Source organism: Harmonia axyridis, chromosome 1, assembly GCF_914767665.1.
Source record: "Harmonia axyridis chromosome 1, icHarAxyr1.1, whole genome shotgun sequence".
NCBI classification, from domain to species: Eukaryota; Metazoa; Arthropoda; class Insecta; order Coleoptera; family Coccinellidae; genus Harmonia; species Harmonia axyridis.
This window is the reverse complement of record NC_059501.1, coordinates 55,850,245-55,994,423: the sequence shown is the minus strand read 5'-3', so window position 1 is coordinate 55,994,423 and position 144,179 is coordinate 55,850,245. Positions and strand designations below refer to the sequence as shown.

At 33.4% G+C, this 144,179-nt stretch overlaps 9 protein-coding genes, 1 long non-coding RNA gene and 1 other non-coding gene across 15 annotated transcripts; 7 read left to right on the top strand and 4 right to left on the bottom strand.

The window, feature by feature from the left end:
- Positions 1-21,339: 21,339 nt before the first annotated feature.
- On the top strand, positions 21,340-21,412 carry Trnav-uac. The gene has a single exon. It is a non-coding gene; the product is annotated as a tRNA-Val (tRNA).
- A 15,373-nt stretch (positions 21,413-36,785) lies between these two features.
- LOC123672199 lies at positions 36,786-39,515 on the top strand. The gene is made up of 2 exons (XM_045606215.1): positions 36,786-37,614; positions 37,948-39,515. Exons 1-2 carry the CDS (start codon positions 36,786-36,788, stop codon positions 39,513-39,515), a joined length of 2,397 nt encoding a protein of 798 aa, XP_045462171.1.
- A 21,726-nt stretch (positions 39,516-61,241) lies between these two features.
- Positions 61,242-62,473, bottom strand: LOC123670672 (zinc finger protein 512B-like). The gene is made up of 2 exons (XM_045604196.1): positions 62,351-62,473; positions 61,242-61,943 (listed from the first exon to the last, which is right to left on the bottom strand). The coding sequence occupies exons 1-2, from the start codon at positions 62,360-62,362 to the stop codon at positions 61,383-61,385; spliced, it is 573 nt and encodes a 190-aa protein (XP_045460152.1). The 5' UTR covers positions 62,363-62,473; the 3' UTR covers positions 61,242-61,382.
- Positions 62,474-76,021: 13,548 nt separating this feature from the next.
- On the top strand, positions 76,022-76,332 carry LOC123670671. The gene is made up of 2 exons (XR_006745955.1): positions 76,022-76,054; positions 76,145-76,332. It is a non-coding gene; the product is annotated as an uncharacterized LOC123670671 (long non-coding RNA).
- A 9,414-nt stretch (positions 76,333-85,746) lies between these two features.
- On the top strand, positions 85,747-91,195 carry LOC123688737 (serine/threonine-protein phosphatase 5). The gene is made up of 8 exons (XM_045627380.1): positions 85,747-85,951; positions 86,110-86,351; positions 86,422-86,569; positions 86,624-86,745; positions 87,466-87,736; positions 88,738-89,188; positions 90,672-90,753; positions 90,808-91,195. The coding sequence occupies exons 1-8, from the start codon at positions 85,849-85,851 to the stop codon at positions 90,859-90,861; spliced, it is 1,473 nt and encodes a 490-aa protein (XP_045483336.1). The 5' UTR covers positions 85,747-85,848; the 3' UTR covers positions 90,862-91,195.
- A 10,084-nt stretch (positions 91,196-101,279) lies between these two features.
- Positions 101,280-107,691, top strand: LOC123684592. Its single transcript, XM_045623907.1, has 2 exons — positions 101,280-101,474; positions 107,538-107,691. Exons 1-2 carry the CDS (start codon positions 101,335-101,337, stop codon positions 107,629-107,631), a joined length of 234 nt encoding a protein of 77 aa, XP_045479863.1. The 5' UTR covers positions 101,280-101,334; the 3' UTR covers positions 107,632-107,691.
- A 3,325-nt stretch (positions 107,692-111,016) lies between these two features.
- LOC123684587 (death-associated protein 1) lies at positions 111,017-112,157 on the bottom strand. The gene is made up of 2 exons (XM_045623903.1): positions 111,986-112,157; positions 111,017-111,932 (listed from the first exon to the last, which is right to left on the bottom strand). The coding sequence occupies exons 1-2, from the start codon at positions 112,035-112,037 to the stop codon at positions 111,691-111,693; spliced, it is 294 nt and encodes a 97-aa protein (XP_045479859.1). The 5' UTR covers positions 112,038-112,157; the 3' UTR covers positions 111,017-111,690.
- Positions 112,158-112,240: 83 nt separating this feature from the next.
- Positions 112,241-115,767, top strand: LOC123684565 (checkpoint protein HUS1). 4 transcript variants are annotated; one of them, XM_045623876.1, is made up of 6 exons: positions 112,241-112,331; positions 112,661-112,867; positions 112,922-113,025; positions 113,077-113,184; positions 113,248-113,425; positions 115,516-115,767. In XM_045623876.1, the coding sequence occupies exons 2-6, from the start codon at positions 112,702-112,704 to the stop codon at positions 115,743-115,745; spliced, it is 786 nt and encodes a 261-aa protein (XP_045479832.1). In that variant the 5' UTR covers positions 112,241-112,331; positions 112,661-112,701; the 3' UTR covers positions 115,746-115,767. The 4 variants fall into 4 exon arrangements, with proteins under 4 accessions (XP_045479832.1, XP_045479818.1, XP_045479821.1 ...); XM_045623862.1 differs by having other exon boundaries at positions 112,258-112,551; XM_045623865.1 differs by having other exon boundaries at positions 112,281-112,556.
- A 419-nt stretch (positions 115,768-116,186) lies between these two features.
- On the bottom strand, positions 116,187-117,071 carry LOC123684581 (transmembrane protein 222). Its single transcript, XM_045623890.1, has one exon. It carries the CDS (start codon positions 116,763-116,765, stop codon positions 116,256-116,258), a length of 510 nt encoding a protein of 169 aa, XP_045479846.1. The 5' UTR covers positions 116,766-117,071; the 3' UTR covers positions 116,187-116,255.
- Positions 117,072-117,311: 240 nt separating this feature from the next.
- Positions 117,312-134,975, top strand: LOC123679778 (ATP-dependent RNA helicase vasa). Of its 2 annotated transcripts, XR_006747432.1 has the most exons (11): positions 117,361-117,612; positions 117,692-117,738; positions 118,017-118,239; positions 123,112-123,189; positions 123,245-123,304; positions 124,580-124,902; positions 127,304-127,702; positions 129,128-129,611; positions 129,884-129,915; positions 131,830-131,999; positions 134,646-134,975. XR_006747432.1 is itself a non-coding variant. In XM_045617265.1 (10 exons), the coding sequence occupies exons 2-10, from the start codon at positions 117,694-117,696 to the stop codon at positions 134,706-134,708; spliced, it is 1,845 nt and encodes a 614-aa protein (XP_045473221.1). In that variant the 5' UTR covers positions 117,312-117,612; positions 117,692-117,693; the 3' UTR covers positions 134,709-134,975. The 2 variants fall into 2 exon arrangements, 1 of the variants encoding a protein (XP_045473221.1); XM_045617265.1 differs by lacking the exon at positions 129,884-129,915 and having other exon boundaries at positions 117,312-117,612.
- Positions 134,936-143,480, bottom strand: LOC123679793. The gene is made up of 7 exons (XM_045617280.1): positions 143,333-143,480; positions 141,182-141,376; positions 140,195-140,347; positions 138,621-138,837; positions 137,359-137,691; positions 135,659-135,801; positions 134,936-135,057 (listed from the first exon to the last, which is right to left on the bottom strand). The coding sequence occupies exons 1-7, from the start codon at positions 143,373-143,375 to the stop codon at positions 135,008-135,010; spliced, it is 1,134 nt and encodes a 377-aa protein (XP_045473236.1). The 5' UTR covers positions 143,376-143,480; the 3' UTR covers positions 134,936-135,007.
- Between the last annotated feature and the right edge of the window lie 699 nt (positions 143,481-144,179).

Genomic DNA, 144,179 nt, shown 5'->3' with positions numbered 1-144,179 from the left:
CTCTATATATATTTATAAATTATTGTCCCACATCCATGACAAAAAAGTTCCCTTAAAGTTTGCAGTGATGTACACACCTACTCTACTAGACAAAATAGCAATTTTGCGCTGCCGCGACCGAAGCGAGAAATGTACAAAAAATCTCCCATGTATGCGGGAATGTCCCTATATAATCTGTTACCATCTAATATAAAAGACTCTAGGACACCTTCACTTTTCAGAACAAAAATAAATTCACTCCTAGCTGAAAATGCTTTTTATTCCGTTGAAGAATTTCGTGATTACTGTTTGCATATTTTAAATATCATGTTGTATGTTATTTATTTAAGAAAATGTTTGCTGTTGTATGTACTGGTAATTTTGTTGAAAACTTTGTATATGTTACGGGCAATGTAATTATTTAGGTCAGTATTCATAATGCTTGGTTATTATGAATAATGACCATTAAAATTGGGCAATTTGATAAATTTCAATTACTTTACGATAACTTCTCACATTGCCCGGTCATTATGAATACTGCTATTATTTATTTGGGCACTTTGATTAATTGACAGCAATGGGACAACCACGTGCGTGTGATGTGATTTTGGCTGGCCAATCAGCATTCATTCTTTGTCGCTCGCCGCCTGTGTCCGTACCTGTGGCTTGCGTCGCATTATTTACGTTTTCTCGTTGCCTTTGGATGTTATTTAGCTTATGTGCGACAAATGCTTATTGATATATCTCTTAAATTCTGTCTATTTAGTGTTAGTGATTTTTCTATAAAATAAAATGCAGGAACAGTCAATAACTGATGTCAGTGACATGAAGCATCGTTTTAATGAACGTCTGGATGAATTATGTTCCTCAAAAGCTCAGAATACACAAATTCTCACAAAGCCTCAATATTTGGATTTAATAGAAAAGGTTAAAACATCTAGAAGCAAAGTGGTAAATAAAAAACCTGAGGATTATCAGCGTTTACGTAGGTTTGATGTAATGACTATTGGAGAGAAGGAAAAGTTAATAGTTCCTGTAGAGGAAGGTAAAGAGCAGATAAGATTTTACGTACATCGGGAAGAGATATTTCAACTCTTACATGATGCACATATAGCAATTGGGCACGGTGGTCGAAACCGTATGGAAAAAGAGGTAAATTCAAAGTATAAAAACATTACAAGGGAAATGATTGTCACATATCTAAATTTATGTATGACCTGCGAAAAAAAACACAGTGTGCCAAAAAAAGGTTTAGTTGTTAGACCGATACTAAGTAAGAGTATGAATTCAAGATGTCAAGTCGATTTAATTGACATGCAGTCACAAGCTGATGATCAATATAAATTCATACTTGTATACCAAGACCATCTTACTAAATTTATTCAACTTCGACCTCTTAAAAGCAAAAGAGCAGAAGAAGTAGCTTATGTGCTTTTGGATATTTTTGCAATTTTTGGTGCGCCCAGTATTTTGCAAAGTGATAATGGGAGAGAATTTGCTAACAGTACTATTAGCGAACTATGTAGCATGTGGCCCGAGTTGAAGATGGTGCATGGGAAGCCCAGACACTCTCAAAGTCAGGGTTCCGTAGAACGTGCGAATCAGGACGTGGAAAATATGCTTTGTTCGTGGCTAGAAGACAATAGCACCAGGAAATGGTCACAAGGTTTACGTTTTGTACAGCTAATGAAGAACAGAGCTCATCATAGTGGCATCAACTGTACTCCGTATGAGGCCATGTTTGGGACAAAGTTGAAAGTTGGTCTAAAAAGTTTTCTACCCACAGATGTTCTGAATAATATAAATTGTGAAGAGGACTTAGAAGTTTTAGTAAGAGATCAAAATAATGTACAGTCTGTAGAAGAAGGTCCTCTGCAAAATAAAACTGAGTCACATGTGTTAGCGGAGCTCCCAGGTCCAAGTCAACATGATGAGGAGGAACTACTTTCTCTTGATAGTTATGTTCAAACTGATTTACATAATAAAGAATTTCAAGAACCTTTCGGACATGAAGATTCTCCGGAAGAACCCTATGTGAAAAAAAGGAAAGCCGACATATTAAAAATTAGGCAGATTTCAGCAAGAAATCTAAAAAAACAAGCTGAAAAAATGATTCAAGCTTCTACCTCAAAATTCCCTGATGCTAAAAAAGGTGACACAGTTAGAGTTCGAGTCCCAGATGTCGACAGAGGTCGCGCCGATGGAAGAAATATTTTGGCATTTGTTCTTGAAGTAACAGATGCTAATATGTATAAATTAGGCACGAAACACGGAATTCTAAATCAACTTTATGCCAGGAACCAATTTACAATATGTAATGAGAAGTTTATATATGATGAAGATATTCCACAGAGAGAGATTTCACTAAGAGAATGTGCAAGATTGTCATCCAAGACAGGGGGCCAAGGCTATAGGCGATGTAGCTGTAAAGGTGGCTGTAAATCCGCCAAGTGCAAGTGTCGTAAAGAAAAAAAGTTATGTAACTCAAAATGTCACCAAAGTGGTAGCTGCTCTAATAAATAGATATTATTATTGACATTTTGTGTAAATATAAATTTGTAAGTACGTACATATCTAATACTTTATTTTTATTTGGACTTAACTTCTGTTGGTACTTATTTCATCGCCACCGGTTTGTTTGTCAGCATTGGAAATTTTATTTGTTATTTTTGTTTCTTACTTTGTCAGTTAGATATGTAGAAATTTGTTATTTTTTATAAGAAATATGAATAAAAATTATTCTTAAATTGCCCACTTGACTTTTAGCATTATCCAAAATGACCGGGCAATGTGATATTTGCAGCATAATTTATCATTTTGTCATATCCTTTTGGGCACTTTTTAAATTGCCCGGGCATTATAAACAATGCCCAATTATTTACATTGCCCGTAACATATATAATATTATATTTATTGTATATTGTATTTGACCAAAATTATTTTTTTATAATCCAATTGTATTACATTTTAATTATAATTTTATGACGTGTCAAGACTCCTGTATTGAGTGAATGACGAATAAATCATCTATCTATCTATCTTATGTAATGTCTTTAATAAAAAGATCACTATTTGAATAGTTCTAACGCTAATGAAAAATCTTAATGCAACAGTAGAAATACCTGTTATATGCTCAATACACAGACAGTGCCGACATCAATTTCGTTCGAGAAGAACTAAAAGATTATTAAATTTTTTTCATCAAGAATGCAAAAATATATGAACTTTTTACGCAATGTTTTATTATGTCCTCCGTCTCAAAGAATTCCTCAATTATTCCCGTATCTGCGTAGGAGAGAAAACTTCCCTCGAAGTCGGCTTTCTCACTCCCCGCTTAGAGGAACATTCACACGATCCCAAATATTTAAAATATAAGAAGGGTAGAGCTGGGACATGTCCGGTCCTTGTAGTCCTTCTGGTCCTCTTCCACGCGATTCCTCCGATCCTTAGACCTTTCCATCGCCTCCTAGGAATTTTCTCAGCGTCCTTGCAGTACCTAAAAGAACAGCTTTTTGCATCAAAGAAAATATTAACGGACATCCCTCAGGACAAAGTGGTTACCGTGGACGCGTGTTTCGGGCTTTCGATCTTCATCAGTTTGGTGAAAAAGTGTTAGGATGAACAACACTCGAAGGAAAACAACAAACAAGCGGAGTCAACAACAACAGCCAGCCGCCCATTTGTGTTTTCCGTAGCCAGATCCAATGGATTTTCGGGCAACAACCAACTTCAACCTGCGTGACATCCTAGTCCAAAAACAACAAACATGTGGATAACGAGAGGATTATTCAAAAACAAAGAACATCCTGGATGTCACGCAGGTAGCCTTAGCTGTCTACGTGTTGAAGTTGGTTGTTATTGGAAAAATAATGGATTTCTTTTTAGGTACTACACCGATAGTTCGATCCGTTATGTTGTGTAGATTCTCGTTGAGATCACCTGATCTTGGATGGCTAGGAGAAATCCTCCCATTTCTGGATACATTGCACCTGATGTGAGCCAATAGTTCGACGCTTCAAAGTCGACATGATATCCAGGTTCAACTCGTTGAAATGTCCCCATATAGGGACTTCTCCCCCCATCTTTGCAGTTTTTCTTGGATCGTCTGTTGCTTCACACAATATTTTGTAGGCCTCTGACGTAATTGCTTGGTTGTATGTGTCCTATGTTCGAAAGCTTACTATCTGTCCATGAGAAAGTTTCTTGATGTCCATCAGACCCCTGCCTCCTTTATTCCTCGGCAGTGTAGTCCTTTCGATGATGCTTTTTGGATGGTGCTTGTTTGATTTTGTCATCAACATTCTCATTTTGCGTTGCAAGTTTTTGATTGCTGTTTTGCTACGTGGAACTATACCAAAAGAGTATTTTAGAATAGAACATGCATCTGTATTGATGGCTCTCGTCTTGTTCTTGCTGTTGAGATTTGTTTTTAAAATTTGCCTTGTTCTCTTTCTGAACTCAGTCGTTAACTCTTGCTTCATTCTCTGATGATTGTTTCATCCGTTATGTTTCATTCCAAGGTATTTGTAAAGATCGTTCGACTGCATTGCTTCTATTTCCTGTCAGTTGCAAAAGTAATCGTTTCGTTCTGAAATCTTCCTTGCACTACGCGTAGGGTAAGGTACTTGTCCAATCCGAATGCCATACCTACTTCTTTCGAAAACATTTCCACTAGGTTAACCATATCTCTTAGATGGTTCTTATTGACTGTTATTAGTTTTAATTAATCCATATACACCAGAGGATTAAGAGTGGTAGTATTACTATATCCTCTGATTTTGACTCTTTCCTCAGTTGTTTACAGAGGGGGTGCAGCGATATAAAGGGCTCAACGAATGTCCTTTAAAAATTCCCTTCCTTATTGGGATCTGCTTAGTTGTTATATTTGCCGTGTAAATCTCGAAGTTCGTTTTCCAGTTGCCCAACAAACAGAAAATTTATTATAATTGGATAGATCTCGTATATTTCGAAAATTTTCGTCTGCTAGGCACGTGGAAGCAGGTCGAAAGCCTTCTTATAATCAAAATATGTCATAAAAAACGTTTTTTGTAGGCTTGGTTGCATATGATGGAATATATTAGCTATTCCTTGAATCCTAGTGCGTATCCAATGAATATTTCATGGTAACAACAGTCAACATCAATTTCAGAATCGTTATATTAATGAACAGGGAATGAAAGGTTTTTCGGTTGAAGGAATAAAGGAGCAAGCATCATTTTAAGATTAAGATTTAATTGAGGGGGTTCCGTTTCACTGCGACCTAAAGGCCTATTGTGTCCCCCATCAGAGCTATTCTTGCCATAGCGTGATCTACATCTCACCTTTCAGTTCCAGAGTTCTGATGAACTCTAGTATCTGGAATGGCTTCAAGGAGACTACTTCCTCACTTCTACAAGTTTTGTGTCCACAAAATATTTTGCGTTGGCTAGTGATGACGAGGCATTCAGTCACCAGGTGATCCGGAGATTCTTCCTCCTTCCCACAGAATCTGCAGTCGTCATTTTCTGGTAGACCCATCCTCATGAGGTGTTTCCTATGGCGGCAATGCCCTGTAAGGAATCCAGTGGCGAGGTGTAATATATTCTTACTAAGATCCAGATACTTCTTGGATCTCACAGTATCGAATTTTCGAAGAAACTTTTTAGAATGATCCAACCTAGGAGTATTCGCCAGAGTATTTCTCTTTCGGTTTTTTCATTCTCCTGAAACTCTTTCTTATAGGTTTCAGTTGCCTATATTTCAGAAAGGTTCTGGGCCAATGAAAGGATTTTGAGCTTTTTTTCTGGCAAATAGGTTGGCCTCTTCATCCCCAGTAGCCAGGAATCCAGGCTAAAAATATTCTTGCCTATTTCATTGAGTTTTCTGCGGCACTTCAATACCATCTTAGAATCGATGATATATGAGCTCAGTTCTTTGATTGCAGCCTGATCGCGATATCACATTTCTGTTTCCTGCTGGGTTAATTTCCACACATCTTTTTATTGCAAGTATCTCTGCCTGAAAAACATTCAGACAATAATGAGCATTCGGTACCAGTCCCAAATACTCCAGCGCTAGTACCCGTCGTGGTTTTAGAACCATCTGTGTACCTACCATTCAATGGTATTCTTTTGAGGACTGGGATTGTGGACTCCCTTTTCCAATCTTCTTTTCTACTTAGGTTCGTTCTGAAGGTTTTCCCAATGCTAATTTTTTCATCATTTTAATGCATTATCTCTGCGTGTATTCCGTAGCCTTCATCAGGGCCAGATTTATTTATTGTTCTAAACGGAAATTTCTTCAACTTATCACACTGAAATTCATAACAGACCAAAACTAAGTAAATAAAAAATGAGAAAATTAATGAAAAAATCTGTATGTATAAATATAGGTACCGCTTTAGAGTTTTAGACATTCTTACCGTTGATGCAAATTCATCCAACAAGTCATCAATAGTTTTGATACCAATAGAGTTTTTCAGATATGACTTTTTAACGCTAGTTCCTTGAAAAGATCACTCTATTACAAGAGAGGTGATCGACTATCTCCTGAAAATTATAGACTTATCTCTTTAACTTCAATAGCCGTTAAAATAACGGAGAAAATAATTTCTAATGCAATGCTGCCCTTTTTAATGTCCAATAATATATTACCTCAGCAGGTCAGCACGGATTCATTCCGGGTAGGTCTATCATCACTAATCTATTGTCTCAACGTGTGGACAAAGTCGGTTGGTGCTGGTGAATCGGTTGATGTGATACACCACGATTTTGCCCGTGCCTTCGATCGCGTTCCTCTTAGGAGATTGATTCATAAACTGCGACATGTGGGTGTTCGGGGCGATGTGGTCGCTTCTTTTCGGAAGTTTTCGGTCAGAGTGGGCTCAACTAGATATAAAATTAGAGATGTTTTAAGTGGCGTACCTCAGGGTTCAGTTCTAGGTCCCATTATGTTCCTTGTGTATATTTCCGATCTGCCAGCGTCTGTGAGTTTCCAAGACGATACGAAGATGTTCAACTATCCAACTTCCCATCGTTCTGTCCTACAGAAGGATCTCAACATCCTGGCGAGATGGTGTAAAGACTGACTGCTTCCCTTAATTGTTGAAAAGTGTATGGTCTTACATTTGGGACAGATGAATCCAGAACTTTATTATTTTATTGAGGGGCAGCTGATTGAAAATGTATCCGCTCACAACCATCTGGCTGTGATTATGACGGAAGATATGTCATGGAGTCAGCATATAGCGCACTGCACTAGCAGAATAAGAAAGCGTCTCTATTTATTCAAGAAGTCCTTCACTGGTTGCGATCCTATGACTACAGTGCAGTTATACAAGACGTACATTCGTCCAGTTCTGGAGTTCGCCAGTCCTGTCTGGTATCCTGGCTCATCAGGGATGTTACTCTATTAGAATCAGTTCAGCGAAGGACCTCCCGAATATCATTTGGCTGTATGCGTTCAGACTATAAAAGTAGAAAAGCTCTCATAGATATTACCAGGTTCTCATTGAGGAGATTGACGGGCGATCTCATAATAAATTTTTTAATCGCTACATAGCCTTTTCGGTTGTTACCTCAGTCATCTTTTCGTACATGGAGGACATACGTTCCAACTCTGACGTGAGATATTCTTCACCATCACTAGGCAGTACTTCATCTCCAACAGAGTATTTGAGGTTTGAAAAAGATTGCCGACCGAGATAGTTTGTGCGCCTAGTGTGAATAGTCTCAAGAACAAATTTGACTTGTGGGCCTCACAGAATGTTGTCTGATTGTGCAAGGGAATTCATTTTTTGTGTTCATTTTTCATTCATTAGCTCGAATTTAGTTTTTTCTCGTCTTATTATTTCTATTTTGATAATCTTTTTCTCTGTGACAGCATTTCTTATTTACACATATTTTTAAGTTTACAGGCAGAGCCTCAACTCTGTATCATGTTATAATAATAATGGTATCCAATCTCGTCCCGTATGAGAAGTTAATGGTCTTCGGCATGCCTAACGTCTTTTAAAAATATGCATGCCGATGCTACATTGGCGAACTGCAATTATTCTGTACTATGACTTGCATTCAAAATTAGTGACTCAAACATGGGGTAGTGTCCGGAGAAGTAAATGGTTTACAGACAAAAATCGAATCTTTAGGACCACAAACGATGTTTACTCCTTGCTATACACACGTATTCAATTTCCTTTCGAATAATGCATGCAGTTTAATTCAACAGATCAAATTTTTTTCTCAACCCTTTCAGGATGTCATCATATTATTATCAATTAAGTATTAGTAATGAAAATTTTTATAAAAATTATATTTTTTTTTCTAATGTGCCTCACCATCTTATACTGTGGCAAGCCGCCACTGCATATGTGTTTGCATAATGTTTTTTTGTTAAAATTACATGATATTTCATATGGCAAAGTTTTTCGGTTAGATGTATTCTACCGTTCTTAACTAAATTTAACTTTAGGTTAAATGAAATTATTCAGATCACATTGCGACTATTAAGTTTTCCAAAGAATCTTTACTGGTTATTGCAGCTATTCTTCGGTCTCACTTAAATAACCACCAAACGGAGTTAACGGACGCAACCCGAGATGCAGCAGAAAACGTATCTGATGAATAATGGGTGTAGCATTTGTAGAATCCAACTAGTACAGTTATGCAGCAGATAGTGGTTTTATCTAATGATCCACTCAGACCATTTTACATTTATTCCGTAGCCCGGATTGAGTGGAAGGATGAATTTAATCTACAATAAGATTGCTAACCATAACGGCAAAGTCTCGATGTGCGAACTAATCTGGCATAGGACTTTGCTTGATTAATTCCGAAAACAGATTAAAAAGACCTCCCCTGGCCAATGTGAGCGGTCACTTTGTTTCCTCGTACTGCTATGGGGACGTGATATTTCAGCAGTATAAAACGAGATTATAATATGTTATCGTATTCTGCATCTGAGCACTCGTCATTGTTCCTTTTTATTGTGCTTGAATATCCTATAGTTTCGACTCCACCAGAAATATGAAATTTTGCATGAGTTTTACAATTACTATTCTATACAGGGTGTTTCAAGTTCGACGGCCTATTAGACGTTTCTATAGAATGGGGCCGAATTGAAATCTGAAAATTCGGAATATGACATTGTTCATGATGCTCTATTCAGCTAAAAAATTTTCGAAGCTCCGGCACTTCCGGTTATACAAGAATTAAAAAAAAAATTTTCAAAAAAAACTTTTTTTTTCATTTTATGTCTTAAATATTTTCAAGATTTCCATTTTCAATTACTCTTTCCTAAAATTATTTCATTAGTCCTCATAGTTTTCAAAATATTAAGGAAACACCGAAAAAAAGAGAGAATTTCCACGGTCACTATTATGTGAATTGTTTTTACTGTGAATATCCTATGCGTATACTCAATTCACTTTCTCTCGAATAACTCTTGAATTATTGAATTTAGGAGCATAATTATGTTTGGACACTACCCTTATTTTTCACCGTAGAATCCAACGAAATCACAAAAAAATAGGGTTCTAATTTGAAAATCGAAAGTTATGATCAATTTTGTTCACAATTTTTGGCACAATATTTGAAACACCCTGTGATGATATTTTTCAAATTCAAGATATGCACGATATTCCCACATCATTCTTGTTTGAGTGAATTGAGTATGCGCATAGGATATTCACAGTAAAAACAATTCACGTAATAGTGACTATGAAAATTCTCTCTTTTTTTCGGTTTTTCTTTAATATTTTGAAAAAAATGAGGACTAACGCAATAATTTTAGAAAAGAGTGATTGAAAATGGAAATCTTGATAATATCTAAGAAATAAAATGAAAAAAAAAAAGCTTTTTTTGAAATTTTTTTCTAATTCTTGTATAACCGGAAGTGCCGGAACTTCGAAAATATTTTAGCTGAATAGAGCATCATGAACAATGTCATATTCCGAATTTCCAGATTTCAAATCGGCCCCGTTCTTCAGAAACGTCTAATAGGCTGTCGAACTTGAAACACCCTGTATACACACGCAAAATTTCATGTAGGTCAAATCAGTTGTCACTGAAATAAAAGGTTTTGAGTACTCAATAGTATCTATCAACAAACAACATGAGTTATAACAACTCACTGCCATAACTATAACGTGAGTTATAACAACTCACTGCTATAACTCACTCTAATGAATCGGAAATATAGCTCTGAGCTTCTATACTTCTGTGCTTCTATTCTGTTAGCCGAAATGGAACATTCCATAACAGTTATTGAGGGGAGGAATGTCACTTCGATAATTTTGACGTTTATAGGTAACTTTTGAGGTTTGTCAATAAATTTCTTCCTCTATTCTTTTATTTTAGTATTTATTCCTATAGTCGTAGATAAAGTATAGTATTTAAATTGCGGTAATGGTCATAACTCACTTGATGAATTACAACACGAGCCGCAGGCGAGTGCTGCAAACTTCATCTGCGTGAGTAATGACCTACCTTACCGCTCGTTGAATAGGTAATATAACTATTATTATCCCATACTGCTCTGAACGAGATGGAATCTTCCAGACTTACTTATTTTGTGTTGTAGATTACGAATCCGAAGTAAACAAACTCTGATCGCTTAAAAAAAAATAATTATCAAATATTCACCAAGGTCACTTCACAACTATCAAAAATCATTTTTAACCTAACTTGATCTAATCTAAGCTTAGCTACGGTTAGAAAGGATTTTTGATTGTTTTTAAGTGACCTTGGTGATTTTTTTTTTAATTTTTTGTTTTTGAAGAAGAAGACGATTATCAAAGTTAGTACACTCTGGATTCGTAATCTACACCTCAAAATTGGTAAGTCTGGAAAATTTTCATCTCGTTCAGAGCAATATGGGATAAAGTAAGAGCAATCACCGTTTTTTGATATCCAGCTTGAATTTTCTATTGTTCTATTGATAGAATCAATAGAAACAAAAGCTTGAAATAGTTAGTTTTAATTTTATATCCTCGCCACACTATCGGATCTGTAATCATGAAAATATATATAAGGTATTTTCTTTTATTTTGAAGAATCAACTCGAAATTTTGAACAGAACTTTGAATTATTATTTTATATGAATTTTATAGACTCAATATCTAGATTATCGAACCGTCGCGTCGGTTATGTGGCACGAATTTTTTTTTTTTGGATATTCATTTTGAATTTTCTATGATTTGGCTAAGCGACCAACATTGAATTTGGCATTCTACATGAAATGCAAATTGTCATTCCTATTGAAAATACAGTTTCGAAATTAAAAGAAAAACAATATTTCGAACAGCCATATTTACGGAATCCTTTGTCGAATTATGTCCATGAATAAACTTAACTGCTGTATTCAAGCCTGTAAATTTCTAGGTCTATTCATTCGATTCGAGAGTTATCGTATATATAGACGGCAAACTGGTGGGATTCGTCATCAGTAGGTCGAACTTATAGTTCTAGGCCATTTTCGGTTAAAATTCGAAAATTACATTGTGTTTAAATGATAGAGCGATCGGTTTGGAGAACGAACTCATAAAGAGCTGGAAAATGCTCTACAGGCATAGATGCTTTTGTTTTTGATGCTTTGGGGTTCCTGCTGTATCATAAAATCATCAGAACACCTTTATTCAGTTTTGAATAACAAAAAATTGGGTAGCTCTATAAGGCTGGAAATATTGAATGTCTTACTGATGATTCCATTTCTGTTCTTGGGATGAAACACTTCAACTCCCTTGAGAAAGGGCGAACCTTCAGAATTGGATTGAAAACTCCTCACGAATATGATTAGATAATCATTAAAAATGGATCGGCAATCCGATGTTCGATACTTTGCAGAATCACTGCATAATTGCTGAGTTGACTAGGGTTATTTCTATTAGACCTGATCAAATATATTTTGACAAAAAAATTTAGGTATGTAAAGATACAGTCTCAACTAACGCATTATAGAGCATGAATGACTTGCGCTTAAGAGAACCTGAAATCATTTTTTTTTTAAATTTGAGGAATATTCAGTTTAACATATCATATATATCTCTCGGCTTTCACAACGTGTTCCGACGTCTTCCGATACCTAGTCTCCATTCGGCACGGTCAATCCATTCGTTCTCCTCCAGTCCTCTTTCCTTTCTTGGTGAAGCCTTTTCTCCAACTTTTCCTCGGTCTTCCTCTCCTCCTTCTTTTCGCGGGTACCCAGTCCAATATCTGTTTTGGAAGTCTTTCAGGTGCCATTCTTTGGAAGTGCCCATACCATTTCAGCTGCTTCACTCTCACTTCTTCGACTATAGTTTGCTTTACATCCATAATTTCTCGGATTTTCTCGTTTCTGACTCTTTCCAGCCTAGATCTTCCTGCCGCTCGTCTCCAGTAGTCCATTTATGTTGCTTCTAGAGATTTAATTGATTTCTTTTTCAATGGCCATACCTCACTGCCATACGTTACGATGCTCTTAACTATTGTGTTGTATACCGGTGTTTATTTTCTTCTATTCTATTTTTTGATCCCATAATATGTTATTGAGGTATTTGATAGCTCTTCTTCCCTGGATATTTCCTTCTTTTATGGCGATAACGAGGGTTCCGTTCTGGGTAATATCAACACCAAGGTATTTGTAGCTGCTGCATGATTTAAGATTATGCCCGTCGTTCGTCACCAGGTCCTGTTGTGTCCTGCCTATATACACTTGTACTTCGTTTTATCGAAATTGATCTCTAAACCACATTTTTCGTATTCCTCAATGAGTTTCCTGGTCAAGTATTCTTAATCTTCGAGATCCTGTGCCAGTACTATCTGATCATCTGCAAAGCTTAGAGTATAGAGGGCGGTATCACTCAAGGTGATCCCCATATTTTTACATTTCTGTTTCCATTTTTGGAGAACTTTTTCCAGAAATATGTTGAATAGCGTCGATGACAGGCAGCAACCTTGCTTGTGACCTTTGTTTAGGTTAAATCCTTTCGATATTTTAACATATCAAACTTCTGTATAAAATGGCAGTGATTTCAGGTATAAACTACTTTTGGTAACTTTTCAAAAAGTCTTGTGTTTAGAAATTTAAACATTAATTTCAAACAAAATATTATATCTTTGTGAACGCTTGAAAAAATATTGACAATGAGGCTTATTTCTCGAACGTTCTAACATTATGTATTACTTCATCATCTAAGATAGATTTACGCGCATCCATCATTTTGTTACCCTGATATCGAATTTCGAAATAATTGAATAGTTTCTATCTTTATCACAAAATATATATAGAGATGGAAAAATTGTTTATGAAGTATCCGTGTTGGCAACAGATGCGAAAAATAATTGAGAGAGCTGGATCGTGCAAGATTTATATTGAATTCTGATTGAACATTCACAGACATATTTCTTTGAGAACCTAGAAATATTTCGATTTGAAAAGGTTTGAACCGAAATATGAGGAATGTAGATTTCACAACTCAATATTGTACAATACTGCTCTTTCCCTCTTCAATGGGCACTGCCACCTCAGGAAGCACCTCAAGAGAATAGGTCTACCAGAAAATGACGAGTGAAGATTCTATAAAGATGAGCAAGAAACTCTGGATCCCCTGGTGTCGTGATGCCTCGCCATCACTAGCCAACGCAAACTATGCTTTGGACAAGAAACTTGTGGAAGTGGGGAGTTCATTAGAACTCTGGAACTAGAAGGTGAGCAGTAGATCACGTAATGGCGAGAACAGCTCTGATGGGGGGTACAATAGACCATTAGGTCGCAGTGCAACAAAACCCCCTTATTCAAATCTAATCTAATCTTCCCTCTTCAAAATGAATCCAAATTGTAAGTCACAAATTACAGAATTGGATTCAATTGATTTTGATATATTGTGTTTTAAATTTCAACCAGCATCGATAACATGGATTAAAATTATGAGTTTCAAGGTCTCTCCATTCGAGAGTTGACGTGTTTACGGTCGAACGGACGGACATACCTGAATTCAACCAGCAATGTTGAACCTTATCGTTTGAGATCATTCCCGGCTCAAAATCCTAAGATGACAGAGTTCGTGAAGTGACCTTTTCGGGTAACGACCACTCAACAATAGAGATAAATGAGCAAATGAAGAAATTTCTAGTCCAAGGGGCTCTTTAGTAGATTGATTCAGATATATTCGAAGGACTGTGAAATCAGGGCAGGAATCTGTGGACTATGGCAACAGATGATCATTTCAAACGGAAATACACGCAATACAAACATAAGTAGCGCTATGTAAGGAGCAAGGATATAGTGAAGCCCGTATATACATTTTGAATGGTAGCAAAGCATCGTTGCTTGTGCAAGCCTGTGAGTCAAAGCTGGCAGCACAATATTTGGAGAAACCCTCAAGGGGTTCTCAAGTCGTTCTGAGATATACAGCAATTATATGGCTCAAGGTCTCATGAAGAAAGGGAGAGCTACTCCTTTCATTCATAAGAAACTGTTCTGAATAAAGATGGTAACTCAAATATAGATGGAAAGGGAATGAATGAAAAATAAAAGGGGCACGCACTGACTATACAACAACTGGAATTATCAAGTACCGCAATAACAACGTAAAAGGGCCCCCTTCTTATTTTTGCTAGTTACAGCATACCTGGTAGATCACTGCTGACCTTCAAGCGGTATTCTCGGACAACACTGCTACGATTGCAACAGGAGATTTCAACTAGAAACATGGAATAGTCGAGCGAGGAATTCCAATGATATCACTCTAGAAGCGTTCACAAGGTACATTGAACCCCGAAATTGTGATGATGGCATCAGAGGTTCTAACATACCACAACTATTCAACTAGAAACCCAAGAATTCTAGACATGATGGAAAATGTCAACAGGGAATTCGACCTTACAACTATGAACGAACTAAGCTCGGAACACAACCCTGTGCTCATTGGGAAATTCATGAACCCAGTCCAAATGAGGAAAGAGTTAATCGAAGTTCACTGAGTATATCGAAACCAAGTTCTAAGAGTCCACAAAAATAGGCAGCACTGAAGACCTCCAAAATACAGTAGCGTTTTAAGAAACCTACCGCTTCACCTTGACATATGCGATCAGGACCATTAACGATCTGCCGTCCCAACATAGGCATACGATACCTTAGCGTTTCATGAAGTTGATCGAGGAGAAAAACCGTACAAGAAGAATAGCTGCAGATCAAGAAACTCGGCCGATAACACAGCTGCAAATCAACTACAATAGGAAGTCAGAATGCGCTCAAAGAATCTACTATATTTCACTACCAAGAACAATTCTACCTGAAACATGGTAAAAGTTATGGAATCCGAATATAATCCACCTCCACCAATCCAATGATCAACCGGCAGACTAATTTACACCAGACATGGACAACATACATGCGACTCTCAAATAGAAGTTTCTTGACCAGCCAATCAATTTTTAGCAATCAACCCAACCCTTGATTTTGCTGGATCAGTAATGGCAAAATGTTGAAGAGATTCTATAAACTGAGGATTAAACTATATATGGTCCAACTTTTCGGGGATGACACATGGTTATCGATTCGGCATTTTTGGTCGATATTATCAGTTACGAGTATTTGAATGAATTTAATTTGAATATGCACCAACAAGGACAATTTGCTCATGAGATATTAATTCATGTCAACTCCTCCCAAAGCAAACTTCGGTTGCGGGAAAAACGAATTCTCAAGGGGAATACATATCATTTTCCTACCATGGCTGCTTATAAAAAATTCAACAGAAATACCCTAACTCAGAAATTGTCTTCAGTAAACAATGGATGTTCTAATCAAGATTAGAGGATACTTCAATTCTATTCAACTATTCATGTCTCCTTCCGAAGTGGATGTGGAGTAAGTGGAAATGTGACTTCAAATGAAATTAAATAAGTTATAAGCGGATGATGTTCTGAAAAATCTGTGTCGTGAGTTACCATTGCCAGACTTTCATGTGGGATGAGTTTCTGAAGACAAATTTCCAAATTTAATCAATTTATGTCTTTTTTTGGAAGTACCTACTCATTGCTGTAAGCAATTTTTCTCCAAAATGAATATTACAAAATCAAAGAACCTATCAAAGATTATGGATTCGAATTTGGAAAATCCGATTTGGAATGGGAGCAGGTAACTAGTACAATATTTCTAAGGCTTTCGACAGCGAAATGAGGGTCTCGTCTTCATACTTCATGGAGCGAGAGCGTCCCTTTCAAATTGTAATCATTTAGTGGGTAGGTCAAGTTCTTCAAGCACTGTTTGACCTTTCATAAGGTTTGAGGTCATAAGGTAGTTCGTCCATGATTATTCCTCCTACCCATTAAAAACATAGATAAAATAAAAGGGCCTCTTTTAAGCAGTCAGTCTTGAGGCTTAGATATAATCCATGATACTTCTTATAACCTCGTATTTGTGTCGAACAGTAAACGGTCAAGTTAAAGGAAGAAGCAACCGGAACAACAAAGCACGTTCTGTACCAATGTAGTTCCTCTTTTGGTGAAGGGTTCTTAGAGTATATTTGGCTCGTCCTCTGTTGGGCGGATATTTCAAACCATGACCTCTGGTAGAAAAATTAGCAAAACTATCGAATGGGTACTGCTTTGTACATCAATCGCCACACCCTGTAGCGAAGCATGTTGTACATTGCATTACTAGCATGTGGTGTCATCCTTGAGCTTGCGAAAAGCCGTCCCACTATAACCTCTTGACGTGTGGAAGTTTATTCTTCGACAGCGACCTTATGAAGGTCAGGAAATTCTAAAATTATTTTATGATTTTTATGAATTTCCGTTCGGCAATTGTTATAAGAGTTGCTGTATATGCAGCTTTAGCTCAAACGTTATTAATCGCATAATAGGAAATTTAGGACAATAATCAATCCCTATTAAGATGTATCAACGAATACTCTCAGATATGTTTCTTTATCGCTGTTTTTACTTGAAATGGAACGATCCTTAAGATGAACATTCGTACAAGGTTTGAATAATTTTCTCTGAACTTGGATTGTTTCCCGTATCATTGTATGAGACATTAATGTGTGAATATTCTTGATTATAGATGAATTATTTTCCGCATAAAGTTGAACAAAAAAAAAACATATGATATTTCAATTATCCAACTATTTTTACAGGGTTTTTCCTTTGCTTATTGTACATTTTTGCTGTTGCCTCATAGCATTTGATCATGCATGAGGATAAGGTTATTAGATTACTAAATTCCTAATGGAACTCCGTGTCCAGGAGTTCAACAACTGGTTTGCTACTGTCGGATTGGGAACAAGAAGTTTGCTGAAGTAAATATTGGTGAACAAAGTGGAAGACTACCTACATATTGCAAGAGGGCTATCGTAGCACGGCGAAGAGGCGAGTAGGTATACAAAACATTCCCAGTATATTAAGGAGTAATAAAGAAAGACAATTAGCAAGAACGAAGTGCTCAAGAGCGGTTAACATTCACAATTTATAATTTACCATAATACTTACATTTGATAACATCCGAATTCATTAGACATCCATTTCCATTTGGTTGAACTGAAATTGTAGGACCATAATATAATTTGCTAATGATATTCTACATCTAACAATTCCGTTTGTCAGTTCATGAGTCTATTGCTCAATATTGATTATTGATCATAGTCTTATAAGATTGAATGTTATCTCCAAATTAGTGCTGTGCCTTCGCCTGAGCTCGAGAGACGCGACGTGTCAATGGTTTTGTTGAGGTATTCGCTCAATTTTCGCTGTTGTTACTTCTATTCATTTACACCTAGCATCAATTTATGTCAATTCATGAGCCACTTGAATAGCAGTGCAATTAGTAATGTAATAATTTTAGTAATGATCTTCAGAAGAATATATGAATTTTTTACCTCCTATTGAGGTATTCAAAATGTGAATAATGAATTAAAATTGATATAGATGAAGAAGCTACTATACGCAAAGTACCTAAATACTTCGACTTACTCAAATTGCGAATTTGAAGAATCTAATTAGTAATTAAAAGTGCTATCAAATTATGTAAACTACTCAGATCGTTACGAAATAATTAATGGAACGTATGGCATAATAATATGGAATAAATATGCAGTTACCCATACTCATGAGTTGAGTTATGAGTGATTTATTATATGATAATTTCTACTTGAGATGCAAGGGCGTAGGAATGGGGGGTACTGGGGTTAATAATATGTCCTATAACATGAGTCCGCAAACGCTTTGTTTTTGAGATACCGGTGTTGAAGTTCAAGTTTTTTTTTTCTCATAGCACCTGCCCTTCATATAATATTCAACTCGAATTGCCATAGATATTCCAATTGAAAGTTTTAATCTTGTGACATGCTGATTTTGAATGCTTTCATTCTAGAAATTATCCAAGGCATCTCTCATTTTCCTTGGCCTTGGTTTTTTCTGCTTCTGAATACTGTTGTTCTGTTTGGTTTAATAGTGCTCATGTTCATAAAATTGATGCACAGCTTAACGTTTCTATGAGAATTATTAGTGGGACTATTAGATCTACTCCTTTAGATTGGTTACCGGTGCTATCACATATAGTTCCGCCTCATATTCGTAGACAGGTTGCAGTCAAGAAATCTTGGGATAAATTTCATTTCTACACGAACTCATTTCCAATTGTATCCTATTTCCCAGATTCTAGAACTGCTAGATTGAAATCACGCAAACCTTTATGGACTAATACCTTCCTTGAATCCAATGAAAGCGACAAGGAAATTTGGCGTTCGGGATGGACTTCTTCTAACGTCTTTAACAAAAGTCTTATCGTTGATCCCTCAGAAAAAGTTCTAGGTTTCAATCTTCCTAGGAAAATTTGGTGTATTTTAAATCGACTTAGAACTGGTCATGGTCGTTGTAATAGTACCCTCTTCAAATGGCATTTTTTTGATAGCCCACTATGTGAGTGTGGTGTAGAAGAGACCATTGACCACTTGGTGAATGATTGTCCGATTTATAAACTTCATGATGGTTTCCAAGCTATCCATTCAGTTTCAGATTCTTTTTTAGAATGGGTAGTTAACTTCAAATCGATATAATGAAAACTAATATTTAGTACTCCTTCCTGCTTCTTTTTTTTTGTTTTAGGATCCAATTGGAAATTATAAAGTCGTCAACCGAAAGGAGAGGATGAAGAAAATTTTGTTTTGGTTGAAGAGGAAGTCCTTCAATATAAATTATGTCAGCTTATTCTGTAAACGTTTACACAAACCAGTCACTACACCGATACGGGGAGACAGAGTTTTTGCTGAGGTTTTTATCTATTCTGTTGTATCATACGTTGAAATGTATGATGCCCCGTTACATTTCCTCTGCTAATACTGAGATTCATCGACACATATGCTTGATTGTTTGAAATTAATATTTTTGTATTGCTCTTTCTCAAAAGAATATATTTAAGGTACATGCAGTATAAGGTAAGAATAACCGAATTGGTAATAAAAAAAATTATTTTGAGTAATTTGGTTCAAACTTCGTTATCAAACCTAATTTTCTCACATTACAGATATGAGTAAACGTTGTTGTGAAAAAATATTATTTTTCGATTATCCCCCCTAGAAAATAAAGAATCTACTTCCTTGTTGAAATTAAATATTTTGTAACACAGAAGGAAATAGAAAACCATAGTGTGAAATTTGCAGTGTTTATTTTTGGAGATAAGCATGACTTTGCATTCTTCAATCTTCATTAGCATATAAAAATAACAAACCGTTCTATAACATTTTCCTTGTTTCTGCTAAAAAACGCAAAGATCATTGAGTTGTTCTAAGAGCGAATCAAGATAAGAAACGCGTCCTCATTTTCCCATATCTTCAGAAACAAATTTTGTCATCGGCATTTTTTCCGAGGAGAACGGCTCGCATATTTCACTCGGAGTGAATACGATTATTATCGTATTATTTTTATGATTACGACTCGGTCGAGTATGCAAATGCGATCCGAAACGCGACATTCAATATGTTCCATCCTTAATTCCGACGATATACTGCCCATAAATGCTTTACACTTGTACGGGAATCGGTTTCGAAAAAGTCCAGAATGACCGCCGCGATCGAGATGGTATTTATTTCCTGTGGCAATAATATGAGCATTATCGAGACTTTGATTGTGTGGAATTTCATTTTTTTTTTGTTTTCCACTTGGAAGAACTTGATCTCGGACACCATAGGATTCGTATGAAACCGGAGACGAAATGCATATGTATCAGTTGTTGATAATTATATTTGTTGAGGAGCAATTTCGAGTTCGAAAATTTTCTCGAATCATCATTATTAATTGTAGGTAAGTCAATGTGCGCGCTCAGCAGAAAGATCGGTATCGTAAGTAGCTCCACTAGTGATAGGTATCAGTTTGGTAAAGTTAGTACAGGCCAATTAAAAAATCCCCGATAAACCATAGTATAACACATTTTTTTGCCAAAATTCGGTTGTATTATTCAACATAGTTTCCTTCGAGGGCGATACAGCGATTACAGCGATCTTCCAACTTTTCGATACCATTTTTGTAGTACGATTTGTCTTTCTCTTCGAAATAGGCCTCAGTTTCGGCGATTACTTCTTCATTGGCGCTAAATTTCTTTCCAGCGAGCATTCTTTCGAGGAACATGAAAAAGTCGCTGGAGGCCAGATCTGGCGAATACGGTGGATGCAGAAGCAATTCGAAGCCCAATTCATGCAATTTTGCCATTGTTTTCATTGATTTATGGCACGGCGCATTGTTTTGATGAAACAGCGCCTTTTTATTCTCCAAATGGGGCCGTTTATTAACGATTTCGTCCTTTAAACGATCCAATAACGCTATATAATAATCGCTGTTGATGGTCTGGCCCTTTTGAAGGTAATCAAGGTTTTCACATTCGATCCAAAACCGTAAACAACAAAAAAAAAATGCGTACCGAAGGGGATATTGCTGTTGTAGCGCGAATATGCTGAAATGTCGATACGTCGCCGTTGAAAAGTAGTGAAAAATTCTCGGAAAAATTGCACTGATCCAATGAACTAACTCGAAGCTGCGGAGACATATGCCGAAAATCAAATTTAAAAAATTAATGCCATGAAATCGAGCATGAAATCATCTACCAGATTATATTAAAAAATAAATTCCAACAAATATTCTGTCTTGTATAATTATTCAGTTAGTTCGAGAGTTAGCTCTTAAAACCTTAAAAAAAATCTATATTATATTTCAGATATAAATTTAAAAAGAGCCTAGCCACCCAAAGTAAAAGGTGTACTTTGCTTCCGCCGTTTTTCAATAGACGGCTGTAGGTGTAGCGACAAGTGGTAGTAGAAATAAATGGATCGTAGATGTAATAAAATAAGTAATAAGTAAGTATTTTTAAACAATATGCCATAGAAATATTAGTCGATTTGTAACTCCATCATAAGGTTCCGTAGTGTAGCGGTTATCACGTCTGCTTTACACGCAGAAGGTCCCCGGTTCGATCCCGGGCGGAACCAATTTATTTTTTCATAAAGTTATTTTCGATTAAACATGTCAGCTTCAATATGAAGAAATTTGCGGCTGAAGCTCATCGAATGCTCTCAAATATCTATGGCGATGCCGCGATTAGTAAAAGAACGTGCCGAGTATGGTTTCAACCATGAAAGGTGATTTTGACGTCGATACCAGCATGTCGGTGGAAGGCTTTCGAAGATGTAGACTTGGAGACATAACTTGATCAAGACTCGTATCAAACGCAACAAGAATTGGCAGGATCATTGGGAGTGACGCAACAAGCCATTTCAAAACGCCTGAAAGTTATGGTAATTCAGAAACAAGAAAATTTGGTGCCTTACGTGTTGAAGCCGAGAAATGTTGAACGGCGTTTGTATGCTTGTGAACAACTGCTTGCAAGGCAAAGACGTTGTATGAATCCGATCGAGTTCCATCAGGTGGCGTTAAAAAGATGAAATTTCTTATTACAAAAACTTTTGTGACAGTTTTGTGATTAGTTGACTCAGTTAAGTTTGGGTGCGCGTCAAATATGGGACAAAAAGGAAATACGCTATATTTTACAATCATTCTCATTCGCTAACGGCGAAAATGCAAGCCAGGCGGCTTAAAATGTAAATGTGAAAGTTGTAATGTAAATGTTTATGGCCCTGATGCTGTAAGAGAGCAATTTTGGTTTCGTCGATTACATTCCGGTAATGTCGATGTCAAAGATCCACCACGCACTGGAAGGCCAATTGTCGAAAATTTCGATGAAAGCCGGACATTGTCAAGTCCGACCGTCATGTAAGCACTGTTTCGATAGCCCAAGAGCTAAAGAATAAACCGTTTGAAAACGTTTGCATGAGGCTGATCTCAAGAAGAAGCTCGATGTATGGGTACCTCATGAGTTATGGCAAAACACCTCATGGACGAGATTTCCATCTGCGAATCGCAACAAAATCGACCCATTTTTGAAGCGGTTGATGACTGGTGATGAGAAGTGGAGCCATTACTACAACGTCAAGCGAAAACGGTCGTGGTCGAAACGCAGTGAGCAGGCGGAAATGGTGGCAAAACTAGGATATACTGCCGGGAAGGTTTTGCTGTGTGTTCGGTGGGATTGGCAGCGGAACTACTATGAGCTGCTCCCTTATGATATAACTATTAACTCGAAACTGTACTGTCAACAATAGGAATAAAGTAATCGCCCAGAAGCGGCCAGTTTTGGCCAATAAGAGAGGAATTGTGTTCCATCAGGACAATGCCAGCTCACATACATCGATAGTGACTCTCCAGAAGCTCCGGAAGCTTGGTCTGAGGTTCTTATGAATCTGTTCCCGTCTGTTGCGAACAATTTTTCTGTTGAAATTTCCGCTTCAACAGAAGCTTGTGAAAATCGACAGTCTCAATTTTTTGCCAATAGAGGCGAGGGCTTCTATGAGAGAGGCATAATGATATTACCCTCAAAATGGCAACAAGTTATCGAACAAACCGGAGCATATTTGACATGAATCGGATCATTTTGGCTATGGTTGTCAAAGTCTCGTATTTCATGTGAAAATAATGGATTTCTTTTTACTACACCTAATATCATACATATAATCTATAACAATACCATAATCGAGAAGAATGCAGTCATGTCTATGTGTTCATGAGCCTTGTTTCGTATCCTGTGCTCCCCCGAAATGGCCTGATTATAAACAAAATCAGAAGAATTGCAACACATACTTATTATTTAGCAAAACAAATAATGGATGCAAAAAAATTCCCTAACAACAAAAAAAAAAGGAACCCTGAAACTTGAAAACCATTTAGGTTCAGTGCTTGATCACTTTTTACTCTTCAGCAGAGACATAATCAAGTTATTATCAATCATTATCAACTGCTTACTTTCAAATTTATATTTTTTTTAATTCATATATCCCCATTTCTAATGCATGTTATAAAGTTTGGGGCCAAAATAAAATATACTCATACATATATTTTATTTTGGCTCATATTGCTTAGGAGTCTTCTTGAAGAGAGGAATGTCTATGTGTCGGTTTTCCACACTTCCAGTATATATTTTGAGGATTGTAAGTGAACAATGATCCAATGAATTTAAATTGGAATTGAAACCTGAGGCTGAATTTGGCTCATTAATGTGTAGTGAATCTTTGCCCATTTCTCGAAAGATCGGAACCACTTGGGATATGAACCCGGCGTTCGACGGCAAAATGACTCGAACAACACTGAGAGTTTATGCTGACAACACAGTAATCTTAGCGTCGTGCAGATCAGCAAAAGGAGCGGCCAAAAATTGCAACAACACATCAATGAACTCACAACTTGGTACAAGCCTTGGAGAATTGGTATTATAATGAAACGAAAACCCAAGCAATAATTTTCAAATATAAGAATAATAAAACAAAACCAGAAAATAAAATAACAATCAACAACCATGAAATAAATTGTTTTAAAGAGGTAAAATATTTAAGAATCACTCTGGACGAAGATCTTACTCTCAACGAACACTTCGACAACATAGGACAAAATGCAAGGAGGATTAAAGGATATTTATATCCCCTCTTGAACAAAAAAAAAAAGAAAATTGAACGATTCATTGAAAGTATAAATTAACAACTCAATTATAAGACCCATAATGACTTACGGAAGTGAAATACTAATTTTAAACAAAAACAAAATAAAGGAACTTAAAATAATACCTACTAAAGACAGAAACCAACAAATAATAGACCATATAAAGAAGCTGGCAGAGAGATCCTCGGAGAAATTCTACGAAAGAGTGAAGGATCGCACAAAGGAAGGAATCAGGAACTCATTAGGCTATGGCCATAATGAAAATCAAAGAGTCGAACGACTGAAGACCATACTGAATCAAATGGAATAATCAACACAATAAATAACCTGGTAGCAGTAAGATAATCCAACTTCTACATTGCAAATACTTTGGACACAGGACAGGACAGGCAAAATCACCTTTCTCCGCTTTGGAGATGGAAGGTGTATTTGGCAGAGATCACGGAGTGATTTTATCAGTAATCCCGGGATGAAACCGCTCAGTAGTGAACTTTAAATGGTCTGTTGTATTCTTTGTCTGTAATAAATAAATAAATAGGGAGCACTTTCGAAAGTGGCTGAGAACACCCTGCCAAAAACGAATTCGACTTTGGATTTCATACCTCTAAGGTACCTTGATAATCTGAAGTCTAGAGTTTTCATTTCGAAAATTATCGTGTTAGTAGTCAGATGAAATGCAGAATACTAAATACGGGCATCGACCATATACCGCATAGTTTTTTTGAAATGATCTTTTAAAACATACATGTACAATCAGTGATCTGAACACCGAAATTATTCAGAATATTGCTGAATCTTCCATAGGTAGAATGTAATAGATATGTATATGAACCATCCTCTATATATAAAGTTTTCAATAGACCAGCCTGTATGTATTCAGCGTGATTAAGTCATTCAATTATATTTTCATTAGTAAAAGTCATGTCGAGTATAACTATCAATTCAAAACCATTAAAAAAAGAAATCCGGTGTTAAACTGCAACTCGACCGAAATTCCACTGGCGGCTATATTGAATCTTCAACATATAATCGTGTTCCATTTCAACTCGCACACATTTCGGTCCATACATTTCGCAGATATAATCAAGTTCAATAACCAGAAGTAAATTAATCTTCCGCTCTTCGAGATGCTTGTTTCGCTCTAGTAAATACTCTTTTTTTTATAATGCATATCAAGTTTGGGATTCAGGATCAAGCTAATTCGAAAGGTAAAAGAAAGTAGTTGATTTTTTTGAATGAGTGTGGTAATGAAATAGGATAGAATTCAATTAAGAGAGAAAATGCACTTCACTCACTTTTCTATTGAATTATGTCGTGCAATCGGTCTGACTAAATAAGGTGATATAAATTAATCAAATATATTTCGCTCAGAACAGATCTTTATAAGTAACATTGAAAGAACAGAATAGTTTGTTCTTGTTGGTAATTGAAAGTGATAATATTCAGCTGAATAATGTGCAGAAATAAAATATTTCAGAAAATATAAAATATATCATATTAATGGACATGAATATACTATTCTAAATAACATTGAACTAAGAACGCTCAATATGAGTTGCAATATTTATCCTATACACAGCCGTTGTAGATACATAGTTATATTTTTAATTTCAATTTTAAATAGTGGCAAATATTCTTCGGATTATTTCAATTATTACATATAAAAGCTGCTATATCACAAATAATTTTGGGAACAATTTCAAAAGAAATTTTATAGTTCCTTTTCTCCAAGTGATGAGATTATCGAATGCCTTATAGAAGATCAATAATTGTTGATGAGTTTCATACATGATAAATTTCGTTAACTTCATCAATTGATCTACTTTCAGAGATCATCAAGGATTGGCTACTTCAATATTTGATATTCTGCATTGGCATTATATGCTACTTTCCTCTCTAGGTCTCTTAAGTGGAACCTCATTTTGATTCTGTGCGGATATCGCATTATCGATTCTTTCAATTTTTGGGAGAAATCTTCAAAAGACAGTATAGAATTACCCTACTGATATTTTTCTCAGAAAAATGAATAGTGAATAATGATTTTAACGTCTGTGTGTTGATTATTATGAAATTAATTTCACAGCATTCAGACAATTTTTCAATTCTGGAAAAAATACCTCCTCGAGCGGGACTCGAACCCACAACCTCCGAATAACTAGTCCGATGCTCAAACCAGTAAGCCCCCGAGTAGCTGAAGATTGGGTCAGGTTCCGAGTCCCGCTCGAGGATGTAGGTACTTTTTCCAGAATTGAAAAATTGTCTGAATGCCGTGAAATTAATTTCATAAAATGAATAGTTTTTGTTTTATATCAATTTCAAAATTGAAAGCTTTTTTCATCGTATCTCTATCATTTCAATGATGAATTTCGAATTTTTTTTTTTAGATGGAAAAACCAATTTTCTCAAACACTCCTACAAGCCAATCGTCATTTGTGAGTTTCTTATTTGGTAATATTTTCGTTTATTGATATTATGAATTTTCAAATTGGAATACACGAGAACGAATTTTTTTTTTTATTTTTTTGAAAAACTATAGGTATAGATCGGAATGTAAACATTCCAAAAATTTTCAATCTCATCATTGAAATACTTGAGAAACCTTTCAATTTTCGAAGAAAAAATCGTGAAGTTTATTCTCAAATTGACAGAATCAATCTCCACTTAATAGACCTAGTGAGAAATGTAGCCCTTAATATTTCGGTTCTTGGTCTCATCACCACTAGGCGATTATGAAGAAAACTCACTCAAATTCAGTTTACATTTATTGTTTTCCCAAATTATCGAAATCATTTTTAACATTTTCGAACAATATTAGATGTACGAGTATCTATAATCATAGTATAAGGAAAGGATTCCATTCCTTATACTATGCTATAATCTAGACATCACTTCAGTTTGGAGAAATTACAAAGTTACAAGTGTAAACTATTTACTACCAAATTCAGAAGTCACAAGTAGTAATGATGAATTATGAGGCGATATACTGTACCTAATAATATGCAATAACTATCAATCACGACAAGCACTTTGTAGTCACGATAGGATTACAAATGATCATCAGGAAACTGGAGATTGTACACATTTTGTTTAGTTCTGGCTACAACTAATTTACCAATTATGTAGCATCAAATAACCATCATGCAGAAGTGTCCCATTTGACTGAAGATGTTGAAAGTTTTTCATCATGAAAATATGATATATAATCTCAATTAATATTTTCTCTGCATGTATGGTTCTTACTTGATAATTGTTACGTGTTATTTTAACGTGCTAAAGCACAATGAGTTGAGCCTTGAATAATCATTGGATTTATGAATTTAATACCATGTATTCTAAGCACTTGAGAAACATGCAGATCAAGTTAAGAGGGGTTTATACCACGTGATATTTTCGTGATCTGCCAAAGTACTCCTGTCTCCCTTAGTGTTTTTGAGATCTCACCACTTTTCACGTTGAGTAAAGCAATCTCAAACGTTCCTCTGATTAACCGTCTTTTCTACCACATGCAAGAATTTAAAATACGTTTTTACGTCTTTATTTTTCGTTTCAGAAAAAACGTACTTTCTGCCTTCGACAAGACTTTCTGTATAATATTGTTATGTGAAAATTCACTAAAAAATAAATGTTTTTTGTGAAAGTTATATCATGCATATATATATTTTTCAAAAAAAACTATCTAATTCTTTTTTTCCTATTCCAAAAAAAAATATAAAAAAGGACTTTCCGCAATGACGAACTTTTTGAAATGAATAATAGAGAAAACCTCGTATAAATGATCTTTAGAGTAAAATAAAGCGTACTTATTTTTGAACTGATCGCTGAAACGGTATAGACCCCTCTTAAGGATATCAAAAAGTACGCTGCAAAGGATAATATTTCACTCGAACATATCATAGCCTCAAGAAGTCGTTGACATATTATTTAAACTAATACATTTCTATCCTACGATGAAAAACGAATAATAATAAAAAATGATTATTATCGACAATTCAATGGTGAGGAATATCAGTCACAAGGAACAGTTGTATACAATTTATTCAATGGCTACGTTTCTGAGCATTTAGCTCCTTCATCAGGCTAAAAACAAAAACCAATTTATAAACAACGGCATGAATCATACAATTGGTGTAGCAATAAAGATAAAAAATAGATAAAATGACGTCGCTATACAATAATAAATATGAAATATAAACTAGATGACAAAATAACAATGAATATAAATATAAAGCAAAACAACATAAACACGCCAGATCGGCCAAGGAAACAATAAGATTACAAGAAAAAGCGATCTCACCCTATGAATAACGGTTATAAATTATTCGAATACATCGAAATCATCAAATAAATGTTCATATAATAAAATGGCATTCTCAGGATAGCATTAAAACCACATCAAACAAGACGTATCAATATAAACAAAAGCGTCAGGCAAGACAGACTGCATTAAAATGTGTGAGACATACTAAACACCCGATTCAAAACGAAGCACGAACTACCGAAAAATTATCGACAATATTATAAAAGAAATAAAACGAAAATAAAAACAAAATAATTTCCACAAATATTTGTGGAAATTATTTCGTGTTTATTTCATTTATAATGAAATTTCGCCAAATGAGGACCGAAACCAATAAACATAAGAGAAAAGTTGTATTAGATTTTCTAAAGTTATAGTTACTACATAATTCGTAAGCGAACTTTTCGACAACGATGTTCCTATCTCCAGATACTTAAAGTTGATTTCTGAAGATAATATCGTCCCAATGATCTATAGGTATTACTTATAATAAATTAGTTTAAATCTGTAAATTTCATAATTTCATTAAAAAATCAAGAAAAGCACTGGCTTGGTGTCATCAGGATCTCTTGACGCTGGTTCATCATGATCCTATTGAAGACCACAGAACTCTTGAAGTATCTAATATATCATGAGATGATATTGTTGTTGGTTATTTCATCCAGAGGATTATATTTATATATTATATTTTTTATTTTATGTATCTGTTACGTGATAACAGAAGAGTATAGACTGTAGTTACACAGGGCTTATTAGTTTCATTAACTACGTCAATAATCTGTTGTCTGTTCTGATAGATTGACATAAAACTTTTTCTTTGTACGGCTCTGTATACTTCCTTCTCGCTCCCATCCAGAATCTTGATCTTCTAATCACAACTAGAAAAGTAGATTTATTACCAAGCACCTTCTTCGTCTTATTAAACATCGGGGGTGAGATACATGACGTAGGACCGAGGGTTCCTTCTAATCCCGCTAATAACCCGAAGTAGAATTTAATCCGATTTAGCGTTTTATCTACCCCCAACAATTCCGGTGGCTGTTCAGAATTGATGCATCAGTTCCCTAGGATGAATTTATGGTTTATTCATGAATTGAAGAATCTCTTATTTTGAAATAACCGCATTATAATAATAGTGATAGTAACAATAATTCATTCATTATCAAGTACATCTTACAAAATAGTTGAATCTCAGAGAATCCTTTTAGCATAAGCTTCTACGCAGACAATTCTCGAATTTAATGAATAATCAATTGAATCACAGTACACAAGTACCTGAAGAAAACAAAATCATAATCTTATAAACTCTAAATCTTCTAAATTCTGAATCTTATAAATTCTAAATCTTCTTAATTCTAGTCAAAATCTTCTAAATTCTAAATCTTCTATATATTCTTAATCTTCTAACTTTTAAATCTTTTGAATCATCTAAATTCTAAATTCTAACTCTTCTAAATTTCATGATTCAACTAAATCTAAGTTAATAAAGTATTTTTCTCTAACTCTTTCCTGACATTTTCAATAGTGGAGTACACACCATTATCCTCAAAATTTGAAATTTCATAATTACCCACGAACAAAAATTGAAACAAAATTAAAAACTTGAAATAATCGGAAAAATTTTTTGACGACAACGTTTTGTCATATCTGTGATGTGGGAAAGAAAGGTTTTATAAGTTTACAGGGTGTTCCTAATTGAATAAAATGTCCTTGTTTTCAAGATACAGAGTGTTTCTTGTAGTCCTACTTCTCTGTGATGCTTATGATAGTTCATAGAATATTTATTAATCTTTTCTACCGATTGGATAAATAAGTACCAAAACTTATTCATCACAGCTTATTGGATATTATAATATGAAATTTGAATTTTCCTGAGGATTACTTAAGAATTGTTCGACAAAAACCGACGAGAAACTAAAAAGTATACCTAGTACTGGACCAGAGTTTCTTTTTACAATTTCTAAATTACCGGGGGTTCACCAAAAGAAGTTCTGGCTGAAAGAAAAGGATACTCTTCCAGAAAAAATATCACCCTGTAGATTTGTACTAAAAATTAGCATATCACATAATAAAAACTTAAAATTGGAATATCTATATCGAATTTAAATCAAATATCTTGTGAAGTGAAGGTGCTATGAGAAAAAACTTGAACTTCATCGTCTGTATCTAGAAAACAAATCGTCTGTGGACCCATGTTATAGGACTTCATTTCATATAATATTCCGAGGAATCTGTCATTTTCATTTGTAACTCCAATTTTGAATCACCCTGTATATTCAATTCAAAATGATGTCTTTAAAATGAATTGCAATTTGAATGGAACACATTAAATTGTTAAACACAACACAGACAATTTTGCGAATAACTCAGTTCAGTTCTATGATAACTGGTTCATTGAAATTTTGTGAGGAAAATGATACAAAAAACCGAAAACACCGGGTAAGCGTATACCGATGACGACTGCAAAAATCACAGATGGCAAAACTAGGGGGACGCCGGCAAAGCGGATAGATAAAGGATAATAATAAACCTTGTACCTACATAAACGTGCTCGTAGTGCAATAAAAGTAATCATCTTGAAAGCGATAATAAACTCATAAACCGTAAAAGGGGCCGATTTTTTGCTGCTGTGTCGATTTTAAAGAAAAGTGAAAATATTATTGCTTCATATTATGGAAAAATTTTCGGTCTTCATCTTTGAGAGAATTCTGAAATTTAATATTTAAGAAATCTTGGGGGGGTAATTACCCCCATTACCCTCCAATTCTACGCCCTTGTATTGTCTATAATCTATCATATTTGGTTATATTTATATACGACTTGAGGACCTCAAGCAGCAAACCATTATTTCAAATCAATTTAAGAACGACAGTAAAATTATCAGGTATGGAATATACTGCATGTGTTATTTGAAAAAATAGAGTAGAAGTCTGTTCCGGTATAACCGGTAGTTTTAGAGGTAAGAAAATATTTTAGAAAGAATGCTCATTGATGCAAACTCGAAAATGCTCATTTTCAGCACAAAATTATGATCAGTTTTCCATAAACGTCTAACAAGCCATAGCGGTGAATCATCCTGTATATAGATTATAGAATAATCATTTCAAGCTAAATGAGAAATTTCGTTAAGAAGTTAAAAATATGAGAATATGAAAATGTTGACTCTTCAACATTGGGTGGGTCCTAGAACGGATCCTTGGGCAATCTCAGTGGTCAGTTCCTATGTAAAGTGAGTAGTTTTCAACCACTTTTTCTATTTCTTTTTGTTAGTTAGTACTAAACCCTGGTTCTCGTGTCATGGTACATTAAGTAACCTACCAGCCATAATAGTCCTAATTTCGTCTTATGAGAAAAATTATATCCAAAAATATCTACATAACTTCGAAACTTTGAGTACTAGGACTTTCTTCTTCTTCTTCGTCTTAATTTAAGCCTAGGGCTTGTCCTCGGTGGATGTAGATATCCAGGATTCTTTCCAGCTACTAGGACTTTGCTGAAGAAAATTATATTTATTATCATGGTAGTAATAATGCGTCTTTCAATTTCATGTTTATACATTTATTAATATTGTTTTCGAGAATTTTATTTTTTCTTTGTTTTTTGCTTCAGAAATGTGCTAGGAGGATCAAATATCATGGAAAAAGCTTCTCTAGTTCCTGAAACATGTTTTGAACTACGGATGAACGGATCTTTCAATTCGATTCTTGGATTCTGCAATTCCAACACTTCCGGCCGGTTTCTGAAGGCCAATCAACGTAAAACAGTTGTCAATTCTATGGTCAAACGTCATTTGGGAGTAATAACTCCTTTTAGTTATTTGAACATTCTGCCAGTTAACACAATGGTCAAATATTACACGCAAATTGTACGCCAAGCCTCATTTTGGGTTTCTGAAATGCAGTTTAATTTTTCTTTTCAAATTAAAAGCTCCAGCTAACATAGATTAGTTAATTTTACACTGTACAACATTTTAGAAACCCAAATGGATTTGACATCGCTGTTAAGTTGAATGTTGTATTAGTTGAACAAAGATTTGATCAGTGTTTCAGAAACCGAGGGTTAAACCGCAGAATACTAAATATATAAGAAGTGCTAACGCCGTGTTAAATCAAGGCAACAATATGGCCGATATTTTGTCCGCCATCACTAAGTGTTATATGGCGGGAAAATTTGAATATGAAGGTATGACAGTTCATTGAAATTGTTGGAATATTATTAGTTTTTATTTTAGGTTATGTTGTTATAATTTCGAATTAAAACAAAAAAATATCATCGAAAAGTTTTATTTATCAAAGAAAATTTACATATTTGCTTAAAATAATAATTATTTATAAAAGTCAATACATAATATACATATATACCTTTTTATACCTACTTTATAAAATTATATCTGATGAACAACTGAATTGATACATTTCTGAAGCAATATTCAAATTTCTACACATACATGAAAGATAAAAATCTTCAGTTGGTTTAATCTATCTTCCTGCGTTACAGTGCTCATTTTGTAATTCACTTTAATTATCACAGGTCATCTTTGGTACTTCATTTTCAGCTCATTTGGAGGTTGTAGGTGGATATGAAGAAAAAAAGATTATAAATAGCGATCAATTAGTAGGGAATTCATTTTAATTTGATATGATAATTCTGGAGCACGTAGATGGTTATTGTTAGAATCATTAATATTTTCCATACAAGAAACATTTGGGGAAGTTCTACAATCATAGGGCTGATGACCCCCAGGTCTCCAAGTGAAAGAAGTTAAAAATGATTATAAATTTTATACTTCAGTAAATGCCGAGGAACAGAATTTAACTTTAATATAGTTGGTTCTGAAGGATTATTATAATCACAAGTAAGGATCTCAGATAGATTAGAACATTGAAATACAATATGAGGAAAAACCCGGTCTTATTTTGTTCTAAATTTATTTTCTCATGGATTACCTGACCTTACCTAACCTGAAACCTAAAACAGAACTTGTAATAAATAAGTGACAATAAAAACTACTTTATCTGTTCATTGCCACCATAAAAGAATTATAAATACAAACACGATTTATTGTTGGTTATAAAATCATATTGAAAAACTCGAACGCTGATTGGCTTATTATGAGAATAAAATTTTTACATCGTGATATGTATGCATGATGTATACCGTGTATGCTGAGTGTTTGTGACGTCACATCTGTTGCCAATGCTAGCACTAGCGGTTTCACCCCCCTGGGTTAAACTGTGAAAATTTCGGGGGTACGTTAATTTTTTTCTCTTTCGATTCCAAAGATTTACTAGTAGAAATAATAAATCAAAATGAAATTTTCAGCATTCCTCAATTAAATATGCCATTTTGGTAGAGTAACTAAACCGATTTTTCTCCAGAATAATAGAGGCGTTTTCTTTTATTCCGGCTCCCTCAGGAAGGCCGCCTACGTTCGGCATATATTTGCATATTAAAGACTCTCTGAGTGTGAACGAAGGAATTGATGGTGGCCCTAATGTAGACATAAAAGTAAGTATAATTACTTCAGAGCTTTGTTTAAGTATATCTTAATTAATTTATAGGTATCATCGTGCAAGTAATCTGGACTAGGTGGGATGCTTTCCCGTTACATTAACTCCCTTCAAATTGCTTTCTATTATACCGGTGTATCGCTCTTCTTAATTATTATTGCACCTGCGAGACGATTAACGTTCGCCAAGTTGCCGCGAACGTCGCTTATTTACGACGCACCCTCTGCATTTAGTTAATTGTTATAAAATTGCATTTCGCAAGCTCCGCCAGGATTTGCCAAATTTAATCTTTGAACCCTCGAGAATTCGAATGTTGGGTTTCTACCGGATACGTCTTCGGAGTCTTTTTAATTGGAATCGCTTTATTTTATGATGAAGATTGGGAGTCTAGAGAAGAAGGAATACTAAAATCGATGGAAGAAATTCGAGAAAAGTACCGACTTTGCTTCAGGAGTTTTTGTGCACTTTTTCGATCATGAGCTAATTGATATACAGGGTGCGGCAGAGCCGATTGACGAGTTTTGACAGGCACATTTTCACCTTTCTGGAACAGTGAATAATCAAATTTTACGTTACTAGACTGCATGTAATCCTCTTCAACTCCATGAAAGACCACTCCGTTCACCTGAAATCACAGTTTGGTGTCCTGTGTCTCAATTCGAAGTGATAGGCCCTTTTTTTTTCGAGGAGAAAAATGTCACCCTCACAGTAACTTCCCAGCGTTATGTAATGTTGGAAACCTTCCTACAGCCTGAATTGGAAGAATTTGCTTAAGAACACGATCTGGGTGACATATGGTTCCATGGGATGGCGCTACAACCTGCATAGCTCAAACTTCATTAGCTGAAAAGTATGAGATTGATAAACGCACCATGTTTTGAAAATTTATTCTATTGGCGATCGATTTCGGTCATTTGACCATCATCAGGCCAGCTGAAAAAAATAATTATCAAATTACATTACACATAATGAAATTGAGGTTATAAAATTTATAAAATTCGAACTTAGTAGGGCAGAAGTGTGCAACGAACCTCAATTGGAGTAGTATTGACAGACAGGATTTGTCGTTCATCAAATTCAATGATAATAAAAAGATCTTTTCTAATATTCTTTTCTCCAACAATTTCTAAATTCCTATTTTCAGGAAAACTCTTTAAGTAGAATAGAAAGGGTGTGAAATAAAATGTCAACCCCTTTCTGTGTAAATTTAAATCATAAATTATCTATATCTATATCTCTTAGAAAATATAATTTCGACATAGCAAATAACAGACATAGAATCCTAGAAAATATGCTAGTAAACTGTAGAGTCAAGATTGATAAAGAACAAACAAGTGGAGTTTATAAGATTTCATGTACAGATTGCGAATACCTTTATATAGGTATGACAACGCGCAACATGAAGAAAAGATTCACTGAACATCAGAAAAATAGACCTCTTTCAGCTCTCGGAGAACACCTTCAAGAACATAAACATAGAACGAATTTTGAAAACCTTGAATTAACATGTCGGAAATAACACGTATGTAAAAGTGGCTCCTCAAATTAAAAGATTTTTCTGTGCGAATATTTGCGTCTTTACTATTAGTATTTTTGTGAGCTAATATTGGGCATTCAAGGTAGGAAATTTTTCACTTAGAAAACCCTATTCTTGTGGTTTAGTTTTTTATTTTCTATTGTTTTGCTTTGGAATTTCTTCTTTGTTTATATTAGTACGCACGTCGGTTGCGTCGATAACCCCTCCATTCCCACCTGACCTGTGCGTTGAACGTTGACTGCCGCTCTCTGACAGTCTGACTTCTCTTTCTCTCAGTACTTCATATGCTTTTGAGAGGGACGTGTGGCGTTGATTGCAGGATCATTTCCGCGTTGTTACGTGATTTTATTATTCTAATCACTGTACTGCAGATTGCCCCTTCCTTCATTTCTTGTTCCTTACCTTTGTTGTTTACCTTCTCTCTACCGTGGCCCACCCTGTCTGTATTGAAGCCTCTCTTATCGGCCCAAGAGAGTGAAATTTTGTTAATTCCTAATTCCTATTCTATTCCTGAAACAAATATCTGCCCTTTATACTTTGTTCGAAACTAATTTACTGTACTCGCTAATTGGGCTGCCTAAAGAATTAAACTAGGTTGGCACAGGTTGGGTGTGTGATCGTTGTGAGATGGCTTCTCTGAGCTCGGATCAGTTTACTTCACTCATGAGGAAACTTGATGAGATATCTACTGATATCTCCATCATCAAAGCTAACCAACAAATGCTCCGGTCAGATCTTTCTGAGTGTATGTCTATACTCGAGAAGCACTCTTCTGAAATTCTTCAACACAGAGATACTTTGGCTGCCCATTCTCAAACCATTGGTCAGCATAGTTTGGATATTGCCTCTTGCTCCTCCAAGGTTGATCTTTTGACTGAGAGCCACAGGTCCCTCAAAGTCGTTGTGGATTCAACTAAGCAAAGGCTGTCAAGGTTTGAGAAGCCAGAGTTCTCCAATGTTGCCTGTCCAAATCCAAGCACTCAACCATCCGAACTACTTGATCGTCTTCGGAGATCCCACAATGTTTTGGTCCGTGGTGTACCCGAGACGAATTTCAGTGAGGATTCGTCTGTAGTTTCGAGGATCCTTGATTGTGTAGCTCCTGATGCAAACTCGCACCGAGTCTCAGTTGTAAGAATTGGCGCCCCTTCTACCAATCGTCCAAGGATTTTAAAAATTTCATTCACCAACCCAAATATTGTCACTAAGATCCTGAAGAATAAAACAATGGTTAAGAATAAACCTGATTGCCGAAAATTCAGCATCTCGGACGACAAGACACCTATGCAAATCAGGGAACTTAGCGAGTTACGTGAACAACTCAAGCGCAGGATAAATGCTGGAGAATCTAATATCAACATTAAATATATATCTGGCACTCCTATTATCACTAAAATAAAAGATAACAAACATCCAAAAAACTAAATGAGCCCTGTGAGTGGTCTATCGTCTATACGAACGCACAGTCTTTGATGTCCAAATACCTTGAACTGGTGGCCTATGTTGAATCTTACCGTCCAACTTTCATTCTTGTGGCTGAATCCTGGCTTCACCCTGGAATCCCGGATGTATTGGTGTCATTGTCTGGCTACTCCATCTATAGATACGACAGCACAACAACGATTGGTCATGGTGGTGTATGTATTTATGTGGCTGATACTATCTTGAATTCCTTCTCGCTCCAGCCTTCAACACCTGACTTGCCGGGAATAGACTGCTTGTTAATTGATCTTTGCAGGGGAAAGTCCGGCTGCTTCACCATCGGTTGCATCTACCGACCCCGCCCTTGCCTATCAGATGGTCTATTTGCAGATTTACTTGGCAGCTTGTCTACGAACAAACGAAATCTATACATAGCAGGTGATTTCAACATGCCTGATGTAATTTGGCCTTTATCCTCTAAAACCTACAACACTGCCTCTGCTGTTCTTGTTAACACCATCCGCGAGAATAACCTCTCACAATTAGTTGATTTTCCGACCCGCTTTCGCAATCAACAAACTCCTTCACTTCTTGACTTAGTACTAGTCAACGATCCTGACACTGTTTCAGGCATTGAGCAGCATTCACCTTTAGGTAAATCAGATCATATTATCCTACATTCTAGGATGCAGCTCTTATTTCCTTCCACTAATGATAAATTCATTAAAACCCAAAAAATCACGAACTACCGTCGGCTTGATGGTTTGGTAGAGGCGGTCGACTGGGTGTCTCTGCTGCAGCCAGCTGCTGATGTGGAGCTTATGTGGAGCATTTTCGCTGAAGCACTACAAGGGCTAGTCGACAATTGCACATCAACTAGTAGAACCACCTTTATTCCATTAAAACCATGGATCAATGCAAATATCCTCAAGTTAATTCGTCATAAAAAATCATTGTGGCAGCGCTATACACGTCGAAAGATAGAAGTTTCTCGAATTTTTTATCCTCTACAATCGCTAACGCCAAAAAGGACTATGAACTAAAGCTAACACGATCTAATGATCGCAAGGGTTTCTACAAATACGTAAGGTCTACATTGAACACCAAAGTGGAAGTTCCATTGGTTTATGATCGGAGCGGCAGGCCGTGCTCTGATCCTGAAGAGTCTGCAAACATTTTAGCTGATTCTTTTTTTTTCTTCTTTCACCCAAGAAACTGGTTCACCTCCCGCGATAATCATCCCTCGAGTTTCAGCTGAGCTCAAAAACATAACTTTTTCTCCGTCCGTCGTGAAGGCCAAACTTTCTGCCCTAAATGCCCAGTCTGCACCTGGTGCTGACGGATTTTCAGCAAGGCTTCTTAAGGAATGTAGCAATTCTCTGGCGCTCCCCCTTTCTCTGATTTTCACTCGCTCATTCGAGACTTTCTCCCTTCCCTCCTCTTGGCGGAGTGCACGTGTTACGCCAATTTTCAAAAAGGGAGATAAGCGTTGTTCTGATAACTATCGCCCCATCAGCCTGGTCCCGGTCATAGCGAAGATTTGTGAGAGGGTTATATTGGAAGAAGTTTTACAATTTTCTCTTGGACACGGCATAATTCCTGATTGTCAACACGGCTTCCTCCCGGGGCGCTCGGTCATCACAAACCTCCTCCAATGTGTCAACTCCTGGTCGATGTCCCTTGATAAGGGCGACCCGGTTGATGTCATTTACCTTGACTTCTCTCGAGCCTTCGACCGTGTGCCACATAGACGTCTCTTGTCCAAACTCGATCATATCGGAATTCGTGGCCGCCTCCTCTCATGGATCGAGGCTTTTCTTTCGAATCGCGTCTTCCAGGTTCGTGTAGGCGATTCTGTCTCTTCACCGAGAGCTGTCATGAGTGGAGTACCGCAGGGCTCAGTGTTGGGTCCAGTTCTTTTTCTACTCTACGTTTCTGACCTGCCACATCATGTCATCTCCCAATTCTCACAGTTCGCCGATGACACCAAGATGTTTGGTCCCTCCAGTAGCGCCTCCACTATTCAAGATGACCTCGACTCCATTTCGCGGTGGTGTGAGGAATGGCAACTGCCACTCAACAGTGGGAAGTGCGTCGTCCTCCACATGGGTCCTCATAATCCACGCCAGAGGTACTATCTCAATGGAGTTGTCATCCCTGTTTCCAGCAGCCATTGTGATTTGGGTGTTATAGTGACAGATAACCTGAGTTGGTCCGATCACATCCTCCATGCTGTCAACAAAGCCAAAAGATCCTTATTCCTGATTCAAAAAGCATTTGGCAGGTGTGATCCCCTTACGTGCGCTGCTGTATACCAAACTTACGTACGGCCTATTTTAGAGTTCGCCGGGCCTGTTTGGAGTCCGACGTTGTGCCGCGATTTGTCATTGCTGGAGGGTCTCCAGCGTCGTGCAACGCGCCTCCCTTACGGAATCTCGCGCCCGTCATACAGTGAAAGACTCTCCATAATGAACCTACCAACTTTCATGGACCGGAGGACTCGTGGTGACCTCATCACTACTTTTCGAGCTCTGAATGATCTGTTTGGTGTCAGTTTGAGCAACCTATTCACGTTGAACAGGGATAGCCGTCTGAGAGGCCATGCTTTCAAGCTACGAAAAGAAAACTTTAAAACTGTGCAAAGGCAAAACTTTTTGACAAACCGGATATTCGGTGTTTGGAACTCGTTACCTCCTGCTGTGGTGGAGTCAGTGTCAGTGAACTCGTTCAAAAACAATTATGACAGTTGGCATTCAAGTGAAAGGAACCTTTTTGTGTAATTTTTTTTTTCTCCAGATCATCTGTATATTTCGCTCTTCAAGCACTTTTACCTTGTTCTCTTCTTTAAAAAAAAAAAATATTTTTCTGTGAGTTTATAGGCATTGCCTAAACTTTAATCTTTGTTTAATAATAATAATAATAATAATAAAAAAAAATTAATTTAACTTCTTGAACAATACGAAATAATGAAAAACAGAAACGACGGCCATCTTTTGAACTAATTACAAGATTTCGATACATCAAAGAACATTTTCAAAACCCCATCTTATCTGTTAACTTAATATTTGAATCTTCCGCCAGACTTTTGAAATCTCCTTCCTTTCCTACTGTTCCCGCTTCTGTTTCCTTATTTCCCTTAACAATCTTGACATTGTTAGATGAACCCACGCTACTACGTTACTACGAAAAATTTAGAAATTGTTGGAGAAAAGAATATTAGAAAATATCTTTTTATTATCATTGAATTTGATGAACGACAAATCCTGTCTGTTAATACTACTTCGATTGAGGTTCGTTGCACACTTCTGCCCTACTAAGTTCGAATTTTATAAATTTTATAACCTCAATTTCATTATGTGTAATGTAATATGTTAATTATTCTTTTCAGCTGGCCTGATGATGGTCAAATGACCGAAATCGATCGTCAATAGAATAAATTTTCAAAACATAGTGCGTTTATCAATCTCATACTTTTCTTATATACCGACACACTGATGGAAGAATTCATTTGCAAAATTCATTAGCGGTTTTGAGAAAGATGTTCCCAGGGAGCCTGGTCTCACTGAGAGGGACGTGGGTTGGCCAGTGCGCTCACCAGATTTAAACACCTGCGACTTTTTACTTTAGGGCCACCTCAAAAATAAGGTCTTCAAGCATCGTTACACTTTGCCAGAACTCAACAACTGCGATTAATCGAAAAAATCCGGGCCATACCGCTCGATATATGCCGAAAAGCGGTCGAAAACTCCCAAAATCGACTACATCAGTGTGTCGCTGCTGACGGCCGCCATCTTAGTGATATCGTATTAAAAACTTGAGCAAAAAAACTATATTCCATACCACTTCGAATGAATAAAATGGATTTTCTCTAACTGTCACCATTTTTTTTAAATAGTCCTTTGAAACTCGTCAGTCGGCTCTGCCGCACTCTATACCTATATGTGTAGTTCTATGTTCTTCAACCATGCAATTGTCGAATGAATGAACGAGAGCTCAAAATGGGTATATGAAAATATGCGCCCACAGGCGATTCCGCCATTTCAAGACGGACTCTTATAAAATGGCGAATAACAGATGAAAAGTTTTGTCTGTATTCCACAAGATTTTAAAAATATCAAAAACTAAAAATTATTTTCTAAGAAGTTGAAGCAGTTTATTCTAGAGAATAAAATCAATTTTCACTACCTATATCGAATGATCAACCCTTTCAGAATGTTCATCATGTTATCATCTATTGAGTACCTATTATATAAGTAATAAAAAAAGTGTTATTATAATTATTATGCAACAGACAAAATGAAGTTCACTAGGTGAACTTTGTCCGTAAACTTAAAATATACTGGGTTAGAACTTTTTAGAGCGGCACTCCAGGGATATCGAAAACCGTTAGAAATACAGGGTACCTTACATTACAAAAAAGTTGTGTGTTGGTGTAAATAAATCCAAAATATCTCCAATGGTTCCCGAAATATTTCGAAAAAACTAAAAATGGAGATTTTCCTTTTTTCTGTATAACTCATTTGCTTCAGGAGATAACTTCACGAAATTCGGTTGGTACCATTACTTGAAAAATTATGTAGCCAAGTTCGTGAGAACTTGATTTGAGATATTTATTGCTTAACTTGATATCAAGCTATTTGATATTACTTGAGTTTGATATGCATGAGTAACATGGCATATATTTCTGCAAGCTCGTGGGCGCTTAGACAAAATAATCATATTCAAAGAATAAATAGATGAGTTTGACATCGATTTCCTAAGTTTATTCGAAGAATCCCCCTGTATATCGAGCGAATGAAATGGCGTTATGAAATAGACAAACTCCCGACTGAACCACCTGCTGACATTTCTGAATATATTTTAGAATGGTGGAAGAGGCACGAAAACGTTTTTTAAAACTTGGCTAAAATAGCCGAAGATTTTTTATCAATGCCAGCATCTTCAGCTCCTGTTGAAAATTAATTTTCCAGGGCTGCTCTGTTACAAAAACCAGCAAAAGTAAGGCGAAAAATCCATAAAATCTCTCATGTGTCTAGATCCTGCTAGATGGGAAATGATGTAATCAAATAGTGCTCGGTGGTTTTTCAATATGAAGAAACTAAATTTTTTTATATTTTATAATACTTTATTGTGATTTTATTTGTGTTTCCATTTTAAAATAGTTGATATTTTTGGTTTGCAGTTGCAGAATGGACCTGTATTCCAATACAAATGCGAAATTCGTACGCAAGAGTTTTGGAAGTGCCTTCTGCAACGAATATTAGACGATATTTTCTCTATTTCAGTCAAGTTTTATGAAAAATTGTCGAAATTCAATGAAAAATTTAGATTATAATCCTAATGACCTTTACATTGTATCTTGGCAATTGGTGTGACTGTTAAGAAAATTGACGTATCACGGAATCTGAATTTGAATCGTACGTTTTGAATTTTGAAATTATTTATAGTTACGCATTAAAATCGTGAATTATTTTTGACGAAATCGATTTGACACCACCAGAATTAGAAGAAATTCAATGTTGCAAATTATTTCACTTTATCCAAATTATATTATATTGACCATTGATTTGTGTTGATATAACTGAAAACAATATTGTAATGAGTTCATTACAGCACGGTTTTTAGTACTGTAATGAACTCATTACGATACTGAAATAGAGAGAAGTGTTTTCTGCAAGGTTCCCTCTCATCTCATCATTTTTTTATCGATATGCAGACTACACAAATAAACTGCTAAAAGTCAAGAAGCTTGATAGAATGTACTTGATTTTTCAAGAACTTGATAAATAAATACTTGACTTAAAAAAGTAATGCCTGGCTTGATTTCAAACCAAATCAAGTAGCTTTAATTTTAAGTCCGTCGGTTGAATATCAAGTCAATCTCTACTCTCTCTAAGAGCCAGTTATTGAAGGAATCAAAGTATTTGCTAATTTCATATTATGAAATACTAACATGTCATCAAATTCGAAATAAAAAGTACCATATTCTATAGCAATCGTGGCGAAAACAACTCCAACATTTAAACCATTGAACAAAACGCGATGAACCGAAATTGAAATAAAACCCTCCGAACAAACACAATTATTGAAAAGCATAAATAACAGCCACCCCCTCGCATTCTACAGCGTCATATTATTTTTCGCATACATGTTCCACGTCGCAGATGATATATATCATTCAAAGTTAAATATTCATCTCTCCGTATCCGAACTTCACTCCATAACGTCCACCCCCCCTCTCACCCCCTTGAAACTCGCCGGGGGACTCAGCCGACCCCAACTTTTCTTCTGACCCCGTAACACGAAACCATTCGAAACTGGAGCGCCGAGAAGAGGCGGCTTAAGTTCCTAATTAGTCCCATCTGGCAACAGGGCCTCTGCGGGCTCCGAGAACGAGAGGCACAGTCCTCACACATGAGGCTTTCTAATGCACTTTAACTAATTGTTCATCTCTCTAAACCCCGATTACGTTTGTATTAACCAGCCACCCTATATCCGATGAGATGCGTTTTTTTTTATTCATCGTTACTATTGGTATTGTGCTGCTATGTAGATAGGATTGAAATCTTCCTGCGATTTTTCGATTAAGGTTTAATGGTTTAATTGTTGGTACTGTTTGTTTTGAGTAGCGTGACTGATAGGAGTATTGCAAAGGATTAGGCATCTGAATGAATGAAAAATTGTTACCGGTTACTTTCAAATGTTATAGTATGTTTTGTAGAGCTTTATGGCCTTAAGAATAAAATCTGATCATAACATTCTGGTCTTGGAGTGGAGAGCTGACCCTGGGTGTCTATCAGATCGAATTGGCTCCTTCAGTATAAAATGGCACGAGATATCCTGGAAATTGACATCTTTAGAAATAAGGCGACTCTTTTATGCTTCACATAAATACAGCATACGGCACATACAGGTGTTACACACCTAGGTACTCAAAGAGAAAAATTTGTTATTATTGTCTAATTGTAACGAATGTAAACAATTATAGTGAATGAACTGAGATAGAGTGAATAAATCTTCAAATCGTCACTCTTCAGAAGACGAACAAACCATTAACTATGGATAAATTACAGGCCAAGTCATGACATCGATGAAGATGAAATCGAAGATCCAGTTGAAAGTTTTTAGTGCACATGTAGGGATTCATCAAGCCAAGTAGCTCGACATTTTAACCAACTCTTTGACTTGAAAATCAAGCTCGTGAAAATTACATACTTGAGCTTGACTTGACTTGATTTTAGATATTTACTGCTTGGCTTGATATCAAGCTACTTGATATACACGCGTCGCACGGCATATATTTCTGTAATCTCCTTCGCGCTTAGACTAAATAAAGGTATTCCTCGAGCGCCGAGAGACTGAAGCATTCGCCAATGTGACTTTATTAGTAGTTATTTCACACAATGTATTGAATAAATTTATTTAATTTAATTTAACAGTTAACAAATTAACTAGAGTTGGGCGTGGCCGCATTCAAATTTAAAATAATAGTTCATCTGCACCATTCTGTTGTTCTACTCAATTATCTTAAAGAAAAAAAAAACAAAATGTTTAAGTGTTTCAATAAATCGAAACTCAGCAAAAGGACTTGAAGCCACAGGGCCCACTCAAGAGGGGCGGCAAATATTGGAGGGTAGCATTTTTCCAAGAATTCGGAATTCCTAGAAAAATGAATTGGAAAAATAGCCAAGTGTTTTATTTCTTTCATCAATATTCAAGAATTTTTTGTAGACGCCAGCATCTTCAGCTCCTGTTGGAAGACAATTTTCCATTGCCAATGGTTTCGGGCAATTTGATTTTCTTTTAACGCCTTGAATATGCATTACGAAAATTTGATAATCGAAAACTAGCGGCTGCGCCTTCCTAGTGAAAGTTCTTTTAAAACACTTCTTCAAATTTTAAATAAGTCCATTCCGCAAGCACCAACCCCGAACCAATTCCAAACTTGACTGAAGAAGTAATTAGTCATTAATTCCATGTATTCTCATGAACAGCTTCAGATCATCAGGATAGGCTAGAGCCTCACAATTGAGAGAGCATATTGAATATTATAAACAGCAAGAGATGCGGAGTAGTGGATATCAAGAAACTCGTGAGGAAAAGACGCAGATAATGAAATGACCATGTCAGTAGAGCCGGAAGAGAGAGACTCATAAGAATAGCTCGAGATCGAAAAACAATCGGATAAATAGACGTGGGAAGACCAAATAAAAGATGGTTGGAAAGCTGGGTCTCCTCTTCAACAGAGACGCTGTTAAGAAGAACAGGTAACGACCTAAATGGAAGAGGAAGAAAAAGATGTAGAAGACAGGAAATTAAGCAAATGCCAATTATTTTCAGTTTTCTACCTATTCTAGATCTCTAGAATAGGTAGAAAACTAAAATATAATTGAAGAAGGTGACTTCATCTGGAGTCACCTTCTTTTGAAACACCTTGTACAGACGGGTCATTCTACGTTAACTATAATTTTACCAGTAACTGCAGATTTATTTATTGGTATCTATTTTACCATGATTACGACTATGGAATAAGAAGGATACACTGGAAACTGTTTAGGGTTTGAACAACAAAATAATAAAAAATGATATTATATTACAAATTTATTTCGTATTTTTCTTCCAGAAAGTCATTCCTGGCTTGTAACCGCACTGAGATTTCGAATTGAATTGATTATTTTAGACTATTGAAATATTAAAATAATAGAAATACTCCCCATAAGGATTTGAATAAATAATAGAATTTGTGGATATTACCAATTTATTTAAAAAAAAATTATTTTTGGAAAAATTCACCAATTTATCATGTAACCGTCCTAGTTAGTCTTTCCTTTGACCCTACTAGAAAATTACATAAACGACATAATAGATGAAGCTATAACGTTTAACGTTTCAGAAGTAGACATTTTGCATTTTAAGATTAGCATGTGCAGTATTATTTTTTTTTTTTAACCTGTTTCTTGTACCATTGTTAATTTGGCCTTTTGTTATCAAAAAGTCATTTCTCTGGTAAGTGAATTCCGTAAAATTATATTTGTTTTTTCGTTCTGATGAATGATATCCTATTATAAGTAATTCAAGAACAATCCTGAAAGAAACTAGGTTAAAATATTAAGAAGGGTCGGATTTATCGAATATTTCATTCAAAATCGTCATTTCTCTGGCGTCATTCCGACGGAATTTTGAAGCTTAAAAGCATCATATCAGTTCATTGAAGGAAATGAAATTCAATTTTAGGATAATACGCCGTTGTCAAGGAAAAAAAAATTAAAGCAGAAAAGGGAAGCTGAAAAAAAAAAGTATGAGAGATTGAAGGCGGATCCAGATGGAAGAGAAAAACTAAGACAAAAGGAATGGTATCAATATTAATAGAAAAAGGAACACAACATTTCCAGACCTGTTTATGAACTGAGAAAAAGGGAAAAACGTTTTAAAAGAAGACAATGGCGTCAAAACTCTGAAATCCTCTCGAATCAATTTTTATATTTCCGAAAAATCTCACTATATTACAAAAACTTGACTGATCCTATCTTTATTTCGCATCAAGACAATGGAAACAATTTATCTAAATTTTATCATCAATATATTTAAATATTTGTTTTTTTTTTTCAATTCATACAACTCAAAATGATGTTTGCATAGAATGACCCAAGGAGAAAACGATAATTTCAAACAATCATTATTTTATAAGTTTGTTTCCCCAAAAAAATATTTTCATGTGACACTGTCATTTTTTCATCATATGTATAAAACTCTAATGAACGCACAGCTCAGAAAAAATATCAACTTAATATTAATAGCTCACAATTCCTTTTAAAAAAATTGAAAGGCCGTCACAGCATTCCCTCTTCCCTGATTAGGACATAACTGTCGTCTACTTGAGTGGGCGCCCATAGAGCGGAAGCACACCGCAAAAATGAAATATCGCAGGCAGTAATTCAAAGGGACTTGTCAGCATTTAAATACTGAAAGTTCAGAACGAAATTTATTATGATAATGCGAGTACATTCCGGTATCCGGCTACCAATTTGCCTGCGCAAAATAATTTACAATCCGCGCGCTCTCTTCATTTCGAAGACGGTAACGATTATATGAGCTGTTTGGTTCGTTACAATTAAGAACTCATGGGTACTTTCATGCAATGACATCAACTTTCACATTGTAGTGACCGTCTGAGATTCTCGGGTTAATGTTAGTTCGAGCATAACTGCGAATGATGAACTCGAATAGGAGATGCAGGACCGAACCTTCTTTTTTGAACACTAGTTGACATGTCGCTTCGTATATTCGAACTGTTCATGAATGGTTCTGAAAGCAGCATTACGTAATCTCAATCGCGTTTCAAGAGAAGGTTGCGCCATCTCTAATTATATGTTTTTGTGGACGTACTTCGGTACTGTCATCTGATTTCCTTGAAAATACAGAGAAAATCGTCCTATATTACCATTAAGATGTCTAAAATACTGGTGTGTTCAATGATTACATTTTTTTGAGATAATTCTGGCGACTTGTCTAGGCGTGAGTCCCTTTTCTCTTTTCCTTATTAAGGTGGAGCTATACAAATCATTGACCAATCAATGGCATCATTTCAATATTTTCATTTGTTCTATAAAAAGTTGATCCACTTTTGATATAATCTCAAAACAACCTTACAGAAAAACGACGTAAGTGCCATGAGAAACGATGCGGTAATCAAGTGAAAAAGGATCCATACCATTAAAATCCAAGAAGGCTGGTCTCTTTAAAGGTGTGTCATAGGTGGAGAAACACTTTTTATTGTTGAAATTCTAGACATCCTAAAGATCATGGTTATTTAAGTTCATGATTGCTTGTGAATTTGTAGTGTACCTTTGTTTATTGGCTAACTTATTGCCAGCCACAATTTCTGTCTGCAAATTGATTCAGTCTTCCCGTTGTAACACACTGAAAAGGAGAAAAATCGATCTTGAGCTTTTCAAGATTTTCAAAACAGCAAAAACCTGAATGAATACCTGCTGTTGGTGAGAAATTCATTTATTGAGACTCTCTCCTCGCCAACATCATAGAGGTAGCTACTCCACTGAAAATTATCAAACTCATTTTAGAATATCGGTGGCAATGCTGATCCTTGACTATATTATAATTCAGCTCAGATACAGATTCAGCGACCAAATATAGAAATTCTGGAAAAAATTAAATGCTTTATACCAACCTAACAATTGAGACATTAGATGTTGTATCTTTAAAACCATATGAAAATATGGTTGATCTGTCGAGTACTCGTTCTGAATATCATTTATAGGGTGTCCCGTACAAAAAACACCAACTCTCCTCTTTATCTCTGAAACGATAATTAATTTGTAATTCAATGGGACACCCATCATGTGACTTGATAGAAGTTATGCAATATACACAAATTATTTGAATCTCAAAATTAATTTAGGAAAAATGAAAAATATTTGTATAATAGGTTGTCTCATTTCAAAAATGAAGTAGAAAAACTCAATATCTTTGAAACGGATTATATGTATTTCTCAAAAACCGATAACGGGATGCTTTTCGTTAATCTGCTATAAAAAACTGCGTTGAAAAATATGGGGTGCCCTTCTGAAAAACACCAACTCTCCTCTACATCTCTAAATCGATAATTAATTTCTATAAAACTCTGAAGAGTATTATATAATCTATAAAAATTACTGAAATAACAGAAGTCAATATATTGCGAAATATTTGTAATTTTTCTTAAACGTCCTGTAACTCGAGAACAAATCATGATATCTCTATGATCCGCTTTCTGATATCTTATCATTTCGAAAAGAATGATTGGGGGTCCTTTAATATTTTTTCTCTAAGTCTTATAGTTTTCGAGATGCTTTCAGTGAGCATCGAATTTGGATCACCTGTACTTCTCGACAAAAATTGGAGTTATTGTATTCTAACTTTTACTGATCATTCATTATCGCACTTTTTTTTTTGGTGTTCCCTCCTCTGGGAAAATATTGACATATTCTTCCTCTTACAAGAACCTATTGTTTTGGGATTCCACATAATAACCTTTAAACAATAAGCTACATTGCGAATGACTTATACACTGCGTAAAGGAAAAGAAGATCCTTTATTATAGCCCTTTTTATTTTGAGTGATTCAGATGTTTTTATTTAGGATCATTTATAAAACTTTTAGATTAGAACGATTAACTATTGTCTTAGCAATAGGTTTCAAAAGTAGATGATATATTAAAGTCGATCCAACAGTTGTCTTTTCAAAGAGCAGCATAGAAACGGAGCTCCTGATAAATAATGATAACAAACTGATGAAAAAGATAGCTAAATTTCAATTACAAATTGAGTTGTTGCTTCTTCTACCCGTTAAAGAGAAGTTTTAAATGTTTTGCTGGAATAAACCGGAACCTTCACCATTTTGCATCACTTGATTGTTAGGTATATTACAATATTAATCTACAACACACGATATAGTTAACTAGTCAATAATTTATTCATTTCATTTTATGATTATTTCATATCAAATCATCAAAGGACCAAAATAATACAGAAGATAGGTCGACAGTTTAGGGATTCAAATTAGTAGGTAATATATTGTTGTTTGAATTGCTTAGATTGAAGTTAACAACATTATTTTTGTGGTTATATTGTTGAATAACTAGTATACATATAATATCTTAGTCACTGAACATATTTATGGAAAATCCCGAAACACATCCACTTTAAATTTTAAATTCTTCATTCTTCTTCGTAAAAATGCGAATTCTATCTTCAACTCCCTCCGAAAGACAGATATAACATCCAATTTTTCAAATGGGAAGAATGCGCTTGTGATACATCTATATGTTATCATTTTTATTTTCATTGCAAAAATCAAAATAAAAAATTAAAATCAAGTAAAAATAGCGAAATTTGGTGTAATATCAGAAACAAAATGATGCAAAAAAATTATAAAAAAATATAAATGAAAGATGTTAAAATTTTTCAGCGCGGACGTCTCGGCAACATCCTAATCACAAATAAAAATTTCTTCCAACAACTCTAAAATAAATTTTTCATTGTGCAGAAAATAAAGGGAATCATGCAGAAGATAATTCAAGACAAAATTTATTTGAAAATAGTTATTTATAATACAAGTGCAGAAGGCATTGATATTCTTCCACGAGTTCAAAATTCAAAAAGGAGCCACGAAGTGGCGAGTTTTTGAATGAACGAGTGGTAGAATGAGCCTTCTGTACGAGTATTATACATTATTTTCTCTAATTCATTGCATTTTCATTGAAATTAATGAAATATTTCCATAAATATAATTTTGTGATTTTTGCATTGAAAAATGTTGGTTGGCCGAACTGATTTCTTTAAGGCAATTTGATGAATTGACAGATAAAGCCGTAGCGGAAAGTTCGGAGTGCCAACATAGAATAATAAAATATAACCATGAAAACTGTGCGTTTCTGACATATTCTCGCACGATTTTGTTCTACAAGATGTGGAAGAATGAACGGAATAACCACAGAATTAGAGAATAGTTATTTATAATACAAGTGCAGAAGGCATTGGTATTCTTCCACGAGTTCAAAATTCAAAAACGAGCCACGAAGTGGCGAGTTTTGGAATGAACGAGTGGTAGAATGAGCCTTCTGTACGAGTATTATACATTATTTTCTCTAATTCATTGCATTTTCATTGAAATTAATGAAATATTTCCATAAATATAATTTTGTGATTTTTGCATTGAAAAATGTTGGTTGGCAGAACGGATTTCTTTAAGGCAAATTGATGAATTGACAGATAAAGCCGTGGCGGATAGTTCGGAATACCAACATAGAATAATAAAATATAACCATGAAAACTGTGCGTTTCTGATATATTCTCGCACGATTTTGTTCTACAAGATGTGGAAGAATGAACGGAATAACCACAGAATTGGAGAAAAGTATTTTTTATATGTGCATATGAATTTATAACTTAACTATGCAATAATCTCAAAAAATCGAGCAGAACCAGAATGAAATTCTTCATCGGTTTTTGAAGTAAATACTGAATTTTCCTTAACCACAAGTAGTAATTGATTATTTTCATTTCACGAAAGGATCAGCAGTGGACTGATATCACGATTAGCACGTTTTGATTAATTCTGATTTGAAAGAAGAAAACCGAAATAATTGATTTTTCTTGAAACTAGAATATTTCAATTCTACGGAGACGATCTCTGTACTGTGTACTTTGCCGATCTAAATAAAATAGAAAACACTTCAATCACGTTTTTCAATGATAAAAAAAATGCACAACTCAGTATGTTGGTATCACTAAAATTGTAAAATTGCAACTTATATAGCAGCTTATTTAAGATTAAGACTACCTAATCCGGAACTTTATGCAGATCATAGTTTTAGGCGTTCTTCAACAACCTTCTTAGCATACTCAGCACGAAGGACTTACAAATTTAAAACTCCTAGGAGTTTGAAAATTGACTGCTGTGACCGAGAGAGTTCGAAGAACAAAAAAAAATAGAAATGAAAAGATAATAGCAGAATACTATATTAACACTTCAACCACATATCAAGAAAATGAATCACGATAATTAGCCAGTTATATTTGGAGACATGGAGATTTGAAACATCTATTGTCATCGACAATAAAGTTCAACGAATTACACCCTCAATATTAATATTGAATATTAAATATGACCCAACCTAATCAAATTTCATCACAATAAAGCTGGTATAGCGCGGGGTATTGAAGTCGCAGGAATCCCACATTGACCTTGCGCAAATCGTACTATACTCCCTAAAATTGCATGTTAGATGGAATTTTGAAAAAGAAGCAAGATCACAGGGTCCACTTTAGCGTTTCTGCCGTCCCGTCAAAACTAAAGAACGACTAAAGAAATTGATACAAATTGTTGGACTGAAAAGATTGAAATTCTATTTCTTGATATATTTGGTTTTTTTCCATGAACTATTCGTAAACCTGTATTAGATTACAAAAAGGTACCCTTGATTTCACTAGCGAATTGTAGCAGTTAAAGCAGTTACATGTATTTTCAGACACACAGGTCAACGAATCCAAAGCTGCTCAAAAAGATCTGAAATACATTTTTGAATTCGAAAACAGAAAGCAACATTTTTTCATCCAAAAATAATCACAAAGCTTTCCTTCTGTGGACCCGGAAGCAAGAAGTCTTAATAATTAAATAATGAATAAAAGCAGTCATTCATAATTTATTGCCTAAAATTCACTAAAGGTCACTAATTTGAAATTTCAAATGAACGGTTCAAACAAAACGGCCACTATATCGGAAGTAGGCTAATTGAGTAATCTTTTCTCATCATCGAAGAGAACCTTTTATATGAAGAAAGAGAAATCTAAATTTGAATACTTAAATATTCCGAGATGATACTTGATCGATTTATACCAATATTGGCCAATTCTCTGAGGCTATGAAGATGGCACAATTTTATTCAGAGCCGGATTTAACATAATTCAGTTGAATTCCTTCAATAGAACAATTGACGCTGGATGACGGAACTTCTGACTTCATGTCAGTGCTTCCCTAATTATTTTCGATATTCTGCTTGTCCTCTCTATGATTATATAATGCTGCTATTAAGACGAAATTTTTCACAAAGCTTGGAATTACTATTTTATATAATTACGTAAAATTTGATCTTGGTCGGATATGTTTTTACTGAAATATAAGGTTCATGTTTCTCGATATCCTTTTAGCCGGACAGATAAAACTGAATATGAGGACTGATTCGTAACAAGTGACTCGAACCTTATCGTTTGAGACCATTCCCTGCTGAAACTCGAAAATTATAGATGATTATCGATTACTTATTAGACGTTTCTGGAGAAATGAGCATATTCGAAAACTGGAATTTCAGATTATAGGCACTGGATTGAAGAAATGTGGATATACTGGCAATGTGGATCTATGGGCAATGTGGATCTACCGGCAATGTGGATCTACCCGCATTGTGGATCTATAGACAATGTGGATATACGAGCAATATAGATCTATGTACCTACTCACAAGTTAAATCTACTCACAAGTCAGATCTTTGGCGAACTGGTTAACTAATTGAATGAACAATTACTATATGTGCAAAATAATGAAAATTCAAACATTCTCCAGAACCTGACCTACAAATACTGGGCTCTAGAATACTTTCAATACGAAAATTTACCAGTATTCATTGATACCAATCAAATTCCTGAGTTATATTTTCAATAAATATCTAAGTATTTCAATCTCAAGGCAATAAGTTGTTCCCATAAAGGCGTTGCAAGTATGATGCTCCCACCTCAAAACAAAGTAGATAGGAAGATAATGTTTTTAGCAGAATTTTTTAGATCCCGAGGAAAGATGATTTTGAGACTGGTGAGTATCATGTAATAAAATCAGCACGGTTTCATATTTTCAACATGTATGCAGTCACTACCAATCACCTCTGCAGCATCAACAACCCTTTAACAACAATGGTCTCAAAATTAATTCCTGTGGAATGCATTATGGCTTAATAATTTCAGATCACTCCCTGTGTCCTAATATGTACGTAAATATTCCGTGTTTGGTCTTCAAAAAGTGACTTGAATAAATCTGGTTTTTCACAGCAGAGACATATAAACCAGGGTCATAAATCTTTATAGTGATACCCAATCAAACGCTCCAATCATCAATCTACAACAAGCAGCATGACATCATGCTATTTGATATTTTTCCCTAGAGGTCAAACAATGATCTTACATCGAGCACCTGAATGTTGAATCCTACAGCATTTCTGTTAAAGTATTAATCCAGATAAATCAAATCACTATAATAATGATAAGTGATGCAACTTGCACATAAGTTTTCCAATATTATGTGTATCCAATGCATCTGATTGATGACTTGTGAGTGCTCAACCATCAAGTATGAGCAGAAGAAAGTAGCGGAAGTACATGAGATATCACGTTTTGCCTCAAATTGAGAGATGAATTAATCTATCCATAGACATACGACATTCTGCAAACAATAAGAGTAATTGTTTCATCTCAACTATCTCTACGTAACTATTTAAATCTCTCTTATTATGTCACACAATCAGTACTACATACATATAATTAGCCACCAAGTTTGATAATCGAGAATAATTATGGAGTATGGAGAATCTGGAATATTTCCTATAAGGTATTATAGGTAATAAAGTATTTTTCATTATGGAAAAGATTTTATATTAACCCTATAATTTTTGGTATTTATGCATCCCAGTCATCGTATAATGATAATTAACATTATTATGAAACATAAATGAATATAGAAACACAGTGAACGGGTATGGCACTATGCTGTCTTATATGCTTACAGAACTATTTATTTATGTCTTGAACCGAATGACAATGCTAAATTTCACCAAAATCGAACTCCGGAAAAGCTGAAATTCTTATAGTATCATCTTCAGCCTAAACCAATTCATTATCATTCTCATTAAAATCGGATAAGAAATGAAAACTGCTACAAAGGTATATGGATACACTAGTGACAGGCAGACACGAAATCAAATCGTTCAGAATAGTCTAAAATGCATTTTGCGGGCAAAATTTTGGATTCCGATACCAAAAAGTGATTGATCACACAGCTTCCTCTTTTTTTGGTTGACTCCTAAGCAATATCTTATGAATTCAAAATGTTGCTGGCCAAACAGAGTAAGACAATTATCGACCTATTTCGAATGTACTGTTACACTGATTAGTATTTGTTTCTGACAGCCGATTCACTGCATTGGCCTTAATGCGAAAATTTTAGCTCTTGGCAGTTTCAGTTTAAAAAATCGGAATATAGGTAGTGTGGTTCAACGAAAATTTAACACCTCGATTTTCCGACTTTAAAATGAAAATGTGGAAAATCGTTCGGACCTGTCAATTTTTGATTCTAGGGAGAACAACTTTTCCGCTCTTCGCATCCCCATAACTTCATCCCCCTAACGAGGGTGAGTACAACTCCATGAGTTTGAATAGGGATGAAGGGTGTTACGATACCTCATTTTGAAGATCTGATCGAGTACTATCTGATTCTGAAATTTGACTTCAAAATTTCCATCAATAACAAAATTACAGGTAAAATAATGTATCTATTTTTGTGATTAGTTTATGTTGTTTCAGGATTTTCATGATTGTTGTGCATGAAACACCAGACACAACGGACAATTTTCAAGTTCTCAAGGTCATATCCATTGCTACATGACCTAAGACAGCCACGTCCCTTGTTTCGTCTCTTTCGTGCACCCTCTTTTTGTTTCCGACTGAACCAGTAGCGTCAAATTTGGCAACCATTGGCACAACGTAAGCAGCAGATACATTTTTTCCAGGATGTCGTTCGTTGAATAAAGACATTATTATTCCCGCAGAGTCGTTATTTCTAAAAAATAATTTTACCATTTCCACCCTTTCATTTCATTATTTTAATTCTACTACGAATTTACAATCGCTTTGACACACTTGTGAAGTTCTTAAAAATTCACGATATACTGAATACTAAAGTAATCCAAAATTATGGTCCGTCTACTTTTTTGGGCAAGAAATTAATACTTTTTTTGACAAAAAATTAACAACATATCTACTAAATACTTTCGAAACATTTCAAAGGTGTTCAGTAGTTATGTTGTTAGTTTTTTGTCCTAAAAAGTATTGATTTCTTATCCAAAAAAGTATATTATTCATATCCGACACATGTCAGATAATTAATATTCTCCAGATAAATTCCACATTGCCTCTTACACAATTTTCGCTGCTATTTCATTATCGATGGATATTTTGAATAGGAATTTTAGAGTCAGGTCCTCAAAATTATTTATCACAACACCCCTGATCCCTATTCAGAATCAAGGGGTTGTGCTCACCCCCGTTAGGGGGTTGAAGGAAGGGAGATAAAAAAAGCGAAAAATTTGTTGCTCCTCGAATCAGAAATTGACGGGTCCAAGTGATTTTCCACATTTTAGTTTTAAAGTGGAAAATCGAGGTGTTAATTTTCGTTGGACCACTCTGTATGTCAAGAAGGATTGACTACAATCACCTACTACAGAAAGTTTCAGCTATAGGTAGTACAAGTACTACAACTACTGAAAAATAAATATCAAAACAGAATGGATAAGATAGCTGACGAATAATTCTTGTTTGAGTCCTGACCTGTTCAAAGTCATTGACCATGATCCATGAACGTGGACAGAACTAGTATTATTAATTTTACAGAATCTTGTAGAATAATTTGCCCATAAAAATTGATACATTGTCTCTTCCGGTTTCACTTTTATCGATCAGTTCATTGAGAAGCTGCTTTCACCTCTCTCAACTATTTCATGAGGTATATCAATTTATCTATGAAAGTAACTTGATTAACGTCTCTGATCCGATTGATGTAAGTAATGGAGAGGAACCGGACTTGAACGCAAATCATTGCATTCATATCGAAAGGAATTAATAGCGCAATTTATCGGTTTAATATTACTTAGGAATTTTTATTTTTGAGCGCTCGTTACATTATCGTTCTATATATTTGAATATGTAAATAATGTATTGAATGCACATGAAAATCATGAAATGGCTCTTGGAATGTTTTTGAACCTTTCAAAAGCCTATGATTGTATCAATCATGAATTTTTACTGAAAAAATTAGACCGTTACGGAATAAAAGGACTTGAAAATAGGTGGATAGCTTCTTATCTTGATAATCGGTCGCAACAAGTTGTTAACAGGAAAGATGGCTGTATTGTGAGGTCGAAAGTGGGCCAGGTTTCACTAGGAATTCCTCAGGGCAGTATATTGGGTCCTCTGCTGTTTTGCATTTTCATCAACGACCTTTGCAATGTACTGGATGGTAGTGGACAAAGAATAGTGAATTATGCTGATGACACTTATATATTGATAACTGCAAACAACTTCGATGAGTTGAAAATAAATGCTTTGAATAAGGTATTTACCTGGATGCAGCAGAATCAACTTGTAATCAACAAAAATAAAACAAAATATATATTATTCAGTATCAACAAGAATATGAACCACAGGAAAATCAGTATCAATGATCAGGAAGAAGATATTCAAGATAACACCAAATTTTTGGGTGTGATAGTCGATAGATATTTGAATTGGGAATCACATATTGATGAACTCAGGAAAAAACTGAATAGCGTGAATTATAGCATAAGAACATCAAAAAAATATTTTTTCGGCAACCGTCCGGGAAGTGCTACTTCCCGGACGCTTTTTCTCTGAGAAAGTAGCATTTCCCGGCCTAGTCCGGAAAGTACGTACTTCCCGGACTAGGCCGGAAAAGAATCATAGAATCCATAACAACCCAGATAACGGCTGACAGTTCATATGAAATTAGTTGTCAAAAATTTGCATGTTCTTTGATCGCAATCGTAATAAAATATGGAAAGCAGCAGCGATAGTGTTATTTTACATGGTTGCCGAAAAAATATTGTACGCAACACGCCCGAAAATGGTTTTTTTGGACTCACAGACTTCCAGGACTCGCTTACGCTCGTCCTGGAATTTTGTCTATTCGTCCAAAAAAACCCTATTTTCCGGACTTGTTACGTAAATTACTATATCCTTGAAATCGCTGAGAGCTGTTTATTTTTCTTGTTTTGTTGGAAAACTTAGATTCGGTATATTGTTTTGGGGTGGTGGAAGAAATCATGATGTAGATAGGATATTTGTAGTTCAGAAGCAGGTTTTGCGTATAATTTACAACATAAATTCAAGGGAATCGTGTAGAGGAATTTTTAGAAATAATTGTTTATTAACAGTATATGCTATTTATATATATGAGTGTCTAATTTTTATGTTCAAGTATAAACAAAAATTTTCAACATCTGCATCAAGTCATTCGTACAGTACCCGTAATGTCAATTTGTATTCACCCCTATACATAGGTTAAGTAGATATGAAAAAGGGCCATATTATGCAAGTTTGAAATTTTTCAATAAGCTGCCTGTGCAGATGAGAATTATAGATTGTTTGAAAGTTTTTAAGAGACAGATATTTAATTTTCTTGTTGGTTTTGAACCCTATAATTTAGAGGAATATTTAAACTTCAATTGTTAATTTTTAGGTGCTTATTTAGTTAAGTTTTTTATGACGTTTTTCAACCCACTGTACAGTTGTTGTAAATGTGGCTGTTTGAAATAAATTACTATTATTATTATTATTATTATCTCTGTTAAGAAACTCTGTCAGTCGTCACAGTGTTTGTAGTTTTAGAATTTTAGATCGGAAATGGTCTCACTGATGCCGAATCCATCCTCAAATTATTCGATTATGTCCGTCCGTCCGACCGTAAAAACTATAACTCCCGAAAGAACTATGAACTTGAAATTTTCAATGTATATTCGGTGTTCGACATATTGGTGTCGTGTAAAATTCAAATCTGCAGAATACAATTTTTATGGCATATTGCCTGTGGATATGAAATGACCAGATCCATGAAAAATTCAAAAAAGGTTAAAAAAATTACCTGATCTTGCCTATATGTACTTAATAAAGTCTATAGTTCAAAACATAAAAACACCATTATGCAAAATCATAAATGACTGTTTCCAACAAGGAGTTTTTCCAGCGGAACTCAAGATAGCCGTGGTGACACCTGTTCACAAGGGTGGAGATACTGAAGAACAATCAAATTATAGACCTATTTCAGTTCTGCCAATATTATCGAAAGTGTTTGAAATAGCGTTGAGGAAACGTCTGGTTGACTTCCTGGAAAATAAAGCCCTACTTCACACCGCACAACATGGCTTTAGAAGGTGTAGGTCAACAATAACAGCGATGATTGACGTACTCGAAACCGTGCTGAAAGCATATGATGACTCGGAAGAAGTTGAAGTAACATCCGTAGATTTAAGTAAAGCCTTCGATAGCGTCAGTCACGAAATTCTGCTGGAAAAAATGCAGTATTATGGCATTAGAGGATTGGCACACAAACTTTTTCAATCATATTTAACGAATAGGCTCCAATCAGTGAAGTGGAATGAAAGCAGATCTGATCCCCTCGAAGTAAAATGTGGTGTCCCTCAGGGATCGATTTTGGGCCCAATTCTCTTCATTTTGTTCATGAACGATATATTTTATAATATAACATGTAGCAAGTGCTGTAGTTATGCCGATGATGTGGTTATTCTGAATAAGTCAGGCAATAAAACTGAACTTCAAGAAAAAACAAGTACAAGCGAAACGGAAGCACAGAGATGGTTTTCAGCCAATGGATTTCTTATGAATTCGACAAAAACCCAGAAGCTTTTGTTCACAAACAGAGAGCCCTCTGATTCATCGCTGTTATATTTGGGACTCGAATTTCAACCATCACTGAATTGGAGTAAGCATATAGACAATCTTTGTAAAAAATTATCAACCTCCATCTTCCTAATCAGACGAATGAGGCAAATAAGCGACATAAAAACCGCAAAATCAACATATTACTCGAGTTTCCATAGTGTGGCCACGTATGGTATATTGCTCTGGGGACAATGTGCAGATGCTCAAAGAGTTCTCATAAAACAGAAGATTGCTCTAAGGACCTTATACCAGATGAAGAACACAGACAGCTGTAGAGAAATATTTAAGAGGGAAAAAATACTTACCATCACTTCATTCGTCATACTGGCTTGCGTTAAATATGTTCATCAACACCAGAACAAATTCCCGAGAAATGAAAACTATCATAATTATAATACTCGGGGAAAAAATCATTATGCTGTCACATATGCAAGAATAAAGAGAACACAACAAGGTCCGAATCATACATGCCTGAAACTCTATAACAAGCTCCCCAGCGATCTAAAAACATTAAGCCTACCTGCATTCACGAGACGGGTAAAAAGTTTGCTTCTCGAAGATACAATTTATAATATGACTGAGTTTTTTGAACTCACCTTTTCTGCCAGTTAATGTTGCATATCTGTGATATGTTTGTATACTTCATATTGTGTAACTGTAGTGTCTACCTAAATATTAGTGTTCTGTTATATATTTTTTTTTGACAGGCCATATAATTTTTAATGGCGAATATTTATACATGTGTGAATAAATATTATTATTATTATAATAACCAATGCAAATGAGATTTCGAATATGAGTTATCAAGTCAATCGAATAAATTATTATAATTGCAATAAACAAATACAAAATCTCTGATTAATCATAAAAAAAATCGGTAAATGATGTTCAAAATATGTATAATTCATTCCGATGTATTATACAAGGTGGGCCAAATTGGACACTTGAATGGGAAGTCCTATTTCTATACCTACTAAATGGACGGAAACTGATGTCGGTGTTTGAGTGCCAATTCTCATGAGAAACTCATTGGCGAAAACCACAACTCCATAGCAATCTCCGTTACATGGTTACAGGGTTACAGGGTGTTTTTGGGAAATGTTCATTTTCGAAATATTGCTTTTTTTAAATTTTCATTTACGTAGAAAATGTCTTGTAGCAGCTTTTTACGTAGAATTCAATGGCGTCAATTGAATTTTCCTCAAACTTATATTTCATGAAATATCACTATAATTTTCTTTTCAAATAGGACACCCAGTTTATTTTTACATATGTCGATACAGCTGAAAATTATCACCAAAAATATAGCTTACTTGATATTTTTCTGAAGTCATGTTTAATGTCTAAACAAATAGCCGTCTAGGTCACCTGACCTAATGTCTATAGGGAAGATTATAGTTTTTAATCCTTCCCAAAGATAAAAGTCCATAGCCATTAGGTCAGGCGACCTACCCGTCCACTATTTATATATCGAAATATTTTCAAGAACGAATAGTGCAGTTTTTAAAATCAATGGGAATAACTCAAAAACTCAATAAGAATAGTAAATGATGCAAGATGATTCTATACAAAGAAGTTCAAAATTATCCTGCACTAAGAAATTTTATTCTCAATCTAAAATACCTTTTGGAAAAGAATCGTCTAGAAAGATTTCTTTCTGAATCAGTTATATCAATGTACTGCATTTTCTACTATTCAGTATCAAAGATTGTTCATTGAATAAGATAAATATTTGAAAATAATTTAAATTATCAGTAGCCATTATTTTTCATAATTTTCAGGGGTGAAAGAACCTTAGCTCATCATTTAATAACATATGGAATAAGACCCATTTACTTGATCAATTTGATTATGTTTATGAGTTTTTGCAATTTGTAATGAAATTTCTTCATTTCATCACTCAAATTCAGTTAGAACAAGTAATTTTCGAATATTCTCATCGAATAAAAATTAAAAATCAACTGATGTGTACTAGTTAAAATTATCAGTTTCCAAATATTTCGTTGGTTAATGTATAAATTTTTCAATGAGAATATTCATAAATAATAAAAGATCATATTATCAAATGATTTTTTATGAGAGACCTGAGTACCTTTTATTTTTTGAATATATCCTCTGCTATCCTGTGAATATGTAATTTTTAAATAATAACCTATGTAAGTTGTGGATAGGAGTAGATCTGATTCATTCAATATAGAATAAAACATCGAATTTATGTAACAATTTTATTAAGAAAACAATAACAACAACAAGGTGAAAGTCATTTCAGATGAAAGATGATGAGGAAGACGAAGTAATGAAATGATGAAAAATTAATTTAAATTAAAAGATGCCTAAATTAAAATCCTAAACTCAGTGCCAGCCGTGATCGTGATGTTTTGACGATACGTACACATGTTTGTATACTGGTACATGTACTGGGTATGGCTTGGCAACATGTACAGGATGATGAGTTTCAACTTCAATTTTGTATGGCTTGTCTACGTATACAGGAACTAGTTTCTCAACAGTGATAGGGACTTTCTTCTCGATTTCTTGAGGCACAAGTTTGTAGATTGGAATAGCAATGGGATGAGGAACAGGAACATGAACTGGATAAGGTTGTGGAACAGGGACCTTGATGACCTGAGGTACTGGAACTCCCACAGGGTGTGGTACTGGTACTCCAATTTTCTTCACTACATGGACTGGAACTGGCTTGGTATGTTCAATGGTTTGGGTTGGTATTTCGTGATGTTCTACGCTCACTTGGGGCTGCTCATATCCACCATGCCCATATCCACTATTGTCATAACCACCGCCTGAAGAACCACCTCCTTCGTGACCTCCTTCTAGTCCTGAAGAGTCCCCACCATAGCTGCTAAATCCTGCATAGGATCCATTGATGGCGAATGCCATGAGACATACGGCGATCTGATCAAAAAATTGCAACTATTAGGTAAGTAATTCATTTCATATGGTAATCCAGTCTCATTAAAAATGTTTCTCTTTTACAATTATCAAAAAAAAATTATATATCAAATGAAGAATAATTGAATTCACTGTGGCAAAGAATATTGGTTAATGATGATTCTGTGCAAATGCTAAGATATAATGAAAATCTGAGTGAGATTCAATTTGACAAAAAATGAAAAAAAGCAAACACGACGGAGTAATAAATAAAAATATTTAGAAATGAAAAAGAACCGTTATTGGAAAAAAGTATTTAAATTTCGAGCACTGGTCACCAAATCAAATATATATTTTCCACTAATAATCCAGACAGACACTACGGGATGAAAACACGAAACACGAATTTTACTTCGTTATGTTCAACTTACACAAAAACGCATTGTGGCTTGTTAAGACAATGGATGAAAGTGAACAGTTGACTGATGAGTAAATTGCAGAATCAAGCTCTTATATAGTTGGAAATGGGTGGAACTATCTCACCAGTGAAAGGTAACCGTATTCCGTTTTTAATAGGAAAATAAATGTTCATCTTTTCGCTCTTGAAATGCTTGCAGATACGTTCTCATTTTCAATAGCGAAACGGAAGATTTTTTCTAATTGAATTTTTTTTCTGTCCCAACGACCTTCGATTCATGATGGTGGTATTGATGCTCTATGAAAGGGACATTAGCGTCATAGATTTTTTTTATTATCGAATTTTCCATTTCATTTCAATAATAAAACAGATTGAAATTATTAGCTCAAGTTTATAATCAAATATTGAATAAGCTTATTATGTTAAATCTTCATGTTTATCAGTTAATAAGGTACTGTAAATTACGAGACATGAGTTAGTGATAATTAGTTGACAAATGAACGATGAGAACAACGCATTCATAATCATATATCATATTTATATTCCCACTGGCTATAGTTTGCGAAGAAATAATTTGTGGATTCATATCAGAATATTGGGATCATCTCAAAAATTGAATGGAAATTTATTGTGGTTTTGAAAAATAAAATTTTACAAACTTTCCGAATGGTCAGAATTAGTTGTCACTCCCGAAGCGACTAAAAAGATTCCCTAGTATTTTTCATGTCTATAAATTCTGATGTATTCACTAATAAGAATTGGTTTAAGACACGTAAAGTGACACAAACACGGGATTGCGAAAATTTTCTGTCGTATAAACTTGTATTTGGACATCCTAAAAGTCGTCTCAAAACCTACATATGATGTATACATACATACATACATACATATGATAGGGTCCGCGACTATTGAAATCTAAGGTCAAAGTTAACAAAATTTAAATTATTAATAATTATGTGTTTATCAATAATTAAAAACTTTATACAGCGTGTTTTTGTCCGGGAATACCGGTTGAACTTAAATCAATGGTGCTCTAACCACGCGCTATTCGCCTTCTATCTCAAAAATGATTCAACGTATAGAAAAACTTTCGGAACAAAAGTTGAAGGAAACTTTATTTTCTTCAGTATTGAAAATAACAACAAATAGAGAAAAACCTATGGGAAACGAGATTGTTGCAAGAAATGTCCGGGTTTTGTTACCTTTGACCTTAGATTTCGTTAGTCGCGGACCCTATTTATTATACTTATTGTGTAAAAGAACAGAAAATATAAACATTTTTGAAATAGAAACAAAAATTGAATCACTATAAATCATAAAAAAATTAAAAATAATAACAAAATTAACTTTCTCGATATGGAGGCTTTTTTGATTTCATAATTTTCCATCCAGGATCTAAGACACGTGAGGCATCTTATAAATTTGTCGCCTTACCTATTGCAGGTTTTTGTAACTGTAAGAGCACCTCTGTGAACTTTTTTCGATAAGATTTTTCATTTTGTTAATCGACTCAATTACTAGCAGAAGGCGAAATGCATTTAGCGACATCGAGTGAGTTGTCTCAAATTACCAAAGTAAATGAAAATATTCGAAGTACTTTTTTGTAAATTTTGTAAATTTTTCAATAAATCAGCAACATTTTTCGAGTCATTAATAATAAAAATAGTGCCTTCATTGTAAGAAAAAAAAATCATGATTAGGGGTGAAGTAGCTTAAGCTACTCCACTTCCAGAAATTATCCTATAAGGATAAATTACACATAGTTAAAAAAGTATAGCGACCTGTTCCAGATCTAAGTAAATGTCTTGTGATTATAAGTGAATTCGTAAAATCAAATCGGGTATTTCAAAATACATGGTTTGAAAAGTACCACTGGCTCACTGGCAGTATAAATTTGAATGAATTATTTTGTAGACCGTGCATTTGCAATGATATTAACAGTAGATCAGTTTTTCCTGGTACATCTGAACCCATACAAAATGAACTAATCTATACGGTTGCTTTAGTTGTGAATACAAACATTGAAGAAATCTCAAAAAAATTTTCCTGAAAAATTGATGAAACAACTGACATAAGCTGCCATTCACAATTTTCCATTATGTAATAAATGACCAACTTGTTGAGCAATTCATGTGATTTTATGATGTAAGTTCTGGGCGTTCTGCTGAAGATTTGTTGAAATTTTTATCTACCAAATTCGGAAATTTTGACATGCGTTCAAAATTAGTGGCTCGAGCATATGATGAGGCTAGGCCGCTAGTGTAATGTCGAGAGAAGTTAACGGTTTACAAGCAAAAAATCAAATCTTTAGCACCACAAGCGATGTTCACTATACTCACGTATTCATTTTGCTTTAGGTGAAGCGTAACTTTTCTCGATCATTTCAGGATTTTCATCATATTATCATCATTAGATTCCCTACATAAGTATAAGTAATAAAAGTTTCTATTATGCTACAGACAAAGAAACTTTGACTAGATGAACTTATGGAACTTATGGAAATTTGTGGCACAAGCCTGAAAGGCGAGTGCTGCAAACACACGAGCGAGAAAAGGACTTTCTCCACATGTTGCACGCTATACTTTTTCTACAACTGCAGAAATTTCAATAATTCAAGTAATGGACTTGATTCAAATCAAAATGGCCTTCGTTGACAGTATGTACTAATTTATTGCGTTTCCATATAAACGACTCGAAAGCCCAATTTCATTGGTCTACCAAGCGAGGTACGGGCAAAGTGCCGTGAGAAATAATATTTCCCACAGTATGAGCAATACATAGTTTTGAAATTGAGTAAGCTATGAAGAATACGCTATTTTTCATAGCATTTGTAGGAAAAGATGCTTTTCCGTCCTAGGCCATCAAAATTTATTCCTGCTAGACGCTGATGTTTTTTTGTATGGATACACCTTGAATAGTAAATTTACACTTAAAACTTAAAACCAACTCATAACATATATTTATAGAAGATATTATTAGATATGAATATATCTGAAATATTTATTGTATCTATGTTTGTTTTATTTCTTAGTTGTTGCGTAGGTAAACTCTACCTGAAACATAATTCTCTTTCTCGCAAGTCGCTTGAAATATATCCATTATATTATCAGAATAGTCCACGACAAGGATGATTCTATGTCCACTATTTTTCGAAGATTCCCCAATATTTTCTTCGACAATCTTTGAAGACTTCCAACCTTCATGTCCCTTCAAAACAGTTGAATCTGTCCTAGCATTGACCGAAATTGTAGCAGATGTCCGACGAAAACAATGTCCTGTGTATTAGGAAAATTTGAAAAATGATGCAACAATTGGCTGAATTTTTCCGAACTTATTTATTCGCACTACTTGCCTACAAACGTTCTATTCGAATATTTAAGGAAAAAGCGGCAATTTTCAACATTACTCAGACGTCATGCAACATCTTTTATGTTAATAAGTGTCATATAGTAAGTTTATTCTATTACAAATGATTTTGAATTGATCGTTTTATTTTGGACCAAAGCTAAGATCCAAAATCTACAACATCGTTTGAATTCAGTTTTGATCATTAATTTCGGTGACTTGCTCGTGCAACACCTAATATTATAATAAGGCCACCTAAGGCCACATGTCCAAAGTGGTTAATGTAGGTGTACCGCAAGGGAGTGTTTTGAGGCCCCTTCTTTTCTTCTTTATATCAATGATTCATCTATATCATCCACTCTAATAGAATCAATTATCAATATTTTATTTGTTGACGATTCAAATGCACTCATTAAAAATAAAGACCTCAAAACTTGCATCGGACAGACGAAAACAGCCTTTGATCTAATAAATATTTGGTGTAGTCAGAACGGGCTCCATCTAAATGTTGATAAAACTGAATGCGTCATGTTCAGGACTAATAGATCTAAAGAAAATTCCCCGAAAACAATAATGTTCAGCAATACCGCAGTAGAAATATCACAAACCACTAAATTTTTGGCAGTTTATGTGGACAATCAATTGAATTCGTGCGAACATATTCATCATCTATGCAAAAGACTCAATCAAGCTATTTATATGATAAGGGTGTTATCTCGACGGGTAGATAAGCAACTTTTAAGATCCATTTATTTTGCGAATTTTGATTTATACTCAGGTACGGAATCGTGATTTGGGGTAGTGGTTCCGATTGCAGTGAACTGTTTGTACTTCAAAAGTCTGCTTTAAGATCTATTCTAACTTTCTTTGGATTGTTTGTTTTGGAGTGCGTTCTTTTTGTGAAAACAAGTCCTCATTATTTCGAAGATCTCAAAAATATTATTGACACAAGACGTACCATTCCCTTTCACTTTCCGATACATAAAATGACATTAACTGAAAAAAACGCCAAGTATATGTGTATTAAATTTTATAATAATCTACCCAAAAATGTACAAGACATAGTTGATACTAGGAAATTCAAGAAAAATCTCACAGACTTGATTATAAATATAGAACCTTATTCTATTTCAGAATTTTTGAGTTATTGTGATATAGATTCTAGGATGTAGCTTGAATTTTTTTTCTGTAATTGACAGTTTTCCATTTCTTTGTATATTTGTGTACAGGATTAAGGGAATAAAGCTATTGTTATTGTTATTGTTAAAATGTAAACCCTACATAAATATGTATGTAATAGCTTTAATATTCTGTAACTAAGATACTAAACATACCTTATTCATGAAGTATATGTAATTGAGTGATTGCGTGATAATTGCCTTGAATTGTACGAATTAGATTCATCATAGTCATCTGGCGTTTCAAAAAAGCACGTAATTCAGAATATTCTGAAACATCTTCTTTTGTACTGTGTGCAGCTTTCAGCATGTACTAATTCGACTATAATGTAGATATCTTCAATATAATTTCAATAATCAATAATTCTTGAATAGTTTGTTAGCGTTTTCATATTTTTCCTTGGATTTATTCGGCAACAAATTCAAGATGACTTTTCTAGCAGCTTTTACCAACTTTGGTTATGTCCCGCATGTCCGAACGTAATCATTACTGTCTATTTCAAATATGATGAGTAGATATCAATCCGAAATAGGTAATGATTATCTGACCGATAAACGCATTGATTGGCAAGGAAATTATTTCATAGGAAATGGGATTGTAACCGAAAATCATTATTTATAATAATTTAAAAAATCTTTAGGAGGGAACACCACCACGTGACTGCTCAGTTCAAGACAACAACAGTGATATTTCTTACAAACTATTTGTAAACATAGCTACATCGAAATATTAGTAGATTTGTGTCTACATCATAAAGTTATTCTCTATCAAACATGTCAGCTTTCGAGCCAAAGTCTCCTCAATTGCGGGAGGATTAAATTGTCTGCTTTGATGTAAAGAAATATGCGGCTGAGGCTCATCGAATACTCTCAAATACCTATGGTGAGGTCGCTATTAATGAAAGAACGTGCCGAAACTGGTTTCAACGCCTCAAGAACGGTGATTTTGACGTCGAAGACCAGCAAGAGAGAAGGTTTTCGAAGATGTAGAATTGGAGGCATTACCTGATCAAGACTCGTGTCAAACAAAACAAGAATTGGCAGTATCATTGGGAGTGACGCAACAATCCATTTCTAAACGCCTAAGTCATGGGTACGATTCAGAAACAAGGAGATTTGGGTGCCGCACGAGTTGAAGCCAAGAGATTTCGAACTGCGTTTGTTTGAATAGTTGCTTGCAAGACAAAGTCGGAAGGGATTTCTGCATCGCATTGTGACTGTGGAGACGAAAAATAGGTTCATTACAATAATCCCAAGCGCAAAAAATCTTGACGATATCCCGGTTCCAATGTCATGCTATGCTAAGTATTTGGTGGGACCAGCTCGACGTAGTGTATTATGAGTTGTTAAAACCGATCGTTGTATGATCTATGAGAGTTCATCCTTCCTTTTTGACCATAACCTCACTTTTCATCCTCGAGTACGTGTAGGGTATCTCAATAGGCATAGGGGTACAGTATTGGGCTCCGAGAGGTGCTCTGGATGGTCTGTAATCTGTGTGCCCCATTCTAGGGCTCCCCATTTCATGTATCCCCAGATGAAAGTGCCCCCAGGGTCCCCAGTCAATATCTGGGGGCACATGAAACGGGAGCCAAGAGTACCACCGACAAACATAATTAGGGCCCCGCGACTACAGATCTGGGGGGACCAATACGGAGATATACACACACAGGGCTCCAATATCTGGGGGCACAAGAAACAGGGCCCAAGAATACGACCCACAAACATAACTAAGACTGGCGACTACAGATCTGGGGCCACCAAAATGGTGGCCAATAGCAGGGCTCCAATAACAAACACGACTAGGACTCCATCCAGGGCTCCTACCGGATCTCTAAACTGTATCCCCATACCCTACACGTACTCGAGGATGAAAAATTAAGGTTATGATCAAAAAGGGAGAATGAACTTTCATAGAATAACTACTGTACTGGACCAAATCTTTTTACTTACACTGTTGCAGAAAAAAGATCACCCTGTAGATTTGATTCAAAATTAGCATATAACATGATGAAAATTTGAAATTGGAATTGTATATACCAAATTTAAGTTTAAGGGAAGACTCGAGGGAAACGTTTCGAAAAAAAAACTTGAAAAAATCGATCTCTAACACCCTATATATCGAAAAAAAAAATATTTTCAGGCCCATGCTTATTTTCTTAAAATGATACGAAGCATCTGTCATTTTCGTTTGTACCTTCAATTCAAGAACACATTATATTCGATGTTAGAAGGGACAAAGATGTTTTGCAGTTTTTATTGATGATTAGAGATCTCCAAATTAAGGAATTGTAGGACAATAGTTTTTTCTAAAAATTTTTCAATTCAGGACATTAACCCTGTCTGTAACAATTCCGATTGCAGTGATCATTAGCAATTCTCACGGTCAGATGAGAATTTTCAATGCTTCCTTATCTAATATACTTTCACGCTATGAATTCGCTTGAGGAATTCATCAAATTTAATTTTTTCCGCAATTAGAACTGCACATTCATTATTTTCTCAACCTTACTCGGAGGCGCATCTATAAGCAATTCAATTTTTTCTTTATGAATAGAATATCCTCGAGAACAACACTCAATTCTTTTTTGCCAAGAAATTTGAGCAGAAGTTGTGAAGTTAATCAATTCAATTTCTATTTAACAATTCACTGAATAAGTTTCGGGCATAACCAATACCTCCTAGAATACCAAGGAGGTATTGGCCTAACCAGTAACAACGCATTCTCTCTTAAAATTAGATCTTAGTTGTCATACATATAGTGAGGGTGTCCCAAATTCGATGCTCGCTAAAAGCATCTCGAGAACCTTAAGACTTAGAGAGAAAAATCTTCAAAGATCTCCGATCTCTTTTTATGAAATAATAGAATATCAGAAAGCAGATCATAGATATCTTGATTCGTTCTCGAGTTATAGAGGATTGTTTCAAACATTTCGCTAGGTATATCTTGATTTCTGTTCCAGATATTCGAAAAATTTTGAAACGTTTTTTTCAGTAATTTTAATGATTTATACAACACTCATAACATATCTTAGAAACCAATTACTGTTTTAGAGATATAGAGAAGATTTGGTGTTTTTTAAATTGGACACCCTAAATTTTCCAACGTAGTCCTAGAATCCGGAGCCGAAAAGCATCCCTTATCGGTTTTCAAAAATTTCATCCGTTTTAAAGATGTTGATTTTATTGACCTTCATTGTTTTGGACACTTTTCATATAAATATTTCTCATTTAATTCGAGATTTAATTCAATTTGTGTTTTTTGTAGTTTATATTTTACTCATATTACATCATAGATATTAACTCGGATATTAATTACTGTTTTCGAGAGAGGAAAGTTGGTGTTTTTTAAATGGAACACCCTACCTCGACTTGATTACAATTATAAAATGGACACAAAATTGATTAAATCACGAAATAAATGAAACTTATTTATATATAAGGTGCCCCATCAAAAAAATGAAGTCAAAAACTAAATATCTTCAAAACGGATGACATTTTTGAAAATTCTATAAAGGGTTACTTTTCGACTGATCTGAGGCCAAAAGTTTTGTTATGAAACATTTAGGGTGTCCCATTTTAAAAACTTCAACTTCATCTCTATCTCTAAAAAGGTAATTAATGTCTATGAAATGATATGGGTATCATATAAACCATAGAAATTACTGAAAAATACGTTATGGAATTTTTCACTCATTTTTCAGAAACGCCTTGTAACTCGAGAGGTAATCAAAATATCCATGATCTACTTTCTGATATCTTATTATTTCGAAAAAAAAATGTAGATGTAGATCTTCAAAGATCTCTTTTTTCGAAATAATAAGATATCAGAAATGTAGTTCCCGAGATGCTTTCAGTTATCATCGAATTTGGTACACCCTGTATTCCAATGCTCTTCTAACTTTCAATAAAGAGTGGCGTTCTTCTCGTATAATTCATACACCAATTGCGCCCATGGAGACCACAGAACTGTATTTAGGTATGTGTATTGGCAATGAAACGCTGACTAAGCTATGTAGTGTATCATTATTATTCAATATAAAAATATTATGCATCAAAACAAACCTATTCCAAATAAAAGTATAAGCAAAACGAAACTGAACAAATTACAAGAAGCAGATGAAATTCAAGGAAAATATTGAAATTCTGCGTCTATATTTAATACTAGTTCCAGCCCTTGACTTCGCCCGTGGAAAACATCATAAAATGACGATAACTTCACACAGATGATTTCAATTAAACTAAGTCTTAATGTCGCTTCAGCCTGATTTCAATCCAACTGTGAAAACCGCAATAAAATCCGTGCAGTAGTTGGAAGATTAGCGTGTAGAGACAGACAAAAATCTCATGAATGGTAATGTATAATAACTAGTCGAGCTTGTTGCAACATTTCATGTCGAACACGTCACCAAAACCATAGAAATTTAGGCAGGATATCTAAATAAATTAACCATTATTTCGGACGAAGTTGAATTTTGTTTGTAGCGTGTGAGCCATCTAACGTTTGCATTTCAAAGTAGTGATTATTTCAAGTGTGGCGACACTGTTGTCATTCGTTTTATGTTTGGAGTAATGTTTATCATTCTTAGGTATGACACAAAAGTTAGTTTGATGTTTGACATTAACGAGAGGAATGAGAAATTCACCTGGAAAAATCAAAAGAAATAAAATTTGAGAAACTAAAGCCAGTTAGGACTGTGCTGGCAGACAAAATTAATAGATTTCCTGTTGATAAGAAATAAGCCTATAAATGACTTACCGAAATCTGCTACTGGAGTTCATCTTCTTCCAGGCCTGGAGGGATTTTTCTTTGCAATGCGATGCGGTATTTCAATATCGTTATTTTATTTGCATTTAGAAAAAACCACAAATTTATTATCTGTAATCAGTAATCTGTGAAAAAAACTTACTCGACTAATTGTCAGTTTTGAAAGTCTAGATCTAGATCTTTTCGTCAATTTATAAACTAAAATCTTAGACTGCAGGTGACTTCAATTACGTGCTGACGACCAACAGGATCGTTTTGAAAAACCGTTCACGTTCTCGTCCATTGCTCAGACTTGAAAACATTATTGCTGTAGCCCAGAATGTGGCTGAACATCTATTAACATCAACATGTCATCATGCTCACAACTGAACATTTCTGGCACGTTTCTGAAAAGAATTTTGGATAAAGACCGCGATATGAAGGCTTATATAAGATCAATTAGGGCAAGAACTAAAGCTTTATGACCATCAGAAAAGTTTCCACTTCGCTCAATGAGCTAATAATCGCATGGCCGAAGATGAGCATATTCCCAAAAAAATCATCTTTTCCGATGAAACTCATTCTCCCTTCAGAGAATATAAGGTTTAATGAAAAGAAATCCATAATTTTTGCATGAAAAACAAGGCTTTAATTACCATATGTTAGATAGATTCGATTTAGATCAAATATGAGCTGTTTTTTCGATAACTTGTTGCCATCATTCTGAAAGTAATATCATTATGACTCTCTCATAGAAGCCCTCGTCGCTATTGGCAAAAAATTGAGACAGTTGATTTTCACAAGCCTCTGTTGAAGGGAATTCTTCACCAGCAAAATTGTTCGTCATGGACAGGAACAGATGGCATGTGGTAATCACTTGGTGCCAGTTCCGGACTATAAGGTGGATGCATAAAAACCTCCCAACCAAGCTCCCAGAGCTTCTTGCGAGTCACTAAAGATATGTGTGATCTGGTGTTGTCCTAATGGAACACAATTCCTCTACTCTTACGTCTACTTCCTCTACTATTGGCCAAAGCTGCCTTCTTCTGAGAGATTGCTTCCTTCAGACGGTCCAATTTAAGGATTCAGGGCTTTACTTGATATTCATGCTTCTTGACTTGAAATCAATTCAAGTTGAAGTCAAGTTATAGTTTTTCATTGTCAAGTCAAGTATTTATTTATCAAGTACTTGACTTGAAAAACTATAACTTGACTTCAACTTGAGTTGATTTAAAGTCAATCTCAAGTCAAGTAGCTTGAATATCAAGCTAAGTAAATTGAATATCATGACAAGCCGTGAATCCCTGGTCCAATTGTTGACAGTACAGTTCCCAGTTAACAGTTGTGCCATAGGGCAGCATCTCATAGTAGATAATTCCCTGCCAATCCCACCAAACACACATCAAAACGTTCCTGGCCGTCAATCCTAGCTTGGCCTAGCAATTCATGAAATGTGAAATGTAGTTATTGTTACATCGAATTCCAGTTTATTTCTGAGTTTTCCGGAAGTCACAGACTACACCACACAGTTAGATATTGCGGTTTTTCCTCATTTGAAGTTCTTCCTCTAAAACTCTAAGTGACCTCCTCTTTTTATACGTAGAATTGACTATTGATAATAAAAATATAGGTTCTAGTTTGAAAATCTTAAGTTTTCATGAATTTGATTTGTCCAAGTTCATGATCTTCTGATAAACACCCTGTACATTTTTGGTCCAAACCGGCAGGGTCACCGCCAGACATTTAGGCGCCCCGGCAAAACAAAATTTTGCCGCCCTGCTTTGTCTTATTTATCTGAATTTTCTTCGAAGGAGCCTTTGTTATTCCTCTCAGGCATCATTTCAATTTCATATGAAATCGACTTTTTCAACTTAAAACCACTTTGTCAAATTCATCAGAGGTAGTTCTGTCGATTTCATCGGAAAAAGTCCAGAATTGTTTAAAAGTACGATGCTCTATATGTTTATAGTAAAAAGTCAAATTAGTTTTTGAAGGTGCATTTTAATGCCTATTTGCATTTTCATAACTACACTGCGCAAAAAAATTAAGCACATTCTGAAAATCTTAATTTTAATGAAAGTTAACTCTACATTGGCTTTATAACTTATTTTTTATGTTCTCTCGGGAAGGTTTTGAACGAAACAAGACACATTAAATGGAAGAAAAATTCAGGATTTCACCGAATCTTATGTGAAAGAAGAGAAATAAACAATTTTCAAAATACTGGAATGCTGATAAGTGATTTAATACTTGGTATTTCCACCCCTTGCGTTAATTACAGATCGGCAACGACGGTTCATACTCAAAATGGGTGATCTTAAAATGTTCTGATCTAATCCTTCCCAGATTTCTCTGAGTTGGATTCCTAAGTCATTAAGAGTAGCTGGATGATTTTCTGAACTTCTCAGCCTTCTATTGAGGTTGTCCCAAACCTGCTCAATCGGATTGAGATCTGGACTTCTTGCTGGCCATTCCATTCGAGAGACTTCAACCTCTTCAAGGTACTCCTGAACGATGCGCGCACGATGGGGTCTGGCATTATCGTCCATAAAAATGAAATTTAACCAATGTATGGGGCAAATGGCACTACATGCTCTTCAAGAATGTTCCTTATATACCTATCAGCATTCATAGCTCCATTATCAACGACCACTAGGTCTGTGCGAGAAGTCAAAGATATTCCACCCCATACCATAATCGATCCTCCCCCGAAACCAGTAGTATTCAGGAAATTGCACTGAGCATATCTTTCATGTGGACGTCTGTATACAAGGGAACGTCGATCACAATGGTAGAGGCAGAATCTAGACTCATCTGTGAAGAGAACTCTTTCCCAATCAGCCTCTTCCCAATGGATATGCTCTCTCGCAAAATCCAAACGCGCCCTTCGATGGGCTGGGGTAAGAGCTGGGCCTCTTCCCGCGACACGAGGCCTTAAATCATATTCTCTGAGGCGATTTCTTATTGTCTGAGTGCTAATTTGCACCCCATGAGTTTGCTCAAGCTGATTTTGAAGGAGGCGAGCGGTTGCAAACCGTTGTCTCAACGAAGAAACTCTCAAGTAACGTTCTTGAATGGTAGTTGTTACCCGTGGTCTACCCTGTCCTGGTCTTCGGACATTCATACCTGTCTCCCTGAATCGCTGCAACATTCTGGACACACTTGTATGGGAAACTCCAAACCTTTCTGCAATTCTTGTGTATATCCACCCTTCTTCTCGCAAAACTACCGCTTGGGCACATTCCTCTTGGGTCAAATTGCGTGTTTTGCGTTGCATAGCGATCGAGTGTAGAAAATCAAACGAAAGAAAAACTATTGATCACTAGAATTGATCGAGAACAACTGATTTCAGAATGGAGCCAATACATTCAAAATCTGATAATCTCATCTTTTTTTATTCCTGCTGGGAAAAAACATCTGTATTGAAGAAAAACGTTGAAAGTGGATAACATATGCATGCATATAATTCTGATAAAAATAATTATCATTGAGAACACCTTCAGTTGTAGAATAAATTTGAGATTTCCATAATGTGCGTTAATTTTTTTGCACAGTGTATATTTGATTTCAAAATAATTGTCTCTTGGAAATTTTATTATGTTACTAAGAAAACATTTTTGTGTCAAAAAGTATGTCTTGTTTTATCAACTGACTTTGCGCCCCAACAATGTAAATGTCCGGTTTGCCGGTCCCGAGGGCGGCCCTGCAAATCGGAAACAGTCTTTTAATACTACGTATTTGAAGAATAAAAAATGAAAAAGTTTTTTCGAAAAAAACTTTTTCTGCAATAATATTTAAAAAAATGCGACTCCTCGTCGCCACCATCTTTTTCATAAGAATCCCATTAACTTATCATGAACCGTTGAGTTTAATCCCAACCCAAGGTATGACATCAAAATATTGTCATCAAAAAAGCTATCTAATAATTTAATGATATACTGAATGTGCCTTTTGAAATAAGGAAGTATTTGTCTCTTTTTGAGGAGAAAGAGAAAACGCAACATGTAAATTTTTAGCATAAAATATGATTAGTTTTCCATAAACGTCTAATAGACCTAGCGGTGAATCACTCTGTATCTATATAACAAAAAATATAATAACTAAGGACTCAGTTATATTACTATTGCTACAATGCAAAAAAAATAATTGCTAAAATGGTCCGAAGGATTCAAGAGAAAATGAAGTACTAACTTCGTTGTGATTTTATCCCTAATTTGGCCGGTGTTTATATCATGGGCTTCATTTCGAGTCATATTCAATAAACAAATCCACCTTTCATCTATGCATCGAACATTCCCTGCCTTTAATCTGGCGAGCCCGAATCGAGTACAGCTTCCTTCTTTCTCTTGTTCTTCCTGACACACAGGAACCAACATAAAAGTCATCGTAGAAAGGTGTGGTTTTTAGTTCAATTCGATGTTGCGTCAATTACCTAACTATATGAAAGGTATCAGTTATTTATATGACATCCTTCTCTTATACGAATAATAAAGAAATTGCCGGATACTGTAACCAAATTAATTCAATTCATTTTTAGAGAGGTGTATCCAAAGAGCAGTGGCGGATTTACCAAGAGGCAGTAACCTGGGGCGCCAAAATTCAGGGGGGCATTTCAAGTTGATCAACAAAAATCCCAATTTAAGAAATTCAAAGTGAAAATGACGAATGTAATTCAGTCAGAAACAACAAGAAGGAATACAAATAAATTTAACATCATAAACCATCGAAGGAGCCGCATTATGTTTTATATATACCATTCACCAAGCCATATGAAAATTAAGAAATTGAAAGAATTTAAAAAGGAATTTATTGACATTAATAACTCAGGTGACGCGTAATACCTGTCATAGTACTTTTTTACGAGTTATTGTCTCTTAAACGCATGCACTCATCAGACTTGTCGGCGCTCTGTTTGATAAGCTTTGCCAACTTTATTACGTTTTTGGGGCTGGTCCTATTTTCTTTTTCGATGCTCCCATCAGATTATTGATTCCTCTTAGGAATGTAAAAAATTGGTGAAACGATTTCATTTCACCATTTTCACCTTCTCATTTTAAAGGGTTTGCTTAAGTAACCCCCACTCTTTTTGTACATTGAATCGACTGAAATAATAAAAAAATATAGGTTCTAATTCGAAAATGTTGTGTTTTGACGAATTTGAGTTGTCCAAGTTCATGATCTTCTTATAAACACCCTGTATATTTTTGGTCCAAACCGCAAACAGTCTTATGATACTACGTATTTGCAGAATCGGAAAAGAAAAAAATTTTTTGGAGAAAAGCCTTTTCTGCCAAAATATTCAAAAAAATGTGAGTCCTCATCGCCACCATTTTTCTATAAGTATCCCATTAACTCATGAACTGTTGAGTTTTTACCCAAGGTATGGCATATTGCCGTAATTGTCATTAAAAAAGCATCTAATGATGCAATAATATACTGGGTGTGCCATTTGAAATGAGGAAGTAGTAGTAAAGTTACGTATTTGATCATATCAGAGTATTTTTGAGTGCTCAATTCAGAAAAGGTTGAGAATTCTGAAAAAAAATCAAAATTCCGGAAAACCTGCAACGTTCGAACTCAATTTTCCAAGAATTTCTGTGAAATTCTGACCAGAACAGGAGAAAAAAGGATATCAAACAATAATTTTGGAATATTTCTGTGACTACAAAATCAACGGAGTTAAAATGTTGTTTGTAGGTATCTTCTTCTTCTTCTTCTTCTTCAACCTGCATTCGTCCACTCCTGGACATAGGTCTCTTTCAACCGCTTCCATGTCTTCCTATCCTGTAGGTATAAAACATCAAATATATTGTATAAGTATAAAATAATCCCTGGAACCCGAATTTCAGAAGGATCGTATCATTAGAGCTCCTCTTCTAGATAAACTAATCCACATCATTGACATAATGATAAAATACAAGTCATACATGAGTATACTATAATTTAATATTTATATACAGCTAGGTATATGTATAATTTCCAAGTGCGCTTGAATGAACAGTTCTCGATTTTTTCTTTAATCCGCTTGAATATTATCTGTTTCTGTGTTCACGATCAACATGAAATTTCGCATGAAGATTAAAATTTTTATTTCACATGTATGTAAATGCAATATTTAATTTCAATCCAATCTGATGTTTCGAAATCATAAGGAAACAAAATTTTGAGCAGCCATATTTACGGAATCCATAGTCGTATTTTGCCCATTGACGAATTTAACCTCAGCATTCGAAATCCGGAACTACCTTAAAAATTTCATGTTTCTTGGTCTTTCCGTTCGAGAGTTATCATTTTCACAGACAGACAGAATCGAATTTGAGAACTTTAACAGATTTTTCATCAGTCAGTTGATCCTTATTGCTTGTTTGAGACCATCCTCGGCGAAAATTCGAAAAATACAGTCATTTATAGATCGATCATTTCAGGGAACGAGCACTCAAAAAGCTACTTCCCAATATAATATGTATTAGTGAAGAACAAATTTAGCCAATTCTGATATGGCTCATCATTTTCTACTTTCTAACGGGCTATTCTTGTTCTTGAAAATATTGAAATTATCTCATTCATAAACATCTGATAAAACGATTAATATATGTAAATATAAATAAATATTTAGATGCTCAAGTATTAGCATAAGTATCTGTTAGAGTTAGAATAAGCGGAAATTCTTCGGCCATCCGCATTGCAGATAAATATATAGGAAAAAGATTTGTTTTCAAAAACCAAACTTTCACTGTCTAATTCCATTATTTATTCATATTCCACATGATATTTCGTTCAGTTTAATGAAATACGTTTTCACATGCCCAATTTCAGATGAGAGTTAATTTCTAGTCATATAATGCCTTCATAACAATTTTCAATGGTACCTAATACCAGAAGTGACTGAATTTTCGATACAAGACGCTTTTATTTCATAACGAAAATGAGTTACTTGATGGTTGCTTGGAAACGAGTTATGACTTCTTCAAGCAAAAGAGACAAACTTATATTAGGCCAATTGAAAAGTCCCCGGTCTGATGCACAGATGGCGGTGTTAATATTAAATCTATATGATTTTTAGTTGATATGCCAACCTGCAAACGATATGTGCCAAAATTTGACAGCAGTCCGACCATTAGTGTGTGAAATATGTATATTGCATTGTGAGTGTAGCTACTTTTGTCATTTGAAAAAAAAAAATTGCTTCTTGAAGAGAAAAAATATAGTTGAAGCAAAATCTTGGCATGATGAAAAACTTCCGGGGTCTGCACCAGAAAAATCAACCATCATTGATTGGTATGCTAAGTTTAAACGTGGTGAAATGAGCACTGAAGACGGCGTACGCAGTGGAAGCCCAAAAGAGGCTGTCAGCGACGAAAAAATCAAAAAAGTTCACAAAATAATTTTGAATGTCTGCCATGACTGCTATTTCTAGCAGACATTGTGAAGATATCATCTGAACGTGTACATCATATCATTCAAGAATATTTGTACATGAGAAAGCTGTGTGCAAAATGGGTGCTGCGCGAGCTCACAATCGATCATAAGCAACAACGTATTCATGATTCTGAGCAATGTTTGAAGCTGTTTAAGTGCAATAAACCTGAATTTTTGCGTCGATATCTAACAATGGATGAAACATGGCTCCATCATTTCACTCCGGAGTCCATTCGACAGTCAGCTGAGTGGACTGCACACGATGAACCGAATCCAAAGCGAGGAAACACACGACAGCCAGCTGACAAGGTTATGGCACCAGTATTCTGAGATGTGCAAGGTAAAATATTCATTGATTACCTTAAAAAGGGCCAGACCATCAACAGCGATTATAATATAGCGTTATTGGATCGTTTAAAGGATGAAATAATGGCAAAATTGCATAATTGGGCTTCGAATTACTTCTGCATCAACCGTATTCGCCAGATCTGGCCCCCAGCGACTTTTTCCTGTTCTCAGACCTCAAAAGAATGCTCACTGGAAAGAAATTTAGCGCCAATGAAGAAGTAATCGCCGAAACTGAGGCCTATTTTGAAGCGAAAGACAATCGTACTACAAAAATAGTATCGAAAAATTGGAAGATCGCTATAATCGCTGTATCGCCCTCGAAGGCAATGTTCAATAATAAAAACGAATTTTGACAAAAAAATGTGTTTTACTATGGTAGACCGGGGACTTTTCAATTGGCCTGTTAGGATTAATTCAACCACGAGTGGAATTTCATTAGACCATTTCACAAACAGAATGAAAGGTAAAGAATCTAAAATTCGGTGAAATTTTTTGTAAATTTACGTTGAACTGTCACATATAAAAATCTGAAAACTCTGAACTTAACTCCTGAGTTTAGTAAAAGTTTTAACTGGTGAGTTTTTAAACTTGAGGGATCAAACGGCGAAATTCAAGATTCGGATCTTTTGGTAGTTAATGTGTTTGCGTCCGGACGGACAAATTCGAATTTGGAAAAGATTCATCATAAATTTTTCTTATGAAACCTTCAATGTCCTTGTCATTAGCTTGGTATTTTCTAGACAGCCCCATCGTCAAGTGACGTAAGAAGTAATATATCTAATGTTTTAGACATCTTACCTAAGACCTAGGACACTTTTATTAAACCCAATAACAATACACCAAGCCACACTTTGTATCCGTTATCAGTTTCTCCGTCCAGGAATAATATCACATCCATGTACCTGATGAAATTTCTTTTCGAAGAATTCAAAATTTATTATCATTATTTATTATCATTTTATTATCATTTAGCGCATCCACCATTTCAGTAAACATAATGAATCTAACACAATTTATCCATATTATTAGTAAATATAATATTTCAAATATATTTCATGCCTCAGTTATTATTTTATTCCTTAGTAATTTGAGCAGAAAAAAAATTCAGTAATCTTTCAAAAATTTGTACCATTCAAAGAAGAATATTCTTAAGACGGAATGGTACCACGTGCGTTTGAGCGCATCTGTCAAAGTTTACCTATTCAGCTCCCTCCAGCCCCTCTGAGAAGCCTTCACTTTTAAGGATGAGTGGAGCAATCTCAAACGTTCTTATGATTTTCCGTCCTTTTCTACCACATCTAAGAATTCAGATACGTTTGACGGCATTCAATTCTTACACGCCAGCCAATGAAATCGCAGTGAACTGTACGAACGGTTGTTCGAACATTTGGCAATGCAGCAACTTCGAGCTCGAAAGACAGGTACAGAGATGGTATTAGGTATCTTCTAGGACGGATTGACCAGATGTTTTGAAAGGAATAACTCGCTTTTTATGATGGGCATAAAACCGATTTTAGAGAGGGTTGTGAGAAATATCAGTTAGGATCGACTATTATCAGATGGGTTCGAGAAAAAATGTATATGCTAAATTTGTTCAGATTCCTTCATTCTTACGAAAATTAATTTGATTCAAAAACGTATTTAGTGGAATAATAAAAAAAATCGAAACAAATGCACCGAAACTTTTCACATAAGCGGGTCACATTCATTGAGCAAAATATTGATTTTGCTCCTTATGGTTAGCCAAATCAAAAAGAACCATCAATATGATGGTCATCCAAATATGATATCGGATGAATGATGGAACATGGTCATTTATGACCAATATTCATTTCAAGTCAGTTGTTATATCGTATTGATCAACATGCTGAATATTACGATTCATTTATATTGAAGGCAAAAAAAAAGTACTAAAATATTCAAAAATTCTTATTTTCACAAACTGCCTTCGTACAAAAAACAGTTGTTATATCGCATTGATTCTCCATGTTCAGGATTACGATCCATGAATTTTGAAGGCATAAAAAGTACTGGAATTTGAAAAAAAAAGCCTATTTTCAAAAATTGACCACGTACAAAAATCAGTTGTTATATAGCAATATCGCATTGATTCTAATATTCAGGACGCTCAGGATTACGATTCATTTTTTGAAGGCAAAAAAAAGAATGGAATTATAAAAAATTCTCATTTTCAGAAATTGACTACATACAAAAATCAGTTGTTATATCAAAATATCGCATTAATTCTCAATGCTCAGGATTACGATCCAACAATTTTGAAGAGAAAAAAAGGACTCTAATCTCATTTTCAGAAATTGACTATGCAGAATCAAGAAATTTCTAAACAATAATAACATCTTAGTACTGACCTTCAATATTCCCTTATAATTACCAACGAGTTCAACTGAAATATTAATTCTTGTTGTGCATAAAAATAATCACATTTCCATACACTGAAAGATAAATTGGGATTGACTGAATATCTACGGAACAAATTTACATGATTAAAAAAACTAATAGTTGTCATAATTATTAGAATGACCACGTACTAATGAGATTATTCTCGGAAAATGTGAAAACTATAAACATGAAATTTGGTAAAAAATCAGTTCTTATATCACTTATTGATCTTTCATACTCAGGATCACGATCCATTAATTTGGAAGGCAAAAAAAGGACTAAAATCTTTTTTGAAAATTCTCATTTTCAGAAATTGACTTCGTACAAAAATCAGTTGTTATATCGCAATATCGCATTGATTCTCCTTGCTCAGAATTACGATCCATTTATTTTGAAGGCAATAAAAGGTTCTCAAATTTCAAAAAATTCTCATGTTCAGAAATTGACTCACATCGTAGTACTGAACTTCAATATTACCATATAATTATCTACCATTTCAACTGAAATGTTATTTCATGTTGTGCATGAACATATAATCTCTTTCCCATACACTGAAAGATGAATTGGTATTGAATGAATATTTACAAAACAGATTATGCATGATTAAAAAACTAATAGTATCATCATAAGAATGACCATGAACTAATAAGATTCTTCTTGTTTTCCTGTAGAAATCAAATTTGATATTTTTACATGATACTCCCAAAAAGCAAGTAATAGGATCAGAATAAATAAATCCTTGAATCTCTTGTTACCCATATCGAAAAGAATTGACAGCTAACTAAACTGAATAAAGGTATGAACAGACCGACGCGTGACTGCGGGAGCAGGAAAGAAACTTTTGTGGGATGGAAATCAACGGCTTTGAGCAGTAAAACTTCTTCCTCCGAAAAACTGTCATTTTCATACATAATTTTAGATTCATACTAATAATCGTGTCTCATTATTTTCGCGTAGGTGTGCATGCTATGCAATCTGCCCGCTGAACGCATCGCTCCCGTTCCCGAAGTCCCGCGTCGATCTGTTCATATACCTTCAACCGTTCGAAAAGAAACGAACAAGCTGGAAATCTTTCTATTCACCTAATACTGTTTACGACTCTAACTGAGAACTGATTCATAACGCAGCAACGTTGCCGGAATTATCAAATTGTAGGTAGTATTGAAGAATCTGGTGATTCGTTGCGAATTTATACAGTAGGGGCAGCACTATACGACGGTCGATTATTCTTTTTTATTACGAAGTGATTTCAGCTCTTTTGAAATGTTTTTCTGTAGTTTTTTTTTTACGAATAATTTTAAAATGAATCAGTGATAAGCCGTTTCATCCATATCATCAATTCCTTTGCGGAAAACGAAAAGTTACCAACTTTTTTTTTTGTTTTTTCATTCGCAATTTAAAAATAGCTCGTCCCTGCCTTTCAGATCATTGTTTGAAGAAATTATCAGAAAACCCCATACAAATCGGTGATCTGCAAGAATAGTTATTCTCCTTTAAGTTTTGAACTGGGCAGTCAAGTGGTAGCATTCCCTCTTAAAATGGGAGTATCTATCAAAAACCGATAGAAAAATCAATTCTTTCAAATCAAGTTTTTATACATAAACTTTTGTTTAATTTGGGTGAAGATTCTCGTCGAAATGACAGACGAAATCAGGTCTGCCGCCAGGACCAGCATAGCGGACATTTTTCCTGGGCGCCAAATTGTAGGGCGCAAAGTCAGTTATTAAAACAATACATATATTTTGAATTACAAATATTTTCTTAAAAAAAACTACACTCTTTGTTGAATCCATAAAAAATACATTTGCAGTGTAGTTTTCAAAACTGGTCTTTTGCTTTTTGCAAGGGTGCCGACTTGTATTTTTGCCGAGGCGGCAAAAACGCTAGAATGGGTCCTGGACCCCGACTATCCAATATTAATTTTTGCAGAGTTAGCTTCTGTTATGGTTGTCTGCCTGGGCCGGCAGTTTGGCTAGTTACGGTCCTGATAGGCGCTCTCAACTATAGTTTTGTTTTTCAGCTGGAGCCTTCAAGTAATGCGTCGTCTTTTTACTAAAGAGTTTGATACTTTTAAATATTTCAGAACTATTTTTGAAGAAATCGACCAAAATTCCAATGCTAAATTGGACAATATGGATTTTAACTTCAAAAATACGATTTCATATGAAATTGAAGAGATTCCTGAGAACAATATCAGAGGATCCTTCAATTCAAGAAGAATTCAAGAAGCCGAGCTCGAAAGCGAATAATGGGGCTCAAATATATAATAATTATATAATAATAATAAATGAGTTTATTCAAATATTCATAAGTACTATTTCAAATTAAACTCAGAAAAAATAAACTGTGAGTTATCTCTAGAATAACTGTTTACAGCTATTTAATAAAAATATGATTCTAACGACAGCAAAAAAAATAAAATACAGTTCTTTCCACCATTATTCCACAATCAAATTTGTCTAAATGATCTCATTTGGGAATTTTTTTTTTGTCATAATCGGGAATTTTATTCATAATTGGGATTTTTTTTTTCTTTCATAATCGGGAATTTGACTCATCCTGTGAATTTTATTTCATCATTTCATCTTCTAAAAATACCACCAACTCAACCTATGAAGAGTTGATAAGACTGTGTATAAATATCTTCTCTAATTAACCAGTTTTTCATTTCATTCTTGAACTTTTTCAAATTTCTTATTTCTCTTATATTTATTGATATTTTTGTGTACAGTCTTGAGGCTATGTATGTACAGCATCTTTGTCCTATTCGCGTTTGGTCTTATATGTATACATATAACTTATTAAATCGATAAATTGAGAAATACGTAGTAATAAATGGTTTTTCTACAGAGACCTTAGCTGCCAAAAGAATTTTTCTGGTAAATAACAAAACATATGAATTTAAAACTCCAAAAAATTCCTATGAATAGGTAGGTAGAATTGCCTACAAAGAAATATTTCTGTATCGAGCCAGATAAATTAGGCAAAGCAGGGCGGCGAAATTTCATTTTGCCGGGGCGCCAAAATGTCCGGCGGATGCCTTGGACAAAATTGCAAACCTAAAATATCTGATAATAATTATTGATTCCTTCCTGCCTTCAAAATACCCTACTAATGAAAATCTTATGGGATTATTCTACACAATATATTCGCTGTACATACAACTCAAAATGATTTGGAACAGAACACAGAACAATTCAACAAACTTGAAATTGAAATTGCTGGAAAGTTTGAGGTGAACAGAACTACCCATAGATAACATATATCTGGAACTACCTCATTACTGGAGATTTTGAGTGTATTTTCTAGATGCATTGATGTATTTTAGCGAAATTTACCTACGTGACGATTCTACACGAAAACTCATAAAAAAAACTGTTTGAAATATAGAAAGGAAAAGATATAGAATTATAAATTTATCTGAAAGAACACAGTTATAGAGACCGAAATAACAACTGCCTTATGAAAAATGTATGGGTGCGCCTTAAATTCTAATCAGAATGTGTAATTGGTTAATCGTAATACACCAGAAGAATTGAATTTATTTTGTTGAATCAATTGTATGAAATTGCAATTACGGAAAAAGGGAAAATGAATTATTCTTCAAAATCAATTCAATTTTTCACATGTTCATCAAATAAAATTAAATATTATTTTACGCTATAATCAGACCATAGTAATTACTGATAATAGTTTCTCAAATAAAACCTGATAATAATGCGAAAAATCAAATATGTATAATTAAATATCATTTTACGCTAAAATCAGACCATAGTAATTACTGAAAATATTTTCTCAAATAAAACCTGAGAATAATGCTAAAAATCAAATATTTACAATGGAAGAGAATCTTTCAAAGATCAAACTTGAAAAAATGACCCAAGCAATTTTTCTGCGATAGTTCTATCCAAAAAGTCATAGATCAATTATTTCTGTAGAAGAAAAAGACTAGCTTGCATGAGTTTCAATATCCTTCTATCTAGCTCTATGAAGCTCAATGAAAATTTATCAGAAATTCTAAATAATTGATTTAATCAGTTTTAATTTAAGTAATATAGACTATTTTTGTATAAAATGGAAACAGAAGTGAGAAACAATCCAAATTCCACCGAGGAAATTGATGATAGAATTGAAATAGCTGAAGACTTCAAAAACCAAGCAAATGATCACTTCAAAAGTACGTGTTGAAATTATTTTAAAATATAATAAATGGGTGTTAAGAACTCAATATGTGTGAAGCATTCTCATTAGGGCATCTTTATTAGTCAGTATCTTAAGGAAATTTAATATTTTTTCAACGAAATGAGTAATTCTAACCTCACTTTCATTTTTTAGAGCAAGACTATGATTCTGCTATTACATTCTACTCAAAAGCAATTGAAGCAAATCCAAAATCAGCCGTTTATTACGGAAATCGTAGTTTTGCCTATTTGAAATTGGAATGGTTCGGATACGCATTAGAAGATGCAACAAAAGCAATCGAATTGGACAAAAATTATATAAAAGGTTACTATAGAAGAGCCTCGGCCAAAATGTCTTTAGGTAAATTTAAGGAAGCATTAAAGGATTTTGAATTAGTGAGTATTAATTTTGGTATACCTTAATTTTATAATAATTTCCATTTGTAAAATTCTTACATTCGTTTAGGTAACTAAAATAAGACCGAATGATAAAGATGCAAAGTTAAAATTCAAGGAATGTGATAAAATTGTTAGGAAAATAGCCTTTGAAAAAGCAATAGCTGTAGAAGATATGAAACAGAATATTGCAGATACAATCAATTTGGAAGCAATGAGTGAGTAATTTCAATCTGAATTGATATTTTTCGATACTAATTAGTAACTTATAGCTATAGAAAATGACTACAAAGGACCCCAGATAGAAGATGGTAAAATAACTTTAGAATTTATGAAGGAATTGATGGACTTGTATAAAAAGCAAGGCAAGTTACATAGGAAATATGCTTTTAAGGTAACAAAAATATTTTCCCTGTTAACATCAATTCATACCAAGGTTATATTCGAACATCAATGTATTTGTTGTGGTACTATACGAATGTGCTTGCTGCACAGCTAGTTATGGCTGTTTTTTCATAATTTTGATTCTAGAGGTATCTTTTGAATATCATCATAGAATAAGAGAAATAATTGGTCTCAGTGGTCATTAGAGCTTCAAACAAAAACTTTAAATTTAGGGCAGATAGACTAATCACATAATTCAAAACATTAAAGGTATGCTCTTTGGTATTTTTATATAAAACTTTCATAAACATATAAATCGATTTCTGTCTTTAGTGCGCCAAAATATTATAGAAGCTAAGTATAGCGACTTATGTACTTCCGTCAATGAATAAGACAAAATAATGAACCTACTCATTGATCAAAAATTTCAGTAATTGTTGACTTATGTGCTTTATTGAGACATGATGTTTGAATGAGCATATACAATTTTCGAACTTGGTAAGCACTCTCTGGCCAATTATTCTGAAAAGAGTGCTACATATAAAAGATATAAGCATCTAAAACATCCCTAATGGGAAAAAAAAACATTAACCAAATAGTATGTTTCTTGAGCCATGTTTTCAAAAAGACTAGTACCATAGCAAAAATGTATTAAATCGATTATTGAATAAAATTTTTATTCATAATATTTTGAAAGTATATATAATTTCAATTACTAATTCATTTCCAGATTTTATTAGATATCAAGACATATTTGATGTCTCAACCTTCACTAGTTGATGTTGCAATTGAACCAAATAAAAAATTCACAGTTTGTGGTGATATTCATGGACAATTTTATGACCTCATGAATATATTTGAGTTGAATGGCCTACCTTCAGAATCAAATCCTTATTTATTCAATGGAGACTTTGTTGATCGAGGTTCTTTTTCAGTTGAGTGTATCTTTACACTATTTGGTTTCAAATTACTATATCCTAACCACTTCTTCATGTCCAGAGGTAAGAAAAATATTTGGTTTCATTTCATTAAATATTTGTATTAAAATGAAAATATGATTAGAAAGTTTCAGTTTGCATTTGCAGTAAAATCTAAATTGAGATGAATTTCCAATTTCGTTCTATCCAACTTATTTGGATGTTATTTCATTTAGAAAGGTCTTTTTAATATCTTCTTCACTAAATTCGTACTTAGATCGGTCGGACAGGGAGCTTGATCTGAGTGTTATCAATGTGGAATTCTTATAATTGATCAACAGCAGCATTCAAGATAGATAAACGTTGAGTAGGAAGTAAAGCATCTAGGTTTTCAATTTATGATATTGTGATTATTTGAACAAAATATTCGAAATATATATCTCAAATTTTAACCAATTAGTCTATTCCATAGACAGCTGATATCTTATTTGTATATCAGTGGTAAATCTCAAAGTTTTTCTGTCGGGACGAAATATTTCATTTATGTTTACTTAAAAGGTAACAATCAATATTTATAACACGAAGATAATTCCTTGTTCTTCCCTCCAAAAAAGTCAGCACTCCACAGTACATCACTTCTTGTAATACTATTATCTTCCGGGATGAAACTCACACCGTCAATCCAGAAAAAACTTAAATTCGTATAGAAAATTTAATGTTCCAAACCTTTTAGCAATACCAAATTTCATCAAAATTGGACTAGTAGAACACAAAAAAATGGAAATCCTGAGAATTTCTTTTCAGAGTGCACCCTTAATTTGGGAAAGCATAATTTTGTATGGCACCATCTATGATCCATATGCATATCAAATTTCATTGAAATCTGATAAGAATTATAGGAGTTGAGGCTGTTACAAGAATGTGAGGACATACAATCGTTCAAGATAGTCTAAAATGAATGGTTCTAGCCTAAATTTTGAAATTGGAAACAAAAATGTTATCGCAAAGTTGATCACAATGCCCACTGTCAAGATATAGATAATTTTTGAGTTACCAAATTCTAATTTGTTGAACATTTGTTACAGGTAATCATGAAAGTTCAACAATGAATGAAATGTACGGTTTTCATGGTGAGGTGAAATCTAAGTATTCTGCCAGAATGTCTGAATTTTTCAATGAAGTATACAATTGGTTACCACTGGCTCATTGTCTGAACAAGAAGATTCTGGTGATGCATGGAGGTCTATTCTCAAAAGATGGGGTAACCTTAGATGATATTCGTGAAATAGATCGTAATAGGCAGCCCCCAGATGAGGGTCCTATGTGTGATTTATTATGGTCAGATCCACAACATCAAAGTGGAAGGGCTCCTAGTAGAAGAGGTGTTGGCTGTCAGTTTGGACCAGACATAACTGAAGCTTTCTTGAAAGAAAATCAACTGGAATATATAATCAGGAGTCATGAAGTTAAACATGAAGGATATGAAGTTGCGCATAATGGAAAATGCATAACAGTATTTTCTGCTCCTAACTATTGGTAAGTGAAAACAAAAACAAATAGCACAATATATATTTCGTTCATAAATATGTTATAGTTCAGAGTCAAATAAAAAGTTTTTTGCTATATAATAAAAATATGTAATATTGCCTAATTTAGCATGGAAATGATGGACCAAAAAAGTCTCGATCTAAAAAAGGCTGTGAAATATTCTAGAGATTATAGTATATTTATTTTAGCAACTGCATGACATTACGCATAGCAAATTGGAGATTCCAACTGTATTTACCTTAAAAACACATAAAACTGAACAATTTCTAAAGTTTGTGTTGTCAACCTTTTGCTATGTTGTCAGATTCTACTCGATCTTTTTAGTGACTTGCTAAATATTTCAATCGTTTTTGACAGACATAACCTTCATCGTTTATTTTATCATTTTGTTAGGAATAAATTCGTTTGTTGTTACTGCTCAATCTAGGAGGGTACAGGAAAAAACCATTAGGTTCCTCTTGAAGTGAATTTGAGAACAATCTTTCTGTAAGTTCTAATCGTTTTGAATATCAAAGAAAACACTCGAATAACTGGCATCAGAACTACCAAATCAACTCAAAACCAAAATTGGATTCTTAAAGGCAAAAATGAATGCACTCAACAAAAAATTAAAAACCTAGATAACCTGGTGCATCAATTTCAACTAATGCATACTTACTCCACTAAGAACATTTTCAACACATTTCCTCATTATTAATAATTATTTCTATCACCTTTTATATAGAATCCTAAATAATTTAATAATATTATGTTCAATATTAAATAATATAAAACCATGAAGAATCACACTTACGATAAAGCATTATGTGGAAATTATACACAATTCGTGAAATTGTTAAAGTCTTATTTATCTCGAAAACACATTGTAATTTGATTCGTAATAATTTATGAAAATATGAAAACTGAATATTCTTTTTTTTTTAATTGAAATAACTTTCATAGTCAATTGAAGAGGATAGCAGACAGAAATTTTCTTCGGGACCAATAAATTATGTATAAATTTTTTCACGATAATAATATCTCGTTCTAAAAAAAAAAATATATATTTTACCAATGGCATCACGTCACCATTGACGAATCTGACATGCCAACTGTATGCACCTTGAAAATGCACACAAAACTGAGCAAGTCCTAAAATTATCAACCGCTATGCTATTTTAACAATCTACTTATTCTGATTGTGCGTATTTATTTCCTCCGTAATAAGATATCATTTTGGTAGTTTCGAATTTAATTTTCATCTGCTGTACTCATGTTTATTATCATTATTTTTTTAATTAAAATATATAAAGAAACATTCAAAATAGAATCTCAACATTTTTTTTGTCACTAGTAAAAGTATTGTTTAAATAGTCTGGCGGCGACATCGAGGACATCATGACATTGCTTAAATAAATGAACTATACAGGATATTGAAATAAAAAACGAATAATTTTCCTCTACAAATCAAAGTAATAATGATTTTTTTTAGTGATACTATGGCTAATAAAGGTGCATTCATCATTCTAAATGGAAGTGACTTAACGCCAAAATTCGTGACATACGAAGCTGTGGTAAGTAATAGATATAAAATACTGTGCCCTACTCTGATCTTAAATTTTTTGCAGCCTCATCCAGATGTGAAAGCAATGGCATACGCTGATGCCTTTTACTGTATATGAACATCTTGAAAAGGCTGTTTCGCTGTTCATACTACCAGTAGTACCTGTTAGGTTCAGTAACTTTTAATTTACCACTTTCAATATGCTAAACAAAACATCTGATCAAACTCAATCTTTTAATATTTATTAGTAAATTTCTAGAATACAATGTTTTTTTGTATGATGAAATAAATTTTCATAGTATTTTACCAATTAACTCACCATTCTGATGAAAGGAAAATCAAGTTTTGGATTGTGAACAGATTTAATTGAAGAGTTTCTTCATTCAGAGCTATTATTATGTTATAGCAATTGCTGAACAATTGAATCAATAAAAAATTTTGATTATTAGTTAGTCTGCTAGTTATTCCTCATCATGAGAAAATAATTTTTGAAGATAAATAAAAATTATATAGTTCAAAAACAGCTAAATCATATTATAACAATCTCTCCAGATTGTTTATTACCTCCGTCAGAGAAGAATTTTGTTGTATTCTCAAATAATACTCATTTTTATTCATTGTCATTTTAACTAGAATAAAATTATTGATTACTGTCAAACCTAGAGAACTGATGGTGAAACTCAGATACTTCAACGTTTTTTCATTTTCTTGTTCATATTTCTGTTATTTTATCAGACTTCTAAACACAAATTTGAAGTCAGGTTTGCCTGTTTGGTGACATATCATAAAAACCTAGAATGACATTATAACACAATCATTTTATTGATAAAGAGGCAACGAAAAATAGTAAAGTCATTATTCGATTCTTCACTTTTGATATGCCAAAGTCTTTCACCAAATAATCATGGAAGGTCATTTCGTCGTTCTATATTCAATTTTGTCTATTTTCGATCAAACCTATTACTTTATTGATACCTACGAAGAAAAAAATTCGTCTTCTTTCCATGAAGTTGAAACCCCTAAAAATTCCGTCAATCATGTATCTTCTTGAAGGATGGCATTTCTTCGACGTTGCCTAAAAATAAGCGAAAAAATTAAAAACAAATTAGTACTTTCTCCAAAAGATATTCTGTGATTAGAAGCTTTTGAGCGCTCGTCATTAATGCGCCATTGGAAACCATAGAACTGTATACCTAAATATATACAGGGTGGACAATGGTCGATAGTACCTTGGTGCATTACGGAGAACGGAAATTACGATTTTATTGAAAATTTGGTTTCTTAGATGGGAACCACTCCTCTATCGATCTAAAATATTTTCAGCCGCGCGGTGTTGCTGCTAATATCAAAAAGTACTAACAACTTCCATATTTCAAATAGAACACCCAGTGTATTTTTTCGGTTTGCCATAGCTACTTGATTATTTAGGTATGGAAAATTTATGCTAAAAAAACAACCTTGATACATTTCCAACAAAAACGAAAAATACCCCCAATTAAAATAATTCCAAACGGCAATATCATCAGCCAATTAAATTACTTGGGACTCACCTTTGGTAAAAAAACTCAACCAATGAACATATAAGCAGTATATCCCAAAGAGGAAATATTTTTCTATTAATGAGCAAAAATATTAAATTGAGTAAAAAATCTAAAATTCGTATTCACAAACAAAACATTAGACCAGCATTTTGTATGCAAATCCCATCGAAAACCAACTACAAAAACTTTCAAATAATCAAAAAATAAATTTCTTAGTTTTTCTGAACAAAACAAGACGCGATAATAAACATTCCACCGAAAATACTGAGACCATGCAGGAATGTTTCCTGCACAATCAAACACATAAATTCTTCAATACACTTTCAAAAAACTGAAATTACTAAACACCTGGGCACCACAACTACCCAAACCCCAAAAATATCATTATCAAATGAAATGTAAACTTACTCATCATATCTGCACATTGATATGATTTTATTTCTTTTCTTTTGCCCACCCCATATCCACCTGAAACATAGGTACATGATTTTTTTTTTTTTTGTGCAAAGTCACTTCTTTCCGCTATAGAGATAGGATTGGTGTATATGGCAGGGATCACTACGTTCCTATATGTAACCATTTCTAATCCTGGGATGTAAAACAAGGACAAAATTGGCTGAGAAATCCTCGCCAAACTGAAAAGCTCTGGAATAGTTTTAATAAACGGACCATTGAAATCGTTCAAGTTAATTTTCTGAAGTAGTTCTTGTAAAATTCAAAACTCAAATAGAGAATGATCTGTCCTCCATATAAAAATTGGATGCCACACCACAGTGATTCCTAGTTTGAGAAATCTATACATGAATTCCTATATAGGTCCTTTGCAAATAATAAAACTCACATCTGCATCGTATTTTTTATCGGCTTATTTATTTTATTGCCTTCTGAATAAACAATTAAAGAGTTTTGTCTATTACTAGGATTTTGATCTCCAGGTTAAAAAAGCTGGATAAATCACTATTATATTATTTGAATTACTGGTAACAGTAAATATTAGAAAATACGTCAAGAGTTATTTCCGATAGATAATGCATCTAAAATGTTAAAATATGCAAACAATCATTACATGATACAAAAGGAGAGAATCATAAATTCAATATGCCCAGTAAAGATTCAAATTACTGAGAACAACTGCGCAGTTTTATTATTTTGTTAGATCTTGCAAATATTAAAAAAAAGTTGATATGCATTATTTTTATTTTTCTAAATCATGACGGAATTGTTTTTGCAACACTACCATTATTTAATTTACTAAATCTATCAAAAACAATTTGTATGCTGTTTGCTGTTTTATAAAGAAAGTCCCTTGATTTCCAATTTCGAAATAGCCTTGAAAATACAAGCAGCAGAAATCTACCAACATCGTTATGAGAAGTGAAAAACTACCAAATATCTTTTGACATACTTTTCGACAAAATCACAGATGACGCTGCATTATATTTTCTCATTCGTAAAATCGCGGTAAAAATAGTTTCTGTCATTGTTTTTTCAATGCCTACTAGAATATTTCTTTTTATCAGAGTAATGAGAATTTGAACGAAAATATGAATTTCACCACGGAAGAAACCTAATGGAACTTTTTTACGTATCAATTTCTCGATCCTTATACGTGTTTTTCACTGTCGTTTACCTAACTGTAAATAATAGCATTGTTTAAGGAGAAGATAGTTAGTTACTTCGGTTCAAATATCATTGGAGGAAATTGGGCAATATCGTTAGAGGGCGCCACTCCGGAAGAGGCCCAACATGATGGGTTGCCTATGTGCAATGTTGAAAATTCAGACGAGTAATAATTTTTGGGTATGGTGAACAACAGATGTCTCTAGTGCGTTTCTTGTTCAATCTTTATTCATCTTTCTGTCGTCGAGCAGGCATCGGAAGAAATTCTCTTGGCCGCAATACATTTTTATTACCCTTGCCGCATGCCGGCTAGCTGCATGAAAAAGGGTAGAGCCTCAGAGTAAGAAGTAAACTGTTTACTTCTTACTCTGAGGGTAGAGCTATTGTTCGAATCGTATTTTTGGTCATAATATTGTTTTAAAAGCTTCATCGCCCTACCTTCAGACTGAAATAAAAAAAAAAATTGGCACGGGAAAAAAATTAGACATTCTATCTCTGTTGACAGGTAACAAAATATAACTTTCTCGAAATTACTTTTTTTCCCGGGAAAAAAGTGAGTGTAAAGATTATACATATATCCGGGAAAAAAGTATAGTCACTTTTTTGCCGGATAAATTTCGTTTAAAGTTTTAATAATATTGTTAATTTAACTAATAAAGAATGTTATGCGTTATTTAATGAGCACACACGAAACTATTGTATTTTGTCCACCCTGTACCACTTTTAATGATCTTTTGAAATTGAGAGTAGACGCTGGTGATAAATATAAATACAGAAATAGAAAGAAACGGAATACTGATGTCGCCTACGACAATCATGGACGCCTGGTCGTTTTTCAATAATTTTCATTTTGCCCCCCCTGAGAAAAATTTCTGCGGGCGCCCATGCCTCAGTTACGAATCGATGTTAAAGTTTCATTTTATTCAAATATGTGATAGCCTTTTAGAAATAACAGAAAATGATACTTTCAACATAAAAACTAGACATAAAGCAAGTTCTCTTTTATTAAATATTCATTCTTTTAAATTTATTTGAAGTATCATAATTTCTTATGACGTTTCATTCCAGATTAATATTGTAAGCAACATGATGCAAAGTGTAGCGATTGACATTAAAGTGTGCCAAAACCATTTGAACAATTTAGTTGATCATTTCAAAAATTGTAGGGATGATAATGTTCTCGAGGAAAAACTTGCGGGAGCTGGAAAACTAGCGGCTGTTCTTGAGATAGCTCAAGATTTTTCTCCATTATATACTGTAAGACGAAAGTATAAACCAAAATTGTTCGATTATGAACAGACGGAAGATCCAAAAATCGCTTTTAAAATAAATTTCTTTTGGAAAATAATGGATCAAACACTAAGTTCCTTAAATAGTAGATATAACGTTAACGTTTTTTGTTTTATTTGTGATATTCTTAAATTAAATGACAAATATCTATTGAAATGCTGTCATGCTCTTCAACAAAAGCATAACTGATGACATGAAAAAAAGAGACTGAAATGAAAGAAAATGATTTATTCAACGAGATAAGAGCCCTAGGATTGTTTTCATTATCTGAAGCGAAAATCCTCTTGAAATTCTACAATATATTTTTGAAAATAATCTAACTTCTTCTCTACCGAATCTTAGTATTGCCTCAAGAATCCTTCTCACTTTACCTGTGTCCTGTGTCTGTTGCTTCTGGTGAGAGATCATTCACTGAATTAAAAATTTTTAAAAACTATTTGAAGTCTACCATATCTCAAGAAAGATTTTCTGGATTAGCAATCTTAGATATAGAGCAAGAGATACTCGATAAAATTGATTGATTGATAATATAAAAGAATTTGCAGCAGCCAAATCTAGAAAAACATCCATTCAATTTCTGGATTGATCCTAATTAAATGTTTATGCCTTTATGAATAATTTATAGAAGAATACAGCTTAAGTTTTGAAACACATTTGAAATGTATTATGTTACAAATAACACCATAAAGTTCTTAAGACAATGAAGGTTGCTGATAGATTTTCAACCATTCTATACTAAATTCTCGACAAAACTTCAAAAAAAAAATTTCCGATTATACAGTAGTACTTTTCTCCACCTCCCCCTTCGAGGGGCGCCAAAATATGTTCCGCACGCGGGCGTTGATGTCCCTTGCGGGGGCCCTGAGCAATATTATTCAATGCTTAACGCCGATCTGAGAGGGGAAACTTATATGGAATTTTATAATTTTATTTTTCATGAAAAATCTCTTTGCAAACCAAAATTCGATATAATTTGAATCAAATATTCAGCTGAAAAAGTCTTATATGTATATTCATAAATTAAACATTCACGTCCTATCACAAAACAAATGAGATTTTCACAAAAAAGAGAATAGTTTTTTTAAATCAAATTTTCTTTTTCTTTTGGCAGTATTCCAATATTTTAGTTACCTATTTGAGGTAGATAACCTTGACATGAAACTATTCACTGATAACAATTTTACATAATCAATTAATTAAATTTAAAATTCTCTTTTCGAAAAACTAAAAAATAGTCTTATACTTATTTTTCTCCAATCACAGTATTTCTTTTCAAACGCAAATCAGATCATACATTCCCTTCACGATTTTCATTTCAGATAATCCGGTCCAGAGATATCGTGATCACCGCAAAATTGGTTTTTTTTGCGGAGCTCTAGGAGATCGGCGATAGCAACATTCGCGAAGATTATTTTGACAAATAAAAAATATGTTAATATATTATAAGGTTATTATAATATGTACACCAATTTTCAAATTAATAAATTGAATAGTCTGCGCGAAAAAAATTCTTGAAAATCCGTCTTTTTGAAGCCTTCTAACTGTATGTAAGAATGAGCGAAATCCGATAACAAAAACAAACCCCGTTACGACCAAAGCAATAAAATCCCAAGCTCGAAACCTGGGTCATAAACATCGAAGTGTTTCTACTTTACTTGGCTCCGATTATTTACTCTTCACGTCAAGTTTTGTACCCAATGTAGAAACCTCTTTACCGACAAATGATTATAGAAATAGCCGCCTAGAGGGCGCATTAGGATGGACCCCAAAAATTCTGAGTTTGCCACATAATTCTAATAGGTACCGCCACATACGCACATCCAATGCCCTTTGCAGGGCGAGTAACCAACTATCTTCTCCTTAAACAATGATAATAGCATTGTTGTCAACGCGATACTAAACTAATCAAATTTTGAGATTTTATTTTTCACGACCTTATACCTACTTCTGTATGTATTTTGTCTAAATATGCTCTTCATTATTTTCACTATAGTTATAGCATAGTATTATAGGAATTTCCTTATACTATGGTTATAGTATAAAACGAAAAAATAATGACCCCATAAGTGGATACATCAGGTTTTCTGTCCGATCAGAAAATATTTGATTGATTCTTTCTCAGAAATGACTCCTTTTCATAAAAGTTCTTTTTTCAAATAACTTTGAATTTTTCCAAAAGCATGCAATCGCTGGCAAAGATGTTCAAGATAGGAACCCAATAAAAAATAACCAATTACAAAATTTTTTGAACATGAGTGTTCGTGGTATGGTAGGTACTAGACACAAGGTACGTTTCGAAAATGAATCTGAAATACTAAAAAAAAAATACGTTTTTCGGACATTTTTCAAGGATCCTTTCATTTGATGATAAACATATGATATTCAAAATTCAAGTTTTTAAATACGATTTCAAATGACAAATATAACAATAATTATAATTGATTTCAAAAGTAATTTTCAGAATTAGAATTAATCAATTCGATTCATGATTATCTATATTTTTCATGGTTTTTTTGATTTGCTTTCAACAATTAAACATATAATGCTCTCATAGTCTCATATTACAAAATAATATAAATCTGAATAATTGATTGGGAATACAAAGATACGAAAAAATTCTCTATAAAATAAAGGTCCTCAAAAAAACGATTCTGATGTTATGTGAAATGAATATCTAATATATAAAATTCTTCTGTCACGGGTGCGTTATCGAACTCCTCCGAAACGGCTCGACCGATTTTCGTGATCCTTAGCGAGGATATTAGTCAGGGATGAGAATCGGACAACATCTATTTTTCATCCCCCTAAATGTTAAGGGTGGTCCACCCCTTAATTTTTTTTTTTATTTTTCAGACAAAATTTTTTGTTTTTATTTTTTTATGATACATCATACAAAAATACATGCAACCCTAAATTTTCACCCCTCTACGATCAACCCTTATTTTTTATTTGGTAATTAAAAAGTTTTATTTTCTTTTTAAGAATTTTTTTTTATTTTGTCATGACTCATATGACTCTCAATTTTTCACCCCTCTACGTTCAACCCTTATTTTTTATTTGTTAATTATAAGCTTTAATTTTTTAGCAAAAATTTTTTTTATTCTATCATGACTTTAAATGAAAAATCTCATATTACTCTCAATTTTCACCGCTCTACGATCAACCCCTATTTTTTTTTGTGAATTATAAACTTTAATTTTTTGGCAAAAATTTTTTTTTTATTGTGTCGACTTAAAAAAAAAATCTGATTATACTCTCAATTTTTCATCCCTCTACGATTAACCACTTTTTTTTTGTTAATTATAAACTTCAATTTTTTTGGTAAGAATTATTTTTAATTTGTCATGACAGAATAAAAAATTTCATATCTCTCTCAATTTTCACTCTTATACGATCAACCCCTATTTTTAAATCCCGATTTTTATCGTTTTTAATCTATCCACAGATCCGCAATAAGGTTGCAAGATGGCAATCAAATATTATAATTGTAGTACGATAAATTCTTATTCAGAGTTTATAATTTCAAGTTCCTTTTTTTATTTTCTGTTGAATTTTGTTCCTAAAGATGCCGGCAATTAGACGTACAAACTTAAGTCGCAGAACCAGTAATGCTGCAAGTCAAAGAAATACAAAAGCAAGTCAAACTGATGAGCAACAAGAAACGCGGAATGAAGTTGAACGGAATCGATGGAACCGAAACCAACAAAATAGAAGTGTTGCGTTTAACCCCTATAGAGCTGCATTTAATTATAACAAAGAAATTGACTACAGTACACTGCATATCGTTGCTATTGGACCAATGAACGTTATTTGTCAATATTGCAAGGCATTTAAGTTTAAAAATGAAGCCCCTGCATAGTGTTGCTCGAACATAATAAAGAAATTAACTTAATTCAGATGAAAAGGTAACAGACATTTCTTGATTATAGGGCGGTACGAAGTTTGCCGGGTCAGCTAGTTTTGATATAAATCTGAAATATTTAGCCACTTTAATTTGTCAATGAAATTCCAGTTACATATAATTTTTTTCGCTCAATAGAATACCAGATGTGAGATAATGGTATATTTTCAACTGAAGTTTTTACACCATCTGTTTTCAATGAGGTACCCTTCAGATTCCATCACCTTTTGTAGTTATTCTCAGCCGACAGCCACCAAAGAAGTTTTATGATTTTATTATATTTACGTACATTCTTCTAGAATCGCGTAGAACCTCAATGGACAATGAATTGATTCATCGGAACAGTCTCGGTTAGATTTCCAAAATCTTACCAACTTATTTCATGGAAATGCGAAAAAATCAACTATAAAAGTAGATTTCTATTAAATCTGGTCACACTGAATACAAGTAAAATGAAATGTTATGGTTTGGGTAAACTATATTTCCCACCAGATGTTGTTAGCATAATTGGGATAAATATTGTCCTCAAATACCCCATTCAACAAAAGTTGGGTAGGTAGTTACAATAGGTCATAAAACTGTTCGGGATTTGCCAAATATATTTTCGAGGTACGTTTCCATTAGATTTGTTCAAAATCAAATTTTATCTTGGAAATATGCAGATAAAACAGGAAATATTAAATTCTGCACTTTAACTTAAAGAAGGTCTCCAATTAGGTACATTAGATTATTCAAATGCATATTCATCAGAAGCCTACTTATTAATATAATCTTATTCTTGCAAAGTTTTTTTGAGGTAGAAAAAGCCGCCCTCCAAACTTGCTTCGCAATTACTTTTTCTCTATTCATATTTCACAATAAGTATATTAATTTTGGCTAGATTAATCCATTCTTAACAAATAAGATCTTTTGTAATTTTTCGAGAAGTTCTTGAGAATAAAAATATCAACAGATAATACGCCTGAGTTGTGGAGGTTGGAATTCTTTTCGACCTCAAATTTATCCAATAGGCGGATGTCAAAACGATATTTTTATTGAGAAATGGTACGAACATAAAATAAATGAAACAAAAAAAAAAATTATAAACTTTTCACAAATTGAAAACTACTTTTCGGGAGCCATCTTTAGGGAGTTGTAACTAAGGAGAGGGAGGCGCAAAAAAAGTTTATATGAAAGACCCACCCTATTTGTTGACAAGGAATTGCTCCCTGAATTTTTTCGCAACTATTCATATACACCCTGTATAATATTGTTTATTATTTTGAAACATGAACGAAAATAATATATGACTTAAATTATGAATAAAAAAATACTATGAGAAAATATAATGGGTGAAAAAAAATTTACGAAAATGGGGGGCGCTGTCTAACATATTGCCACAGGCGCATTAATACCTATAGATACGGCTCTGGAAAGAAATTGGTATTTTATTTATTGGAAAAAATATTTTATATATTTTTTTTGAGAAAGTGGATTATTTTACTCCAGATTTTCTCGGAGGTCCAAAAGCATCTTTTCGTTGTTTTATTGTTACAATCCTAGAAATCCTTACTTATGAATGCGGTACCTAACGAAAGTATGTACTACCATATATAGCCCTATAAAACTCTTCTTTCTTCTGCAGCAGCTGAAAAATAACAACAAATTAAAAAAAGAATTCGAATGAGCCAAATGTGAATCAGACATTAATTGTTAATAGCAAAATTGAAAACAATACCGCATTGAACCAAATTCATTGATACTTTTGCGAATTGCGAAAATCAAAACTATAAAAAATGTATAAAATATCTTTTTGTTCTATTGTGAGGAGATACTGATAGATATGCCTCAATATCTACTTCAATTTCATATTATTTTGCCCCCCTAAACGCGACGCCTGAGTACCCCTTGCACCCTAGCGGTTCTGTAATCCATCAGTTATTAAATTTATATTGGAATTTATTTGTTGATGTAATCACCAATACCTGATTTTACATAATTCCAAATTTAAAAATTCCCATTATCTGTACAATTAATCATCTAATTCCCATATGCAATGAATATCGTAATGCAGAAAAGCATGGAGAAATTAAAAATCAAGTACCTATTAATGAAAATAATACGTGTAGTTGCCTATAGCAATGAACCTTCCCTACAAATTGTTGGTGCAATATTGATCTAACAAATTGTCATGACAACAGTTTAATTTTTGTGAAATTAGTTTTCATTTTCACTTATTGCTGATGTCATTCGCTTCATTATGTCATCTTCATCAAAAGCAGATAAACAAAGATTATATGTAGAGCTGCAGAATGCTATAGAACAGGACAAACTTTATTGGATTCGAAATGATGCCAAGATAAAAGCTGCTGTGACTAGCAAGTCATATGATGAATTTAGGTGAGTACTTTCTGAAGATAATACCAATGGTTAAATGAACTGATGAAAATAAAAATTCGAGCAGTGGTTCAATGAAAAATGGGATAATTTGAAAATTTTTGTATATGTACTTATATTATAATAATAATGATCTTATTGTTTGTTTCTATGTTTTCTATTCTGACTCTCCTAGGCCACTTTTTTTATAACAACATGTAATGAATAAGATTTATAATCGATAAATGTAGTAGCACTTAATTCACAGAAATACCATGAGTTAAACCTAGGTTAATTGTTTATACACATGAAAAAATGTGCTTTTCGGGCGTAAAAAATTTAAGAATTCAAAATCTACGGTTTGAAGGAATGTCTTTCTTAAAAGGAGATATTTTGATATACCATTTTCAATTAATACACTGTAGAATATGAAATCACTACTAATATAACATAATATTTAATTATTTCCTTTATCTCGCATATAATATCTCAACACATTGAAAAAACTATCATATAATACCTACATATTATCTGAACCGGGGTTATTTCAATGAATCCCTATTCAGTAACATAATAATGTCACTTTTCATTACGAAAAATATACAAGGTGTTCCTAAATTGGTAGTGCAAACAAAAACAAGAGATTCCTCGGATAATTTCAAAAAGAAAAAGGTTCTATAAACATGGGCCCGCGAAATCTCTGCGTTTGCTAGATACAGGGTGTTAAAGTTACACTCCACAAGATATTTAAACTGAAATTTAGCATAGATATTCTAATTTAGAGTTTATGTCATGTGATATGCCAATTGCAAATCTACAGGGTGGATTTTTTTCTAGATCAGTGCCCACTTTTTTCTCGAGAACTGTTTGGTGGACCAGTAGTTCAAAAAATGTGAAAAGAAAGTTTGATCTAGTACTGAAGTTTTCGGTTTATTGTAGTTTTATCGTATCTGCTACCGATTTCGAGACAAAATTCTTTCGAAAAACTAAGAATCTGAATTATCAAATTCGGTTAGTAAACTGTGATAAATAAATAAATTATTAGTTTTGGTGCGTATTGTCTCGATCTATAGCAATGATTAATGAATAAACTGGTGAAATAATCACGAAAAAGGAGGATTACAAGAAACACCCCGCATCTCGAAAACAAAGCGTAAGCGGGTTCATATTTATAGGGAATTTTTTTCTCAAAAATAACCACGAAATATCTGATTTTTGATGACACGTCCAATTTAGGAACATCCTGTATACACATCAGTGGTCTAGTTTGAGAGGCGGAAAAAATATGTTGGAGAATAGAAAAATAATATGAATTTGCTTAATGACCTATAGTTCATTAGGCATAGTTCTCGAATATATTCGAGAAATGCTTCGTTTACAGAGTACAGAGCGTTCAATTTTTACTAAAAAATATGAAATTCATTAATTTCTGCCAAGCAGCCTGAGATTTCCGAATGAAACCCATTTTCAGTATGGTAGCAAGTTTTGTGATTGAAACTTTTTTTTTATTATACCAGTGGCGTCTGTACTAGCACCGACTGAATATTTTTGAGGAAAAATGACAATGCTTCTCTTGAAAATAAATATCAATTTCTAATTCCTCATTCAATTTGTTAGAAAAAAGCTCTTTTTCATTTTTGGTCCATTAAATACCATTTTTGAGTAAAGAGTGAAAATTAAAAAAAAAAAATTCAATAATGAACCCAAATTGATCAATTAATGCTCTTGTGGCCACCGAAATATTGGGTAGTTTTTTTTGCGATATTCCTCTTGAATTTTTCATATTTAGTTCTGATTACGTGATGAACATGAAATTTTGCACGAAGCTTGAAATTGTTATTTTACATTTTTATCTCGGTCGAATCTGCAGTTTTGAAATTAACAGGAAAATAAAATTTCAAACGGCTTCATTTACAAAACCTCTTGTCGGATTTCTGAGTTAACCGCGTCATTTGGAATCCGAATCTACCCTGAGAATTTCATCATGGGTCTTTCGTTCGTAAGTTATCGGACTGGACAGAATTGAATTTAACCACGGATTAGTCACCGGTGATTGGAACGTAATCGTTCGAGACCATTCCCGGTTCAAAATTCTAAAACTGCGATCGGTTCGGAGACGAACGCTGAAAAAACACTGTAAATACAGGATGGTTCATCAAACATATGGACAATCGAAAAAATTGATAAACACCTAATTAAATTAAATTTTTTTGAAATTTTATTCAGTGTGTTGTCTTAATATTCAGGTTTGACTAGATTTATTGAGTATTAAAATCGCATGCGAAAGTTCGAGAAATACCTTGCCCCATTTTGTTTTTTCTCCTTTATTTGAATATATTATCAAATTCAGGGAATTTTGATATAGAGAGTTTATTTTTTGGGTTAAATGTTATTTATCAATTTTTTTTAGGACGAACCTGAAAAATATCAGTCTCTGTCTGTATGAAATAGTTATTGTTAATAAACGTACCAAATATCATGCAAATATACAGGGTGGTTCGAAAGTAATGGGTAATTAAAGAAATAGACAAGATCAATAAAACACTAGCTCTGTATCTTAATTATAAAGAGATATATACCCTTAAAATATAGATTATTCTGACTCATCTCAGTGTCCTATATCTACCCTTGGCTTCCGCCAATTTACCAATGAATCATCCCGTATAAAGAATAACCATATAAAATTTTGTGCAAAATATCGTGTTGATAGCGTCTTAAGGCCCCTCCGCCGCAGGAAATAATTTTCTCCATTTCAGTATCGTAATGAGTTCATTACAGTACTAAAAACAGTGCTCTAATGAACTCATTACAGCATTGTTTTCAGTTATATTTTTCCTTTTTTGGTTGTCTAAATCAACTTCCGATCCTATCAAATTTCAACACACATCAATTATTATTTTTATTATTAAACATAGATTAACGTTTAGGCAATGCCTATAAACTCACATAATTTTTTTTTAAAGAGAAAAAGGTATAAATGTCATTATATGTAATACAATTTGGATATAGTGGAATGATTTGCAACATTATTCGCAATTTCTTTTGAATCTGGTGGTGTTAAATCGATTTCGTCAGAAATATTTCACGAATTTAATGCGTAATTATAAATTATTTCAAAATTCGAAACGTATGATTCAAATAAAGTGATCTGTCAATTTTCGTAACAGTCACACCAATTGCCAAGATACAATACAAAATACACTGGGATGTATAATCTGAAATTTTCATTGAATCTCGTCTAATATTCGTTGCAGAAGGCAATTCCAAATTCACTCATACGTTCGAAAACTCGCTCCTTCATCGCTCGTCTTTGAATTTCGCATTCGTATTGGAATAGGAGCCCATTCTGCAACTTGTTTAAGAATATACTATTCTACACTAAATATATGAATACAAATGAAAATATTGTGCAAAAACTATTGAAAAATTTTTGTTTCATATTATGTATTTGATTTGATATTCCAAGAATGGGAAAAGATTACCACAATTTTCGAAAAAAAAATAGGATTTTATACCTATTTTACATTTTCAAGTCGACAATTAGCTACGTGCTTCCCTGGGATGGGGAATACAATACCCATAGAGAAAGTTTGTCTATGGGAATACAATTGTGGGTATTATATGTCCCTAATGGATATTCTTTATTATTTATAACCCAGCATCATTTAGTGATCCTGTCTTCTGTCGGCAACTTATTCCTGGTTGTTACTTAGAAAAAATTTCTTGGGGGTTGTTTCTCAAACATAACCATAAAATTCGAATTTTATTGCCACCACCAATTAGGTAGGTGATAGTATAGTTGCACACCATAATATAAAGAATTATTATATTTCTTCGGTTGGACACGTCCTACAAATACATACTTCCTTTTGAAGCCGACAAAGTGGCCGAGGGAAATTACAAAAGATTCTGGTATTGTTATTGTTAGGTCCGAGGTTAGGTCATAAAAATATGCAATTATGCTACTCGAAAGTAGTTCTGAAACATAAAAACACCTATCTGGCTCCCAAATTTTTATTGAAAAGGAAATTTTTGGCAGAACCTTTTTTAGTTACATAAACAGAATTGAATTTTGTCATTCCTAAAATATTAAATTTAGAAATTATTGAACTAAGAGTAAATCTGAGATATTTTCATCGCTCAAATAGGCACATCTGCAGAAAATGACGAATATTATTCCGGAATTAATGTATTGTTCAATGAAGTTTTTCAGGACGATTTCGCTTTTCAAAAAATTAATGTACAGGGTGTTTTACTTTTACAAGATGTAACTAAAAATATATTCTCCCAAGCCGGACCTGCGCTATCAACAAGTCACTATAAGTGAATATTGGTCATTAACTTCGATTCATTTCTTAAAATTTTCAAGGAAATCCATAAAGGCGTTCTATCGATCAACGTATCATTCGGAAATCGGGTCTGTGTTTACTGTAATTTGAAATATACCCGATGTACCGGGTTTTTCACCATAATTTGACCCCCCCTTTAACTAATTTGTTACTAAAAGATGTACAAAAAAAGGTTTTCTACAAAAGTTTCACGAAATCGACTAGTGATTTTTAAAATTATTTCATAAAACGAAATATATACACAGTGGGAAACATATTGATTGACAGCAACTTATTTTTTTCAAATGGAACACCCTGTATATTTTTCTATATTTGACTAGCTCTTTGTCCCCTGATACCGAATATATAACATATGTTTGGCCTATCTTTCTTATTCTGAGTACCACAGAGTTTCAAATTTTAAGAACCACCTGGCAAGCTAAGTTATCTGTTTTCAATTGGAAGGCTGCGATAACTCAAAATGCCCTTTTTTGAGTTATCTCGTTGGCAACGATATATAACATACGTTTGTCATTGAATAAAACTATTCATCGAATATGCACTACATAGAAGCGGAAAAATATGAAATATTTTCGCTTTATGTGGAGATTGTGGAGAACAATAAAAATGAGGAAGCTACAAGGAGAGAATATATGGAGTTGCATCCAAATGATCCCATTCCAATTCATAGTAAAAAACGTATGTCATATCGTTGCCAACGAGATAACTTAAAGAAGGGCATTTTGAGTTATCGCAGCCTTCCACTTGAAAACTGATTACTTAGCTTGCCAGGTGGTTCTTAAAATTTGAAACTCTGTGGTACTCAAAATGAAAGAGATAGGCCAAAGATATGTTATATATTCGGAATCAGGGGCCAAAGAGCTAGTCAAATATAGAAAAATATACAGGGTGTTCCATTTGAAAAAATGAAGTTGCTATCAATATGTCGCCCACTTTGTATATATTTCGTTTTGTGAAATCATTTTAAAAAACACTAGTCGATTTCATGAAACTTTTGTAGAAAACATTTTTTTGTACCTCTTTTATTAACAAAGTTAAAGGGGGGGTCAAATTATAGTGAAAAACCCGGTACTCGATATTCAATGGTACTTTAAATATTGATACGAAATTACGAAGTGTGTTAAAACCCCCGAATAATAACTCATTATGATAGAATCTGAAAAAGATTGAGATATTTTGGAAACGCAATATACAGGGTGTTTTCAACCTGCACAATTGGTCTGAAATTATCACAATACAGAGCCTGTTTTTAAAAAAAACTTGGAAATTAAAAAAAAACTTGGAATTATTGAATATATCCATTTATATAAATAAAAATAAAATAAATATTGTACTACACTGACAATTTCAGTAATATTGAATAAGCATTACCAAAGTTAGCAATTAAAATAGAATCAGCCGAATCAGACAAATCACCCAGTACCTAGAGTTGTCAGATATAATAGGTAGATATACCTATTACCTCAATGAAGCAGTCAATTTACGAACATTGTAGAACGATCTGTGGCGTCAAGTTATAAAACTGAAACCCGAGTTACGTGACAAAACTTTGTCATTTTCAGCCCGATGAATGATTTATTCATTCCACGAAACACTTTCGATGGCAGATACAGATTGCCCTGGCATCTTCCAAATTAACTACAAGATTTTTGTAGCTAGTTTCACACTTGTGGGGAAATTAAAATGATGTTTAATAGTAATGGTAGATAATTATTTTTTATGTTAATTTTGTTCACAGGGAGTTGGTGGCAGCAGCCCATTTGAAAGCTCTGACAAAAGAAGATAAAGAAAGAAAACAACGTTCCTGGCAAACCTTAACGGATTATGAATAATTCATGATATTCATATATTGTCTTTCTTGATATATTATTTCATAAACAACATGACTTAAATCTTTTTTTATATTTCAATACCTATATTCTGAAAATAGTGATCAGATAATTTAAACGTAAGATACATTTCATTCCTACATTTCTTAGCAATCAAACTGAGTTATTCTTCTTATTACAAAGATTTAAGAGGCTTGAAACGAAAAATGTATGGATTCGACAAAATAAAGGAGAAAATTACACAGATATCCGGAGATTTCTGTTCAAAATCTGGCAACACGTGTTTGACATTTAGATTTTGGGGAATAGTTATTTGTTTTACACGGCAGCAAAGTAGTAGATTGACTGCCGCGGCTGATAGTTCAGATAAGAATTCAGCCAATGGCAATCTAAATTGCAAGTAGAATTGACTGAAATAACAAAAAAGACAGGTTTCAATTTGAAAATCTTAAGTTTTGATGAATTTGAGTTGTGCAAGTTGATGATCTTCTGATATACACCCGCCTGTATATTTTTGTTCTGAACCGCAAACAGTCTTACCTATTTTGTCTCACTAGGTTTAATAATATTCAAATCAAAACTTTTCATGAAAATAACCAAACCCTTTGGTGATGCGTTTGAAAAAATTTATAGTTTCTTTCATTTTACCAACCGAGTTTCTAACACTTTGAACATTTGTGGTTTTTGAAACAGACAAATTCAAAGCGTGGTTGTGCATGGTGCTTTGAAAGCATATTTCAATGTCTTTTTTTAAGCTTCGGTACTGCAACATTTAATTGTCCCAACATAACATTACACCCTTCCGTGCCAATACCTATACAGTTTGCAAAATCAAAAAAATTCAAGGTTTATATTATCGTATTTGCTAAAACGTTCTCTGGTGACAAAATGGGATCTATACATATAATCATATCACACTGTAAAAAGCATATAAAGTCCCCTTGAATATTATTACTATCAACATTCAACGCTAATATACTGGACGAAAAAAGTCATTTGATTAGTAGGTATATATGTATTAGAAATACCCGCGGTTTCATCAAATATTAGTTATGCCGTAAAATTCTGCCTAACCAATTTTTTCTGTTATTTTTCCGGTAATATTTTCCCAATGGTCATAATAAGTTCGTTTTGAATATTTATACTAATATAAGTGAATCTTGAAGTGGCGGTCATTAAATATATGGTTTTTTAAAATTGGATCCTCTTTGTCCCGAAATTCCAATAAATGTGACGATACGCAGACCAGAGTCTGGTCTGGTCACCAGATACTAAAGGCCACTTAGACACTATACGATATTTATGGGGTTCTGGACGAAAAGATGTAAATATCGATTTCGGGAAAGTTGATACTTATTATGGTTACAGGCGATAAGAAGATAACTTATTAGGTGTTAGAAATTAATTGAGCGAAGAGCAATCAGAGAGGTGAAGACCGAACGTGCCAATTATCGTAAACACTTTTCCATTGCATAAAATATTTGTTGTTCACTATACACGTTGTGCAAATTTTTTTCAGGTTTTTGATATTCATAGGATGGGTAAAGACAACAACATTTTTACATTTGTATCTCGAAAACAAATCGTTTCCTGACCCATGTTATAGAACTTTATTTCTTAAAATGATCCGAAAAATCTCTCATTTTCGTTTGTACTTCCAATTTAGGAACACCATGTCAATTCAAAACTTATGCCCATACAAATAAATTTCAATTTGAATGAAACACATTAAATTGTAAAACACAGCACAAACAATTTTTCAATGCGAATAACACAGTTCAGTTCTTTGATAACTGCAGTATTGAAATTTTGTGACGAAAATTATACAAAAAACCGAAAACAACAGGTATTTTTTTATACCTGTATACCGATGACGAATGCAAAAATCATAATGGCAACACAGTGGGTGATGCCTACAAAGCGGTTACAGATAAAGGAAAATAATAAACCTCGGACATAGACGTGCCCGTAGTGAAATAAAAGTAATCATCTTGAAAGCGATAATTAACTCATATACCGTAAAAAGTTCGATTTTTTGCTGGCGTGTCGATTTTAAAGAGAAATAAGTAAGTATTGGTTCATTTTATGGAAGAATTTTCGTTTTTCGTCTTTGAGAGAAATCTAAAATTTCATATTTTAGAAATCTTGGGGAATCCCCAGTACCCCCATTTCTACGCCCTTGCTATGAGAAATTTTTTTTTCTTGGAATGATCCGAAAAATATGTAATTTTCGTTTGTACTTCCAATTTAGGAACATTCTGTATATGCCTAGTGCGTATCATCGTACCATCTCTATTGATGAGGACTGTGGTAACTGCATTGGCTTTGGAGCTTGAAATGGTTATTCTATATACAGAGTGTCCCGAAACTTAATTTGGTGCCAAATTGAAACAGAAGATTCGTTTTGAAAAATAAATAAGACTGTCCTAATACTTATTTTCTCCAATAACATTCTTTGCAGAGATACAGGATGTTGAATATGAAAAATCAAAAGTAATTTTCCTTCATATAACTTCCACATCAGTTTCCAAAATTTTGTGATTAAATTTAAAAGAATGTTTGCGTTCAATGAGAGCTCTATTTCGAAAAAAAATCACATTTTCAATTAACACTAGTGGCGTACAAGAAAGGAATCATGCTACCTTTTCCCCCTATTTTTCACGCCACAAATTATGCATTTTTTGCATACCTCATTCAATTTTGAGTGAAAAATGTATACCTGTTTGTACGCCACTGGTTTCGACCGAAAATGTGATTTTTTTCGAATAAAATACCTTTTGAACACATTCTTTCAAATTTAATAAATTAAATAATAAATAATTTAATTAAGAATTACTTCTAATTTTTGCCTATTCAAGACCCTGTATCTCTGCAAAGAACATTTGAGAAATTAATATTAGAAAAGTTCTATTTATTTTTCAAGGAGAATGCTTCGTTTCAATTTGGCACCATAGTTTCGGGACATCCTGTATATAGGATGAACTCAATCTGATAGGATCTTTAATCTCGGAGATATTCAGTAATTTTTTTCAATCTCTTTTATGAATTTTCTATAGTTCTGATGTGAACTAAGAAAAGGGCCGACGGGAAGTCGAGAAGTTTTTGAACACTGGTTTATTCATACGCCATTTAAACCATTGAAAACCACAAAAGTGAAATTCTATTAAATGATGCATTTTTTTTTAAATAACATTTTTCTATACATACATATCATATAAAAGGGATCCTACTTTTGTATTTATCTATGATACATATATAGAAAAATGTTATTCCTAAAAAATTTTTCATCAATTTACAGAAATTAACAATTCATGAAAAAAGGGGCTATTCATAAAGTAACTAATTTTCACAACAAATAAGATTCTTTGTGTGAAAGAATAGGCTTTGCTTTTAGACATTTTCATTTTATTTCTCACTTATACATTTATCAAAACAGATGTAAAAAACTTCAAAGAATACACATGAAACAAAGAATCTAGAGAATCAACAAAATTAATATTCTGAACAAAATAAAAATTAGTATCATTCCATAACTTTTTTATAAAAATTTCAAATCATAATTTCAACATATATTAGAATACTATAGTCACTGATGTTAAAATATTAAAAATATATAAACCCTATAATAATCCAATATTAACCCCATTTTTTAAGTTTAAAAATTGTAATAATTCTATTATCTTACAAGGCTAAAATGCTTTGATATAAATACAAAGGAACTTCATCTAACAATACAACCTGATTTACTCATATTAAGAGATTATGAAGTTTTTTTTAATCTAAGGTTACAAAAACATATTTTTCATCTAAATTGAAATAAAATGTAATATTTTTTGCATGAAGAGAGAAAAAAGCAAATTATTGAAAGCAAAGATCCCAAACCCAAAACTATAAATTTAAAGTTGCTATATATTCAATTTCTGATATAATATCATCACTGAGTTGTTTAGACAAAATCAGAAAACAATTGATACAATAAAAATTGTAGATTGAAAGCAACCAGTTCTTCAATTAAAAGGAAAAGTAATTATGAAATACTTCCCATATCATAAAGGGAAATATTTATTTTCTTGGCTGTTGAATATTTACTTGCGGTCTGCTAGCATGTTGTACTGGAGGTTTTTCTTTATGGAAGCTCTGTACAGCTTCTGTAGGAAAATCAGCATAGCCTTTAGCAACAGCTCCTGAAATAGTTAATGTTTTTGGAGGGCTGCTGGTAATAGTTAATCCTGTAGTATCTTCGGAAAGTCCACCGGAATCTTTTCTAGTTTTATGCTGAGTAATACGCATACCTCCTGCCTTGACTGTAATAATAAGTAGGTAAATATACCTTATTAAAAAATATAATAACACCTACCTGCTGGTGGATGACCACCTTTAAGTTCACATTCATTTTTAGGGCTTGACATGATTAGTATAATTAAATATAAATTCACTGAATTGCAACAATATGGATGAATAAATATTGCCGATTATGGAATATTTATAAGTAAACAAATTACACGTAGTAAATATTTGACCTTGAAATAACCATAGAAAAATATTATCCTTTGTGTCTACTGTCAATGCTGTCCTGTTGATATTTGATCATTTAAACTACCGAGTACAGAATATTTGAATCATCAGAACAAAACATACTATAATTTGAATTTACATGTTCGTTTTATTTTGAATATAACTAGCAATTCTTGATAATATATTCGGTATATATCCTAACAAAAACTTTCTCTCTAGTATTAATCTAATACTAAATTATATTAATAAGAACTCCTAACTGAAACTAATAATTCGGTTAAGAAATAAGAGAATATATTTCTCATCAGAATTATAAAAACAGTATTGGTGCTTAATGATTATGATAGAAAATAAATATGAAATTCAGGGGTCTTATATCAGATTCCACCGCTATGCGTGACTTTATGAGTAAGGTATCACCTTAATTGTGCAAGGTGTTAAATTTATAATTCAATTTTTTGGTTACAATACAATCGAAATAAATAATATTATTTAAATGTAGAATTTTAATTTTCAGACATTACTACTAGCTTGTCCAAGTTTTCAAAAGAATGTGTTATGAGAATTACTACTAAAAATGTTTATTTCATTGTGTCTGAAGAGGAATCTGGTCCTAGACGTCCTTTGGTCTGGTGTGACTTACCAGTAAACTTTTATTTTAAAGAGTATAATGTTGTAGGTGTAAGTGAAGAATATAATGAGATATATTTAGAATTTTCAACAGGTTTGCTTTGAAGATCACTCCACTTACCGTTTTATTATTTCTGATCATTTCCAGCTCTCCTTGCTCGATCTGTATCAGTTCTGAAGCAAAATGTAAAAAATTTGAAAATTAAACTAACTAATAAAGAATTTCCCTGTCTCACCTTGGAAATGGAACTGGTAGGTAATTAAGTACACTATGGTTTATTATTATGTGAACATGTTTGAAAGGTTCCAGAGGATATTCAATCTAGACAATGTGTCCATGATATACGTGTAGAAGTAATTTCTAGAAAGCATTGGAGTAATTATGAAGAACCAAGATTCAATGATTTTCATGTAAGTTTTGAATTATTTTCTTTGCTATTTTATTTTGAAGTTTAATAAATCTATAATTCTTAGGTAACAATATCCATGCCTCCCTTGAAACATTTGAAAAACATAGTGGAAAGAATGAAAAATATTAGTCATCAATTGATAGTATCAGCAAATAAAAATGGAAGATTAATTCTACAAATAAAAACAAACACTGTAACAATATCCTCACATTTTCCAGAATTGAGCATAGAAAGTTTTGCAGGTAATGTATTATGTGATCAATCAATTGTAAATAAGGCCCAATAATCGATTTAGTCGAATTTAAATCATTGTGCATTTCATTCCTTATGTAAATAAGATGCCAAATATACCTATAGGGGGTTGGCAATTTGTTAGGATGTAATGTCAATGTGTTTGAAGAAAAGCATAAAGAATTCCAAAAGTTAAACAAGGAGCGGTAACATTTTCTCCATTCCCCTTCAACAAACATTGAAAGTCCAATTAGAAACAAGTGGAGCCTACCTTTGCCAATTTTATCTCTGATATCTGTATCATCACAAATTCTGTGGTATTATACTCGTGAAATAGTTTCATTTCCAGTTAGCCAGTTGCAATATATGAATTTTCATTCTAAAAAAATGTATACCCATGGACAAAAATTAATATTATTAAATAATTTTTAAAAGCTGACGGCGCAGAAGAAGTGGATAGGGGATTCATTTTTGGTTATCTTGATCAACAATTTACATCTGTTTGAAGTTTTGAATATTTCTAATCATTCTAAAAAAATTTGCATTAAGGTATGTAGTAAATAACAATGAGGAGACGTTGCTCCTCTGAAGAAAGAATTGAGAGGGATTTAAATTTATGTGCCTTTGTAGAAACAAAAATCCAGTTAGACATTTTTTGATGAAGCATGGGTGTGATTCTTCCCAAGAAATTTTTCCAGAAGATAGTATTAGGGGAATGGAAGTTGGTGAGATGATGAGAGTATAATCAAAGACTAAGTAGTCTGTGGTATAATATTTTAGAAAATAACGAATTGACAAAAAATATTTTGGTTCATCTATTAATGCTCATTTTCCCTTTATGAACACCACAATCCTTCAGTAGCCAAATATTAGTCTTGAGAAAATAAACATTCGAGTTTATCATTAAGGACGCAATATCCTAAAAATTAAAGATATGAAATGATTTTTTGGAAAATAATGTTATAGAACCTTTTTCAATTGATGGCAACTTAAGTCAGAAAAATATTATACCAGCTATATGGAACTTTAATAGCGATTAAGAAGAAATTTCAGCAGGATTAATGCCCTGCTCACATTGCATGTCTTTGTGCTGCAGCACTCTAATTTCTTGACAAACTGACATTACGAACTGCACAGTTAGACATATTTTATTTTGAATGAACATGAGTGTAAATCCTATAAATTGAAAACTACCCAAGACATTATCTCAAACATCCAGTCCTAGAATTGCGTTCTTGGAGACCACAGAACGGTATATGGGTATATAGGTATATGTGATCTCCAAGGGCGTAATTGGCGCATGAATAATCGAGCACATAAAATCTGTTAATTTCAAATCGGTGCTTCCCTCATATTTTTTTGATATTCTGCTGGAATTGTTTATGGTTCTGATGATGCTTTCAGGTTGAAATTTTGGGTGTAATAAGGTTCAATAATTTCAAGCTCTGTTTGAAATTTCCTGTGGATAGATTATTTGTCATAAACACCTAAAATTTCAACCTATCAGATCCGTAATCAAGAAAATACTCAGGTTTTTCTTTTCCAATATTCTTTTCGCATGGAGCCCGAAATTGTTATTTTATATCTACTCTCAAGATTTCAATGAGTTGGTTTTGGGTAATTTATTTTCGAAATTCTTGAATTTTACTTGATTTTGGTGATGCGATCAACGTGAAATTTTGGTTGAAGTTTGAAATTCATCTGAAATATTTCATTTCATTCGAATCTGTAGTCTGGAAATGATCAGAAACACAAAATTTCTAAAGCCCATATTTATGGAAATCCTTTTGGATTTTGCCTATTAATAAACTAACATTCGGTATTCGAGAACTAAACCTACCCTTCAAGTTTATATGGTTTTTCCGTTGAAGAATAATCATGTTTCAGTCAGACGGACGGGCACAATCGAAGTTGTCATCAGTTGACGAACCTTAACGTTTGAGACAATTCCTGGCTCAAAATTCTAAAATTACAGACATTGTTACGAAGTTATAGAGAGATATGTTCAGATAAAGTGCACTCAAAATCTTGTTGATATAAATACATATACTCATTATAAAATTATCCCACATGGAAGTACTCAGGATTTTTTCTCTTTCAGTTGGGCTCAACTCTAACATGGATGATATCAACACAATAAATGAAGATGGAGAACTGCAAGTCGTCAGCTCAACAATTGATATAAAAAAATTTCTAATGTTTCTCACAGGAATGCAGTTGAATAACTGTAAAGCACTTTGTAGCATAGTTCATGAAAGAATGGTAAAACTGTATATGGAACAACCTGGAGCTATGAAATTGCAGATATTTCTCACTGAACTGAATGATTGAATAAAAACATCTTTATTTTCAATATTTCTTATAACATAAAACCTTCCAGTTTTAATTTAAACTTCATTGATTATTTTAGAATCTTTGAAAATTAGCTACTAGTCTTGGCTGCTAGTTCACGCTAGTGGTAAAATTGATATGAAGTATAGATATTCAATTGTGGTGGTATATTTGAAATTTATCAATAATTAGTCATCAATGAGTGGAACCTTATCATTTCAGAATTTTTCTGGCTAAAAATTCGAAAATTACAGGTAACTGGTACTTCTAACAGGCACAAGTTGTAAGTTTCTGAGAGGTCTTGTTTAGGCCAAGGAGTATCGGAATAAAAAATTGCAATAAAATGGTAGTGATCTGTTCCGTGAACAACCCTATACATTTTACGAAATCAAAGAGTTAATTCATCAATTATAGTGATAATAGGTGAAGGTTCCAGTGAAATATTATTAAAATTAATTTATTTTTGATAATTTTTTTTACAAATATCTCTGCCTGCAACCTAGAAATACATTATGCTAAATTATATATCAAAGCAATTATGATAGCATATAATAGGAGAGATGGTAACCAAGTGTTCAAAAATCTTCCAAAACTCACATATTTGCCATAAATCAAAATTAACACTGCTAATTTCACCATGTTCCATTTGGAAGAATCATTGTATTTCATCAAGTCTAGTGCAGTAGCAACATGAGAGTGGCAATTATCGCAACATAGATTATGCATACGTCCTTTGTAAATTTCTGATGCTTCTGTTACTGCATTATCCCATCCGGATATACCCCCTCTAGCTAGGGCTGGCTTTAATTGCCAGTACTTGGTGGGTTTCCCAAAAGCCATATTATCTTCAGACACAAAATAAGGTCCTGCAAAATCTCTTATTACTCCTGAAGACAGAGCTATTCCCATGTGACCAATGAATGGGAAAAACCATGATAAAATTGGTATAGGTGTCCAAACAATGCAACATGGAAATTTATCTTTGGAAATATCTATTAGTGAAAGGCTGTACTCATTCATTTTTGTGAATTCACAGTTTGTGGTAATAGTGAGTTTCCAATATATTTATTAATGACCAGGAAGGTGTACAAATATAATATTCAGTTTCTATACAACAATCAAGTGATTTAATTCATGAATAGTATGGATGTTAATTTTTCTGCTACAATTGATAACAATTTGGAAGAATAATGAAAATATAAATAATACATTGAAGAGTCGAAAAATATTTAAATATTTTTTGATATATTCACTGAAAATTATATTCCATCTTTCATTACATAAATAAGCAATTAAAATATTTGAATCCTTTATTTGAAAGATTTTCCATTTAAAGTTCACCACACCTACTATGAACTATTTAATCTACCAAGTAGTTATCACATTAATGATAATTCAACATTTATTTGAAAATGTAAAATATCGTTTCATATTCTGAAAATAGAGCCCCTATATAAATATATATCAAGATCTTAATAGAAGAGGAATGAACCTTTTCCTAAAATAAAAATTACCCTTCAATTAATTATTATTTTTATTCTTTTCTCTGTGCCCCACTAATCTAATGATTATTCTCAAAACATAGAATAATATCCACTTGTTTCCGGAATCTACCCGGTTCGCGGAATTTTGCTCCATCTATTTCCTATGAGATTATCGATGCCGATGGTACATTGGTACCTTTCTTGAGCTGCTCATTTCTTGTATTCGTATCTTGTAGTCTCCTTCTCCATTCCCTCACCGTTGGGCTCACTTACGTTTTCATTGTTGTTGGTTGATTAGTGAATATTCTGAAGAGATTTTAACTTTCTTGACTGAAGAATTCAATTGAACAATTTTGAGTGTCTGAAATATTATCACTGAAAAAGTAAGTATAAACCCAAGACACCGGAAAGCGTGGGCAATGTTAGCCAATAAATTTTTTTTTTTAATTTAAATTTTTACAGATATGGACGAAGATTGGGATGATGATGTTCCTACTACGAACAACTATGTAAGTTCAAAATTATCTCCTTTTTGATTGTTAATTTTGGCGCCAATGGAGTCCTAGATATACATCGCGGAATAATCAATAAAAGAATCTCTTAAATTATATGACCATATAAATTTGTTATCATTACATTGTACATTGTATTTTACTTTTTTCATTTTAATTATCGGTTACCTAATTTTCTTATATTGAATACACAAAAAATGAACTTAAGGCTAGGGTTGATCTACCACATATGAGTAGTATTAAATTGAGTTTAATTTTAATTTATTATTTTGCAGAATTACGGAGTGATTTCTGAGGGAGGTACAAAGTTCGCTGGAGGAAGAGGTTTCAAACCGGTTAAAAACGGTTTTAACGATTCATGGGGCAACAATGATTCAAATAATGTTGAAGATAGTGGTTGGGGTAATGAAGACACATCTAATAATTACCACAATAATGATTTCAAAGAGAAAAGAGGTAGAGGTGGTCGTGGAGGAAGAGGAGGCCGTGGAAATAGAGGTATATATAACATTGTACCTTTTCTATGTGATCTATTTGTTGTAAAAAAATCAATATAATCTTTGATTTTACACCACATTTTTAATATAATATGAGGTATGAATGAGATTATCTTAAATTCACTTTGGATATTCCATGATAATCATTTTACATATTAACCACAGGTTTTTGAATGAATTGAATTTTTTTTTATTTTCAACCATTTATTCAGTAAATATTCCTCGTTACTTTAAAACTTGACTTATCCATAAATTCAAACAATGCATCCTAAAACTTCCAAGTTTGTTAAGCTTCAATTAATCAGAATACTTTGTACATCAATGAAAATTATCGAAATTGAAAAAAATCAAATTATAAAAATTAAATTTGTTGCCTAGTGAACGAATCGCGAGATCTATTGGATCTAGAAGAAAACAAATATTTTAGAGCTCTTTTTTCCTTACTAATGAATATAAGAAAACAGATCCAGCCCATAATTTTGGTTCATTATTATCAATAATAAACCTTTGAAATTGTTCAACGAAAAAATAATTTCAACCTACCTTGATTTGAAGAAATATCTAGAAAATTAATTTTTTATGTTAAAAATGTTAGTAATTTTCTTATTATATTATGAATGTTTTTTTACTGATCTAATATTCATTTATCATTATTCAGTAGGAAAATATATATGTGTATAATTATTTTGTTCCTCTATCAAATCACTTTTTTAAAAATACTCGAGAAATCTTCTGAAGCAAGTTTATTGTTCGAAAGTCTAATAAATGAGTCTACTAATTCTATTTCTATGTGAATGCTCATAGGAGCATAAATGCTGACGTAGAGCGATCTCCTATTACTTCTTAAGGAAGTCAACCTTTACTATTGCGTAATAATATACGTAATGTACTGCCTTCAAGTCGGTACTTTCCTCATATATTTATAACATATATACCAACTGATGTCCTGAAAGTAAACCTTCATATACAGGATGATTCACCGCAATGGCCTTTTACTCATTCATGGAAAACTAATCATAATTTTGTGCTGAAAATTTACATCATCTTTCTTCCTAAAATATTTTCAGATCTTTACAACTTCCAGTTATACCGGAATAGTTATTTATAATACAAGTGCAGAAGGTATTGATATTCTTCCACGAGTTCAAAATTCAAAAACGAGCCACGAAGTGGCGAGTTTTGGAATGAACGAGTGGTAGAATGAGCCTTCTGTACGAGTATTATACATTATTTTCTCTAATTCATTGCATTTTCATTGAAATTAATGAAATATTTCCATAAATATAATTTAGTGATTTTTGCATTGAAAAATGTTGGTTGGCAGAACTGATTTCTTTAAGGCAAATTGATGAATTGACAGATAAAGCCGTGGCGGAAAGTTCGGAGTACCAACATAGAATAATAAAATATAACCATGAAAACTGTGCGTTTCTGATATATTCTCGCACGATTTTGTTCTACAAGATGTGGAAGAATGAACGGAATAACCACAGAATTAGAGAAACATAATACTACTTTCTTATTTCAAATGGCACACTCAGTATATTATTGCATCATTAGATAGCATTTTTGATGACAATTTCAGCAATATGCCATACCTTGGGTAAAAACTCAAGGGTTCATGAGTTAATGGGATTCTTATGAAAAAAATGGTGGCGTCGAGCATTTCTGAAGAGAATTTTTTCGGAAAAACCTTTTTCATTTTCGTTAATAAAACTGTTTGCAGGGTGTTTATAAGATCATGAACTTGGTCAAGTCAAATTCATCAAAACTCGAGATTTTCAAATTAGATCCTATATTTTTTATTATTTCAGTCGATTCTACGTACAAAATTAGTGGGGATTACTTAAGCAAACCCTATACCTAAAATGAAAATTTTAAGAGTTATCGAGGATGAACTTTAAATGAGGAAAAACTGCAATTTCTAATTGTGTGAAGTAGTCTGTGACTTCCAGAAAACACGGAAAGAAACTAAAATTCGATGTTTGGATAACTAAATTTTATATTTCATGAATTAAAACTAATTTTTTGTTGGGATTGTTCTTAATATGAAACAAATTTTTTTGTTAGGATTGTTGTTAATAGAACATAATTTTCAATAACAAATAATTCATTATAATTCTTGAAATGTCCAAGTTATCAAAACATCGAATTTTAGTTTCTTTCTGTGTTTTCCGAAAGTCACAGACTACTTCACTGTTAGAAATTGCGGTTTTTCCTCATTTAAAGTTCTTCCTCGATAACTCTTAAAATATTCATTTTAGGTATAGGTTTTGCTCAAGTATAACCCCCACTCTTTTTGTACATTGAGTCGACTAAAATAAAAAAAATATAGGTTCTAATTTGAAAATCTTGAGTTTTGACGAATTTGAGTTGTTCAAGTTCATGATCTTCTTATAAACATCCTGATCCAAACTGCAAGCAGTCTTATAATACTACGTATTTGCAGAATCGAAAACGTGAAAGGTTTTTTCGAAAAAAAAATTTCTGCCGAAATAAATATACAAAAAAGAATGTGAGTCCACGACGTCACCATTTTTTTCATAAGATTCCCATTAACCCATGAACAGTTGAGTTTTTACCGAAGGTATGGCAAATTGCTGAAATTGTCATTTAAAAAGCTATCTAATAATGCAATAATATACTGGGTGTGACATTTGAAATAAGAAAGTCTGTTGCCGGTATAACCGGAAGTTGTAGAGATCTGAGAATATTTTAGGGCGAAAGATCAAACCCCAACATGCAAATGTTCAGCACAATATTATGATCAGTTTTCCATAAACTCCTAATAGGCCATCGCGGTATGTTAACCATGGATTCAATATCGAAAAATAACCCTAGTTTTCTTAATAAATTATAGGCCAAAAGACTTTCTATTCAATTTACAGGGTGTTGAAATTCAATTGAAAAAGCGGTACTCTATTTTTCTATAGGTTCAATCCAATTACAGAAAAAAATTAATATTAATGGTTGAAAACTAATTGATTTTCCAATTGAACAGAGCTCCAGCACACTATGGACGAAATGTTCGCAAATTGACTCAATGTGAATTATCCAGAGATTGGACGAGGTGGCCTATTCCAAGGCCACCTTGTTCACCAGATCTGTCGTGTCTGGATTTTTATCTTTGTGACATACATGAAAAAACTACTGTACCGTGATGAAATAAATGACAGAGAAGCCTTGATGGAGAGAATTGATGCGGCATAGCTTACCATAAGCCACAATTTAGAACAATTCAACATGGTTTACTCGATAATTAGATGCTCAGAAGCATACAACAAAAGTAATGGACCAAATTTCAAGCAATGTTTGTGAACATGATTTTTGTTTTAAAATTTATTAGAAATTATTTGGTGTTTCTTTTTGGCCTTTCAAACAAACTTGTAAATCCAAAACGAAACCTTTTTGGCTTATAGTCTATTAACACAAATAAGGTTATTTTTTATTCTGAATTCATTGTTGATGATTAAAAAGTAAAATAACTTATTTCCGCTTTATATATTTATTTTCACAATTGTTTCGTCATGATAACATGACTTCGTCAGGTGAGCATGGTAACTAACTAGATATTTGGGATACAGTTCTTTAAATAGTTGAAAAAATATGGTATGAAATATAATAAAATCATGTAAATTCTTGGGTTTGAAAACAGGTTGAGTAAGGGAGATTTATTTAGGTCCTTTTGGTCGTTGAGGAGAATCTGTTTTTTATGGTACCTATTTATCTCCATTGCTTCAAGGAAGTTCAATTTTAGGGTCTTATTTTCTACGTGCAAAATTTCGAAATTGTTGTCAAAATCATGCCCGGTCGCTAACAGATGTTCTGCATATGTTGAATTACAAGCTCCGCTAACGTATGCTTTCTGATGTTCTCCTATCTTAGTCCACCTGACGAAGTCATGTTATCACGACGAAACAATTGTTGTGAAAATAAATATATAAAGCGGAAATAAGTTATTTTACTTTTTAATCATCAAGATGAATTTCCGACAAGTAAAGACTGAGACAATCAAACACTGAATTCATTGTGAATATATGGCAGTTTTAATAAAAGAAATGATTTGTACTTCAAGTATTTAATTCTACAGTTTGGTAAAACGTTTTCGGCTAAACGGCCAGCCATCATCAGTACCACTAAATGGAGGTTTACTTTCAGGACACCTGTATATGTATATATAGAAAATGAATATCGAAAAGAAATTACCCAATATTTCTATGACCACATGAAAAATGGCGTTGAGATTTTGGGTGTTGATATAAAACACAAATGTCGAGCTTCATGCAAAATTTAATGTTTATAGCATCATCAGAACTATAAAAAATTCATGCAGAATATCGAAAAAACCTGAAGCTTCAGTGATAACAGATCCACCGAGTTGGGATTTTAGTATATTTGTATAGTACGTAAATATAAAATAAAACTTCATGTTCATGTAGAAAATTCGAGCAGAATATCGAAAAATAAGTAAGGGAAGTATTGATATGAAGCAACTTTTGAGCTCTTTCATTCATGTGCTAATTGCACCCTTGGACATACAGTTTCGGTGGTCTCAAAGCTCAAAAGTTCCTGTCTGGAAAGTAACAATTGATTTTTAATATGTGTTCCAATAAAGCATTATTAAAAGTGATAGTTTTCCAAAATTCGATAATAATTTTAAAATGTTTTTGGATTTGGTTTAGCCAGGAAAAAAGGGATCTAAAATGTATAATTTGTTTTCTTCTAGCTCCAAGGAATTAATTTCTGAAAACATACAACACAAAATTAAAAATTTTTGACTTGAAAGAAAATGATTTTGATGGCGTTCCTTATTCTCATATACTTAATTTATAATTTTTTTTCTGTATAATTTATATTCATGATTTCATTCAAGGAGGAAATTCCAATGGTCGTTATCAAGAAAATGGCAATGACGAAGAAAATGAAGGAGGATATCGTGGCCGTGGCGGAGGTGATTTCAGAGTATATTGGTTCGAAATTATTTATTTATATTTTGTGTATTTTAGGTCGAGGTGGACGAGGAGGAGGTAGATCTCGCAATAATGATGAATATTCACCAACAAAAGGTAATGATTTATGAATACAAATAAGTATAATTTTCAATTTAGATAGTCGAGTTGAAAGCAAAAATTATTTCAGAATTTCTAATATTGGTCAAGTGTTTTTGTTGAACATTGTATATCGTTAATCTATATATAAAAGAGGATTTATGGATATTATATAAGGTGCACCAAATTAGATAAATCATTGATGTATTTCTCCATCAGCGTGTACATATAATCCAATACAAAATGAAGAAAACACACTGGATATAAAATTATATTTATTCAGCTATCGATTTCGGCTAAAACTTAAACCATCATCAGGCTGTCTGTCATTAAACACAGCAAGAAGCTACAAAACACAAAAAGTATAACAAACATACAAGGATTCCTATTCAATAAATCTAAGTTTTTCGTAGTCAAAGATGTGAAATGTATGGAATCAGGTTATATATTCTTTGAATATATAATCATAATATGGAATCAGGTTATATATTCTTTGAATATATAACCTGATTCCATACATTTCACATCTTCACATTAAACACAGCAAGAAGCTACAAAACACAAAAAGTATAACAAACATACAAGGATTCCTATTCAATAAATCTAAGTTTTTCGTAGTCAAAGATGTGAAATGTATATATTCTTTGAATATATGAAATGTATATATTCTTTGAATATATAACCTGATTCCATACATTTCACAAATCACAAAATTCCTCTCTGGACACTTTATACCTTAAAATTTCACTTTCATATTTACCATTTTTCACATTTCTATCTGAATTTTTGCTTGCATCAATATGAAAGTATATTTCTATAAACATTTTAGCCATATCACTGGTTTCACTCTTTTTGTTCATTATTACCAAGTTACGAATTTAAGATTGTCATAATTATGGTATATTTTTAATGAAATACTTTTTTCTGATTAGAATAATTGAACCTACCCAGAGATGAAGATTGATTTTTGGAAAACTCAATTTTTCACATCTCTTGTAAAGAAATGTTATTTTGTGCAAGTCAAATTGGGAGGAACGAGTAAACTACTTCCTTTTTTACATTTATATGAGATAATGGGAACTCGCAAAAAGTGTTCTCTATTTTACCTCTCCGTTACTGCACAGAACATGTTAACACGCTAATACAAAAAAAAACTTTATGCATGCATTTGTAATGGCCTTCTTCCTAGGTATTCAGGATTAGGTTTCTAATGTCAAAATTATATTATTTCACTATTGAGACTTACCTGGATAGAAAACATTGAGCATTAATACTGATTTATTATTAACATAGATAAAGATGGTGCCGATGGTGGAGAAGCCCCTAAGAAAGAACATTATATCCCTGTTGATAGAACAGAAGACGAGCTATTTACAACAGGCATATCGACTGGAATAAATTTTATGAAGCTTCAAGATATCGAGGTCAATGTTAGTGGTGAAAATGTACCACCTCCTATAAAATCATTTCAGACTTCAGGTTTAAGACCCCACTTGTTAAATAACATAGAGAAGTCTGGTTATCAAGAACCTACCCCTATTCAAAAATACTCGATTCCAATCATTTTAAATGGCAGAGATCTTATGGGATGTGCCCAGACAGGATCTGGAAAAACGGTATGTTACAATTATTGAGATTCTTGAAAACTTGAGCATTATTTCAGTGTTTTTAGCTAATTTTATTGTTAGTTCTTGAAAACTTTGTTTTTAATTTTGAATAATGTAGTGATTTTTCAATAGTTTATCTGAACTATTTGAAGGTTATGCTGAAATTATCGAATTTTGAATTTGGTATAAGCTGATATTATCCACAATGCATTTTTAAAATGAGCTGTGAACATAATTAATATAGGATTTCTCAAAATTTTCATAGATTTTGTTGTATATGAATTCTTTAAATAATGCTGGCTTAAATTATATACATCTATATTTTTTTTCATGTACTTATGTTATTTTTAAAATTTCATCACTACTTACAATATCGTCTAATTAGTCTGCATTTATGCAGCATCAAATAACAAATAGAGTACAACAATTAATAACTATGCCCTTTGTTTGAATGAAAGTGTTTATGCAGCCAAATCGAAATCAATTAACAATAGCTGTCCAAGTTTTAACTTGAACGTATTTGGTTTATTAATTACCATTTAAATGATATGAAATTAACTGAACATGCAATTTGGTTCGCATAAACTGTAACATTTTGGCTATTTGTTACATGTTAATTGATATGTGCTAATTGTCACGTGATATTTGTTATTTGATGCTGTATAGAGCACACTTGAATGGCATATTAGATTGTTTATGTAAAACTAATCATAATTTTGAACGAAAAATTTGCATATTGGGGTTTGAGACAATGATCTTTCTCCCTAAAATATATTCAGATCTTAACAACTTCCAGTATATTATAACATCATTAGATAGAGCTTTTCTGATGACAACTCAACGGTTCATGGGTTAATGGAATTCTTATAAAAAAAAATGGTGGCGATGAGAAGTCACATTTTTTTAAATATTTCTGCAGAAAAAGTTTTTTCAAAAAAAATTTTTAATTAATTAACTGGCATCTCAAAATCTACAGCTGAAAGAAGAAAATTTGGTGGCGGTTTTGAAATTTTTTTTCCATTTTGTTGGCCTGTGCGATTAACTGAATACTGTGAAATGTAAAAAAAAAAGTTGTGTATTTCATCTTTTGATTGGGTTGGATATAAAAATTTTCCTATGCAATAGTTCTGCTTTGAAAATATTTACTTTAAACAGTCGAATAGGATATTAGTTTGAGTGTTGTAATTTAATGAATGGTTGGCTCAGGAGGATCAATGACTCGAATTCTCAAATTAGAGATTGCACAAATATCGAGGAATTCGATAGATGGACTGCTTTTTACGGATAAAAGCGGGGAAGCGGAGAATTTGAAACTGGTTATCTCCTAAATTATTAAAATGTGAATATATTGAAATTACTGGGGACAGTTTTAAATAATGGAATAGGCATTTCAATTGAGACTCGACTTTGAGGTATCATTTTTTATTTTAATTCAATATTTGAAAAGGTGTTTAACTTTTTTGTAGATGATATTTTCCTTATTATTTCTGAAGATTGACTTGATTTGTTCATCAGAACATATGGCACTTGAATGTTACTGGCATGTAGGAATTCATTTTGAGGGAGTTATGGTGTGATGTGTCTCTAGTTTTAATCATATCACAGCCATAAATTCCTTACAAATGTATATCCAAGCAACATCTTCAAGATTCTTCTTTTAATGGGTTATTACTGTGAAAATATTTTATATTAATTCTACTAATCTAATAAAAGATCATAAAATGTTGTGACCACATTCTTCCACAGTTTATTATTATTATTATCTTTTGAATATTTATGTCGAAAAAGATGATATTGAATTATAAATTATTCTATTCAGTTGCAAAGAAGTGAAAACAATTATAATCATTGGCAATTCGATTTGAAAAATTCCTTTTTTTTTTTTTGTTCATTTGGTTACATAAAATTTGTTGGAAGTGATGGATGAAAGCATTAAATGGTTAAGTTTATGAATTAATTTATATTCATAAAATGTATAAGTTCTAAACTGTATTAGTGACTTTTCTTTTACATTCTGTATGTTTTAGACAGTACATACTTCTCCTTATTTCATATCAGTATTTTATGGATTTTTTAATAATCTCTTCTGAATTTTCTGGAAACTGCAGATAAAATAGAGAACTAACTACATGACTTACCCTGAACAAAAATTACCATTACAAATTTTATCTTCAAGTATTTTGTAATCTTGAAGCAATCTGTTGTATTTTTATTTCACTTCTATAAATAACTGGAATAGTGATAATAATTTTATTGCAGTATAAATGTTTAATTTCTCAAGTTCTTTTAATCAACATTAATTAGTTCAACATATTGTGTTGATTTGAAAAAAGAAAATAAAGGATTCTTTCCTTGTTTGCCGATTGCTACATTATATTTTTTTCTTATTTCCCCTATCAATTTCTTTCAGGCGGCTTTTCTTGTGCCTATCATCAATTCTCTGATGGCTGCACAGGAGCCACCTGTAGTGGAAGAAAACCGAGCCAAGCCTAATGTAGTTATAGTGTCTCCTACTAGGGAATTAGCCATTCAGATTTATGAGCAAGCAGTAAAGTTCAGCCTCAATTCCATTGTAAAAGTGGTGAAAGCTTATGGTGGAACCTCAACAAACCATCAGCGAACCATGGTACTCAGGGGATGTCATATATTGGTTGCTACACCTGGCAGATTGAACGATTTTGTAGAAAGAGGAGTTATTGCTTTCGATAATGTTAAATTCTTCGTTTTGGATGAGGCTGATAGGATGTTGGACATGGGTTTCTTGCCAACTGTAGAAAAGGCGTTAGGAAATCCATCAATGCCGGCGACAGTAAGTTTTTCTTTCCATTCTGCTTTTTTAACTAGCTTCATTGTTGCTTTTAAACTGGAATGGCCCTCATATGACTTCTACTCACAATGTTTTGCGGACTATTGAAGAGAGAGATTTGTGAAGGATGGAATAATTAATGGCAAAAGATACTAACTGGTTATGGAAATAACGCGTTTTAAATTTTTTTGCAAGAGAAAAGAGTTTTAGTTAATTTAGGAACTGAACAGTACATACTTTCATGATAATCTGAAATTTCTTTCAGAAAAAAGCGAATTTCAATTGAGTCCTATTTGGAAGAAAATATTTTTTATCTTCTATTCCCGAGTTCTCAGAAAGTTTGTATATGAATAATATAATAGATAATGGAATTTATATTCAATATCATGTAGCTACAAGTGTAACTGAACTGTAGCGAATCAAAAATTTGTGATGAATAATAAAACCCACAAAAGAACATTTATATCTGTTGTCTGTAAAAAAAATCGCCCAATTATTTTTGAGAAATAGAATGAGGAAATTAGTGAGTGTTATTGGGGATTGAAGTGGTAGGTGCTTTTCCTATTAAGGGAGGACATTTCAGCCTTACGTTCCAAAAGTATACATCTTTCTTTACTCTGGCGGTGTAAAAATTACAGCAATGGTTGATTTTTTTCCCTTTTGTCTTCAAATACTCAAGCACATATGTAACAAACGAATAATGAATATCAAGATAAAAAATTATGATAAACATCTAGCAGAGGGTTTCGAATCTGAGCTTTTTCGCTTCAAAATTCGAATAAAACGGTCAAAATTCATAAATACGGATCTATAAAGAGTTGGGATTTGATGTATAGTATTCAATATTCATTCATTGCAGTAACGCATTTTCTCAATATAATAATTGTATGGCTCCTTCCTACAAAACTTTCGTTCCATAGGGATTGACTGGATTGATATACTAGTCCTTTGGTTTGAAGAGATTACTACTTAATAAAGCTGTGGCACAAGGTTTGTAGTCTTTATTCCTCATTGCATTATCCATTACTGTCTCAGCACTTCATATTCCAAAACCTATGTAAATGAACGATGTATCACTTCATTCTTAGTTACCTATGAAATTTCACGCTCAACCCTTTTTTGGATCTAATAAATGATTATAAGCTGCACACGAAGCAGGCATATTTAAAATTGTTTATTAGTTCTAAAAAAAGAACAGGAATTACAACAGTTAGTAAATATTTTAAAAATCGGTAATCAACACATGAAAGCACACAATAAATTCACGAAATCACTGTTTTGCCATTAACTATTCTATCCTTGTCACAATACACCAATATCAATGGTCCCTCTCTAACACCCAGTCCATATTATTATATGTCTATGGAGTGGAGTTGTTGTCACTTGTTTCAATTATAAATATCAAAGTTCATCAGATATCATTTTCAGGGAGATCGACAAACTCTTATGTTTTCCGCGACATTTCCTGAAGAAATCCAACATTTAGCTGGACAATTTTTGACTAATTATGTCTTCATCGCAGTAGGCATAGTCGGTAGTGCCTCCACTGATGTGGAGCAAAGCTTCATTCAAGTTACAAAGTTTGAAAAGCGGAATAAGCTTTTAGAAATACTCAATGAAGATACTACTGCCAGAACATTGGTTTTTGTTGAGACCAAAAGAAATGCTGACTTTCTAGCAGCCTTTTTAAGTGAAAACGATATCAAGACTACTAGTATTCATGGTGATAGATTACAAAAGGAGAGAGAAATTGCATTAGGAGACTTCAAGGCTGGAACTTGTCAGGTTTTAGTTGCAACTGGAGTAGCAGCTAGAGGTTTAGATATACAGGGTGTTCAGCACGTTATTAATTTCGATTTACCTAACAGTGTTGATGAATATGTCCATAGAATTGGCAGAACAGGAAGATTGGGTATGTTTAGTTTGAATATCATTTTCTAGATCACATCACTTTCAATCTTATTATTTCTATAGCAAACTTTCGCAATGAATTGTTTGTAAAAAATTTTCCAGCCCTCCTTGTAATTTCCACAATCTATGTTTTTAGTACTATTTCATCTAGTAATGAAGAAATATTATTTGGGATGGGTCATTATAACCTGATATTTATAAATTTCAAAAGACAAAACATCAAATTTTATTGATTCATTACAGACACATTTACGGAATTTGAATTGTTTACAGATATGCTGTTAAACACTTCACTGCCAAACTTTGTGAGTTAAAAAATTTGTCATCAGTTTGGTGTTAACAAATTAACTCCTTAATTTAAGTTATCTCCTTAGCCTAAAGGTTAGATGTTTTCTCCATACCAATTCAAGGGGTATTCTTTGCAATTTTGTGCTAGAATCGAAATTATGCTTCACTAATCTTTTGTTTTCTCTTGACAAGATGTACAGTTATCTTCTATTTTTGGAACTTCAAATTTGCTTGTTAACTGAACTCTAATCAAACGCTTCAAAAAATCTATAAGAAGTTGAGGTTGTGGAAATAATTATTCTCTATGTAATATTTATAGCATGGGAGAACTTCAAGGGTGTATTGGTGTCCTAAATTCTCGTTGTCTAGTGAGGGGATCTCGGAATGTCTTTGAGCCAAAAAAAAATTAATCACACACTTTAGGGCTTGATTTTGATAGAATTAATTTGGTGAAAACCGCAACCTTGCAAGTTCAAGTGTTTTTTATAAGAGAAAATTGGAAGATGACATGAAATGAAAAGTTCTCATAACCTTTTTATTACTGATGCTATAAACTGGAAACATTCTAGAGGCATTTTTTCAGTAGAATTCATTGGTGTAATCATTTGCTTTTTATTGTAATTAATTCATAAGTTATAATACAAATTTATATATTTTTAAATAAACCATAAACATTTCTATAACAAATAAAATCGCTTTTTTTGTCGTTTTCAAAAATATATAACATGAGATATAACTTTCTTATCAAATTACATATAAAAATCATCAAAAGTTTCACACAGCAAATCAACCAAGTGCCTATCAATGGGAATCTGTGAACTTCAGAAAATTGAAATATTCGGTGTTCATCAAGGTCTCCAAATTTAACACCGTTAGGTTTTTTCAAATTGATAAATGTGGTTCCTTAAATGTGACCGAATCAAAAAATTTAACTGTGTTAAATCAGGAGATTTTGGTGACCACTGAATATTTCAATTTTCTGTAGTTTATAGATTATGGTATTCAAATCTCGTCCTTGTAATCAATCAACAAAATAGATAATAACAGCTTGAGGACCAGTCCTCAATTCTATTCATACTGCGGAATATCAATATAAATATTTTAAGTTGACACTACTGGGTTGTTCATAGAATCGTATGTCCACACCAAAATAATTCTCTCAAAAACCGAGCCTGAAAATGTGCGATTCAATTTTTCTAGCTCAAAAGGCTTCTGAGATCCCCTCTCTTGATAAATTATTTGGGACACCCGATACATTAACTTTCCCACTAGGTTTTTCAGTGCAGATTTATTTTGGTTTTGTGTGGAAACCGCTTAATCGTTTCTTTCATTTTTTTGAAGAAATCTTTGTATGGCAGAATAAACTCATTGATTTTTTTTTCACAAAAAAAAATTATACATGTAGTTTTTGTTTTACATTCATACATAATTGTAATAATGAATTTCAAAATTTTTGTTTGGCTTACATTTTGATGAATTTTTATATTCTGAGAGAAAATACAAATATAATTCGAGTTTTTCAAAATATTTTCGTGTGTTTCAATTCGAATATGCAAAATATATATCAGTAAATGAAAATATTACCAAATAAGCGATGAATGACAATTGGCTTAAGGTAGTTCCATAATAATGAAAACATTTTGAAATTCATCATTTCAAACAATTGAAAAATCTTTCAATTTTCAAGGTTATATAAAACAACAACCTAAATTTTTTTGTGAGAAAAATAAGTGGGTTTATTCCAAACTGTCCTATGAATGTTTCTTTCAAAAATTGAAATAATTGATCGAGTGATTACCGCATATCTAGTGAGAAAGGTTAAATACAGCCTTAAGCATGTTTCGTTTCTTCTCCTATGAACTGTATTTACGCATTAAGTCGCTAAAACCAATATTAATTTCTTGAATGATGAGCATAATTTTTCTTAATAGGTAATAGTGGGAAAGCAACAAGCTTTTTCGATCCCAGTCATGATGCAACTCAAGCTGGACAATTTACGAGGATAATGAAGCAAGCTGGTCAAAAGGTTCCTGAATGGCTACTTTCAGGCAATTACGAAGGTGGCGGCGGACAGTCGTTTGGTGGAAGAGATATACGTGAAGTGAGTAGAGAATTGATTGACTAAATTTCATGGGTATTTAAAACCTAGAATTAATCCCTGCAATTGAATTTCAAATCAAGATAATATATAAAATATTCTGGTTTTGAGCACTCGCTCCACTAATTGAGCACTGTATAATTTTGTCACAAGTATTTTTTCAGTCAGAGTATGGAAATATAAGTGATAACTTTTCTGTTCGAGTTGAGATTTTCCTTGTAAATTCATAATAAGTGCTTTCAATAAAATTTCATGTTAATTGCATAAACGGAACCTTCTAAATTCGAGAGGATATCAAAAAACTTTCAGTGACAATAGATCTGACCGAGTTGAAATTTTGTGTGAGATGTATAATAACAACAGCTAGATACAAAATTCTATGTCGATCGCATTACCAAAATCATAGAAAATTCAATGAGGATATAGAAATAAATTTCCCAATATTTCTATAACAGATCAAATTTAATTTGTATTTGTTATAGCGCATTCCACTGAACAACTCTTGTTTGGTGCTGGAGCGTTTTAGCGCTGATCTGATTCGAACTTGGAGCATGCTAGCATGCAGGAAATGCTAACTTTTATGGAATTGCACAGGCACGATGCTAATGCAAAATATTCTGTGACATTTGCTTTCATTCAACTAGTATTTGAATTTGAATTGCCGTTTCTATAACAGGAATATTATTTGACGTAACTCAGATGCATAGAATACCTGGTGTGTCTACTTATACCTGTAAAACTTTCAGACAAAGATTTTTCGGATTTATACCTACTTGATTTCGAGGGATCGCGGGCTTTTCAGATGGCGCATACATCGTTTACATTTGACAATTCTCTCAATTCTCGACACTTGTGAACCAAGGGCGTAGATCTTTTTTTTCTTGGGGAGGGATAATCGAAAAAAAATTTTTGACGACAACTTTTATTCATATCTGTAATGTTAGAAAAAGAAGTTTGAACCAAATTACTCGAAATAATTTTTGTTGTTACTAATTCGGTTGTTCTTACCTTGTTCTCAAATAAGAGTTACGAAGGAAAATGAGAAATTACTTGGATAATTTTGAGAAAAAAAAGTTTCATGAATATGAGCCCACAAACGCTTTGCTTTCAATATACAGGTTTTTTCTAGTGTGTCGTACAGTTTATCAAATATTTATTAATCTTCGCTACAGATTAGGTAAATAACTACCAAAACTTATAGTTAATGCATTCATTAGAGCTTACTAGCTGGATCTTTATAATAATTTGGATTTTCCTGAGGATTACTAGAGATTTTTCTAGAAATCGATAGCAGATACGACAAAACTATAACAAACCAAAAAGTGTAGTACTGGACCAGAGTTTTTTTCTACATTTTTCTAAACTAACAGCCATTCACCAAAATATAGTTTTGGAGGAAGGAAGCAGGCATCCTTCCAGAAAATATATCACCCTGTGGAATTGCATTCAAAATTAGCATATCACATAGTGAAAACTTTAAACTGGAATACTTATGGCCAATTCATATTAAATATCTTGTGAAGGGAAGGTTATACGAGAAAATAACTTGAACATCAACACATGTATCTCAAAACAAAATGTTTGGGGACTCATGTTACAGGACTTTTTTTCTTGAAATGATCCGGAAATCTGTCATTTTCATTTGTATCTCCAATTTAGGAGCACCGTGTAATTACCCCCAGTATCCCCCTATTTCTACGCTCTTGTCGTGAACTTTGAGTATAGAACAATAATATTTTATATTCTATGGTCTGTCATTATATTCCATTCATTTGAGTAAAAATTCGATATGAACTGAATTGTAATTTATTGTGAATGTTTGCAGTGTCTAAAATCAGTATTTCCTTTTTAAACGGCACCTGGCAGATAGCGGGAATTCGAAAAATTTTGAAGAGCGCCACCTTACAGCACTCTGGTGAAGCAGACCACCAAAGCAACAGGTGGGTCTCTCAAAAAGTCTGATACAAAATCGAATCAGTAAACACACCAGGTATTCTATGCATCTTAGACGTAACCAATGAATTATGACAAGACCGCGCGCGTTTGGCATCGTCGAAAAAGTACAGTACAAAATTATTCGAATTGACAGCGAGCGCGGTTAACAGTCGAATAGACATTTGCTCTGCCCTGGGATAGCGTATTCGACTGGCAGCACCAGTGCGAATTAATTCGAATTTTTGTAGAGCTAAATGACATAATTAGTTCGAATTAATTCGCAGCCAGTCGAATACGCTCATAGAGAAAAAAAATTGACTATCGCGTCTCTGAAACAATGGAAAACAGAAAAAATCTATATTGGATTGTGACTCTAAACCGAATTTCGTGAAGTTATCTCCAAAGTTATACAGAAGTAAAGAAAATCTCAATTTTTAGTTTTTTCGAGATATCTCGGGAACCATTGGAGATATTTTGGATCTGTTAACACCAACACACTAATCCCTTGATAACGCAACTTTTTTGTTATTTAAACCACCCTACAGGTTGGTCAAAATCTTTGTCAATTACAAATAAAAATTGACCTGTTTCAGAATTTTATATCAACTTCAGACTTAAAAAAACATATGTTCCATCCTTAATATGCTCTTTGTGCGTACCTTACCCCATACACAGATTTAACTTGACTTCTGACTGACTGCATTCATTTTACAGGATGATTTTGGAGCTGCTCAGAATCTAAATGTTGGTCAGGATGAGCCTGAAGAAGATTGGTGAACGAAATAATGACATTTTCTTCGTTAACCCACTTTTGTATTATCATTATTATTTTTCTTTTAAATGATCTTATGTTAAACTTTAGAATATTTTTATTTTTTTTAAATTGTTTCTTCCAGTTGCTAGTTAGTAGTGTCTATGTTTTATGACTCAAAGTAAACGGTCAGCAAGTGAGAAATGAAAAAAAGCCGAAACTGTGATGGAGTCCAGATATAAATGTTAAGTTGTTGGATATACCTTATTTTTTTAATATAAATAATTACAAAATGTTGTTTTTTTATATTGGCATGTTTCTTCTTCTATATACTTGTTCTATTTTCATCCAGGCTCAGAGGATTATATTGAAATCCTGGAAAAAAAAATTTTTTTTTTATTATTCTTGAAGACGATATTTGAGATTTTTTGTTTGAGTATTGTTTATAAACTTTTGATAATAAATCATTCATTAAAGATTTTTTGGTTTATATTTTTAATTTTCCAAATTTGTTCTTGGTAATTTAATCTGAAAAAGCAAAAATTAATATAAATTTTATTGGAATTGAAAACGTTCAGTGTTGAAAAATAGAGCTGCAAGGAATATTACATTTCTGTCAGACCTAATACATATATAAAAAAACGTTGCTATTTATCACAGGTAAATTATTTCCTTCATTTCTAAAAAATAATCTTATAGTCTTGGAATGTGATAATTTACTCATTAAATATTACAAGTATGACATTTTTTTCCATTTATCTTTCTGAAGTTATTGCTGATAATAATGTTTTAGGCTCTTAAAGTTATTGGATTTTATTCCGACAGGGTTAATACAATACAAACCATAATAGTGCCGAATTTAACGTCAATAAAACAATTTTTATACTTCAATAATGAACAAGTTCTGCTCCTTGAAATGAAGAAAGTAAAAACAGTTTTTAAAAAGCATGGAATCGGTTTTGTTTTTATTGCTTACCTTCATTATCCAACCCTTGCTCATCAAAACTGTCAGCCTTGCCGAACATGGGTGGTATTGGTTGGAAATATGGTGGCGTCAGTGATTCCTCTGAAATTTTCCTATTGTTCGGTGTATAATCTCTGTCGTTCAAAGTTTGAGCCCTATTGAAGAAAGCAATGGAAATTTAATTCCGACACTATATTCAGCATACTGGGGGTAAGTGAGTTTTATTTATGAAATAATATAAAAAATTTTTTTAGGCCCCAATTATAAAAATTTCAAAATGGCGATCTGTTCATTGAAAGTGTAGTCACTATACAGAATGTCCAACATTCGTAGATTTTGTGAGGTTCTCTAGAGTCTAGAGTGATTTCACATAATTACGAACATGAAGTTAGGATTTAGTCACTTTTACTTCTGAAGATGGCAACATCATTGTTCTTGAAACGCTTGTAAAGATTTTGTGGATTAGAGTGTGGTTACTACAGCCAAGCGCGGTCTCAGGAGGGGGGGGTCATGACCCCCTTTTGAAATGAAACACAATATTATAAGGGTGTATATATTGGAAAAAATTCACGGAGCGATTCCTTGTCAAAAAGTAGGGTGGGTCGTTCATATAAACTTTTTTTTTATTGCGAAGCAAGTTTGAGGGGTGGCTTTTTCTACTCCTTGGAATCATAGAGGAACACCACCAACAATTTTTTTGAACGCTTCTCGCCCGCATAAAATGCCAGCTTAATTTCATTTTTGTGAATTTTTTGGTTTTCAAGAAAAAAACTACTTTTCGGTCTCCATTTAGGGGCAGTAACTAAGCGGGAAGGGGCTCAAAAAAAAGTTTATATGAAAGACCTTTATTTTTTGACAAGGAATCAACTCCTATTTTTTGCAACTATTCATGAACACCATGATTATGGTTACTTTATCCTTATTGAAATACACATTTAATATACATAAAAAGATAACTCCTGAAGATCTAAAAAACCGATCGTTAAAAAATTGTATCAAAGAAAAAAGGGCCGCACACAACAATAGATGGTACCGTTTGTCGACGAAATATCGACAAGCTTGATGAAGCGCAAAAAATTCGCTAAAATAGTGATAAGCACACATGCCGATGTGCGACCGTAATATTTATGATCTGAATGCGGCACCTTTGAACATGCTGACGCCGTACAGAAATATTTATGACTAGATTACGGCACGCTTTAACATAGCCATATTTATATTATTTATTTCCTTAAAGCTTTGTCGATCTTGTAAATATTTCAGTCCTAGAGTACGCAAATTCTAAGGAAGGCTAGCAATATTTTAAATATTTCCAGATTCGTCGGCATCAATCGTTGCGACTTGCGAGGCGTATAACTACCTGAAAACCGAGTTGTGATCTTTCGAATTATTTCGCCTGGTGCTCCAACATTTTTTTCTTTTGATATTTTGGGCTCCCTTGCAGACCTCGCGCCTGTGGCAAGTGCCATCTTTGCCACACCCAAGATACGGCTCTGTTGGTATTTGAATATAGGTTCAAGAAGAGTTAATTTGCGCCTCTTGATTTTTCCATATCAATCATCGCTTTGAGTATTTCTCGATGTTTTGCCATTACGATTGTAGAGTGCTGAGTGGGAGTATTGGGAAATTCAGGTAAAAGATTTCGCAGACGTCATAGAAGAGTTTGAAAATAATGAAATAATCTATTGCTTACAAAATAATTATCAACTTACCTTTTGAGGAACTGTCTTCTCTTCCAGACTAAGTTTATAGATATAATTGTAATAGCGAATAGTAAAGTCAACAGGATCATACAGACCACCCACCATGTTAACAAATCATTTATTTCGGGTTGTTTGTACACTGTAAAACCATTGCTCAGGTATTTTAAAGCCAACCTGGACCACATAAGATCCAAATGTTCTTTAGACAACTGATACCCCTTCCAAAGAGTACACCCTTTGTTGGTTTTTACTGGTACTGCATAGACTAGTCGAATGCAGTTCTGGAAGTCTGGCCATTGTGTTGGGCATTGCTCTAAGGTATAAATAACTACATCATCGGACCTGAATGCAGAAAAATAATAACAATTCAATTACTGAGCTCTTGAATTTATTATTGTTCTTGCTACGCGATCAACACGAAATTTTGCACGAGTCTTTAAATTGTTATTTTACATCCAAATTCCAGTTTTCATCCCGATCGAACCTGGAATTTTGAAATTAACAGGAAAACAACCAATGCCATATTCTTCATTCTATAATTCAGTTCAAATAAATTACAGTATTTAAAATTATAAATAACTCTCACTACTCGTGGAGTGACAAGCCTTACCCCCAGGTCAGTTCCACACTTTAGTTCATAATTCAAAGAGCAGTACACCCAGCAAACACAAATACGTATCAGAGATATAACATACACATTGCAACGTTCTATATGTTACATAGCAATGTTATACACCTGCTCCTTTCTGGTACTACTCTACGACCGCTCTATGTTCGCCTTCCGTTACATAACATGCAACAAACTTGCCAAGTACCATGTATAGATCCTGCACAGATCATGTACCTTACATGATATCTCGAAAGTACCAGAAGTACCACCCCTGCAGGGTGATGCCTATCTTCTGGAAAATGTTTTGTCACGGTTATAATTCGTTGAAGGTTATCGTTCGGGACGGTGGATATTTTGCCCACCATTGGAATATTTTCTGACCGCGTCGATTATCATTGGTTTTTTCACCCCCTTGTGATAACGTTTGGAAATTACACAAACTATTGAAAGTTGACATTCAATTAGAGTTAGCTATCTGGCAAGTTTTTCTCCTTTGAAATGTTCATATGAGGAGTGATCGAAGGGGAAGGATCAATAAGAAATTGTAGAAAAACGCATTAATTTTTGTCGAGAAACAACCTCTTATAGTCCTTTGCCAGAGTTTAGAAACACCCTAAATCTTCGCCAATTGAGAAATTTGTAAAGAATAAAATTAGCTCACTTTATTTTTTTAGTCAAACAAAATCCTTCATCATTGGTGTATTCGGTAGCCATTGCAACTATAGAATCCCTCAAAACTTGTACTAAACTTTTGTTTTGGTTGAATTCATCGATAGGTCTCCCAGAAATAAAAACAGTGGAATATTTTGCAACCTCAGGACCATATGTTGTTACTGCCTCAGTTGTGGTAACTGGTGGAGGAGTAGTGTTTTCCACATCTGTTGGCAAAAGATAAAATAATATTCTCTATGAACTCTGTTGATGAATGTAAAAAAATATCTTTCTAATCGCGTATTTTCGGTTCAAAATATATTTCATAAATTAAATCACTGTACACTCGAGCTTTTATTACTATACATATTGCTCCTTTTTTCATGAATATTTCAAGTAGTTACTACATATATATTATATTCAATCCTACAAAAAATAAATGAAATAAGTTGACGGGTGTTATCAACTATGCTTACTTATCCTTTACTCTAAAAAACAGTACTTTATTATTCCATTCAATAAATGAATTTATTCAGCCGTATTCTGTAACTTCAAATCGAATGAAGATGGTATGGATCGAATAGAAATGCTCCCGTCGAATCGGAATGGTTTCGAATAGGTATTCTGTAACTCAAGTAGAATTACTATGGATATTAATTACTATTACTAATTTCAGTTGGCGATAGAAGAAGAATTGGATACAGAATAGCAAATTTGGATGCGATAGAAGGGAAACATTCCGATTTTTCAGATTACGATTCGATTCGTTCGTTTCTATTCGTGTTACAGAATAGGGCAGATTGTCTCTCAACTGATTGACCATCAAAGTACCATTTTATAATTTGAAGTTTTGTTCTCCAATGTTTCTTACTTTCGTAGAATTTAGTTTATTTTCAAACCAGTTATGATGAAAAACTTCTAACAAGTCATTTCCACAGAGGAAAATATTTGTGTCATTTATTGTCGCAAATACAATGGAATGAAATTATCCTATTTATTTTCATCCGATATGGTCCTATAACCCATCCCACGGATGGAGAGTAACTAATATTTAGACTATGAATTGACATCTACTATCAAGCCGCAGAATGACTATCCCCACTTCGCCATTGAAAGAGAAAACTCGTTTATTCGATAACGTTCACTGGACCATAAAAATTTTCGGGAATTATCTGGAATATTATTACACATTATATTATTATAATAACGTTGAATATCCCATCTTTTCGAATGTATTTTCCAATTCTTTTAGGTATCGTTAATAGTGGAGCTAAATTTACTAAATTAGTTAAGGAGAGACTATGACGTTATTTCAACTATTGAATTTTTTAAGGCTTTGGAAGTTGAGTATCTGGCGGAGTGTTGCCACTATGCAAAGTGTATGGCAATTTGAAAAACATGTTTTGATATTTATAAAGTTATACAAGTAACATTCATAAATTTCAGCTTTTATACTATTACATAAGTACACTAAACCTCTCGCCACTGCTTTTTGATATAAATCCTCACTCCGTTTTACAAAAGAGTAAAAATTTGAGAATAATTTACAAATTATTTCGAAGGTGTATTGAGAATAAGACTTACCTCCTTTTTCAAAAGTTACTGTACATTCTTTGGTTAATGTCCCAGGTGTTTCCAATTGAAGAATAACCGAACTAGAGAAAAAATAAAAGGTTTTCGGTTTCTTTATATAAACTAATATTCTTCCATTATCGGTGCTAAGGGAATCTTCACAGCCTGAAAATGAAAACGGATTTTAAAATAAATTTTATTTTGGTCAAAAATTATTATCTGACATCGGTACATATAGGTTTATTTGCATGATCATTTTTTTTTTGATTTGCATAAATTAATTTCTAATTACTGATGAGTCAAAAGTAATGGTAGAATAAAAATAATATTTCTACCACATCATTTTCAGTAACGAACAAATACTATATATACTATAAATACTATAAACAAATTGTATAATAAACGCTATTGAGCGCTCTAACTCTTCCTAGTAATATCTATAAATTTTTAATTTTTGGCCGGAAATGGAGTCAAACGTTACCACAATGTGCCGTTTAGTTAATAAATTCATTAATCAACTATTTATTTTCGATTGTGAATTTTAATGAATTGATGTGCGAAGTTCTAGTTTTCTGCAAACGAGACGAAGCGGAGTTCGGATGAATTTTTCCGTGCGGAAAAATCTAGATCGCGCATTTATCAGGAACAATATTTTCCCGACGAGCTCGGTTCAGATGAAAAAATTCAATGATTTCAATGGTTTTACTGTGTAACTTTTCGTACGCAAATGAATGCTGAAAAGTACTTCTTTGCACACGCTCGAAGGAAAGTTATGTCAACAGATACCGTAAGTGATTCAGGAAACTGGATCATGCGGAAATAAATTGAACAATAATCATTTCAATAATAAGGAGTACGGACATGAATTTTTCCATAAAAAGAGGTGCCTCAGCTACATTTCAATTCTCAATAATAGAAGACAGATTTTTTTCGGTCAGGAGTTTGTGACTCCCAGATGGGTTGTTGCATAACATATAACTGTAAAAAGAAATTACGAACCATTCTTCAAGATTAGATATTCATTATTGGGTCTGGCTTCAGGATTTCCAATATTACACTTTTCAATGGTGACCGATATTGAATAATTTGTAGCAGTAACTTCAATAATTGCACTATTTGAGTTCGGACCTTCCCATTTATATGTTCCCAATTCAAGAAGGTCGATAGTTTGAACATCAGACTCTTGTGAAAATGCTAAAATGAAAAAAAGTATAATAAATGAGTATGGAAAAATGAGTATAAAAGAATTAAATGAACACTTCATTACATTTCAATAAATCAATTTATAAAAATGACGTTCATCATAATATCAACACACGTTCATGAGTTAATGGGATTCTTATGAAAAAACTGGTGTCGACGAGGACACACATTTTTTTGAAAAAGTTTTTTTCGAAAAACCCTTCTTCATTTTCGATTCTGCGAACACGTACCATAATAAAACAGTTTGCAGTTTGGACCAAAAATGTACAGGGTGTTTATCAGAAGATCATGAAGTTGGACAACTCAAATTCTTCAGATTCAAGATTTTCAAATTAGAACCTATATTTTTTATTATTTCAGTCGATTCTACGTATAAAATAAGGGAGGGTTACTCAAACATACTGAATACCTACAATGAATACTTTGAAAGTTATCGAGGAAGAACTTTAAATGAGGAAAAACCGCAATTTCTAACTGTGTGGAGTAGTCTGTGACTTCCGGAAGACACAAAAAGTAACTAAAATTCGATGTTTCGATAACTTAATTTGACACATCATGAATTGTACTTAATTGTTCGTTGGGATTGCTGAGAAATCCATAAACCAATAACATTTTCAATCACGAATAATTGATTTCTATTCATGAAATGTCAAAATGTAGTAATCGAAACATCGAATTTTAGTTTCTTTCTGTGATTTCCGGAAGTCACAGACTACTCCACACAGTTAGAAATTGCGGTTTTTCCCCATTTAAAGTTCTTCCTCGATAACTTTTAAAATATTCATTTTAGGTATTGGGTATGTTTGAGTAACCCTCCCTCTTTTTATACGTAGAATTGAATGAAATAATAAAAAATATGGGTTCCAATTTGAAAATCTTGAGTTTTGATGAATTTGAGTTCATGATCTTCTGAAAATGATTAGATACCTCCATTAATTGTATTCAGGTTTCAGATTCTTCTACTGAGTTTCTACTTCATAAAACGCCCAAACATTTTGTGTTTTTTCTTCAATATGATTAGATTAAATACCCGGATGGACCATTATTTTTTTCTTGTTTCACCACTTTCGGACCAGCCTGTAGAGTCAACAATAATTTAAGCTTATGCGCAGAGTGCTGTTCCGTCTAAATTTGAATCATTCTCCTAGCCTAGCCCAAAATTCACAGGAGGTATCGAGCACTATGTTGACTCACCCTGTATATACGTGAAGGAGGTCGACAATCATCATCGCTTGCTTTTTGAAATTGTTGTGAAATTTCGGTCTAGTCCCGAATATATGTCTTTATCATGCGCAATATTTCGCGTTGTACTAGTCAAATGGTATTGAAATTCGGAATGGGTATTCAAGTCGCATCGAGTCGAAAGTGTCAAGTCAACCATTACGGCAATACGGTGCTTATTGAGGGAAATTCCAGGGAACGATAATAAGCATTTTTGGGAAATTGTAATTTTAACGAATACCTGAAAGTAACACCTCAATCAAATGATAATTGTGAAAGTACCTTACCTGTCGGTAGTCTCTGAGTAAATACTCAGAGAGAGAATTCTAACAGACATACGGATACGAAACCAAAAAAGAAAAACTAAAAAATCTATCGGTAAAAAAGTCACGTGAGCATTGAACAACTATCAAACTTCAACTATTTCACAAACTTGCTTCAATCTGGATAAATATAGGCCAGAGTTTCAAAAAATGGTTCGGTGTAGAAAAAGGTAGAATATCTAAAATACAAACTAAAATAATTTGATTTGTGGGACATTTTTGAGGAGAAGAAATGAAATCCAGTTTCTAGAAGGAGATTCATTTTTTTTGTGAAATTAATCACTTGTACACCTAGTATTAGAATTAGACAGATGGCAAAGGTTTTTGTTGTGACTAATATGATTTAATGAACAAAAAAAGACTACGATAAAACTCTAACCTTAAAATTAAATGGAATACTCACGTAAAACTAATGAAAATAACACTATGAAAACTAATATTGTCATTTTTTCAAAAACTCATTCAGATACATGTGAAATAGATAGATATTTCGACATAAAGTCAGTGAGATCACTTTACAATGAATAGATAAGAAATCCTATCTTGGCTGACAAACGATCAGATTATCATTAATTTCGATAGGGAATATGTTGCATTGAAATATTATCAGTTGAATAACGAAGAAGGTCTTGTTTGTTAACTAATGTCACATATTAGAGTCAAATATCAGATTTTCAAAAATGAGCTTTTCCCTTAAATTCTACATCTTGTCAGTGCCGGTTTAAGGTCGAAGTAAAAAGAAGAAAATTTCTGATAGGGAATTATGAAAATTGAAAATTACATTCTAATTAATCACTTTTTGGTTTCTGCATTATAACATTTGTAACAAAAGCGTTTTTTATAATTTCATACCATTTTACAGGTATTCCTTCAATTTTTTGGAGTAGGTACCTACCTCAGATTTTTTGTTATTTTCTGATTCGTTTGGCTTATCCTTATTTTCTTTTTCATCCACTGTAGATGCGAATTCAAGAGATGTCTCATTTACGTCTAATTTATAAGAGCATCCTGATGATGATATTCATTTAAACAAATTTTTTCTGGGGAGAAATGTGATTTTTGATAATTTTCTATTGAGGTTTGTAACTCATATTTGAGCCTAGAAACAGTTATGAGCTGTTGGTATATTCTGATTAGAAATTAGAAATATATAATGATTTACTTTTATACAGAATAGAACGTAAAACGTCATAACGTTTTCACGTTAGCACTAATCGATTATATCGATAAGAGTGAATGTCGAAAGAATG

What these genes read in the sequence shown, in the direction of transcription:
- LOC123672199 (XM_045606215.1), top strand. Translation starts at nt 36,786, where the DNA reads ATGTCCAAATACCTTGAACTGGTGGCCTATGTTGAATCTTACCGTCCA. An exon ending in CGACAATTGCACATCAACTA is followed by an intron (nt 37,615 to 37,947) that starts GTAGAACCACCT and finishes CTTTCACCCAAG; the next exon opens with AAACTGGTTCACCTCCCGCG.
- LOC123684581 (XM_045623890.1), bottom strand. Translation starts at nt 116,765, where the DNA reads ATGAATGAGTACAGCCTTTCACTAATAGATATTTCCAAAGATAAATTT.
- LOC123679793 (XM_045617280.1), bottom strand. Translation starts at nt 143,375, where the DNA reads ATGACAATATTAGTTTTCATAGTGTTATTTTCATTAGTTTTAC. An exon ending in ATATCTAATCTTGAAGAATG is followed by an intron (nt 140,348 to 141,181) that starts GTTCGTAATTTC and finishes TTTCATTTTCAG; the next exon opens with GCTGTGAAGATTCCCTTAGC. An exon ending in AGTAACTTTTGAAAAAGGAG is followed by an intron (nt 138,838 to 140,194) that starts GTAAGTCTTATT and finishes TTTTGCCAACAG; the next exon opens with ATGTGGAAAACACTACTCCT.
- LOC123688737 (XM_045627380.1), top strand. Translation starts at nt 85,849, where the DNA reads ATGGAAACAGAAGTGAGAAACAATCCAAATTCCACCGAGGAAATTGAT. An exon ending in AATCAATTTGGAAGCAATGA is followed by an intron (nt 86,570 to 86,623) that starts GTGAGTAATTTC and finishes AGTAACTTATAG; the next exon opens with CTATAGAAAATGACTACAAA. An exon ending in TTTTCTGCTCCTAACTATTG is followed by an intron (nt 89,189 to 90,671) that starts GTAAGTGAAAAC and finishes GATTTTTTTTAG; the next exon opens with TGATACTATGGCTAATAAAG.
- LOC123679778 (XM_045617265.1), top strand. Translation starts at nt 117,694, where the DNA reads ATGGACGAAGATTGGGATGATGATGTTCCTACTACGAACAACTAT. An exon ending in AGACAGGATCTGGAAAAACG is followed by an intron (nt 124,903 to 127,303) that starts GTATGTTACAAT and finishes AATTTCTTTCAG; the next exon opens with GCGGCTTTTCTTGTGCCTAT. An exon ending in GTGGAAGAGATATACGTGAA is followed by an intron (nt 132,000 to 134,645) that starts GTGAGTAGAGAA and finishes TTCATTTTACAG; the next exon opens with GATGATTTTGGAGCTGCTCA.
- LOC123684592 (XM_045623907.1), top strand. Translation starts at nt 101,335, where the DNA reads ATGTCATCTTCATCAAAAGCAGATAAACAAAGATTATATGTAGAGCTG. An exon ending in AAGTCATATGATGAATTTAG is followed by an intron (nt 101,475 to 107,537) that starts GTGAGTACTTTC and finishes TTTTGTTCACAG; the next exon opens with GGAGTTGGTGGCAGCAGCCC.
- LOC123684587 (XM_045623903.1), bottom strand. Translation starts at nt 112,037, where the DNA reads ATGTCAAGCCCTAAAAATGAATGTGAACTTAAAGGTGGTCATCCACCA. An exon ending in AGGTGGTCATCCACCAGCAG is followed by an intron (nt 111,933 to 111,985) that starts GTAGGTGTTATT and finishes TTATTATTACAG; the next exon opens with TCAAGGCAGGAGGTATGCGT.
- LOC123684565 (XM_045623862.1), top strand. Translation starts at nt 112,500, where the DNA reads ATGAAATTCAGGGGTCTTATATCAGATTCCACCGCTATGCGTGACTTT. An exon ending in ATATTTAGAATTTTCAACAG is followed by an intron (nt 112,868 to 112,921) that starts GTTTGCTTTGAA and finishes GATCATTTCCAG; the next exon opens with CTCTCCTTGCTCGATCTGTA. An exon ending in GAGCATAGAAAGTTTTGCAG is followed by an intron (nt 113,426 to 115,515) that starts GTAATGTATTAT and finishes TTTCTCTTTCAG; the next exon opens with TTGGGCTCAACTCTAACATG.